Below are 144,179 nucleotides of genomic sequence, written 5' to 3'. Positions count from 1 at the left end.
AGCAACAATTAGGTTACATAGGGCTGTTTTTATTCACTCTCAACAAATGAACAAAGTGGCCAGGGAGTGTAGGAAGTGTAAGTATGCGCACTGACAAAGTACAGGTTCACCCTCAGATCAGCTCTTAAAATCACAAAACAAATTAAAAACCTCCCAAGAATGCTTGGCAAGGGGTGCCTACTGTAATCTATTAACCACTTCAAGACCAGGTGTTTAGACCCCCTTCCTGGCCAGGCCATTTTTCAGTATTCAGAGCTGCGGTACTTTGATTTACGTTTATTCCGTCATGCAACGCTGTACTGAAATGAATTTTATACCATTTTTTGGGGACAGATAGAGCTTTCTTTTGGTGGTATTTATTCATCACTGGGGTTTTTTTTTACTGTATTAGGAAAAAATTATTGAAAATTTGGGGGAAAAAACGTTTTTTCCCCATTATATTAGGAAACAATGATTATTGCCCATATTTTTGGTAAAATATAAAAGACGGGGTCACGTTGGGTAAATAGACACATAACATGTCATGCTTTAAAATTGCGCGCACCCGCGAAATCGCAAAAAACTACCATACCCAAAATTGACAATAGACGACGCTTTAAAAGCTTTTACAGCTCATCAGTTTAGTGTTATCAGTGATTGATGGCCCTAGAACTATTGCTCTCATTCCGACGTTCGCGACGATATGTAACATGTGCAGCGTAATGGGCGAAATCGTCGTTTTCGCACGTATGCACACCCGACGCCTGTTTGCATGCTTGTATCTATGGGCGGCCCCAAATGACCTGGGGACGCTGATCTGTCATTAAACAATAACAACTGGGCCGCCCAGTTTTGTTATTCATTGGCTGGGGCGTGCTAGAAGATTCTAGCAGGTGCCAGCCAATAGGAAACAGTTGGGCAGAGCTAGCTGTCACTGCTAGCTGCGCCCAATAGGTGTTTTATAATTAATTAATTAATTTTTCTTTAAAATATTTTTAGTTTTTAATTTTCCTATTTTTTTTACATTTTAAAAAACATTTTACAATTTTATTTATTTTTAAACATTCTTTCCACTTATTTTCTATCCTGCTCGGTACCGCGAAGGTACGGCTATTCAGTTACTGCCGTTTGACCCCTATGAGAATAGGGGCGAATGGCAGCGAGTGAGCTGCTGGAGCTTCGGATCAGCCGATCCAGGTGTTGGATCGGCTGAGTCGAAATCCCTCTGTACTACGGCTCAGCCGAACATGCAAAGCATGTTCGGCTGACCGAGGGCAGCCGATGTATGGCTAATTTCAGCCGATGTACGGCTGAAATCAGCAGCACTGAGCCGGAGTGAATAGCCGAACAGCGTTCGGCTCACTTCACTTCTGCTCGGTCATTCCTTCGGCAGCCGAGTGAATAATCCTTTAAATGTTATTGCTAAAACAAAGTACCCGAGGCTCACAGATGTTTTAGAAGTGAACTTTAATTCAGGAACCTTTTATGTATAAATGTGCTTTGGTTTGGAAACTGAGTATAATTTATGTGTAAAATGTGAGTCAAAAGTAAAGTAAGCACCATTCGACACTTTGGATATTGGCTAAAGTTACTTTGCCCTGCAACTGTCCAGGCCAGTCTTCCTGGCAAACATGCTTTATCATTTTGTGAAATGTCAAAATTCTCAATAAATGTATTTATAGTTGCAAAAAATCCCTCATGCTTTACATTAATTATTTCTCTAAAAATGTAAACACAAAACAGAAAAGACAACTACTTAATACATATCCAGATTCTGTTGCTTTTTATAGGAATTATCATTTGCCCACTTTTTAAAATGTTATTCTGTTCCAAAACAGATATCCCTCTAATGGTACAGCTAAAGGTACACATCTAAAGGACTCAGGACATACATTATTATATATTAGCTAATGCAAAAAAAAAATCATTTGGCAAACATACACTAGAATAGATCTTTGACCAAGCGAAGGGCAGGCGAAGGACAATAGTTTGCTGGCTATGTTTAACTTTAGTAATGCTTTAACTTTTCATTTTCAAAGGGATAAAATGAGTTCTGTGTAAACAAAGAGCAAGCGTTGGGACTAAAGACATCAGCATGAACTCCAGCAGAGTCCTGACTGAGTAGCAATAATTATCCACGCTGCTGGGTCTGAAACATCTGAAAGCAAGCATCAGAATGTGGTAAAACAAAAAAGGAAGTTAGGAGTATGAGAAAATGTGTGCAACATGGTCCTCTAGATTAAGAGTTCTTACTGATATAAAATAAACATTGAGTCCCTTCAAAAAAAACTTCAAAATGGAACTGTTCACTACTGGGTGACATTTGTAAAGGTATACAGAATATTTTCTATATAAAGAGAAAAGTTGATGTTATAAAAATACAAAGTGTCTCTGCAGACAGAATTCTTTTTTTTATTGTCCCATAATCATTGTACATTCAAAGTATGCTCTTTAAAAATGGCCTTTCCTAAAATCCATATATTAGCTGGTTGAGCCTAACGTTTCATGGTATATGGCCATAGTTCCGATTCTGGTCTGACAATGCTATATAGACCCTCTATACAAATGGTCTTTCTTCCCAAGTGCTGTTAAGACTCATACGCTGCTGCATCCCACTGTCTATGCAAGAATTCAGATGCTTCCTCTATTGCACATGTGCAAGCTCAGATGTTTGCTCTATTGCACATGGGCTGGTTTGTAAGCCTGAACTCCAGCATGCAGTCTGGAGGGCCAAGGGCAGCTTCACTTCATGTCACGACATTGATACTCCTGAGAGTCTCTGCCTGCCATTCACAATAGACAAAGAGTTAATGAGAATCCAAATCCCCAAAAAATGTACAATCACAAATCTGTTTTTAATGTCCCATCAAATCTACCATAGAATATTAGGGGCTATGCAGAGTTGTGATAGTATGCTGTGAAGTGTGATGACTCCCCATTGTCAGGTTATCTTTATCACCCTCACATCTTTTCCTAGTATACGATTGCTCATACAAAGCCTACTAAAGCAAGCAATACAACATATCTCTTGTAGCGCACAATACCATTATTTCCTAAATATGGAATATCGCATGAAAGAGTCTTCGCACTGCATAATCTCAGCTCAACCAATTGCAGGACAAACCCGATAATGTCAAGAAAAAGGAATGAACCTTTCACACTCTGTACTTCAGCCAGAGGACAAGAATCGACAGATCTGAATGTACTAAGTATGGACAGGCTGATTTCTGTTGGTCTTGGTGCGAGATCTGTCACATTCATACATGCATAAAAGCATGTTAACAGAAGTATTTTTGACCTCAGTTTGTGCTTTTCAACTTCAGTTTATATCATTTATGATTCGTTTACTTTCTCAGATTACTTGCATTTACATCAGTTTTATCCATTTACATTGGTTAACATAGAAAAATGTAACCATGTGAGCAACACTAGTTTATCAGTAGTACACATTTATAGTGGCAAAGATGGATCCAAGTGTTTGTAAACCATAAAGGTATTTTCACACTGGCAGTTTTCATTCCAATCAGCAGGGGATCCGTGAACAGATCTCATGCTGAATCGGATATTTGTGACATCTGTGTCTTTTCAACTGTTGGTGCTATATAAATCCTGTATAAGAATATAATAATAATTATGCAAGTAGCACCCAGAGTTTGCAGGTGCAACCTGCAACCCCATCTATCACACTTCTTGCCCAACAGAAAGGGGAGTGTGCCAGAGTGTGACTAGGCAAACTCTAAGGGGGTTATTCATTATTGAGCCGAAGAAGACAGCCGTAGCTTCGGCAGATCCTTCGGCCCTCTTCGTCCGTGGGAGCCCTTCGGTTCAGTCGAACCGAAGGACTGCTGTACAAGCTATTCACAATACACTGATACATTTACATCAGTTTTATCGATTTACATTGGTTAACATGGAAAAATGTAACCATGTGAGCAACACTAGTTTATCAGTAGTACACATTTATAGTGGCAAAGATGGATTCAAACGTTTGTAAACCATAAAGGCATTTTCACACTGGCCGTGTCCATTCCAATCAGCAGGGGATACGTGAACAGATCTCCTGCTGAATCGGATATTTGTGACATCTGTGTCTTTTCAAAATAAAGCCAAATGGACCCATGTTAGCCTATGGTCCATTAGATGTAAACAGATGTTTTAGCACAGGTATGTACACCAGCAGCCAGCTGGTGGCATTAGTGAAGTCCCACAGACAATAGTTCGTTGTTAAATTTGATTGAATTAGGCAGGTATCATTTTGTGTCTTTGGCAGCTTTACTAACAGTGCACTCTATGTTCACTGGTTAGCCACCAACTAAAGGCAAGGCTTTATTTAGCATAAGGCACTAATGGGTCAACATGCAAGGTAGCATGGCACTAATGGCTGCAGCATCTGTCATTGCAAAGGTAGCAGTCTACATATCTTTCCTTGAGCCAGCACCTAGGATGGACTGAATTAATCACAAGTGCTAAAATAAATACAGGCTATCCATGCTGGGGGCTGCAGCTTAACCAATGTCTACAATTTTCCTGTTTGGGAGTGGCCATCAGTGCGCAAAACTGCTCTGCATTCGGAGGTCAAAAAAATTAGTTCAGCAGGGGCTGTATTGACACTATAAAAATCGCCCTCTCTCTATACCCCATGGGTATAGATATCATTTTTGGCTTTCTTCAACAACCTATAAAACTTTCCATTAGAGTGGAGAGTTGTTCAGCTCACAGAGTGTAATGCTTCCCCAGTGATGCTGTTCTCTACTTGCTGTGCACCGAAATGCCTTTTTTTCCATCACCTCTCTTACACACAGTAGTACTCACAGATGTAGGAAAAGGCAATAGCATTATTTAAGTATCTGCTGGACAACCAACTGCTATGGACCACAGCTGCATATCACCCCTTGTTCTAGTCTTTATGAATGAACTCCACTAAAGCAAAGCCCACTAGCACTAAAGCTGATTGAGTTTCTATTTCTAGCCAAATACCAAAAAAATACTCAGCAAACATAATAACAATTTTCATGGAATAATTTTCCCACCTAATTGGAATGCCACATTTACTAGTCTCTAGTAAACTATTGATAAAGATGGAATTGCACAGGATAAACAAGACCTACTCACTGACTTTATATAATTTTATTTCAAGAGATAATAGTACATTTAAAAATTCAAAAGTAAAAGTATATTCATGGGTCCAATTTTATCACAACCGCTCAAAAGGTTCCTATACATGTAGAATAAAAGTAATTTTCTGTTTGAGTCCTGTCTAACTTTCAAGCAGTAGGTCAGAGGCCCATCCAGAGCTGAACTGGTTAAATTAGCTACATTTATTCTCACTGCAGTAATGCATGATTTAGGCTTGTGCAGCTGCTATGACCCCTGTACCACTGCTATTGTTGGCAGTTCAAAACACTGAATATCAATAGACTTATTCCAGCACCCTTTCAACTCACTTTGCGACTGGAAAGTACACTCCTATTGCTCGGCTTTCACCTTTGCCCCCCAGCATCTTCTCAGCCACAAACTTCAAAGAGCACTGTTCATGTTTTAAAAAAAATACCTTCTTGAAAATAAAGAATAGCCACATCCACAAAGTTCTTTAAAAGCTCGACAACCTATTGTGTTAGATAACAGGCTGTAATCAGGCAATGAAAGTGGGGCATAGACCTCAGGTTTGGCCTAACTGAAAGCATTAGATTGACTCTCAGGTACCAAACTATATTAAAAACAGAGATATTATGAGGCTGTCTCAATCACTAGACCTAAAAGGCAGTAGAAGTACAATGAGCACTGATAGTTTAAATGCATTAACCCGCAGTAACCAATTGTATTTCACCTTTAATCAGTTTAGAGTAGCAATAAAAGATTCATTCTAATTGGTTGCTATGGGTCGCTGCATTTGCTCTGGTCTTTATTATAGACCATTTCCCAGCACTTATAACCCATCCTGCACAGAGGAACTTTACCCATATCTTCAAAATAATAACAAATGGACCTTTAATGACAATCTACAAATAGATACTTACACATAATTGAAGACTTTTCATTTTTTGCATACCTTATTTTTCTTTTCCTCCCCATTCTTCTCCCAGTGGCCATTTTAACTAAGGGCAGGTTACTAGTTCTCTCTTTACTTCCTGGAACTCTGCCACATGTGACTATCACATGTGACCATGCATATCATCTCAGGGGAGGAAAATGCCTTTCCCAGAGAGCTTATGAGGTTACAAATGAGATTTTCCAGCAATGCTCTGCTGATGTAACCTTCCCAGGATGCAACGCTTGTGCACATTACATCAGAGTGGAGCAGGAAGTAGAGAAAGATAAATTGTAATTAAAATAAAAACATGTTTATTTTGCTAATGAATGTAAGATGACTTTATATCATGCAGAGCTGTATGTTGATGTGATCTTCAGTCAAAGGGGGTAAAGGTCCACTTTAATTTGTGAAGCAAGATATACTCACCTACGTCTGCTCTCAGGGTCCCTTGTTGGCCCCGTTACCTGGAACGTCATGTGACGTGGCTTTAGGTAAGTAAAAAAGGCCATTTAGATTTTTTTGTGTAATGCCAGTGATCAGTTGGGAAAGGGGGGACTAGGGGAGCCCAGAGTTCAGATTTAAATAAGAATAACTGGGGTCAACTAAAAAAAGCTTTACTGCTTGTTTTATATGCTATTCTGTGCATTATATTTATCATCTGTAGAAAGATATTTAATTGGTCAATTCACAAATGGATTACCTTACACTGCATACAGTATTTCTTGTGGTATTTTACCAATGCATGCAATAGTTTAACACACAAAAATGCATGTTAAAGTTTATTCTTTTTTGCTGCAGATACTATTAAAATCAGTTTTATTTACCTTATCCCATGCCCCTGCAGATTCCTTCTGTCTTCATGACCAGTCCCCTGAAGTCACTTGTCTTTGTCAGTTCATCCATCTGTCTCACTTTGTCCAACAGTCCTAGATTGTAAATGAGGATACCAAGGGCCCCCCAACCTGGAGCGTGAAGGGAAGATGGAAGTACTGGCTGTTGAGGGAGCAAGAGATTTAAAGGTAATTAAGTGTTTTTAATGGTATCTCAGGCAAAAAGGAGCACTTAATTCTTACAATGCAGGATCCCCTGCTGACTGGAGCAGTTCGGAATGGATGTCACTGTTCTGGTATGTGCTTGTCCAGCTTCACAATATGGAGGGAAAATTACCCCTGATCTGTCATGATCAGGTCCAACAAAACAGTACTCTGTTCAATTTGGTTTTTCCAGACCTGGCTGGAGTCAGGGAAAATGGGAGGTAAATGGACACACTTCGCTTTAGATCTGGCTGCCATAGACTAATATTGTGCCTCCAATTAGATCTGCCTGAAAAACTGACCTGATCGGAACTCTCATCTGAAAGGGACTTAAGGGGTTAAAAACTACTTTCAGGAAGATATATGGAAAAAGCAATTGTTAAGCCAATTAGAGGGTCAGAGGTCACCTGAAGTCTAAAATTTGCTGACCTCTCAATGGGCTAACATTGTGCCTCCCATATTTTGACCGTGTTGTGTGAACTCAGGTGCTTGAGAGGCAGCTACGGCCAGACTTTAGGTGACCTCTGATCCACTGACACTCCAGTTAAAGTGCCAGGCTTGGGCAAAGTAAGTGAAACTAAATAAGAGGCAAATATACATCTTTTATACTGTATATATGCATGCTCATTTATAATAACTAAGGACTTTATATTCAGATTTCTACATAAGCCAAATCATGGTTAATTCTACAGATCTATAGTCAGAGGTTAATGTAAAGCTTTTTTAAGAGTCTAAAGCCGGGTATACATGGTTCTATTTTTTCCCCTCAACCCGTGGGCTCAAACAGTAATCAAATCCCCCACTGGCCGAATCCCCCACGGTTTCCTTTGTATTCTAACAATGGCATTCAGCAGAGAATTCTCCAAACCGCTCTTTCGATCAGCTGATCAAGGGATGCCAAGCGGGAGGGTGCCAACAGTGGCACCAACGCGATGAATTTGTAGCGTGTATACCTGTCTTAAAGTTGGCCATGCACAAATAAATTATTTCACTCACTCACTTTTTTGTCAAAATACATGAGCAGTGATTGCTGCTGATTGGTAGCAGCTAGTGTTCAGCTGAAAATTTTCAGTCCGGCTCCTTCCACAAAAGTGTTTTGAGTAATTGATTTTTGTTGAGCTGGCAGGGCTGCACACTGTAAGGATTTCTGCCAATTCCTGTGAATTAGCTAGCCATTTTTTAGTGCATTACCTAAAAAAAAAAAGGAATACAAGGGCTCAACATATTTATATTTCCTGGAATAAACATTTTGGTCCAGACTCCACCCAGTGTTCCCCACATGTGTGAGGACTTTGTTAAATTGTGTCACATTATGGCTTCAAAAGAGAAGGATCAGCCAGTCTGAACTCAGCTTGAACAAGGAACAAATCAGAAAGTGCCTAGGTTTTGGTAGCACTCCTAAAAAGACGCTGTCACCAGACTATATCAAAAACAATCATTGCATAACAATGCATGTGCATTTAATGTATTTATATATGTTTTTTACCTGTAAAAATCCTTCTGTTTGTATGACTGCTGCTGTGCTGCTGTATCTCTTCTGTATTGTCACTGATAGTAGGAAATAGTTCAGTGTATGTGAAAACTGACAAACCCCTTTCTGATTAACTGATTCCACTTACAGGAACCCTCTATTGGACTGACAAAGATGAGCACTTTCAAAAAACCACCCACAGACTAAATTGCAATCACCATATGCCACTTCTTGCACACCCCCGCTCTCTCAGACTGAAGAGTACCTGCCAACCCAGCCCAATGGACTGTTAAGCAACCAGAAAATGCAACAGACTCTCCTTGTTATGACAAGTAAAAGTCACATGCTCTCCAAACTAATTAGTATTGACACACTTCTTGCTTCCGATGAGCATCCACAAACAACTGCACACTCCAACAGATGAGAACTAGAGGTTCCCTTCTTCTGAGTGATATGCAGCAATGAACCTCAGAAAGAATATGAGGAGTTTAAGGACACAACAGATTTGAGGATCAGTAACCCCCAATAAATGTGTAGGGTGGTGTCCTATTATGTCCTATTATACAGGGGTATACAGTCTCTTGCAACATAATAAGATAAATAGTTACTAAAGATTTATAGGAGGGAGGTCATTTAGGTGAAGCAGATAAGTGGGTAGGCTGTCCCCAAGGTCAAGTCCTGTGACTCAGGTAACCGTGTCTTCGATTGTGGCCCAAAAGGATCTGACCTTGTCGCATTTCAAGAAAATGTGCGGTTCTATGGCATTTCTCACATTTCCAACAAAGCTCTGAGATCAGAATATTATACTGCATTGTGGTAAATATCTGAATCTGATGTATTCATGTGTACTGAAAGAGCCCAATTGTGGTATATTCATGACCTTGTTGTATTTTAGCATGGAAAGACATTTTGTTTTACATAGTACTAGTACAATGCAATCATAGCTTACAGCATACTCATACTATATTCTAGCTGGCTCTAGCATGGAGCATGAAGTCTGCCACTGGAAGTCCATTTCCCACTCCCAGCTAGTTGAGGGTGCTCTGATGACTTGGTTTATATTTCACTATCATTGGTGTGCTTTTTATATATCTATATTTTTAACTAACATACCAAAGCAAGCTAATGAATCCCTTACTCACGTAATAAAAGGAAAAACAGCAATTGTGCAGTCCTGAATACTTTAAAAATATTACAAATGCAGACATATCTATTGGCTTTTTAAATGTCACAGCAGGAACATTTTAGTTAAAGAACATAAGAAGTGAACCTAAGTCACCTTTCTGGGAAGTTACTCCTCCTTTACATTTTCTTATATTGATCTTAAGAATGAATATATCCCCACTTCTCTATTCAATATCACTACTGGGGATTACTTCTATCAAACTTCCAAGCCTTTTTAAATATTGTCTATACTCCATACTCTCCATGCCACTGTAAAGAGCTTTCAGTTTGTCGTAAGACTGTACCTTGCAGTGCTTTGTAACCTGCCCATATCTGTGGTTTTATTCTACTGGTAAATGAAATAAAGTATAACAATGCTGTGCTTCTAAAGCAAAAATGGGACATTTGGTTATTTTGGCAGGTACATGGTATTTAGCCATTACTGTTTCTAAGGGAATAGTATAGGGTGGTAATGTTCCAACAGGATACCAGCAGGTACCTTCTGTTTTTTCTGTACCTATCTTTGGAAAGAAGGCCAACTCCTGACAATAATACCCCTTACCATTACATACAACAAACGTCTTGAGATGATGATTATAAGTCACTATTGGCATTTACCACCCGCCCCCCAGACTAGTGCCCTACACCATCCTTCTGATGAGCATCCTAAAACTACAGCCCCCAAATAATGAGCACAAGAGGTTCCCTTCTCCGTTTTTGTGCTGTTAGTACATCTGCTTCTATACCTGCCACCAAAACTGGTAATTAGGCACTGATGATTAAGATTGTGTTTCAGTGAAAGGTCTCTAGTATAAACAGATGCAGGAAATAGTTGTGTTCTAGGAGACAATTCAACCACCTTTTTCATGCAGTCACTAGAGAGCACAGACCTTAGAAATGGCCTACTTGCCTCATGGAAGAATTGACCCTGCAAACCAATAAAGACTGGTAATGTTACTATATTGTTTACATTGGAATGGTTCCTTTACGTTTACAAAGTGAAGTAACAGAGTGTAAGAAAAGTCCAGCTCGTTCTAAAGTACTTGCACATGCCCAGTACAAACAAGGCTTGACGTGTATCTCTGCGTATGCCTGGAAACCTATACCGAAGGTGAAAGGTAATTGTGCGCTATCATGCACTAACTTGCATTCGCATTGAAAAGTGTGCAGGATGCGGACGCGTTCCAGCAAGGGATCACACAGGAAATGAGATCAAGAGACCATATATAAACAAGCAAGCTGGACTTCCTCTTTGCTAATTGATCTTCAGCTGTTCCTGTTGCCCTGAGTCCTTAGTATTTGTATCCCATTTCTGACCCGGCTTGCCTTGATTATTCTTCTGCCTGTTTCATACCCTTGTGATCTTGGCCTTCAACCCGCAATGGCAATGCCATTTGCATGCTGGCTGGTGAGTGTGCCTGGAAACTTTTTGCTGTTTTACTGTTTGAAGCCCTTCCGTGTGCACCTTGCTGTAAAGCTGGTAATGAATTGATGAGTGCATTTGCTATTTGTTTTGCTTGACTGATTTGGTGCAGTGATGCATGGTTATCTGTGGTTTTATTCTACTGGTAAATGAAATAAAGTATAACAATGCTGTGCTTCTAAAGCAAAAATGGGACATTTGGTTATTTTGGCAGGTACATGGTATTTAGCCATTACTGTTTCTAAGGGAATAGTATAGGGTGGTAATGTTCCAACAGGATACCAGCAGGTACCTTCTGTTTTTTCTGTACCTATCTTTGGAAAGAAGGCCAACTCCTGACAATAATACCCCTTACCATTACATACAACAAACGTCTTGAGATGATGATTATAAGTCACTATTGGCATTTACCACCCGCCCCCCAGACTAGTGCCCTACACCATCCTTCTGATGAGCATCCTAAAACTACAGCCCCCAAATAATGAGCACAAGAGGTTCCCTTCTCCGTTTTTGTGCTGTTAGTACATCTGCTTCTATACCTGCCACCAAAACTGGTAATTAGGCACTGATGATTAAGATTGTGTTTCAGTGAAAGGTCTCTAGTATAAACAGATGCAGGAAATAGTTGTGTTCTAGGAGACAATTCAACCACCTTTTTCATGCAGTCACTAGAGAGCACAGACCTTAGAAATGGCCTACTTGCCTCATGGAAGAATTGACCCTGCAAACCAATAAAGACTGGTAATGTTACTATATTGTTTACATTGGAATGGTTCCTTTACGTTTACAAAGTGAAGTAACAGAGTGTAAGAAAAGTCCAGCTCGTTCTAAAGTACTTGCACATGCCCAGTACAAACAAGGCTTGACGTGTATCTCTGCGTATGCCTGGAAACCTATACCGAAGGTGAAAGGTAATTGTGCGCTATCATGCACTAACTTGCATTCGCATTGAAAAGTGTGCAGGATGCGGACGCGTTCCAGCAAGGGATCACACAGGAAATGAGATCAAGAGACCATATATAAACAAGCAAGCTGGACTTCCTCTTTGCTAATTGATCTTCAGCTGTTCCTGTTGCCCTGAGTCCTTAGTATTTGTATCCCATTTCTGACCCGGCTTGCCTTGATTATTCTTCTGCCTGTTTCATACCCTTGTGATCTTGGCCTTCAACCCGCAATGGCAATGCCATTTGCATGCTGGCTGGTGAGTGTGCCTGGAAACTTTTTGCTGTTTTACTGTTTGAAGCCCTTCCGTGTGCACCTTGCTGTAAAGCTGGTAATGAATTGATGAGTGCATTTGCTATTTGTTTTGCTTGACTGATTTGGTGCAGTGATGCATGGGGGATCTCAGCTGCCGTTGTGATGTGCGGGGTCCCTTGTGCTGTGTCCCAGGTACTGTGCCTTTAAGGGAGGTTGGGCTTCCTTCTGACAAACCTGCACCCGATTTAATCTTTTGCCCCATGTGCTCCAAGATAGAGACTCTCATAGTTTAGTTAGGACCGCACTATATGGAGGTGCACTGACGTGGCTGTGCGGCTTTCACATTTTCTGCAGAGACGTGTATCTAAACCTCGGCTTTTACCCTCAGTGGTTAGACACGTTTTTTTGCATGCTGTCTGGTGAGTGTCCCTTGAAACTTTTTGCTGTTTTACTGTTTGAAGCCCTTCCGTGTGCACCTTGCTGTAAAGCTGGTAACGAATTGATGAGTGCGTTTGCCATTTGTTTTACTTCCTCTATCCAGTCTCATTATAGGTACGTGACACAGTGGCAGATTCGGAATACAACTGTTGAGTATTCTAGATTATTCAACAGGGCCAATCGGGAAAAAACCCAGTTTCATATTCAGGTTTATTGTAAAGTAGTGCAAAAAGCAAAAATGATGTGCAAAGTAACCCATTCCAACCACTAAAAAATTATCTCTTAGCTAATGTGATAACAGTAAATTCAAATCTGATCGGTTGCCATAAGTTACTGTACTTTCCGTTTAATCACTGCTTTTTGCACTTTTTTACTAAATAAGGTGTAGTATCTATGACACAGTGGACATACACGAGTCCTGAAACACTGTACAATTTTTCCTACCTATTATAATAAAGTTATTTTTTATGCTAATGCAAGTTCATATATATTTCGCTGCTGTAATCGGCTATTTTACAATAATATGTTTTACATAAAAAGCCTTTTATGTTATAGTCTTTTCTTAAATTCTAAAGCACATGAGTAATGTAATGAGTTATTTACCTTTTAAAACATACAGTAAGGAACAATGCCTCTTAACCTGTCAAGTTAAATGCATGCAGGATAAAGGTTTAGCCATGGGAGAATTTTACATTGAAACAGTGTACTGTAGGTATAATCACATTACCCACATCTCTTCGGTTTTGTGTATTCCTATGGTAACTGTCACATGATCCAACTGAAGACAAAAAAATCATATACAGTTAATAGAACCAGGCAGACACCTGCTGACCAGTCACACTTGGCTAGGTTAGCGGACCTGTCTCTGTGGCTATGGATCCTGCGTAAGGGTGAACATCTTAAAACTGAAAATGATAAAGCACTTTTATTGACTGAATTTGTATCCATTGAACATCCCCTTAGACCCTCACAGCTGGGGGGCTGTTCATGGGAGAGCAATATGAAAATAGTTCGGAATTTCCAACATAACCAACAATTTTTCCACCGGAGATAGGCCAAACGAGGTATCTGCTCAGCTCTGTAAGTACCCATAAATATTATGATTGCTTAACATCTGTGGGAACCTAAAACAAAGCCTTCTTTTGTAGGCAGGTATATATACAAGTTTTCAGGTGGTGGGGGTCCTCTCCGCACACCTTACAGCAGTCCTGGCCAAATGTTTCTTTTACTAGGTATATATACAAGTCAATTGAAAATACTGGTACATGTATTCTCATAAAATTAGGGAAAAATATGAGTGGTGCTCTGTGTCTTTTAATAACCTAAACTACCATATATTAACATGATATATATGTGCGTTTCTAGGGGGGACAACATTCTAGATGGACCAACCTCTGCAAGGTAGGTACTCACTTACCCACCAATGGCACCAACTGCTTCCATTACAAAATGGTAGCAGTAATTTATTTTTACATTTTTGTGAATATTTCTAAGGGGAGATCTGTGATTCATGAGTGCTTTCAGAGCAGATTTTCATAATAGGTGTTTTTACTATGGGGGTCATTCATTAAGCTGCACTCCAGAAGTCCTTTCAGGATAACCAAGTGCTAATTTATTAAGAACCATGTCAAATAAAAATTGAGCGCTTTCAGGGTCAATGTTAAGCCTGATGAAGGGACCCTGCATGGCCCCAAAAGCACTCGTCTTCATTTGACATTGTTCTTGATAAATGACCACTTGGTTATCCTAAAACAGTGGTTCTCAACCTTTCTAGGGCCGGGACCCCTTGGTAACATTTGCCCCCCCAACGGTAAAATTTAGGAATGACGCGGCTGCTGCAGCGACATCTAGCGGGAGAACTGACACTGCTGCGCTAGGAGAGGGCTGAGGAGGACTCTCACCTAGCACAGCAGAAATCACACAGCGACCCACAGGTTGAGAACCACTGGTGTACGCCGTAAGAATAAAAACACACAAAAAACACCCTAGTAATGCATAGCTAGATTCATATTGGCTATTTCACTTTGCAATAGCCTATAGCAAACTAGCTATTGCACCCGCCCTCTGCTGCTGTCAATCAGTAGTGGGGACCTGATTGAGAACTTCAGGTCCCCCTCTGCTGATTGGCAGCAGCAGAGGGCGGGTGCAATAGCTAGTTTCCTATTGGCTATTGCAAAGTGAAATAGCCAATAGGAATCTAGCTATGCATTCCTAGGGTGTTTTTTTTTTCTGACTTACGGCGGCCTACGGCCCCCAATGTCAGACAAAAAAGGTTTACTGTGCTCGGGAGAAAGTGTTTCTCTGCCAGGCAGCCAGGAGCCGCTATCTAATAGCAGGAGACTCCCGGGCGACCCCTGGCAAATCGTCATTCGACCCCCGAAGGGGTCCCGACCCACAGGTTTAGAACCGCTGTCCTAAAAGGACTTCTGGAGTGCTAGTGACATTATTACAAACGATTCATGCAACAGGTGGTGCCATCTGCAGTCAATAGAAGCACCCTTCCCTCCTATTGTGACATCTGGTAAGGAGTGCAACAAGACCTTCACACGTTCATTCACTAAGCTGCTTTAGGCATCCGAATGAACACCCGAGCCGAACCAAAGGTAGCCGAAGCCTCTTCAGCTATTCACTGCAGCCGTATAGGGTTATCTTTAGCTGTACATCAACTGCATTCGGCTCACTTCACCTCCCCTCGGTTCCGAAGAGCCCATGCGCCTCAGCCGATGCAACATTAGGTCTGGTAGGCATGTTAGGGGATTGTTAGGGGGGGACCCCAATGTCCAACAAAACAGCATGGGATTCACGTGCAATGCCATAAAAGACCCTTTCGGGGTCATTTTGCAGAGGGAGGTTGTGGCATCGGACGAGTTGGTGGGTGGCAGGATAGGTTGTTTTTTTTGTGGCGACTCAGCGGCCTTCGTTCATCGCGATTGACGAGGATCTACATTGCTGGACGACCTAATTGACAAGTGGATTACATCGATAGACACTTTTTTGGGTCTTTTTTTTTTTTTACTAATAAAGGAATTGTCAAAATCTGTGTTGTGTTTTTTTTTTAAATACAGGGCTTTCTCAAGCTGTTGTGTGTTTATTTACTATTTTCTTCTAATATTTGCTGAATGAGTAGGGGTCACAACTACCCCTTACTCATTCACAAGGTGGGAGGGCCGCATCTGGGTGCACCCTTTATAAAAGTGGTCACCCAGATGCAGATAAACCCCTCCTGCCTGCAGACCCCCGAAACCACCAGGCCAGGGTTTTGGGGGAGAGGTGAGGTGCTTTTCCAGGGGGTCCCCAATGTCGAGGGTATGTGGCCTGGTATGGTGCAGGAGGGAGAGGTGCATGCTTGTCCCCCCTCTTTCCCACTACTCGGATTAAGGGTCTGGTATGGGATTTTAGGGGGGACCCCATGTTTTTTTTTTCTCGTCTAGGAGAAAGGGGGCTCCTAGACATAAAGGGTCTGGTATGACTTTGCAGGGGAACCCCACACTTTTTTTTTACATTTACATTGGGGGTCCTCCTTAACATTCCTACCAGACATAAAGGGTCTGGTATGAATTGGGGAGAGGAATACCTGCTTTTTTAAATTCTATCATTTTCAACACAGCAATAATTAATTCTATCTTTTATCGATTTTACACTGCTCTGGTCCGTTACAGCGGACCATTCTCCCCGATCCAGCTGTTTATTCGGCTTACCCGAGCATGTTCGTTTGGCTTGGCTGCGTTCGGTTGTTTACTTCAGCTGCCTTCAGCTGCTGTGTGCGCTATTGAGGAAAAATCATACAGCAGCTATTAGGTACGTCTGAACCAAAGAGTTTCCGCAGCGAATGTTCAGCTAAATCCTTCGGCTCCTTAGTGAATAACCCCCTATATTTTTAGAGTATGAGAATGGAAAAAAAAAAAGAAAAAGAGATCAAAAGAGAAAGGAAGGGAAAAGGTGTACATGCTAAGGTAAGAAATAAAAGGAGATTTTTTGGAGATTTTGGATTTATTTTTAATTTTTTTTACCATATTTTGCAACATGTTACTAAAAGATAGTATCATCAAGTGTTGTGTGACAAAGTAAGTCTAACTGCAATAATAAAATCTATTATTCTCCATTTGGATGTCTCTAATGGCAATAGCTACTTGCCTTGTTCCTCAATAGAATAATTGTTTTTTAGCAAGAGTAAGTAACATTTCAACCATGTATTTAATCTTGGGCTTGTACCATGAATAGGTTACGTTCTCTGATGAAGTGATATTTAATGTATTTAAAAAAAAAAAAAAAAGAGCCTTTAAAGATTCCATAGCATTATTCATAGGTTTAAAGGCCATTAGGGTCACCAGGTGCATCATTTGCTTTCATTTATGTTTCTAGAAGAGAGGAAGTAAAGAAAGAAAAGAACAAAAAAAGCTTTCATGGACTATGGGTATTTTTTGCAGACAGTTGCAGGGTTTCATGTAATGCTGTGAATATTTTTTTTATTATTAGTGTAGTAGGTTTATGCTTTATGTGTTACTCATTGGCCATTGTCATATTTTTGAATACCTCATAGTCAAACATATAACTATAACAACTGCTATAGGATCAGGAGCACAGGGAGGGGTCTTGTGCTGTCTCTGAGGTAAAATACATTACCGTATTTTTTGCTCCATAAGACGCACTTTTTTCCCCCCAAAAGGAGGGGGGAAATGTGCCTGTGTCTTATGGAGCGAATACCTATCGCCCGACGCCCGGGACATGCAGTTTCAGGCGCCGGGCGAGTAGTTTATTTTTGTACATTCAGCCCTGCTCCTGACAAGCAGAGCTGAATGTACAGTGGGAGCCGCTGCTCGTTTAATACAAGGGATCTATTTGGATCACTTGTATTAAATCGAGCGGCGGCGATCGTGTCCGCCCCCGCCGTGGTTTTTGGGGTCCCCCGCTCCTCTGGGGGACCGTGACCCGTCACGGTCCCCCATAGGAGCTCACCATAGAGCCCCTTGAACAGACGAAGAACGTCGTTTTTCGTCTGCTCTGTGTGATTACTGAGACAGCGCCACGTGTCTCAGTGGTCACTAACTGCAGCTTCTGAATTTCTGTCACAGAAGCCCTGCGTCCTATCGCCCGGACCGTCTTATAGACCGCAAAATACGGTAAATAGTACAGTAACATTTGCTAAACAAATGTGGGTTATGTGACTGAATAATAGAAAAGCATGCTGGACCGATAAAAAGATTACAGAATCGGTTTACATGGTGAACCACTATATATTATTTAAGTCATATTTAGCCTGAATTCAAATAACATCAATCCCATCCAACATACACTGAAGAGCATACTTAACTACTTAACCTACCTGGCATCTGAAAGCCGAATGCCGGCATCGGCCGGGCACACACAGCAGAGGACACCGCGGGCTCGAAGGGACAAGGTAAGTGACACTTTTGCGCAATCCCAAGTGTGGCTCGTGGTTACCGCTCTTGGTACTGAAAATTAACCCCGAGCCACACTCAGAAATACCGCCAGGGAGGTTAAAAAAGACCTTCTAACAATGCATCCCTCTATCACTAATAACATAGAAATGTCAGGTGTAAAATGCTGTGATTTTGAAATACTTACACTTGCAGAGCATTCACTTCCTGCTTTTAAAGGTCAAAATGACTTCAGTTTGCCAAAGCAATGCACACTGGGATTTCATTGTCATGGAAATCTCATCTGTAATCTCAGGAGATCTCAGGGCATTTTCCTCCGCTCAGGCATTTTCCTCCAATTCAGATGACAGTCACATGTCCTAGTCACATGTCTAGTCACATGTGCCAATTTTCAGGAACTAAAAGGAGATCTAGTAACCTGCCCTGAGTAAACTTGGCCACTGTCAGAAGACTGGGGAAGAAAAGAGAAATAATGTATGCACAGAATACAAAGCCAGGCATTATCTATAAGTATGTATTTGTAGATTGCCATTACTAAACATTTCTAAAGGTGTGCTTGTTGTTACTTTACAGATATGGGTAAAGGTCTGCTTCAAAAGTCAAGTTTTATCATACATAATCAAATAAGTGGCACTGTGTAGTTTTTATTACATTGTGAACAAGAACATAAATCACCTACTCAATATTCTGGAAGTACCGATGTGCAGTAATGTTGACATTTACTCTCAATATATAACAAGTGTACCATACATGTGCTCTAAGCCCCTGTTCACAAGTGCTAATAACCCTGGCGATCTAGAAGTTTGTAAACTTACATATGACCTCCAATATTTTTTTTTATTCACTTACAATGTTCCTCTGAACTTGATAGAAAATGTGACCACTTCAGGAAGAGTCAACCAGCGGCGTCACAAGGGGGGTGCGGCCCGCACCCGGGTGACACCATTGGAGGGGTGACACCAAAATGACTCATAGTCATTCTGGTGTCACCCCCCTCTGAAAAGTCGGGCGCTCGGTCATGGACCGACCGCCCGACAGTGTCAGGAGAGAGGAGGGGACCCGGCGACATACCTTATCCCGCCAGGTGACTGTCCCCTCCTCTCTCTGCCGGCGTCCATCACCAAGATGGCCGCCGGCAGGTATCAGAATACTGCAGCGCGTGCGCGATGACGTCATCGAGCATGCGCGTGGTGACGTCACGCACATGCGCAGTGACGTCTCAGCGGGGTGACACTCGGTTACCGCTCCGGGTGTCACCCAGCCTCGGGACGCCCCTGGAGTCAACTACCTAGCACAGCCCCCTCCCTCCTTGTATGTCATAGCCCTCTCCTCTTCAGAGAGTTTCTAATTACTGTATTTGCTAGCTCTGTTTCTTGCCCCATTCCTTCACCTCCCTACATAACCTTTTATGTAGCATCCAAGGGAGGGGGAATACTATAGAGTGTTGCTTGAGTCTGGGGCTGCTGACATCACATCCAAGATGGCAGTGCACAGCATTAGTCTGAGGGCTCTTAGATGTCTACGCAAAGAAGGCTTTTCCAGGTACATAAAATGCCTTAAATGCACATATAATAATATGGGAAGATTTTTGTTCAAATGTACAATTTAGCAACAGGTATTGCAACAATGTGTCAGTGAACATGATGGTTGCCTGAGTAAGGCCTCAGTCACACTGCCGCGCGTATATGCACGTACGCACGTATTGTACCATATGCAAATAAATGGCTCCATACACATAGCTGCGTATGGAGCCGTATATTTGCGTAGCGTAAAAATGCGCAAAAACAGAATGGAACCGAGATGCATCCGGGCAGCGTATTTCTGCGTATTTACGCGCATATATATATATGCATGTTTACGCGCACATACGCGCGTACAGTTCATTAACACTTCTAATGAATTATGCATTCGGGGATTGCATATAGTGCGCGTACATACGCGCTTATATACGCAATATACAATTTTGCTCTTGCGTTGTGTGTGAATGAGGCCTAAAGATGTCTGTTACTCTTTGTTTGGAAGTTACTCCTGAGTTTGCACTGATTGGTTGTTTGGGTTAGAATTTGGCTTGTCTCTGGTAACTGCTCTGTATTAACTGTTTCTAATGTGAACTCAGCTTAGCTGACTACTGCTTAGTTACCTTTGCTTGACTCCTACCTGCCCTGGTCTGAACCCTTGCGTAACTTGACCATGGCGCAGACTCACCTTTGACACTCTAACTTCCAGTATGAACTGGTACTTGTTGCCAGAAAGTAAGATTGCAAAAGCAGCCATCGGGCACTTTCATGTGGCACAATTTCATTAGAGGTTTTGTTAAAGAATCTTGAAAGAGGGTGGGGGGGAGGTTCTATTAGTTCCTTTTAGCACAGAGGATCTACTCAAATCTGCAACAAAGGTTCAGGCTATACATTCGAATAACATGGTTTGTCCTATGCTGATAATTCAGTTTTTGGTTTGTCCTTTGCTGATAATTACATTTTTGGTTTGTCCTTTGCTGATAATTCAGTTTTTGGTTTGTCCTTTGCTGATAATTCAGTTTTTGGTTTGTCCTTTGCTGATAATTCAGTTTTTGGTGGATGTGCGTAAACTGAATCCCTCACTGTTTTTTCTGTAACAAATTCTATTGGCAAAGTACAGTGTACATACACTGTTTTGAAAAATGGTACTGACTTGTATATCTTAGATTATCTAGCAGACAGTTATCAGGACCTGCACTGGATGGTGGTCTTGCAATCTTTGTTAGTAATATTACTTATTCATATATGACATAAATTAATGTTCTGTTTAATGTGATAAATACAGTTTGTGCTCTGTGGAGAAGAACATTGGTAAAAATCGTAAAAATGAGTGGTTCTCTGTGAACTCAGCGTTTTGCATGTTGTGACTTTACCAGAAAAAGACATTACCTAGAGTTCAGTTTACACTGCATTGAAAAACATGTCTTGATGACCCATGGTGTAATACTAACTAAATATTTTTCCAAACAAGAGGTTTCACCATCAAAGGTTTCCTGCCTCTGCTTTCAGGATGTCCTGCCCAAATTGTTGTAACAGTTTCATGTTTGTTAAACCTTTTGCTAACTATTCAAACTCTGGTGGCAAACAGGGTTTTTGGCATTTCAAAATCTAATGAACAAAGTCAATATATACTTTTTATGATAGAACTGATAACAAAATTTACAATAGATCGACAATGTCATTAACTTGCACATACGTACATTTAGCCTGATCTATAGAAATGTGATCCTGGGAAAGTCATTTTGAGGTAATTACTAGCTATAGGTCTCTACACAGTCTGAAAAACCCATTTGTTAATAGGAGGACATTTCAGAGACTGTGGACTTTTTTATTGCCTTCTCATCCATTACTTTTTTCCAGCTCCTTCTGTACTTCCCTTCCTTTCTCTCTTTTTAACTCTTTTTAACTTTTGTTTAAACAGAATAATTTATGGGAATAGGGTATTACAAAGGCAAACATTCAAAACAACCAATTAGAAATGATCGTTCATTGTTCGAGCTATTCTAAAATGTTGAAAGCTAGTATCTCGTTGGTTGTCACAGGCTAACAGTTCATAGGTCCAAACTTGTTTGTACCATTGTCAGGTTCTTATTTTATACTACTATGTCCCCTTTATAGGATACGGCTACATCAGGCACAACTAAAAAAAAAAAAATCCTTTGAAAAAAGTTTAGTAGCAAAGGAAATATAGCAAATAGTTATGCAGTTATGAAAGTGTATTATATACAATTAAGGTGTGTATACAGGCAGTACTGCCAATAAATAATTCATTTATTAAAGAAATTTTTTTATTCATGAATCAACTAGATAATTTGTCTTGATTACGGTGTCCTGTAATCATCTGTACAGCAGCTCTCATGTTGTGAAAGGGAAGGCCAGTAATAAGGCCCTGTCAAGTTCAGCTGCAGTGCACATATCCTCACTGTGACCAAGCTAACAGCATCAGAGAGCAGACTGGTGACTTTTCAATGTGCTATTTCCCTTTAAATGTCATACCAGCATGCTGGGAATATGTTCCTTATCAAGATATTTGTTTGCTGTATAATTATGGGTGAATCTGCCCAGGTTTGTAGTTGCCAAGGGTTTAGTGAACCTTGCTTGAAATTTGTCTATCCCAAACTTTGAAATTAATTTTATTGAAGTCTATGGGGGACAGAGGAACAATCTTGGTAAATTCTGCCCATGTTTAGGGCTAATAGGTAAACTACTGTAAAAGAAAGGCATAGCAGGCTGGGCACTGCTATGGGGAACATGTACCAATGCAAACACGTTTTAAAAAATACTGTACAGGGCAGCAGTGAAAACACACAAAACCTTTCAATAACAGGCTTGGGAGATGTGCTAAAGCTGTATATGATGTTACAGAACAGTATAATTTTTAGGGATGCACTGATATCGTTTTTTCAATATCGAGTACGAGTACCCATATATTTTTTCCGGTACTCGCCGATACCGAATAACGATACTGGAAGTCCCTTTAATGAAGCCAGGCGGTGTGTACTGACTCGCCACCCGGCTTCCCGATTAGCAGGGAAGCCGTCGCCATACTTCTCGTCCCTAGGTGACGAGAGAGCATGGAGCCAACTTCCCGGGCAATCAGAAAGCCGGGCGCCACATCATTACACGGCACGTGGCTTCCTAATTGGCGGAGAAGCCGGCTCCATGTTCCCTCGTCTTAAGGTGACAAGGGAACATGGAGCCGGCTTCCCGGCCAATCAGAAAGCCGGGCGCCCGGCTTCCTGATTGGCAAGCTTCTCGACCAACCAGGAAGCCGGGCAGTGAGTCATTGCACGCTGCCCGGCTTCCTGAATGGCCAGGAAGCCAGTTCCATGCTCCCTCGCGACGAGCATGGTATAGGTATCGAAGCATTTGGGCGAGTACTCGCCCAAATACTCGGCATCCCTAACACTTTTTCACAGGCAGTCTCATTGAGGATTTTTTTCCCTACAAAAATTGGCTTGGTTTACATACAGCAGCAGCCAAATCTGATTAATTTCAGTTTGAAAAAGCTTTTGCTCAAGTAATTTTAGCAGTGACACATGTTTTATATCAAATGGTAATAGCCTCCCTTTGACCAGCATAAAGAAATTGGCCAGTGGTATGCTGTGGCTGTCCCTGTTGTCACTGATGCAAAACTGCTGCTGGACAATTTCTACTAAATGCTCAAGAATTAAGAGACTGCAGATGATACAGCAGTGTAAAGTTGGCCAGCAGCAGGACATTCATAATGAGGGAGAACTGGCCAAAATGTACTACAGACAATTGTTCTACTACAGGAATTAAGACACAGCAGTGTAAATTGGTCCTATGCAGGACAATTTTAAATAGCAAGGCTAGGCTCAAATTTATTATAGACAAACAGCATAGGCTGGGGGATTAACTACAAGAATTAAGATACCACAGAGTATTCAGCATTGTAAAATTGACCGGCAGCAGGGCAGTTTTATTAGGGATAATAGGCCTAAATAGTGTATTCCTAACTTTTATTTTATCTATTGGGATAGGGAGTGTTTTTAATTTAATGGGAGATATACAAAGTAAGGTGGTTTAGGTGCTCACTGTTCTTCCACTTACTTTTATCCCTTACAAATAAAGTGATGTGCCGTTCACAGAAGACAGTAACTGAATGCTGCACTTTAAGCATCCAAAACTTAAAAAGGTTCAACATAAAATTAAAATAAAAAACCCAGAAATAAATAAAAATAACACCCCTGAAACAAAAGCCTACCGTTTAAGGGAAAGTAAAAAAAATGTGGTTTAATCTAAAAAAAAGCCCTATTAACATAACAAAATACTCACAAAATAAATAAGAAAGAACTCTATGAATACCACCCCTGAAACAAAGCCCCAAATCCTTGTAAAAAAAAAAAAAAAGTTTGCTATGGACGGGGTTAGCAGCTAAAAGTGACTAACCTCAAATTAACCACAAAATAAAAGACAAAAAAGAATATGAACAAAAAAAAAGACAATGGAAAGAGGTTGGATTGTCAAAGAGTTGGCAAACACCAACAAAGAATAGTTTCCTAACTGACACTATGCAGTTTGTCAGATTTTTTGTGCTTGCCTGTCATGAAGGCTACTCTGTGTCCCCCGCCTTTTATATTGAGGGGCCTGGCTTATCCAAAAGTCCCCTTATTGGCACTTCTAAGTCTGCTGGCCATAGTTCAAAGGTCATGTAATGCCTTATATTTTAAAAAAATTATCCTGGTCAAATCTGAACAAAATTTTGCTGAGACAGGTAAACTTGTACCCATTGTAAAGGGTGAACTCTATCCCTATTCTGCAGTGGAGGTCAAGGATGTTCTTGTGCTGTCTGGGTCATAAGATTGTTTGAACAGAATTACAAATTCATGTGGATTTCAAGTGTTTATTTAGCTGCTTGCTTGAGTTTGGCTTTAAGCAATAATTAAACTGTGCTGTGAGCTCTCATAGACTTGTGCAGGGCTATATTCTGAGCGTTAACACACTCTTGCTTGCATGAGACCAGTGATCACACCATCAAATTCAATGCTCAGTGAAATGAGTTTAATAAAGTGCTAACTGCAGATCATTCATAACTATGAAAGCAGAGAACAGTGGGAAAGTTAAAAAAATTCTGCTAAAAGATATCAGCAGTCATAAAAGGATGCAAGGGTCAGAGGATGAAACCAGGATGCGCACCAGGGGACACAGGCATCCGACTCTTATGGAAGCAGCAGCGCTGGAGAGGAGAGGTAGGGGACATAGGCAACTGGAGAGGTGAGTAAAAGAGTTGTTCCATTGCAATGAACTTTTAACACGATTGTATTGGAACTTCATGGATCTGCTTTACAGGAAATCTGTACTGAGGGAAATATACTTGCTGATATAGGTGACTGTAATGCTCACTCTTGTGCAAGAGGTCAGAGTACATAGCTGGCTAGTGTAGCTTCACCTATAGCAGCCCCCAGAACCTATTACATTATGCTATATACCATGGCCTGATAGCACAAAACCATGAGCAAAGGGAAGATCCAACAGGCGTACCTGTGGTACGTGTGAGAAACAGATGTCTGTACAGGATGGTGGAGTCTGGTGACTTGGCCAGAGTACAGTCAAGGGGATGTGTAGAGATGTCAATCCAGGTGGCAGGCAGAAGAGGTGGTCAATAACAGGCAGGGGTCAGTTCGGGCAGCATGCAGAGACTTGGTCAGTAAACTGGCAAGGTCAGTACACAGGACAGGAAGATCAGTTACAGGCAAAATGCAGCTAGGAAGGCACATGGGTAGCCCTGGATGCAGAACTTGTGAGGTTTAAACGGGAGCAGAGGGGAGGAGCCCAATGTGAGGCCACATTGTTCAGCAAAAAGGACGCTGATCATTGTGGCCTCTAGAGTCAGCAGACATGACCTGATCAGGGTGGGACACAGCAATGGAGGAGAAGCTACAGGAGGCTAAACAACGAAGGTAAGTGTTTGGACTGACCTCCTGGTTGCCTGGGTTTTTCTGTCTGAAATAATTTGAGGTAGAACAAGCATGCAGATCAGAAAGTTCAATAAATTAACTTGTTTTAGGCCAGTGACCAAGAATGTATTAATGACAGTGGAACAGAATGACAGCCAGATCATCAGTGATAGTAACCAAAATATACAGGTTTCCTTAAAATATATAAGATTTGTGCTCCAAGGTTTTATATTATTGTTCATCATTCTGGCCAATCACATTTGCTTGACTACATTTTACTCATAAAAAAGTTAGCAATACTACATGCTAATATCCTGTTAACTTTAAATGGATACTAGATATTATAGGTATTGCACATGTAAAAGGGGACTTCAAGTAGAAATCTCTGTAGAGTTTTCAGCACTAACTGGGATCCCCCTTAACACACCCGTGGGGATGTATAGAATATTTGGAAGGTATTGGGACTGCTGTAAGTTATCCAAAAACATTTATACTAAACAGAATTTTAAAAATATCCAAAAAGCACCAAGAACTCACCGCTTCAATTCCACCTCTGACTGTCGGTCAAATGTATGCACCGGGTGCAGGTTACAGTGTGCTCCGCCCTCCTTTTGTGCAATTCTTGTACAATCAGCCGCACAGAAACTGGTATCCATAAAAATCCAACTTTATTGTGGTAACATTCCAGATAACCTCCAAAATCAAATGTGTTATAGGAAATATATCTCCAGGACATGTCTCGCACACCAACGCCTTCTCACGCGTTTCACCACCTACCACAATGCTACTACAATAAATTTCTGTGCAGCTGATTGTACAAGAATTTTAAAAATTTTATCATTTTAGTAAGCAGTAGGAAACAAATTAGTAAACAATAGGTAGTTATATATAATAGGTAGTAGGTAACAATTTAAGAAAGAGAGCGTAGTGAAGTATTTCAAATGAAATACCTCCAACATTTTCCTGTCTTCTTGGGATAGGGCATAGGCTTATCTTTTTATTAAAGGAGAACTATGGGGTAAGAGTTTTTCCCCATAGTTCTCTTAAGGGTCACGGGAGGACATAATCTAGCGTCCTCCCGTGACCCAAAGCTCAGTATATCGCAAGCTACATCTAGTGGTTTACTGAGACCGCCGCAGCCGGGACGGATCCCAACATTACTGTCGAGATCCACCCAGCTGCGTGAGTGACAGCTGGCTCTGCCTATCTAGAGGCAAAGCCAGCTGTACTCACCCCGTCCGTTCCGCCAGTCAGCACTGGAGGATCGGTCAGGGGAGGGGGGAATCCCTGCAGGGAGCCGTGAGTGTCACTCACGGCTCTCTGCAGGGACATGATCAAGAAGTGAGCGAGTGACGGTATGCGGTTGCTCACTTCCCGATCTAGTGAGCCGACGTGTGACAGGTTAATTGTCACACGTCGGCTCGAACTATGAGGTTGAGTGAAAATCACTCACCTCATAGTTCTCCTTTAATACTTTTAATGTTCATACTTTTATTTTAAGCCGATAGAGTTGCTGTGATGTAACAGAAGCCCCGTGGACCATGTGATAAGTAAATTTTCATCCGGGAACACTGAAGTGCTGATTTTCTATATTCTTTTTATATATAAACCCTCCTCATCAGGTGAAACCAGTTAATGAAACAATGTACATTCTTATAAATGTATAACATATGTGTTCTTTTGTGCACACTTGCATGTTATTTTATTTGATTGAATCATGTATAAAATGTAAAAAAAAAGAAAAATAAATAATACTTAAATTAGCATATATTAGGCTCGTATATTAGTCCCATCAAAGAATATTCACAGTGTTGCAGAATCGTTTTTTTACACTGAACCTCTTTCACCTTTTTTATTCTTTTCATCAGGCAGTTGATTCTTGTTCACAATAACAATAATAATCTGGGGCTTTGAACATATTGCAGAAAATACCATGAGCAGCTGAATACCTTATGCTGTATCTGCCCACTTGTTGGCCATTTTAACAAAGCATTACATTAAACATTTATAAATGGAATTATAAAGAGAACAAAACAGCAAAGGATGCATAGTACATAAAAAGCAATAACTCTTTTATGAGGCTGGAAATCATATAGATAATAAGAGCTGCTGGAAAGCTAGAAGCCGTGCTGTTCAACCTGCAAAGAAGAGGTATGGTGTCTTTGTTTAAAGATCCACTTTAATTAGTTTGTGTACTGAAAAAAATAGTCATTTATGGGATCTCCATGTCAAAAAATAAAGCACACATATAATTTTTTTTACAACATGTCAAAGAAACAAAGATACAAAAATGTAACTTGTTTTATATTAACCAACTAAGAATGCTGAGTTTGCAATTTTGTTGCAAATGCTTGTATTTAAATGTTTAATAACATTTCATATTCAATAAAATGTTAATTTAGCAGTATAATTAGGCCTGCTTTGGCCAGCTTTTCAGACAACAATAACAACCTTTCACTGCCAAAGCTTTCTAGGGACTTCTTCCAGAGTGCTAGAGATGCCAGCACACACCTGCATCCTCCACTGCTGTAACCAAATCCTGGGTTGATTTGATAGGGCAAACCTCTACATCATTGGCCCTGTGCATGATGGATTGCATCACTGACCAATAGGAATGTGCATGAAGCAGGATTGGATGTGCAAATTTTCACACTACAAAGAAATGCTGGACCTTTTCTGATCAGAATTGCCCAGGATTCTAACACAGCGGTGGGGACTGGAGGCTGCTGTAGACATGCACACCTCTAGATGCCTGCATTTCTTAAAGTTTCTTTATGTGTTTTTTTTCCCAATAGCTCCATGTAGAATCCAAGCAGCAATTTTCCAACTATTGGAAACAGCACATCAATAATATGGACCCTTAATCCTCACTAAAGGACATATGCTGATCTTTATTTCATTCTTGTCCATTTAGGGATGCAGGAAGTTATTCACCTTGGGGTTATACTGCCGCCTATAGAAGGATTGGACACTACCTGAGTTTTTTCCTAATGTCCCAGGAGGATGAACATCTTTTGTTCAGCTCTGCTGTGTAAAAGACAATTTTTACCAGCTTTGTTCTTCAATCAAAACTCTTTTCTGCTTCATTGCTAGAGCTGGTCTATTTGATTGCAGCTATCAAGAATAACTGTCCTTAGTCTGGCGTTTGAAGTGCGGTGTCTGGATCTGGAATGGATGTTGGGTGGTTAGCCTGGAAGTGACCTTTGGGCACTGGGTTATGTGTAGGGATGCACAGATACTTTTCGAGTACCAGTGCAGATACTTGCCATTTTCATGAGAACTGCCAGGGTTGCAGCGGTTGCAGCTGGGACCTGGCTCTGGCGCTCCACCACTGTTCTGAAATCATTAGTCTGTATTGTTTTAGAAAAACTGTCACATGACAATAAACAAAAATTTATCAGTACTCGTACTTGTAAGTACTCGGCAAGTACCAGTACTAGTACTCGCAAAACTGGTATCTGTGCATCCCTTTATTCATATTTATAAAAACAAAATCGTACATTAAAACAGAGATGTATAAATGCCAGGAGCTCCGTGTGCTCCTTACAAATGAAAGCTGCCTCCTAATTTTTGAATTTTTCTCCAGTCTAGTCTTGGAGCTCAAAAGTATCGGTACATGTACTCGTACTTGCACCGAGTACTGTACTTGGTATCTGTGCAACCCTAGTTATGTGTAAGTCACTTTGCAGACTCCACACTCCAGTGATTGACACTAACAATTCTAACTTTCTCCTGGGACTCCTTAGAATGCTCCTTCGAAGCTGGTTCCCTCTGCACTTCAGAAACCACAATTTAAACCCATTAGTGTGATCCCTCTCTCTACTCTTACCCACAAGATAGTATTACTTGTAGCTATCTCCAAGGCGAGGCAAGTGTCTGAACTGGAAGCATTATCCTGCAAAGAACCCTTTCTGGTTTTGCAGAGGGACAAGATGGTGTTGAGGCCCAGGACTTCTTTCTTGCCTAAGGTGGTTTTCACCTCAACCACGAGATCATTCTTTCTTCTCTCTATCTGGCTCCAGTTCACCAAAAGGAGATTTCTCTCCTTTTACTGGATGTGGTTTGGGCTATAAGAGTCTATCTTTCAGCCACTGAAGCTCTTATGGCTGGAGCACAGAGCATGACCCGACCACATGCACAAATTAATCCACCTCTTTTTCAAATCTATGGCAATAAACATCTACGGTCGGGTAAATGGAGGCCAGATGCTGAGGGGTATAGTAGATCCTATGCAGAAATTTAAGTTGCAAAAACATCTTAAAACATCTAAAATAAAGTGAGGAAGGAGGTTTATGGAACATATGATCAAAAAATGTTCAATCATATCCGATTCCACAGACATTGGATTGGGAAATTGGATCTGAAGAGCATGTCGTAGCTGGGGGAACCTAAACAAAATTGAACTGGGCAACTTATTAAACTGATATTTTACATTATTTGGGGTTTGAGTGGAACAAATTTTAGAGGACCCATCAACACTATTATGCTGTATGAGTGCATGTGTATTAATGCGCATTATGCATCGTGTTAATGTGCATTGCGTGAAGGCAGCTTATTAATTTGAATTTTCTGTGTAACGCATCCAAAAAGATGCATGTAGCATGTCTGGCAGCGCTCTACAATGCACATCCATCAGCTAGGGTTTTGGGGTTACATTTATAATGAATGGTATCACTTCACATCAACAAATGTAATGTGCATTGCCCTGAACCACAAAACAGTGAATCCTAAAACCAATGACCACAGTGTAATAAGCAGTTAAAAGTATTATTCTGGTATTTTGATAAATGAGGTTCTGTAAGGTTCGTCAATCAATGTATTGGTAATGAAAGCTTGTGGTGAGAGCTGGCTTTAAATACATGTACCAGTTATGCTTTCTAAAAGCAGATTAGCTCACATAGAGCTTGGGCTTGATATTTTATTGTGTGTATCTATCATTGAGATAACACAATAGGAACACAGACAAAGCCTGGCAGAAGTGTTGACCCTGCTCTCTGCCTACACATCATGATATGATTCAAATGACTTACTTCCCTAGGGCCATATTTGACTGGGAATGTCAGATGAGCAAATCTTTTAGTCTGGCTGCTGATGTGTGGGAGACAGTCTGCTCTCTTAGGAAGATATGGCAAAGACTGGAGATGTGATAGAGGGTAATAAAGATATATTCTTTAATGGTAATCTAAAATCTCTTTCTTTCATGCTTTTCGTAGATATGCATCTGAGTGAGATCACTAATTAAAACAACCTTATCAATGAGGGCTAATGTTTTCAAAGCATTGTTACTATGTACAAGTTTTAATTATAGACAAAAGTAACTATAGCCTTACAAAAAAAAAATACTGCATTTTTCTATAGAAGTAATACTGTAGTTTATTTAGAAGTAATACTGTAGTTTTGTAACATGTAAAAAAAATGCAGTTTTTTACATGTCACAAAAAAAGTGCAATATTGCAGTATAATTGCAGTACACCTAAAATACTAGGAAAATACAACTGCAATACAACTGCAGTACAGGTGACATATTTCTAAAATACAACTCCAATAGAGCTGCAGTAACACTGCAATACAGCTGAAGTATTACTGCAGTACATCTAAAATACTATTAATAGTGTTATTCACAAAAGGATGAAGAGTTTGGAGAAGGCAGGAGAAGTGAACAATTTAGGATAACGTAGCGGAACCTTTTCCCAAATCAGCTATGTTGTCCTAGATTGTTCACTTCTCCTGCCTTTTACAAACTCCTCACCCTTTAGTGAATAATCCTGTTAATGTTGCATAGCAGTAGTCCATAGTGCGGGCATAGCAGTAGTTCAGTAGTGCGGGCGCCGGGTGGTAAGTTGCCCTCTCTACATTTAGTCCTGCTTTGCACAAGCAGGACTAAATGTAGAGTGAGGGAAGCCGATTGTTCGTTTACATGTGAACTCGGCGATGTCGCCGAGATCACATGTAAACAGTCTGCAGCCTCCTCCTCTCCCCCCCTGCACTTACCTCTCTCCTCGCTGGCTCCATCCTCCGCCGCCGAGTCTGTCTCCTCACTGCAGGGTGCAGAGCGGCAGGGTTAAAACTAACTCTGCCGCTCCGTGTAGACAGTGAGAGGGGAGAGCTGTGCTCTTCCTCTCTCACCTTCTACTGCAGTTTTGCAGCTGTTAAACGTCTATGTACTGCAGTTTTGCTGCTGTTAAACTTCAATGTACTGCAGTTGTACAGTTTTTATACTTCATTATATTGCAAACCTTGCAATATAATGCAAGCCAAATATTGCAAGCCCAGTTGTGGGCCCAAAGTACTTGCCTCACTGGGCCTATCTTTTATTGCTACTTAGTGGCCAATGTCCAACAGTGCCAGTACCACTCCACTTGCTTTTCAGAATCTATGTCAACTACCAATTCACCCCACATAGACTTCTTTATACTGGTAGCAATATGTAACCTCGACAGGAAAGGTGTAGTGAAGTTTAGTAGTAGTAAAAGTTATCTAAACAATTTGTGATGGCAACATGGATTGAAAGGGTCAGTGAATGGAATCTGGGAGACCATCCTGAGAAAGGAGATGCAGTGCTTTCCCCAGCAGGATTATACATGGTAGCTTCCTGCTGGCAGAAGGGTGATATATGGAGTCAGTGTGCAACCAGAGAGCAAATGCTGCTTCGGAATTTCAGTACTTTTTTGGCAAAAAACTCTTATTTCCCATATCACTCATCATTGTATCAGCAAATGATAGCAAATACAGGTGAAACTCGAAAAATTTGAAAATTGTGCAAAAGTTCATTTATTTCACTAATGCAACTTAAAAGGTGAAACTAATATATGAGATAGACTCATTACATGCAAAGCAAGATAGTTCAAGCCGTGATTTGTCATAATTGTGATGATTATGGCTTACAGCTCATGAAAACCCAGATCCACAATCTCAGAAATTTTTTGGCAGTGTGGGCAGGTGCCAAGTCCTGCTGGAAAATGAAGTCAGCATCCCCATAGAGCTTGTCTGCGGAAGACAGCATGAAGTGCTCCAAAATCTCCTGGTAGACGGCTAAGTTGCATTAGTGAAATAAATAAACTTTTGCACGATATTCAAATTTTTCGAGTTTCATCTGTATTGTAAGCACAATGTTACCTATTGCTAACCTCTCTAGGTGCTTGTAATGTGAAGTAATATGTTGTCAAAGGTCAGAACAAAGACTGTAAAGTCTGGTTTCCTCTATTTGCTCTATTGTTCACGTTTGCAGTGGAACGCAACGCTGGCAAAGTCTTGCCACGCGTCCGATCGTACTGCGGGCGGGAGGGGGGCGTGGTAGGGGTGCCATTGGATTCAATGCACCGCCATGCCCCCTCCCGCCCCAGAACACTGGGGGCGTTTCTTAGCGATCGCGGTGCGTTCCAGCAGCTACCGCTCTGGAACGCACACGCTTTCTGTGTGAATAAACCCTCACAGCCTAGAAACACCTGCTGTTTGTTTACATTAGAATGCTGGCAGATTGCCAAGATCTGCTCTCCATAGAAACAAGCTCAGATTTCACTGCCTTTGTTGTAAGCTTTGAAGACAAATGTCTCCACATTGCCCATAGTAACAGAGATGAATGAGGGCTTCTTTAATGCTTGTTTTGAATATGTAAATACTGTAGTGTGCATAGTCTGGGCACAAGTTCACTTCAACTCAAGGAAAATAGCAAAATACTCAGATGAAATACATACAACGGTGTTCTTCTACTTGCCAAATTATTTGTATGTCTGCCCATTGAATCCCGATTTTTCTCTTCTACAGTTTAGCAATACCTATAAGTTCCCTTCCAGTTAATCTGTTATAGAGGTAATATTAATCCTTTCCAATTGCATGGTTCCATGTACTTCTTACTTAATTGTAATATCCCCTACTGTTCCATTAATGTAATAACTGAATATCAACATTTTAAAAGGTAAAAACACCAGAGATTTTTGATCCAGGGAATATCCGAGGGGATCTTAGGGGATCAGGAAGGTTTTTTTTCCCTGTTGGAGCAAACGGAACCATGCCTAAGAGGGTTTTTTGCCTTCCTCTGGATCAACTGTGAGTAACTGCTGGCAGAGGGTTCTGTTGTGTATGAAGTTTATTCTATTATATATTTTTTCCTCTTTAAGTTGAACTTAATGGACTTGGTGTCTTTTTTCAACTTGACCAACTATGTAACTATTAAACTTTAAGGAGAAATGTATTTCACTTTTTGCCATGTCACCTGGACTGGAAGTAAAGAAAAACCAATGGGGACTCAGAATGCAATTATTGCTTTCCTTTTGGATAGTGGGAAAGTGCTGGAACCTTTGTCATGCATTTGTATTGCTTTCTGTGTCCTTGTTCAGGTAATTTTCCTTAAAGTGTATGTAAACAATAACAATTTACTTCTGTTATTTGCTTCTTTTTGGACTGTAAAATATACCATTGGAAGCATTTTTTAAAATCTGTTTAATAAGTGCAAACAAAACAAAATACTAAAACTGGATCTTGTCAGGGATTTAGAACTGTCTTGTGTCCAATAACACAGTTCTTGTGTTACCTCACACAGACCTACTAGTTGTTATCCTGCACTACAGAATGATTAGCCTTTATGTTGTAGAGATCTGAGAGTGGAAGCGACTGAGTAGTTTAGGAAAAGACAAATGGGCAGGACTAACACTACTCAGTTTACAAATATGTTGTGTTTTAGGAGTGCATTTATGGCAGATTGACACGTCTTTTTGCTGTAGTTGCAGGGTCTTAAAAGGGATAAAACATTGGGAAATGTGGATGTTTTACAGAGAGCGTAAATTATTTTATACAGGATTTATATTGTGCCAACAGTTTGATCAAAAAAGGGAGACAGTACTCTTACAATACAAATAAATACAGGAGGATTAGGAGGGCCCTGCCCATGAGAGCTTACAATCACGAGAGAGGCAAGTCATACAAAAGGCATTAATTGTGAGGGATGAGCTGATGATGAAAGCAAAAGTTCAGTTTTTTCAGTTCAGGGAAGCATAGGCTTCCCTGAAGAGATGAATTTTATAAGATAGCCTGAATGCAGACATAGGGGTCTATTCACAAAGCTGCTTGAAGCCTGCCGGAGGTTCGGCTCAGCCGCTCCAGATGTTGGCTGAGCATGTTCGGCTCTTTCGAAGCCACACGAAGCAAGCCGATGTACGGCTGATTTCAGCCGATATATGGCTGAAATCAGCCGTACCAGCCTGAAGTGAATAGCCGAACAGTGTTCGGCTCACTTCACTTCTGATCGGTCATTCACTCGGCTGCCCTCGGCAGCTTTGTGAATAGACCCCATAGTAGAAGATTGTCGTAGGGAGTACCTGTGGATGGGAGAGGCTCTGGAAATATCCTGGAGGCAAGCATGGGAGGAGGAGGAGGTAGAGAGCAGGAAGTCTTGGGAGGAGCAAAGGAGACGGTTTGGAAGATATTATGACATGAGGTGTATTTCATATTTTGTTTGCATTTTGCCTTGACATATGTTTAAGGGAATAAACTCACAAATGGGAACACAAAATACAAGACAGCCTGACCAAGATTGAGTTCACGAAATATAATTCCACTGGTTATTATATTTAAATTATGTACAGGGGCTTCTGCGCTCGATTAATCTAAGAGAAACTGGGCGTTACTCCTTACAGCTGCTCACTTAAATTGGCTGCATGAGCCTGCATTAATATCATTCAAATATGTGAAGCGGTGCTATCACCCAACAAGTAAACAAATAATATGTGCAAAAAAACAAATATTATAGTGAATAATACTACAGTAGTATTGTTCACTATAATATTTGGTTTTTGCACATATTATTTGTTTACTTGTTGGGTGATAGTGCCGCTTCACATATTTGAATGTTATTATATCTAAACATTGAAAATTTAGAAGACCATAACATTCAACAGAGAAGATATGCTGCACGGCAAAACAATATTCTATGGTCAACTGAAGCTTTGCTGGAGGCTCACACATACAGTATCTCAGATGTTGTTCTGAATAAACAAATGCAATGTACATCACAAGCTATCTGTCTTTTGTCAGATCACGTACATGACATGTTCACATGACCTCCCCGGCAGGTGACATCCTGATTGACTGGAAATGCCATGTCATCTAGTGACCAGCATGACCAGTCAGACATTGATGAAGCAGCAGGCCATGCTGGGAGAACGTGCTATGAAGATAGACTGATGTCACAGTGCAGGTGACATGACGCAGTTCTCCTCTAGGCATACAAGTCCTCTTTCATGAGGGCATGTATATCCAGCTACCTCACTTAAAATGTAATACATGTCTGATATTTAACTGCTGATGCTACCTTTAAAGCCCAACGAATGTCAGGTTGACCACTTATGAATGTAATCTTTTATGATGGTGTTTATGAAGGGCTGTTCCATTTTTTTGGTGTCTGCCTGGAATATGGATTAGCTAGAATGAATCCGAATTTCAAAAGGCGCTTTGTATCAGGCTGTAAAAATGAGGTTTATTTATGTTCCCTATCTCTTATTCTTCAAATGGCATTGTAGCTATGCATATGACCTTAGACTGCACTCCTGGCTGTGTGTAGCACAGCAAGGAGTGTTCTTTCTTCTACTTGGAGAAGAGTTTAAAAATTCTTCCAAACAGCAGGCTAAGCGGACTTTCTTCTGGCTTCACAGGAAACATACATAATATTCTTGTGTATTGTATATCTTTGATGTCTGGGATCATTTCAATTGATTTTTTATCAATGGTTGGTATGTAAGGCAGAATATATTTGTAGAACTCTACCAAGTCTATTTGGAAGATAAACAGGCACTAAATGCAAAGCAGTTTGCGGATCCCTGTACGGTAGTACTTTCCCGAGTAACTTTCTCATTTGTACTGAGGGTCATTCACTACAAGGTGAACTAAATTTATTATCTCTGTGCTAAATCCTATCAGAGATAGCTATATTTTCTGTGGTGTACGAGATGAACATGTCTTACGCATTCTTCTAAATCTTCACTTGGGCACATGAGGTACAAAGAGACTAAGCTACGGCCAGATCCTTCGGCAGCTTTGTGAATAGACCCCTATGTATCTAAAAAGCTTGAAGCACAAACAGCCTTCTTTAATAAAAAGTTTGGATCCTTATGAGCTAATTCCAAAGTTAAAGGAGAACTATGAGGTGAGTGATTTCCATCCTCATAGTTATAGTTGACCTGTGACAAAGAAGCTGATGATCAGTAGATATATCCATTTTTCTCCCAGCCAATATACTGTAGTTCTATACCACACACTGCAACGTCATGCAGTGGGTTAAACTATATGAAGCGCATATACCCGGTGCCTTCATATCTCAACCACCACTTGCATGCATATGGTAGGAGTGAAAAGGTGTAAATCGTTGAATGATACTGGAATCGTCTTTACTCACATGTCAGGCAAGCACTTTCACAGTTGTTGTTAGCTTCAAATGGGTAATAGTGTTGGGGAGTCACAGCATGTGGGACAAATCCCAGATTTTCCATAGAAACATGGTGATGTTTGTACTTGGGTGCTTGTGATGGATACATTCACTCTCTCTGCAATGTCAATAGTGGAATGCAAAAAGATAGCATCACTTGTTAAGTTGGTATTAGTTCCAGCAAACACAGCAGAAAGTCTTGTTATATCTGATCTTAGTCAGTGTGAGCTTCGGCTTGGTCTTAAACACACGGGCTCCAAAAGTACCGGGTCCAACCCCATATGCAATCTCCACCAGCTCCCTAACATGTTTCTTCCCAACAAGGGACTTCCTCTGTTATTAGGGTTAAAATGTACAACTACATTTGGGTAAATTAAACTTCTTCTTTCTTTGGAGAAATTTCTGGACAAAATCTTACCAACATTGAACTTCCCGACAGGTCCTCTAAAATAGAATAGAGAATTAATGGAGCAAATTGTTTCACAAAGTGCATAGTTAAGCTGTACAGAAGCCCTGGAATACATGGTTAACTTAACTCAGTAAAACACTGCGGTCCATTTTTTGGAGCCGGACCTACAGTTATCTTAGGTAGACTCTTTTACTTAAGCTAGTCCTTATTCTAGTGTTGTATTTGTGTTTGTAGTAGGCCTCACCGTATAACCTGTGGGTGATTTACCCAACACAAATGCAGTCATCTGTCTGTGTTCATCTTTTTTAGCAGGGTTATCAACAAAAGGGTGGGGAGTTTGGAGAATGAAGGAGAAGTGAACAATCTAGGTCAAAATAGCTGATTTGGAAAAAGTAGCCAATTCAGCTCACTTTCCGGTTCAGCTATGATGTCCTAGATTGTTCACTTCTCTACATTCTCCAAACTCTTCACCATTTTGTGAATAACCCTGGTACGTGTATCTATTGGTCAGGTTTCGTAGGGCTACCCCATCACTGCAAGGGTTAAGTGCTTGTTGTGGTCTGGGGTGAAAACAATGAAGAAATACTCACCTGATCCTCTCTCCTCCTTTTGCTCCAGCTGCGGTATGTCCCTCAGCCTCCTCATGTCTAATGGACCTGCATTAGATGTGATGACCTCTGAGTCCTTAGACCGCTGCAGCCCAGGGAAAAACAGGCTGTGGGGACCAGTCTGGCAGTGAGGTGCGACCCAGGATCAGGTGAGTATATCTTCTATATTTTTGTCCCTAGACCAAAATAAGCACCTAACACTTGAAGTTCAGGGGCAGCCCCACTGCAAGGGTTACTTTGAAAAGATCCTGGAGTTTTAAGTGTATGACCAGCTTTAGATAGTCAACATGACCTGTCAGTCAGTATATGTTAATCTTTCGAAGACAGATTAGGGGTGGGTTCAGGTTACATTAAAACTCTAAAGGTACTGTATGGGTGCCAATTACACTTTCTTAACCATTACCGTATCTGAGTAGTAGGTCCTTTAATATGACATTAGCTAGAAAGTTTACATTTTTTAAGTTAACCTGGTCTTGCATAAAATGTTTCCAAGGTAGCAACAGTGCAGAAGTGCAGGTAAATGTTTGTGCCTGAATGGGCAAGGTAACACAAAGTCTCTTTAAAGCTGGGCTCCTGGCTCCGCCAACTGTTTGCCCAGTGCTTTACAATATAAGAAAGACATTATAATACAATTCAAGACAACATGGTAAGGAGGGCCCTGCCCCTGAGGTCTTACAATCTAAAAATATAAGGAGCAGAGCTGTGGGAGGGACCCAGCAGGCCTTGCCCACTAAAGGCCACCTGCAGAAAACTACAGGAGGGGGTAAAGGCAAGACCAGTCAGACTGCAGAAGAAGAGAAAGCAACAGTGACCGGTATTTATTACAGGAAGCCCACGTACAGAGGCAAAGTTTTACACTGGATTACTACACAGACCTGGAAAAAGTGCACAAAAGAGATTATGATTCAAGTAAGAATAAACATGCCTCTTGTATTTAGACAACATTTACTCATCCCGGAGCTCGGTTTTAAAGTGACATTAAACCCTCACACTTTTTAACATAAAACAATACTGTAATGTGTGCCTTACTGTAATCCATGGTTGTTTCCCTTCTCTTTGCTGCTCTTCCTTTTAAATCTGTATCTGTTCTCATGCTGGGCAGAACTTCTGTTTTGCAGCAGACTGCCTTGTCTCAGGAATGGATACAAGGTGTCTGTGCATAGGTTTCTATAGGCTTGTAACCTGAGCCAGCACTACAGGAAGAGGCCCTGAGCTGAAAAGGGAAGTTCTCCCCAAGCATGAGAAGACATGAGGATTTAAAAGGAAGACCAGCAAAGAGAAGAGAAACAACCATGGATTACAGTAAGGCACACATTACAGTATTGGTTTATGTTAAAAAATCTGAGGGTTTAATGTCACTTTAAGTACAAAAAAACGTTCCTTTAACAGTAGAAATCTTTTATGATGAACAGATTGTTTGTTCACTAAATACATACTATATACAGCTGTGGCAGATAATATCAAAATGATGCCTCCAGATTCAAGAAATGCAAATACATATTGGCTGTTTAATTAGCATAAACATGTATAAGCAGATATACAAAAGAATGTTCGGGCAAAAATTCCAGCTGCTCAGCTCGATTTCTCTATTTTCTCATAGGAATGTTCTTTCCAAGATGTTTCCTAGATGAACAAACATTTGGAAATGGCCCATTTTCATAGCACTGTCTAATGTCTATTGGTTTCCTTAAACTATGGGATGGCATGATTGGTGTTGCTTTGGTCTACCAAGCAGAGCAGGCACTTCCTGTTGTAAATTGCTATGCAATATCATGATGAGAGTTTTAGCTTTAAATGAATGGAAATGTCAGGTCACAGGAAGCCCAGAACTGTGTACACACAATAGCCAGGTCAGGCAGGTTCAAAAAAAAAGGCAATTTGCTGCTATACTCCTCTGTGCATTAGCCTTTTCTGATGACATTTCAGTTTACGGATATTCTGTTGGATCCTTGTGTGATTTAACTGCGGCTTTCATGTTCTTGTACAAACAAAGGTTTCTGACCTGTTAATAAATGCACGGTGCCTTGTTTCAAAGTGTTTCACCCATGTTAAAGCCTTTTAAGAGTATAATGCTTTATGCCTTCAATTTTATAAATAACTACACGCATCAGATAGAGATTCTCCTTCTGTGGCTCTGTAATGAATACAGTATTTCCTCTGTGATCCTCCTTAGTTCTTTTACAGTTAAGATAAAACAGATTTTGTTAACAATACAACACAGCTATACTGTACAGCAACAAGCAGTTAGAGAGTACAAAGCAGAGAAAATACTGAGACCGTTTGGCACCCGATCATACATCATCAAGGTGTACAGATCATGTCAGTACTCAAAGGGGCAAACTGAGAGGGGGTTACTGAAGTTTTCAAACTGCAGATCTGGGCCAAATCAAATTTCAAGATTTTTTTTTCCTTTTTCTAAGTCACCAGGTCATATGTTCACTTGCTTTATATGTCAGTTTTCCTTAATTACCATATGGACACAGTTACTCTTCAGTGTGAAGATACAATGAAGACCTTCATTATTTGTCCCCTTAATTGCTATCTCATTGTTTGGAGCTAAACTTCATGTTACTAGAAAAAAACACTATTAAATCACATTATATAGTCACTAATATATATATAGTCACTAATATATATATATATTTAGATTTCATTTGTACCTCCACTTGTTTTGATATTAGAGTTGTCAAATGCCTTAGGAGCATAGGAAAAGGCAGGTCAGTACCCTGTGCTAAAAAGCGTTGCTATTGCTGTCAAGGACGATTCTTACAGGACATGCTGGAAGGGTAATTGGTCTAAATTGGCCCTTGTCTGTATGCATGTGAGATAGGGACCTTAAATTATAAGCTCCTAGAGGGCAGAGATTGATGTGAATGTGCAGTATGTAAAGTGCTGTGTAAGATTATCTGAGTTATATAAATACCTGTAATAAATAAAATAAATAAGGAGGAAAGAGCGCAGGGATGACCTGGTCAGTGTGGTGCTGCTCCATTAATTTCCAAACAGAGGCTAGGGCAGGTTTTGAACAATAAGTAGTGTAATTTGACAGCAGATCCAGGACCTAGCTGCGATGTCTGCCAAGGGTGCCTGGATTATAAATTTGTGTATGACTAATCAGTTTGGTGAACATTGAGATGGTATTTTAATTATATATTGAGACTGCACATAACATAACTATACTACAGACATTCCCCTTTGCTATGTTTATGGTTGTGCAATGGTTGTTACATGGAGCAGTAGCCACCTCTGCACCACCATTCTCAGAAAATCAAGGGTTGGAATGATTGAATTCGAACACTGGTGTTTCACCCTGGATAAAGCTATTAGTGTAAATGTCTAGCTGCTCTGCCTTCCCCTTAGATTTGATTTGGGTTATCAGAATGTACCTTTTTATTTGGACACAAATAAAAAAAATGTGATTGTGCCTTCACTTTAGTCACCATCTATCTAATGACTGCCAATGAGCTCTCCCCAAGTAACAGTTTCAGCCATCAAAAATAATGGTTAAAATGTTAGTTTTTCTTTCACTTTCCAGTGATTTTTAATTCAATAGAAATAAAAATTTAGCTGTTTTGAATGTACTTATGATGGAACTGTAATATTAGTTGTCTATATATAGCAACTCTGTCATGAAGAGAGGTTGCCATTGTTGGCCCTTTTTTGAAAATAGTAGTTACATTTCTGTTGCTGGCTTCAATTGCCGCTTTCACGTGGTCCAATGCACGGATCCCCTGCTGATTGGAACGGATGTAACTGCTGTGATATACGTGTCCATCCAGTTTATTCATCCATCTTGTGATAGAGATAATACATTTAAATACCAGACCCATGCCAGTCTATGGGGAATCGGATGTAAACGAACATGCGCCCTTTCACATCAGATTGCCGCTGATCCGACAAGGTCAGGTCCATCAAAACGGAATTCTGATCCGTCTGTTTTTCTGGACCTGGCCAGAAAACCAGGGATAACTGGATGTAAACCGATGTCTGTTTAAATCTGGCTGCCTCTAGACTAACATTGGGCTTCCGATATGGTCTGTCTGAAAAACTGACAGGCGGACCTGATTGGAAAGCTTATGAAAGGGGCCTTGAATTCTCAATCGATTTTCAATCATGAATCCAGATCAAACAAATATACATTGCCCTGCAAAGTATTTCTTATTTTTGTCGCTTCATGTTGTCATCATGTTTCCATATAGCTGACTCCAACTCTGTCAGCTCAGCTTCCCTGAACGTCCTGTTTAATACAAGATCACAAGGGACAGAGCAGACCACAGCAGCTGTCCATCTACTAGCTTAAAGAAGGGAGGAGGCAGGGGAAAGAAAGGAGGAGAGGGGAGAATGGGGGAGGGAAGTGGCTGGGGGAGGGAAGTGGCTTGCCTTGTGTTTTATCTGTATGTTTGTGGAGACACACACAGCTTACTAGCACACACAAGGGTGGCTTCGTAGGACCCTGCAAGAGAAAGTAGCCACCCTAAAACAAACTATCAGGGCCAGTGCTCTGGGCTCAGCTGATTCTGGAGGACAATAACAATTTAAACATCAAGGAGCAGCATCCATTGTAACTGATTTAATCAGCGTTTGAAATAGCTTAAAACCCTTTTGGCTTAAACATCATAGACCTGGAACACGTATGCTGTAAATGAGTGTACGAAAAGTGTTGGAATTCCATATACATTTACTTGTTTTAGGTCAGAGACTCAGAAAGCATTTGCATGACAGTTAGGGAATTAAAGTGACACTAAACTCAGGCGTTACACCTTAAAAATGCATTCAAGTACACTAACTATTAACAAAAATGTATCTTATTTGTGTATCACTCGGCTGTAGATCCTGAAATCATCTCTTAATTGGTGCTGACACTGTCCTTCCTTCTGGAGGGTGGATACTTTTGTTCCCCATGGTCCCTGTGTGTTTTTCAATCTCGTTCCTGTAATGGACTACAATCTCAATACAAATTAGTAAACTAAACATGAGATTGTAGTCCATCATGGGAGCAAGCTTGGAGCGGTGGCTTCTTTACAACATACACAGGGACCATGGGGAACAAAAGTAGCCACCCTGCAGAAGGAAGGACAGTGTCAGCACAAATTCAGAGATGATTTGAGGATCTACAGTAATACACAAATAAGTTACAATTACACGTACTTGAATATATTTTTGAGAATTAACTCCTGAGTTTAGTGTCACTTTAATATTTTGACAGGCGAGGTCAGCACGGTAGCTTCCATACTTTTCTCATGACTGAGCCACATTAAGCAAACAGGCAGTTATTGTGGGCTATTATTGTCTATCTATACAGCACACAATATTGTATTTTTGTAATAGACATCAGGAGATTTGTTTATCAGGATATATCATTTTTGACCATTTCCGTGAGGTCTTCTTGGGGAAGTTTGATTCATACCAAAATTGCTAATATTTGTGTTTGCTAGAAATAGACTAAACATGAAGTAGATTCATGCTGAGAAGTTTCCTCACTTTTTCTATAGCAAAATGTCAACTGTAATCTGAACAATTGCTCAGTTTTAAAGGATGCAAGTTAGTATTGTGTTTTGTTTGCCAAGATGATATTCTTTAGGAAGAACAATTTAAATTGCTGCTGACTGGAAATTGTTTGTTTGTCTGATATACCTCAGTCATATATGGGAGACGGTTGCAAAGGTTAAACCTTCAGGATATCATTGTGCACAATGCTACCATTTTATCTCACTGTCTCCAGGTTAAAAATATACTGATATTTAGAACCAGGTTTGATTACTGCAATCCCGTTGGTGGAAATGAGGAGACATACAGTACTGGGCCCGCAAGGCACTGTTCCGTTGCAGCTTGCAATTATTGTGTCTAAACTGTGCTGGGTCCCAAAGCAAAATGTGACCTAGAACCATGTAGAGTGGGCTCATTACTAATAACCTACTATATAAACAAATGTCATCTATGGGATTATTTACCCTCTACTAACAATTAAAAAGTTATTTGGATGTTTAGAGGCATTCAATGACCACATAAATACACAATATCTTTTCATTTATTACTGGACATAGAATGTTCCTTATAATATACTAAGTCTAAAGCTGCACAGAGACTAAATGTTGGCTCTGTTGACAAGTTTATTTCATTGGAGTGGGAAACAGTACAGAGAGGAAGAGTTTGGCACCAATGTTTCAGGCAAAAACAATAGCATATGAGACAGGTTTTCTAACCTTTCTGATCACTTTTTTCCCCTGACAGCAGGCTGCCAACCCAATATGCATGTACCCAAAGACATGAGATCATCATCCGATCCAGCCATTTGTCACTCTGTGTCACCCTATCTGGCAGTCACTGAAAGATTCAGACATTGACAGATGGATGAAAACAGACTGTAACAGATGTATGCATAGTGTTCAGACAGGCACCAAGAGACATTGATAGATATGTAACTTACTTTGCCTACTGCCAACTCTATTGTGTGCTTGCTTCACTATCAAGTAAATGTAGTAGGTGATCTGGAGAGTTCGAGTTATCTTGGCCTCATATATCAGCCTGTAGTTAGGATTCTGCATATATGAGTTATTTTCTGTCTCACACTGTCACAACAAGAAATTGGTGAGGAATATGATTGCTAAGACATTATGCAGCCTTTCTCAGTCAGGGTGTCATGGCTTCCTCAGGGATGCCTAAAAATGTTCACATTCACATCTACACCTGTAGAGTTAGGGTTCAGAACTGAGATGGCACTAGATAATGACCAGAGGGAGGTATTTTATGTTTAGTGAAAGGTTAAGCATTCACACAACATACCTGCCCGTGAAAGCAATATTTCAAATATGTCACTTAGCTTGTGTTTAGCTTTAAAGCAGTGGAATATTCTGTGTTTGGGAATTGTTGATTTGATAACATTGTAATTAATACTTATGTAATGCTGTAATTTCCCTGCAATGGGAAACAATATACAAATGCACAATATATCACATATAAATCCAGCCTGCCCCATATGATAAAAGCACATTACAATCTATACACAGAGGCTAAAACTTATTGTAGCAGGAGAATCTGTCAGCTGCACAGCTGGTCACACATGATAGCTCTATGCGTGGGAAATGACAGATGTGATTATCCTAACAGGATTGAGTTATTCATTCTTTAATCAGCAGTTCTCAGTTCAACTAAATGAAATGAAATTAATCAATTTGTGTTTTTATTAAGCGTGAATTCTTTGAATTTTTTTCTTTATTATTTTTTTTTAGTGTCTGATATGTGCTATAAAGCAAACTACACCAATAAAAGGTGCCTTATACTGGCAACGTATTATTAAGTATTCCTTGCTAATGTATCCCAGACACACATTATTGTGCCTTGCATTAAGGCAGCATATTTACTTTATTGGGCTGCCAACGTACCACGACTCTTGTTTTACCAGACCCGCACCATTTTAGTCACCACTCTCCACACAAAGCATTGTTGTGCACTGCCTAGGTCAGTGATGGCGAACCTTTTTGAACCTTTGTGCCCTCCCTGGCACGCGTGCCATAGGTTCGCCACCACTGGCCTAGGTGTACAACCTAAATTAATAATACTGCATAGCACAACACTGTGTATTATGCTTTAGCTAGCGTTTTTTTGCGGTAGTGCACAGAAAAACGTCTACTGCGTCTAAAGATTGTGATGTACATGTGCAAGAGGCTGCCGAGTGGGTTATAGAGCTATAACAGGTGAGTATGACACTTAAAGGGGATGCTGTGGCTAGTAAGAATATATTTTCCAAGTATTAAACACTCAAACTTTTTTCAATAATTAATCCAAATCAAACAAATATACATTACTCAGCAAATCATTGCTTTACAGTTCTGCCCAAACACTTACAATCAACATGCTTCTGAACAGCTGCTTCCAAGTCTCTCTCAAGTCCTGAGCTTCCTGTCCAGTACAATATGACAAAGAACACTGAAGACTCCAGCAACTGTTCATCTACTAGCTTGGAGAAGGTAGGGGCCAGGGGAGAGGGAGTAGCTTGATTTGCTGCGTCTGTGTCTGTATGTTTGTGGAGACCCACACATAGCTTACTAGCACACGCAAGGGTGACTGCATAGCACTCTGCTTGAGAAAAGAGTCACTCTAAAACAGGAAGTCAGGACAAGTGCTCGGGACCAGCTGATTCTGCAGGAACCTTAAACATCAAGCAGCAGCATCCATTGTAAGTGATTTAATCAGCATTGGAAAGAGTTTAAAATGCCTTTGACTTTAATATCACTTTAATCCTTTACATTTGTTATTTTACTAAATACATTTAGAGGGTTATTCATTAAGCTGCCAAAGGCAGCCGAGTGAGTAACCAAGCCGAAGTGAACTGAGCTGAATGGCGTTTGGCTATTCACTTTGGCTCTGTACTGCTGATTCCAGCCATATATCAGCCAAAATCAGCCGTACATCGGCTGCCTTCAGGCTATTGTGAACTCCAGTGACCGAAGTGAGCAGAAGGATCAGCCCAAGCTACGGCTAGATCCTTTGGCTCCTTTGTGAATAACCGTCTTAAAGACGTTAATGGATGTGCAGAAGATGATCATACACTGTTAGAATTTAATTTGAACGTTCATTCAAGATCTTTGGCATGGCATTTAATCTTGCCAGTCAACCAATTTTCTTTGAAAGCCATTAAAATTTTTATGCAGATGTGCTACTTAAATGGAACCTCAGGTGTATTAAACAGGTTTCTTTTATGCCTATCACATTCGCATTACAATATATACAATTATTCCTAAAAAAAAACAAGAAAGGTTTTCTACCCTGCTCCTTCACTATGGTCAAAAACAAATGTCAATTAGACCCCACCAACCATTCGAAAATTGAACAAACGTTCTAAAAACAAAATTTCCTGAACAAAATTCTACTGGTGTATGCCCAGCTAGAGAAACTGTATTAAATAGTGTTTTCAAAATGTTCCCTGGACTTCAGCTTTAAAGCAATTATGTCATTTAACTATACCACAGTAGTCTGGAACCTCTCTGAAGACCACTGATGTGTATCATCGTAAAGGGTCGCTTGGGTGCCATATTAAATTTGAAAGGTCTGTAAAACAACTGAAAGGTTTTATGATGTAAACACTGTAAAGTACATGGATTAAGTAATGTTGCTGACTGTAGAAAATGTCTTAAAGCCAGCAACCAGGTAAAAATCGAAGTGGTCTTTGGTTCTTTTGACGGCTAGTCATCTGTTTTGCCCCATCAAGTTGCAATTTCGAAACTAAAAATTTTCAGGCATCAGTAGTTCAGTTCCTCACTTAACCTTACTATTTCATAGCACTTACATGTGTTTTCATTGTCTTCCTACCACAAAGTGTCATCGAGGTATGTGTACTAGGAGGTGACCAAACAGCAATAATGTGATGAGGAGGAGTTCTTAACATGTTCTCAAGCTCTGTCAACCCACACATTTGAGCACAGAATAGTTTGCTGACAGCGCATATTACATTCATAGACTACAAGCTGGCAGAGGATCCTAGACCTGTCTTCTCTCACAAAAGAGCCTTGCTTGTTTACTTATGACAAAAGTGATTCTGCATTTCAAAGACAAGCACTTGCTACAACCTAGAGGCAACATTTAAGTATGTAAATGAAGTAAATTCTCTAGGTCCTTACCGTTCATTCGCACTGCTTGAACCTGCAGGTTGTTTTACCTTTGTAGTGATAGAAATGTTAAATAGGGTATCTGAACGTCAAAGCATTTGCTGCAGTGGATTCATGTTTGTAAACACAATTAAACCGGATTACAGTGAACTATGAAAAGCATCTGTTTACAGACTCTTTAGGACTATTGCCAATGAATGTCATTTACAAGCCCTGCATCCTGCACATAGTTGTGTGAATGTGTGACTCTCAGCTTTTGTGCTGAAGGCTAAAAGTATATGTTACAAGTCTTATCTGGAAAGATTTTTAAGGAAAATTGGGATATGTGTAGCAAGTGTAGCTCTTGAGGTCATAATGAGCGCAGTTCAAGAGCAGTTTCATTGTTATGGTGATTTGTCCATAAAGGGCAAAGGAACGTTTTCACTATAATGCTCCCCTCCCAAGCAGCATATCCTCACCTTCCCTCTGCTCCCCCACTGCTTTGTTCATCCACCAGAAGAAAGGACAGAAAGCTCTAAGCTACTACAGACAGAACGTACACAGAGTGTAGTAAGTTTGAGATAATGAAAAAAAGCCCCAAATCTTTGATAGCCAATGTATTTTAGGGGCTTAACTGAATACCCAAAACGAATGGGATATTGTTTTTGCTCTCGTGATATGAATAAAAATTTAACTGGGCTCTCATCCATACGTTTGGCGCTATCCTCATTCTACCAAACTTATTGCTGTCAATCTGGGGACCTCCTCTTTGGACCTATTGGATTTTAGAGGATTCTAATCAATAATCTTTATCAACAGATTTAAATACTTGCCAAAATCCTGATCCAACATATCTTCATTTACATCTGATGAAAGACTTTCTCTTCACCCCCCATCTGATAGCACTAAACCAATCACCAAGGCTGTCACGAGAGAGGAAGAAGAGTGGGGCACATGCTTCGCTATAACCAGATGTATTGGTGGTTTTCTGATTGCTCCAGGCAGCAAAATGGAGTGGTGGTGGGGGGTGAATATGCTGGACGTATTGCATCACTTGTATGGCCAAATCATGCTTTAAAGTCCAATTCCAGCCCCTGACCCCCCTGCACCTAATACTTACCCCTCGCCCTTTATGTTGAATGATGCCGTCTCATTCAGACACTTCCTAAGGGCCCAGGCTGTGATTGACATTTGCCCTGTCGGTGCATCATTACACCTCCTAGGTTCACAGTGTAATGTTGCATAGAATGGTGTTCTCAAGTCACAAGTGAGAACCTATATATATGCAGCATTGAAGACCTCCCACCGCTGACACTGGGGAAGAAGGACCCCACTCATCATGTGACCGGCTAGAAGAAACTTGGATTTAGGGTATGTATGTTTTAAAATTTGTTGTGAGGAGCAGTTCCAGTGGGGTAAAGGAGAACTTGGTGAGGCTGTAAACTAGAGTTGAGCTTTGAATGCAATTACACCTGCCTATGTTTATTTTATAGAAACTGAGGAGCTGAAAGTGACATATATTTCTTGCTCCAAAGGAAAAAGTGTAGGCCTATTACAAGGCTTAGGTATCTATTTACCTGTCACCACCAAGATCAAGTAAATAGCACATACCCCAGTGTTAAATAGGGTTGTCTCGATGTTCGAGCCAAGCAACAGTTCGCCTCGAATATCGGTAGTTTGTGTGTTCGGCGAACACAGGAACTATCAGGGTATTGGGCAGGCTACTCGCCCGCCGAGCACCCCACAAGGTACTGCGCACCGCCTAGTGCCTTGTGAAGCCCCGACTGGGTAAAGCAATGCACGTGACCACAGTGCACTGTGAGAGCCATGATTGGGCAAAGTAATGATGCGGCGCTAAATACCCTGGTATAGCAAATATTAATTGCAAACAAAATAACTTACAAAATATCCTAAACAATTGTGCAAATTAGTGGTGGCGAAATGTATATAGTGTACCACAAACAACATATAAACTATAAATAATGTAATTAATGTGACCAAGGACTTGATATGTATATTGGCAATGCGCACTCACCGCATATATATCGTTTTACACTCTGCAGGTAACCTGAAGTCGGTATTGGGTCAGAAAGTTCTCAGTGTTTGCTCCCAAATGTTTAACGAATGATGTTTCACATATAGTAAAAAAATCAAAAGGATCTCCTCATAGTGAAGTATATCCCAAACGTTTATTTATAAAACACAAGTAAAAACTCACATGTAAATATAAAACCGGCCGGTATCCCATGAGCTCCTGTGCTCACTTCCGTATTAGCTGTGAAGTCAGATAGGCCCGCCCCATACCCACTATTTTAACACATTTTGGATCACAGTTATGAAAATTCTTGAAATGTCTAGATAGACTGTGGTTTCTGAAACCTTTTTTAATGTTATTTATATGCTCCTCCATTCTTTTTTTGAGTTCCCTGGTAGTTCTACCGACATATTGTAGTCCACAAGGACACTCTAATAAATATGTAACAAATCTGCTGTGACACGAGATACATTTCTTTATCTTGTATTCTATTTGATTCTATTTGATTTAAAAGCAGTTATTTTATTTCTAGCCCCTATAGTTCTACAACAGATGCAATATTTACATGGATAGAACCCTTTGACTTCAAAAAAGTAAAATTACGTGCCTGTGGATTCAGTACACTTTTCGCTAATCGTGTTTTTAAATTTGGTGCCCTTCTATAAATAACTTTCAGTGTCTTTGGGAGTAGTGGACCCAAAGTCTTATCTCTCATTAAAATGTGCCAAAAAATTAAAAATTTATTCTACTTTTTTATATTGGGCTGAATAGTCTGTTATAAAAGCCAAAGGAGGGGGAAGTTTATTTCTTGTAGAGGGTCCTAATAGGTCTTTCCTTTCTCTCTTAAATACCTCTTTTTGAACCTTTTTTAGAGCATTAGGATCATAACCTTTTTCTTTAAATCTATCTATTAGTACTTCAGACTGTCCAAGAAAATCTTCCTCTGTAGTACAATTGCGCCTTATACGAGTCATTTGACCCTTAGGAATGACATTTAGCCAGTTGGGGTGGTGACAGCTTGAGGTGGGTATATAACCATTTTTATCGGTTATATACCCACCAGTTTAAGGGGACCCCCCAGGCACGATATTTAAAGGAACTTTTCATTTTTATTGTTTCACGTTAAGCAATGTTAAAATCACTGCTCCTTTAAAAACTGTATTTTTAAAAAGTGTTTTTTTCATTGATACATGAATCCCCATACCCTTTTTATGGCCAACAACTTGCATATAAGCCTTCAAAATGGGGACATTTTATTTTCAGAGTTCTGGTCCCATAGACTTTCATTGAGTTCGAAGTTCGAGTTAGAACTTTTTCCGTGTTCTAAAGTTCGAACTCGAACCGAACTCAGGTGTGTTCGGACCATCACTATTGTTAAAGGTAATACAGTCCATTATCGGCATAGTATACTACAGGGCCTCCTGCTATGAGGATGTTATACTGATACCTGCCTGATATGTCAGGTTGGCAGCTTGTGAGAGTCCACAACTGTTTCCTTTTATTGGTAGAAGTTATAAAAAGAAAAAACAACAGGAGATTGCTGGATTCAAATCTTGCAAACAGGATTGCAGATGCAGACAGGGTGAACTGCTGGATAAGCAGGTTTTTACAAATGTGCTAATCCTCATGCTCCATATACTTTGGTTCAACCCAGAATCTTACCTCATTCCCATCCTTTGAATCAAAGACGTTGCTCTCACCTGCTATGACAGGATTTGTTACAGTTATTGCACAGATATTGCTGCAGCTCATGATAAGGAACAGAAACACCAAATAGAAACATCCTGATAAGATGATACTGGTGGCTTTTAATGAGGTCGGAGTTCTCCTTTACTTACGAGTTCTTATTGAGCAAGCTGGACTGTCTTTTGCTTCTTTAATGGAAATAAAGAGAAAAGTAGGAAAATTAAAAGAAAGGAAAAACCTTTCTGGAACTCACTTTTCCAGTGGCCTCAGTATCTCCAACATCAAACATTTTTCACTTGCTGGGAGATTTATTTAACTGATGTTACAGATTTTTATCTCTCATTTGTAATATAATCTTTTTCTACCTACAAATGTAAAGATTCATTTTAGATAAGAGAAAAATCAGTCTGCTTGTAGCCAACATAAAAATGAAAACCAAACCCCAGACAGATATAAAGAGAAAAATGTAATCTGGCTATATATGCATTAAAAAATGAGTAAATAAAAACTGTTATCTTATATAAGCTGTCATTGCTGACCTCTCCTGTGCTAGTTGTCTGGCTGTCATTGTAATGCTTCAACTTTAATACATTTCGAATTGCTGACCCAAAACAAAGTGATAACGTATTCTGACTTTCATCCAGCTTTAATTGTTGTATACTTGTTCCCGGTCTGTGACTAAGGCTGCCCATATGCTGATACACTCAGCAGGGCTGAATGAGAAAAAATGCTTGATTACCACATCCACACTAAACAGCATGGATAGAGGAATTCCCCCACTCGCCATTGTATTCTTACAGTGGTGCGTGTGAAGCTGTCGGAATAGCCCAACGGTGACTACAGCTGATTGGAGGCACTCACAGTTTGGCTGAGATTCTTTGGACCAACTCATTCAACAAAAGTCAATTGAAAATCCAATTTTGTTGAATAGAGGAGAAGCTATTCAGAAGGGGTGGTGGAGCCTGCTGCTTAGCGAAGTTGTTGGTAGATATAAAGGAGATTGTACAATAAGACCTTAACATGTGTGTGGTCAGAATACGTCTATAACAAATTCATCGACCATACCTCCAAATGTTTTGTGTCTAAATGATAACTGTATCTTGGTACAATCACACTGCTAAATCGAATGATAGATAGATAGATAGATAGATAAATAGATAGATAGATAGATAGATAGATAGATAGATAGATAGATAGATAGATATCTGACTTTACAGCCAGAGAGCGTTAGATATTTTAAACACATCCCTAGCTGGAGGCTTATAATACACACATTACAATTTTCTTTTCACTTGATGGTACTATGTATGGCGAGGATGACAGGTAAGCAATCATCCTTATATACATACACAAGCATTTTTAATGGCATTTTATATGTTTGCTTATCATTATTCACAAACGCAGGCTGTCTGATGCTGTATTCACTGCTGTTTACACCCTGAGTGGACCAGGAAATGAAGCTGCAGCTGTAATTGGATTTGATGGTATTTTCTCCTTGCTGTATATCCTCTGTCTTTGATGTCTCTGCCTGTGTGCTCCCAGTTCCTTCTCAGTGTGACGGTTCCGTTCCTTTGTCACCATGTCTTTGCTTCTGCTGCCCCTTTCAAGCTGCATCCAGGAAGAAGCGGGAGGCCTGAAGATTGCCGGAGTTTTCCTGAAGTTCAGAGCGAGCTGGCAACCCTGGCTCAAATGTAATCATGTTTTTCCAGTGTTTATCTGACAAAAATCACACATCAGTGCTGGGAGATGAAAGGTTTCAATGTCACTAGAACTCACTAGGAACGATTGAGATTAGTTTCATCAAACTGGATGCTGCTGAAACGTTTGCAACAGAAAACAAGTAAAATGTCCTCTTTAACCTCTGATTTCACCATCGGGATTGACGGTGAATCCCGAACAGACAGATATTTAAGGAAGCAAAGTTCTCAGCACACATGCAGAAAAAAAGTACAAGGCCTAAACAAATTAAAGACAAATTCCAGGCAAGAAGTAAAATCAATCAGTGAACTGCTGTTTGCTGTTTAGAGACTCTATTCCCATCAGCAGTGCATTGTGAGTTTTATGGATGTTACAGGACTTTTTCTAATGTAACACAATGCATCCAAAACTTCCAAATATGAACTGGACTCAACTGCCCATTGCAAATGCTAATGGGCCCATTCACACTGGTCTATTTTCCTGCAGTAAAACCCATGGGATTTACTGTATAATATGCATTTTAGGCAGAAATACAATTCATTTCTATGTAGCTAGTTCACAGTAATGCACTGCAATTACATCATATACATCAATACATCATAACAGAAGCTTTGTGCTTTTAGGCTTACTTTCTGACCTAAACTCCATTTGGCCCTTTCTGAAAAGATCAAGCAAAGAGGGGGATGAGGTTTTCCTATTTATTCTGTTGTGTGTAACAATTGGAGCTTGAGCTATTGAACTCTGTAAACAAAGGGATTTTTTACCAGCAAATCAGCTAGGAATAGACAGGTACACATGTAAGAAAGAGCCTGCAGGTTCAAAATTCACAATGCAATATTTTATCTTAGAAAGCTGCTATTTAGCTTGCAGGCTTAAAGTGATCCAGCACATCAAAGTATTTACATATTCCAAACAGTATAAGCACTTTAAGCCTTCTCTGTATTTATAGGCATTTAGAGAAATTAATATTCAAAATTCCCAACATAGGCACTCAAATTTTAGCTTTTTTTCTGAGAGCAGATCTTGCTCTCAGATCTAAACATCTAATCTAATCTAAACAACTAGCAGATGTTTCTAAGCTGTTGGAAAGGACTGGAACCCCATCTTAGAGTTTTGTTGTGATCTTTGAGAATGAATAACTTCACATTAAGGCACTGTTTAGACAGATGGCTAAGGGGCAGTAAAATCAGGTGGATGATCTTCAGTTTTACCAATTCTAAGCTGCCCACTGCAATGTTAACATTGTGGCTGGACAGTGCTGTATACATTGCCATGGCCTCAATGCTTTGCTTTGGGGCGCATAAAAAACTATACAGCATGTTGGATTTCGCCAGTGCTGTCTTCTCAACACGACCATAGAGGTAAATGGGACTACGTCACAGCTGCTTGCCACAAGATTGGAACTTGTGTGGGTTTCCTCCGGGTACTCCGGCTTCCTCCCACACTCCAAAGACATGCTGGAAGATTAATTGTCTAAATGAGCCTTATATGCATGTGAGATAGGGACTTTAGATTGTAAGCTCCTCGAGGGCAGGGACTGGCGTAAATGTGCACTATGTAAAGCGCGGTGTAAATAGTCGGCGCTATATTAATAACAGTAATAAAAACATTTTTTTTAAAGTGTGAGTCCCAAGGAGGCCACACACTGCTGAAATTTGAGCAGTGTATGGCCAGCCTAAGGATTTGTTGTGGGTTAAGTATAAAGTCAATAGGTAGTAAGAAGGATAAATATTAGGAGGGCTTAGTGCTAGGAATAGTTTTGTGTTATGCTACACTTGCTAGTTTTATTTCGATATATCTGAGACAAAAGTCCTCTGCGATAAACTACGGTAATGTGCTGATGGCGTTGAAGACAAACTCCGTGCTCAGGATGACTTCAGATACCCATAGATAGACCATAAGCTGATGTCTACTGGTTATATTGTAATATGTGGAGTATACTGTGTCAATCCCATTTTAGTTCAAATATATTTTACTACATAAGTTATATAATGTTTTTACAGGGCTATTCACAAATGGGGTGAAGAGTTTGGAGAAGGCAGGAGAAGTGAACAATCGAGGACAACATAGCTGAACTGGAAAGTTAGCTGAATTGGGAGAATTTTTCCAAAACACCTATGTTGTCCTAGATTTTTCACTTCTCCTCCCTTCTCCAAACTCTTCCCCCTTTTGTGAATAACCCTGTTAGTGTTTTCTCTGTCTTCTTTAATATCACAATGGACCTCTAGACTCACTCTAGCCAGAAAGGCACTTACAAATATTTGTGGTCTGTATACCAATGCTATAAACACACAGTGGCCCTTTATCAACGCACATTGAGGGGAATTTATCAAAACTGGAGCAGACAAAATCTGGAGCAGCTGTGCATGGCAACCAATCAGCTTCTCTTTTCAGTTTGTTCAGTTAAGATTTGAAAATGAAAGAGAGAAGCTGTTTGGTTGCCATGCACAGCTGCTCCAGATTTTGTTTGCTCCAGTTTTGATAAATTCCCCTTAATATGCATTAACGCAATTTAAATTGCTGAACTTGTCAGGGTAAAAATTCAGGAGCTGTTGACTTGTTAGTGAGGGTGCTTCCTCCAGGACTTTCTTCTTATCCTTGTTCGCTCTTTGGCAAGCCACTGGCCTGGAACAAGCATGCCATGTACATATGAAGTATTCAAACCCATGATGTGCACATTCTTGTTTTAAGTAAGGGACTTTTCACTTCTGATCGGTCATTCACTCGGCTGCCCTCGGCAGCTTTGTGAATAGACCCCATAGTGAAAGTACATGGCTGACAGCTCTGAAATCTTTATAACGATTCAGCAATGGCAGCTCTCATAGTTCTATCCTGATGCTTTCCCTGTAACAATCCTGCTTGTGGCACTTTCATTGCACTTTCCATCATTTGTAGGGAAATAATGGTATCGTATGTATTAGTATCTGTGCTCATTAAACAGGCCATACATAGGCAGATCTTTCATTTGTTCCTCTGAAAGGTCTGAGAACTGCTTATTCTCACAACAGTCCCAGAGACTGTGAGTTGTACTTCCGATGCTAATGAGCAGGTTTGTTATACAAAATTATTTAGTCCGTTACTCTAACTGGCCCAAAACTTAAAATATTTATTTCTTTGGCTTAACAAAGCCATGCTCTGTGAGAGCATCTGCAGGACAAAGCCTTATGAGAATAAGTATAAGGGTCCATTTACACTATATATGTATTTAATTGTATTTAAATTCTAAGTGCGTTTTACAAGTTTTGAAATACTGCAGCTTTCCTGGGATTTCAGTATATAGGGAATATTTCCATGCATATCATGAACGGTCAGACTGCCGCTTGATATATACGTGACATTTTGAGCCTGTGCAATGGTATCTGTACTGGCCCTGAAAGAGTATGTCCACTTTGCAGCCAAATTTTAGAAACACCCACTACATTCATGTTATGTGTTCTCATTTACACAACATGCATGAAAATAATATTTAAAAAAATATTTCTTACTTTTTAGTTTTTTCTTTGCAGGAGGCCTTTGGTGTGTGTTGTAAAGTAGTCACTGCTCCAAGCTCTCTCCTGTGATGGACTACAATCTCATGTTTAGTTTACCAGTTTGTATTGAGATTGTAGTCCATTACGAGAGTGAGTTGGAGCGGTGACTACTTTATAACACACACAGGGACCATGGGGAACAAAAGTAGCCACCCTCCAGAAGGAAGGACAGTGTCAGCATGAATTCAGAGATGATTTGATGATCTACAGCTGAGTGATACACAAATAAGATACATTTCTGTTAATAGTTAAGGTACTTGAATGCATTTTTAAGGTTTAACTGTCCCTTTAAGAATATCCAGTCACATGCTAGCAAAAAGCCTGTCTATTTTTAATTACCCTTGCACATGATTGCGTAGTCAAAGTAAACAAGGCTTCACCTTATTTTCTAACGTTTTCATTTAATAACTCTGCCTAGTAAATATTCTCTTTTCAAGGTGGACAGCCTCTAATCAATTAGTAAATCAGCCCCAATGTGTTTTCACATGTCAATGGATTTTGCCTGCATTTGGAAAACACTGTTAAATACATAACAGTGCATTTGGTGAACAAAGTTTGATCGCACTACAACTAATACATGACCTTAAACAATCATTAAAAATTGTGGCTTTCTGGGATGTTCGAGTACATACGTACATTTTATGGATGCCATGAAAAGTTCATCCAGCGAATGATAAAGATCGCGTAAATGCTTAGCTCTAGTTACAGTGTCATGACCCCCAGTCACACTTCCCCTTGGAGGCACAACCACTTTGCTATACAAAGCGTTATTGGGAAACTTTTAACAATTAATCCTGAGAAACACTGGCTGCTATATTTTGAAAAAAAGTCATCGAACCTGCTGGAGGTCAGTATAAGTTCATGTTTACAAGAGCTCAAATTATACTCATTCTTCAAGGACTACAAAATAGCAGTTTTTTTTTTTTCTATTGCAAAGGTCTTCCAATGAAAAGGCCCAATGTTTTTGGTAAACAGCACTAATGTCATAGCCACAGAAAGGCCCTGTTAGATTAATGTGCTCTAACATCTGTCCCATCCCACTCCTATGTAAGCCTCTTCATTTCACTCTGAGTTACAACACAATAGCCACTGGGTAATTGCAATTCGATATGCTCTAGGTATTCACACACTGGCCCTCACTATTGGCCACATCTCTTTTACTTATTCCATTGGTAAAACTGTGAGATAGCCCCCCAAAAAAGAAAACAGATTTAACCTGAGCTGAGTGTGGTTTACTCAGTCAGGTGCTAAGTGCCATTTAAGATTGAAACAAAACAATAAATTACAAATTTGGATAATAGATCATTGTCTACAATTTACACCAACTTTAGTGTGAGCATCTACAGTCATAGAAAACCATGCAACTTAAGCCCATCAGCATATGACCAGTAGAAGCCATCTGTATGCTTATCCATGTATCAGTAGCATTTTTATTCATTTATTTATTATTGGTAATTATACAGCACCGAACATTTAAGCAGCGCTTTACATAGTTGCATATTCACATTCTCAAGGAGCTTACAATCCAAAGTCCCTATCTCACATGCATACAGGGCAAATTTAGACAGGAGCCAATTAACCTTCCAGCATGTCTTTGGAGTGCGGGAGGAAACCGGAGTGCCCGGAGGAAGCCCACACAAGCACAGGGAGCACATACAAACTCCTTGCAGATAGTGACCTGACTGGGATTTGACCTGGGAACCCCCAGAGCTACAAAGCAGAAGTGCTAACCACTACGCATCAAGTATATTAAAATATAGATTTGTATGTTTGTGTGCATTCAGACACACACACAAACATGTTTTAGAATAATTAATGCTACTGGTACATGGATATGAAAACCTATTGGAGGGAATAGACAGGTGTTTGCCTCTGTCAAATGCCTCCCCCACAACAATATACACAGAACACTGCCATTGACGTAAGGCCTATATACACTCTATTAGGGTATAGACTCTAGAAACTGTAAAATACGGAAAGACAGCTTTGAAAAACCCTCATTATCATCTACAGCCAGAGGTTTTCGCTTCAAACTCCAAAGTTATTGGATTGCACTGTAGTTCAATCATGACCTATGCTGAATGTTTGGTGTGGAAAAGCTGAAGGGTTTCTCTCACCCTGAGTGGCACAGATTCATGAGGAAACCTCTAAAACATTAGGCTGCAATTAAGCTTTCCAAGTTCTAGGTGGGCCTCAAATATATATATATATATTGGACTTTGGCAAACAACAGTTTGCTTTAGGTTTTTTGTTTGTTACATTGCTATTTAAAATATCAAAAATATGGATGCAATTACAAATAAGCATCAGACTATCTAACACATTACATAATTTAACAAATACACACTCTTATATTACTCTTAAAGAGTATGTAAAAATTTTTACTAAAAACCCATATAAGCTTTAACATGTCTTTTTTTAACGTTATTTGCAATATTTTTACAGCTGCATCTTTAAGGCCCCGTTCACACCAGGACATGAACAATCACATGCATTTCTATAGGGACCGTTCATGCAATCGCACGGCTTCACGCGATCTGAACCGCATGCCGCACAAAATGCTCCCTGATCTACTTTTTTTCCATTGAAACGCGCTGATTAGTGCGTTTTTGGGCATTTTAATTGTGTTTCAGTGCTGAGACATGATCAAAAAAGCCGACATATGCTCTTTCAGAAATCGTGCAGAAACCGCCCTAAAACGCTTCAGCCCTAGTGTAAACGGTGATCCTGCCATTAGGGTTTCTGTGAAGGCACTTCCTATAGGGTGACAACACTTGGTCCTTATGTCCCATTTATGCCGTCACTTCTTGATATGGACGTCTAATGGAGATCAATACACATTAAACAGGCAGGGTGCACTGTTTTCACCATCAGTAAATCTGTCCTGAGAAATGCCATCCTGGCATTATTGGATTGCCTGCATGTAGACAGAAGTGGCTGCAATAGATCAGCAGCATTGACATGCAAAAATGGATGAAAACAAAAGGTGAAAACAAGTATTCCATTTAAAAAAAAAAAATTGTCAATTATTTATGATGCACAATGCTGTAGTAATTTAATACAATTTAGTTCAGGTTTACAACTACTTTAAGGCAATGTATGTTAAATAATACTAGTCTGTTAAAGGTACAGTCCACCTTTTGCAAAAAAGTAGCGAATGCAACAACATTGGTCTTACGATCCATGTATATTTATTATTTTTTGTATTGAGGCATGCGGAGCATTGCACTCATAATGTGTGCATCTGGGATGCAATGCACAAGCTCCTTCAATGTTTACCCCCAGCCTCAGTCCTGTACAGAGGTATGGAGCTGGCTGGAAGAAGTGCTGCTGAACTACAGAGAGGTGAGGGATTCCAGGCTTGCTCTGTACAATTCTCACCTGCTGCAGTAGTTTTGTTGGTAAACATCCGGTGATACGGCTATGTGGTTGGAGCCACGCACAGCCACGCAAAATTCAATTAACAGAATGCTGCACCTTAGAAGCACCCCACAAATTGGGTAATGGGGGTTGGGCTTTCAGATTTGGGGGAGTTATATGCGGCCATGTTTATGGTGCAACATGAAACATGGTTTAAATGGCGGCATTCTAAGGTATCTCAATAATGTGCAGCCTTTGATACAATTTACTTGCTCTATAAAATCAAGGTCAAATAAGCAGTGTTTTCATAATGAAAAACCGTTTGCTATACACAAGGAATGCTGATAACATGTATAAATATGTTTGTGAAACTTCCTAGAGCTTATCAGAATGGAAGACTTTTCGGATGAAGTTGTGATAATGGAGGAATTTTCTTTGTAGATAACTGAACCTGTTGGTAACACTGTTAATGGCAAACTCCAGGATCATGCTGACTTTCAATACATAGAACCCTTCCCCTATACCAAAGAAAATGCTGCTATATAATATAGAATATTGTCTTACTTTTTGTCTTATTTGTGCATTTTTGTAACCTTCATTCTGTGTCTTAATGATGAAAATAATCCACAGCTTCATATCAAATCCTCTTTGTCCAGCAGCACTACATTTCCCATGAGCCAATGGGAAATGCAGGAAGGGAGTGCTGTATTTGTGGGGGCGAAGCTGAGGATTTAGAGGGGTGTGTGTGTGGGCTGGACCACACGCTGCCTCTTGAATAAACGAGAACAGCCAGCCACACACTGGGGTGTGACCTGTCCATTCTGCCCACCTTGAGAAGGAGGCATGAGTTTATGATTCTCCTTTTAGGATTACAATGAGGAGGAAACGCGACCGAGCCCGGGACCACCCCCTGGTCACCAGTCGCATAAACAGTAAGAGAGGAAACAGAGCAGGAATACGGGTCAAATATGGGCAAAAGGCACAACGCTTTAAGTTAAAGTTGTAATCATTCTGGCTGGAGTTTGGCTTTAAATTATAGTATAGCTATATGGGTACATATGGGTATAACATGAAACATGGTCAGGAAGGTGAACTAGCCTTTAAAGCTGAACTCCAGGCAGATATAAAAGACACAAGTTAATGCAGCTCTATAATCAATAATACATCATTAAGTGTAGTTTTTCTTTTCTTCAAGCATTGTAAGTACCTTACAATGCTTGTAAGACCTATCAGAGTCCCGTCTGCTGCCTGTGCTGTACTGATCAACTGCTGGAAGGACCGGTGACTCTCAGCACATTTGACTCCACCCCCGCCACTACCCACAGCCCATGGTATCAGGATTGGGAGTCCTACCATGAGGAAAACTGCAGGGGGTGAGCAACTTAAAAGAGAGTAGGGGAGGGGGCAGTAGTGTAATATGAGGGATGTAGAGGGTGTGGAAGTTAACAGTGTTGGAAGAGGGTGGCAAACATCAATCCCTCTTAAAACACTGTTAACCTCTTCTTACAGTGTTCACCTCTGCACCCCTGCCAAGCAGTGTATAAGGGGGGTGCAGATGTGAGAAGCATTAGAAAAGGGTTGCAGGGGGTGCAGATGTGGGCAGTGTAGGAAGAGGGGTGAAGGGGGTGCAGAGGTGGGCAGTGTAGGAAGACAGATGCTGGGGTGCAGAGCTGAACAGTGTACAAAGAGGTATGCAGGCGTACAGAGGTGACCAGTGTAGGAAGAGGGATGCAGGGGTGCAAAGGTGAACAGTGTAGGAAAAGGGATGTAGGGGGTGCATAGGTGAGCAGTGTGGAAAGAGGTATGCAGGGGATGCAGAGGTGAGCAGTGTAGAAAGAGGGATGCAGGAGGTGCAAAGGTGAGACCTATAGAAAGAGGGATGCAGGGGGTGCAGAGGCGAGAAGTGTAAGAAAAAGGAATGCATAGGGTGCAGAGGTGAGCAGTGTAGAAAGAGGGATGCAGGGGTGCAGAGGTGAGCTATATAGGAAAAGGGATGCAGGGGTACAGACGTGAGCACTGTAGGAAGAGGGTTGCAGGGGGTGCAGAGGTGAGAAGTGTAGGAAGAGGGATGCAGGGGGTGCAGAGGTCAGCAGTGTGGGAAAAGGGATGCAGGGGGTGCAGACGTGAGTAGTGTAGGAAGAGCGATACAGGGAGTGCAGAGGTGAGCAGTGTAGGAAGACAGATGCTGGGGTGTAGAGGTTAACAGTGTAGGAGGAGGGGTGCAGAGGTGACCAGTGTAGGAAGAGGGATGCAGGGGCTGCAGAGGTGAGAAGTGTAGGAAGAGGTATGCAGGGGGTGCAGAGGGGAGAATTGTAGGAATTAGGATGCAGGGGTGCAAAGGTGAACAGTGTAGGAAAAGGGATGCAGGGGGGTGCAGAGGTGAACGGTGTAGGAAGAGGGAATGTATATGCGGGTGGGACTTGTGGGTGGGTAGGGCTTGTATATGGGTGAAGCACAAGGGGGCCCCATAACCTTGTATTGCCCGGGCCCCATGTGTTATCAGTCCGCCCCTAAATAGGAGCCAATCAGGTGTGTTGCAGTTCAATGAGCATGCTGAAAGGAATAGAGAAAAAAGTAACAGAGAAATTAGCTCTTCAAGTTGCTACTTCTTGTTTTCCTGGTGAAGGGCCAGGGCCCAAATATCTCAGCCAAACAATGTCTACAGTCAGTCAGCTTTAGTCACTATTAATGTAATATGAATGCAGCGGGACAATTACCACAGTAGAAGATTCATCCATACATGTGGGCTGCAAGAAACAAAATCTAATAGTGTAAAGCCAGTTTGAGAAAAGCTGTGATAGTAGATATATGGCGATAGAAAGATAGATAGATAGATAGATAGATAGATAGATAGATAGATAGATAGATAGATAGATAGATAGAGAGATAGATAGACTTTACTGTCAAACAAGAACACAAATCTGCACATTTCTTTGTCTTGTATTGACTTTGGATAGTTGATTTAATATACTGTCCCTGGCATTCATGGCTTTGTACAGTTATTGGTTTGCTTATCTAATCTCTCTCTCTATATATATACTTACACACACATGCATTTTGACAAACATGGTGTAAAGCAGCTGTCAGGAACTTGGTTTGTCATAAAAGCTTACACGGAAAATGTAACTGTAGTTTTTATAGAAATGTTTTGGGTGAAAAATACTTTCCTCATTACTCTGAATTTATCACATCGAGGATGACAGGCCAGACATACCTCAAATTATAATGTGTCTTCACAGGAGTTTACATAAGACACTTTATGCTATTTTTTCCCCCTTACGTCAACCCTTTTGTTAAAACACAGCTTGTAAAATATTCTAAGTGTGCATGATTGTTAAAGGTGTGAATGCATGCCAAGGGTCCAGTAGATTTGCTTCATAAACACTCTATGGACCTTTAAAGCGACTTTTGTACTTGTTCTTTCACGTACTTAAACATATAATACAAAGCTTATTCAAGGCAGGAAGCTTTCACGCCGTAAGCCTTGTTATATTCTATATAGTCCACAAAAAAAGTTAACTAGCTGTTGACAATCACTTAACTTTGTGATTGCAAGATGCAAAAGAGTAAAACCATTTTCTATAGTATGAGGAATAATAAATAATACATTACAATTCATAACTGAAATTAATTTTCACCACATTCACAAACCTAAGAAAAAAAAAATCCCCTGCATAGTGAACTTTATGTGCCTTATCATTATTATTATTATTTATTTGTTTTTAGTAAATCAACACCAATAATTGCCAGTGATATAGCCCATGTCTCAAAGCCAGCCTGCAATTCAGTTATGGTTAACACAGCTGTGCAGCTTGGATTAAGGCCTAGATGTTCACTCCAACTTATGTGTACATGGACTAAATATGTACCTGTTTCCCTGAAAATAAGACCTACCCCGAAAGTAAGGCCTAGCACTATTTTTCAAGATTCCTGTAATATAAGACCTACCCCGAAAATAAGACCTAGTTTGGTGGTACTTTCTCTATAGCGCCGGTTACTGTGACAGGCGGGGTGATACCAGATAACTTTGGATTGTTAAAACATTTTGTTGCACATTAAAAAAAAAAAAAGGCATCTCCTGAAAATAAGACCTAGTGTGTTTTTTTGGCAAAAAAAAATATAAGACAGTGTCTTATTTTCGGGGAAACACGGTAGTGCTAGCAAGTAGCTCTCAAAGATGGGTTAACAGTTTTGCTCTCGGTTAAAGAGGCACCTTACCCATATTTTGAAAATAACAAAAAACACACCTTTAGAAATGTTTAGTAATGACAACAAAGTCACCTTTAGAAATGTTTAGTAATGGCAATCTACAAACACATACGTCTAGATAATTGCAGGCTTTGTATTCTTTGCATACCTTATTTCTCTTTTCTTTCCCAGTCTTCTGACAGTGGCCATTTTTACTAAGGGCAGGTTACTAGCTCTCACTTTACTTCCTGGAACTCTGGCACGTGTGGCTAGGACATGTGACCATGCACATCATCGTGGTGGAGGAAAATACCCTTTCCTGAGATCTCGTGAGATTACAGATGAGATTTCCCAGCAATGCTCTGCTGATATAACCTTCCAAGGATGCAACGCTAGGGCACATTACATCATTTGTGCCAGAACTGAACCAGGAATTGGATATACTCTAGTAAATGAAAAACAAGTTTGTTTAACTAATGAATGTAAGATTTGATTGTGATGAATAGCAAATTATATACCTCCATATTCTACAAAAAGTGAGTGGTTTCTCATAGCAAACAAATAGGTATACACTTTAACCTTCAAAGCTTTATTAGAAGAATAGCCATTCGTATCTTGTTATAGGCACAACTTTTTCTACATAAATGTACCCAATAGCTTGGGATAAATTGGGTTTAAACTGCCAAAAGACATGAGATAACAGTTGACTGAACTGGTTTCAGGTTGGATTATGTTAACTGGGTGGGACAGATGATGCTAGCCAACCAAACTTATGGATTGATGGAGGTTAGAAAACCTCTTTTGCTCTCCTCTCCGACCATATTATGATAACACAACCACCCACATTTATGAAGTACTGTGCTGCCAAAGTGCTGAAGTGTATTGGAACACAGCTTCACATCTGACCACTATGTTCTTAACGTGAGTTCTTTTAGGATACCCACAGATAGGCAAGTCTCTTATTTAAAGCACCACTAGCCTTTTCAAACAAGACCCCTGGTCAGCATAAAAGAAGGTAAACTGCAAAGTGCTAGAGGGCAGAGAGGTAAAAAAGCCTGCATATGCAAACAGGTGCTGATCTTCCCTGAGGGAAGAATGAAATCGAGGCAACATGCCAGAGAGCTGACAAGCTTGTCACTTCTGATCAAAGCAAGCACCAAGACCAGATAATCAACATGCCCGCCATTTAAAAGCAACGAGTGATTTATCACTCTGCTGTCAGAGTTAATAAATACTGTCTTAAACACTGGAAAACATTAGGTATCTGTAGCATTTCACATATTTTCCAAACCATACATGCATTTCAAATTAAATATTGAAAACCCCGCACGAAGAAAGAGACCAAACATCTGCTCTCTGAGGTATAAGCGTGTCACAACAACCTGATTCTATAACAAGTCAGCTTTTATCTGATGATCTTTCCCATACATGGAACTAGGGGGACAAACAGATTCAAGATGCCATTCACCAAACAATATCTGCTTAGAGAGGTGACACGTAATGCTGTCCCAAAGACTGCTCACCCATTGTCCATTTACTATTATTGAAAGGTTCTGTAAAGGTGTCAGGCTATACATTTGCAATGAACTGGGCTTAAAGGGGGACTCTAAAAAAATGAATAATATAAATACGTTGAAATTTGTTAACTGTTTACCAAATAATTTGTTTTTTTGTATAGCTGCTCTTGTGACATACACTGGTAGCACTGAATTACAAATCTTTTGTTAGCTAGGGACTTTGTAGAATTCCCACACTGCACACAACTAGAAGTGACAGATGGGGCAGTCCTGCATCAGGATAACTTTTCCTAACGTTTTCTGCACAAATACCTTAAAAAAGAAGTATTGGAAGAGTACATACCATTCCCTCCTATATGGGAATTACTTGTCATTCCTACTACAAGTTCCTAGGATATGCCCAGGATATACGCAGGGTGCCCACAAATGTGTTGACTTGTGCAAGCAATGCTTCCAACTTGAACATCTTTTGTGATGACTGAGCCTTTATATCTTCACTAAAGGGAAATAACAAGCACCTACAGATGTTCAAGACACTCTTTATTATACAATAACAAATTGTTGGTCAAAGCCGAGCATATTCTTTTTCAATTTTGGAGAGGGAAGCAGAGTCTTTCAGTGCTCACGCCACTAACTTATTGTTGACATTCACAGCAGGCTGCAGTGCTTCAGCATCATAGTTCAAGTGGGCTAATGGTTTTCTAGCCAAATGAATGTTATAAATGGGCCTTAAAGTGACATTAAACTCAGGAGTTAAATCTTAAAAATGCATTCAAGTACCTTAGCTAGTAACAAAAACTTATTTTTTTTGGTGTCATATGTAGTGTAGCATTCTGGCTGTATTCTATATGCTGCCCCAGTGGAAGGGCCCAATGGGATATGAAATATTAATAAATGGGCTGCCATAGTGGACCGCTGTTGCATGCAATGATTATATCAATGTGACAAATGCACAGTAAAAAATAAAGGTGCAGGAGATGTAAACCCTAAGTGTATGACATTTTGGGGTCTATTCACTAAGCTGCCGAAGGATCTAGCCATAGCTTCGGGTGATCCTTCGGCTAGCTTCGGCCCCAGGACCCCTTCGGTTCAGTAGAACTGAAGGGCTGCTGTACGGGCTATTCACTATATCCTGTACAGCTCCCGAAGTTGGCCGAGGGGCTCAGTCGAGCCGAAGGCATATGCTTCGTCCCGACTGAGAAGAGGTGAAAGCCGAACCTGGCCGACCGACCGACAGCCTGCTACTGACTGCTGGGTGGAGCCAGCCATCATCTCAAGGCTGGCTCCGGCCACTTGCACAGACAGATCAGCGATCCTGGTTACCAGGTAACCAGGGACCTGATCTGCAGATAGCTATGCATTCCTATGGTGTTTTTTTTTTTTAATTCTGACTACAGCAGAACTGCCCTGCCAATAGAAAACAGTTGGGCGGAGCTAGCTGTCACTGCAAGCTCCGCCCAATCATTTTCTATTTAATTTTTTCTACTTTTTTAACTGTTTTTCTATTCTGCTCAGTACCACAGAGGTACCGAGCAGAATAGCCGAGCCGAATGCTGCTCGAGGGCATACGGCTATTCACTCACTGCTGTTTGGCATCTATGAGTATAGGCAGAACAGCAACGAATAGCCTGCCGGAGGTTCGGCTTAGCCGATCCAAATGTTGGATCGGCTGAGTCGAACTCCTTCTGCACTGTGCTGAGCATGTTCGGCCGACCCGAAGCTACATGAAGAAAGAGAGAAGGGAGAAAAGAGAGAAAGGTGGGGCCCAGCCAGGGAGAGATTTGGCTTACGAGGCATTAGAGATGTCACAAGGACAAGTCACAGGTTGGTTTGGAGGCGAGTGGAGCAAGAGAAGTCAATCAAGGTGCCCAATGTAGCAATAAATGGCAGGTAATGGTCAGTCAATTGGGCTGTTGAAATTGCATAAAAATGTTGAAATTGAAATTGCAGAAGAATGTTAAAGTTTATATGACATTTTAGTGATTTTGCTACACTCTTCTTACTGGCTTGGGATAGGTGCTTGGAGGGGAGCTGAAAATATGCTTTTATAGCCCTTTTATATAACAGTAGGAACTTCCCATTACAAATAGGAAGCACTTCACTGGCTGAAGCAGAGTTTCTGGCAATGCAGAGACAAAAATTAGACACAAACAGACAACTAACATTTTCATTAGAAGGCCAGCAATTGTAGCCCCCTTACTTATGACAGTGCCCTTTTATGTCAGCTCTTGAAGTCAGTTTCATGTAACTGAGTCTCTGGCATCTCCAGTTTAATCAGTCATACAGATCACCATCCTTGAATTTTGGTTTGGCCACTCTTTGCTCAGATGACAGAGTCTACAATAAATAGCAAAGTCCTCCTGAACATACACAGAAACCTGCAACAAGTAAGCTTGGTAATAAGTCAAACTTTTAAGGGAATCATTTATGCCAAGTAGTGCATCCAAAAAAGAGGTAAAAAGCTATTGTTACTGTATGCCCTAGTTATTACTGAATGTTATGTTTTCTTAGTTCTCCTTTAACAATAGTTGCACAAGAGAATGTTAAAATGGTTAAGAAACAACAAAAAGGTCTTTCTCAGTGTGTCCACCTTGAGGGCATTCAGATCATGTGGTGTAGTTAATAAAGTGCATATTTGATGTCTATTCCCTTCAATGCATTTTGCTTTGGCTATACATCCTACACAGCAGGGAATTCTGGCAATGCAGAAAAGATAAGAGTGTGTGCATCTTGGATAAAACTTGCTACCTATAACACAATTCTTTTATATGCTTTTTTAACATGCAAAGCATTCATATCAATGTGTGAGTCAGGAAAGCTGGCAAAAACAAAAATGTGTTTTTTTTTTCCGGTAGACCGCTAGTACCGTAACACAAAGTAAATGTTATGAACTCTAATGAGGCTCATCACAACATAAAATATCATGGGTAGCTTTTTAAATTGTGTAGATTTTCTAAAGGATTGGAGCATGTTCACTCTGTAAATTTTCACTTTGCAAAAGTAATTTTCATTTACCTTAGTCAATGAGCGGAAACTAAGCAAGATTTCTCTTTGCAAAAAAAAAAACAACCCAATTGTGAGCAAAGAAAATTTAGAAAAAACAGCTTCACCTCATTTCCTAAGATAAATAAAAACTTGTTCTACTCCTTTAGTAAAACAACCTCGCGTGTATCCTAGGAACCTTTTCATAAATCTTTCATTGTTCCACCCTCTGACTATTAAAATTTATCTTGAGAAGCAATATTTTGCCGGCAATCATCTGTAAAAGTTTTTCTCCAGTATATCGGATTTAAATGTTAAGCAGACAACTTATAGAGTGTTTATTTAAAGAAGGTAGCTCACAACGGCATGCGGGACTTCATAATGACGTTGTACGATACATTTTTAAAATGTGTGACTGACAATGATAAAGTAAACCATATTGTGTAAATTGTTGAGTCAGTCATTGCTATCAATAGAAACTAAAGAGTACAAAGCAGCGTAGCTATATTCTTTGTAATTTGTCTTACCTAAATGTCTGCTTGGAGTTTTGCTGGCATGTATTTACATGCATATATGTATTTACTTCAGATATTTAACTAATTTAACCTTTCTATTAACGTATGATTTGTCATTTCCAATGACATGCAATAAACTGACTTTGATGTGTAAATATGGTGATTTGCTGTGCAATTTATTCCTGTGTATGAGGGGACCAACATAACTGAAGTGCCCTGAGACCCCCAAGGTCTAAATCTGCAGTGGTCACCAGGAAAAAAAGGGAAGGTGAATCTTAAAGACACCAAAACTGGAGCAGATAGAATCTGGAGCAGTTGTCCCATGGCTTCGCTCTACAGTTTCTTTAGTTAGGCTTTCAAAATGAAAGATAGAAGCTGATTGGTTGGGCAACTGCTCCAGATTTTATCTGCTTCAATTTTGATAAATTCCCCTCAATGTCTTTGGACACACTTTAACTATTTGACAGGTAAGCATTAGACCAGAGTACATTGGTAATTAATGTTTGCTTATTTGTATCCGATGCATCCAACAATAGTATGCTGTAATGCATAACACTTTATTGGATGTAAGACATATTGTTTATGTATGCTTGCACAGTGACAAGTAGGGATCCACCAGGGTTTGATTTGGGGGGGTTCGTTGAATCCTAGTTGCATAGAAGAAACGGGAGAGAAGAACACCAGCAAGAGAGGACTTCATCCAGGAGCAGGGGCCACTTGCAGAGGACTGGAGCGAGCTAATACATTTGGCGGCACTGCCCCACAAGTACAGGCCACTGCTATCCCTAGGGCCAGTCTACAGAGCTATGCATTGTGGGCCTTTTTTTAACACATCTGCTACCAACAGCACCAATGTGGTCTGCAGAGTATGAACCCTGGTAAAAGTACCAGCCATTTGGCTACAACATGCATGAGGAAACACATGATGACTCTGCAACACAAAGCTCAGTGGGAGCAGCACCTCAATGAGACAAGTCAGCAGCAAAAGTGTTTCAGCGTTATTTACTTGCCACATCTCCCCCTCTTCACATCCATAACCGTGGCCTCTAATGACAGGGATGGAAAATTCTTGTGCTTTTTTTTTCATAAAGTACCATTAAAAAAGAGTCAAGACAAAAAACAGACATGGGGGGACATGAGGTCCCCCTAAAAAATCATGAAAGGTAGCCAAGAAAGGGGGTGGGCAGCGCGCATGTGTCCCCATGCTGAACTATACTAGGCCACATGCCTTCAACACTAGGAGGTTACCTGTAAAAATATGAAAACACCCACACCGTGAATGTCCTTTATCAGAAACAAATGTTAGTCAAATGTCAATCACATTGTGTAGCGATATAGATCCATGTCAATCTCGATGACCTACTGTGCTTAACGATGTTCACCCGCTGTTACTCCCATTGCACAGGTCCCCAGCCTGTATGTCAACAAACTGGCCAGGGATGCTGGGTGATGTCATTGACCAAATATGGCCACAACCATATTAGTTCAATGATTTCACCCTGGATCCCCCAGTTGGTCTATTTACAAGTACCAGCCGGCTGGGGAACTGTCATTTTGTGGCAGCAGTGCTAGCAGCTTGGGGTTCAGGTGGGTGCACTGGCCAAATGTGGCCAGTTTGTTAGCTTTTTCGAAAAGCTGGGTTAGAGTCAAACCATTGTTCAGCCTGAAACCTAAGCTCATTCCTAGTGACCACCATGTAAACACTGGCTGGCACAATTATCACAGGATACGTCAACATTTAACCCCATTACACACAAAGAAACCCCATTTCTAAGCCTTCCACAATCACTTCACTGTGAGATTCTGATTATTTGATAACATGCTCCAACCTTTTTCATAAGAGACTCAATCATCTCCCCTAAACTGTTCTATGTTGTCCCACAGACAGCAATTGTATTCATTCCTGCCATTAAAAATGAGTGTTGGAAACAACGGCTTGAAGCTGATTGGTGGCAGAGAAGACACTGTTGGTGGAAAAAAATCTGCAGTAAGAAAGAAAAATAATTAAAAAACCATGAGGGAAACAATTATATCTGTGAAACAGCTGTGTAATATGTATTACTGCAAGCTTACACTAATTGTATCAATAAATGTTTTTACACAAGAATCACACAATTTTCACCCAGGATTCACACATATCCACCAATTGAATAAAATTAGAAAAATGTGTGAATACATGGAAAAATATTGGTCCATTAATGAACATTTGCACTTGGATTCTGATTTTGATGCCACTACTCGTCAGGCAGGTTAGAATGTTTAATCTTATCTTTTGTTGATCTTTGCTGTGATAAATTAAAATAATCCGCCTAATACGTATGTGATGCTTATTACTAGCTTAAAAATAAAGACTGTCTGGTAGTCTAGTGGATCTAGTCTACAGCTTTCTAAAATGTACATTCAACATTCAAGACAATAATCCATCTTATCAATACCACCAGCATCTACATACTAAGTAATAGAAAGTAAATTATCTATCTATCTATCTATCTATCTATCTATCTATCTATCTATCTATCTATCTATCTATCTATCTATCTATCGCACAGCAAGTACACAATATTGCGTCAATTCTAAACTGTAAATTGCCCATCCTATATTCTCCTGTCTTTCTAGTTATAAAACGATGTATCTGGTTGCTGCTCTCTCTTTATTCTTTCCATAGACCATGGAAGAGAGAGCTCTGTCTGTGCCTTTAAATTCATGCTGGGCCTTGTAGTTCAGAGACAGCTGGAACGTCATGTGTTGCCTAATCCTGCTTTAGAGGGTGAAATATATTGGATATAGTGTCCCAGATTTAAGGGTCTGCGCTTATTTAGAAATGTGCCTTTGAACATTTAAGGCTTAGGGAAATACCCTTTCTCCATTCACCAGGATGAGCCATAACAGGATTATCTACTGGAAGTTGCAGAGCTGCAAACAAAACACTTTTTCTTTGCATTTGAGCTCTTACAAAGTGAATGCATTCTTTAATGTCATATATTAGAAGGGGGAGGGGCACCGCGACTAGTCAAACCTCAGGCACTTTGGCTTATTATAGGACAATATGCGACAGGTTAAATGACCAGCTTTAGCAGTGCCTTGGCTGGGCATGTCTCTACAAACTCGCTGGTGGAGAGAGATGCCTCTAATGCCACTCCCAGACATCCCACACTTTTATAGTAACTAGATGCAGCATTATTTTACATGCAGTAACAATGACTACACTTATAATGTCTTTTTATATGAACCATCCATATCGCTTCACCCATCACATAAAAAAATGACAGCTGGAATTTCAAACTTGAAATTTGATTAGCTGCAATGGGGCAATACGGAGCATTTTTAATAATAATACAAAACATTTTAATGACTGAGACCTCACAAACTGTTGTATCAATATTCCATCTTTACTGGCATGAATTTGTTATTGTTTTTGGAAAACAAACTATCATAATATGTTGTTTGGTGCCCTTGCATAGGTTTTTGCACCAAATTTAAGATACTTAAGCCCAATATCTGCTTGGATAGCCAACAACATTATGGCAAATGCATCTTTTTTAATGGGCACATCTACTTGTGTATGTGGTTAAGGCCTTGTTCCAAATGCAGAGCAGATCTGGTCAGGTTTCTGCACACGCACGCTAGTCTTTTAGACGCTTTTTTTACGCGTTTTTGATGCGTTCCGGGCTCTTTTTGGTAAAAAATATGTAATTTTTTTTTTTACGTTTAAAATGGGCGTTCAGTGCGTTCCGGGCATTGGCATGCGTTTTTGATGCGTTCCAGAGCAGGTAAAATAGGGCCTGCTGCAGTTTTTTCACCTGCTCTGGATCTGCTCTGCAACTGCACGCTGCGATGTGAACTGGAGCTAAAAATACCATAGGAATACATTGGACGCAGTTTTGATCCGGTCTGCACCTGCTCTGCTCTGGATCTGCTCTGCGCTTGGTGTGAACAAGCCCTAAAGAGATTTTAGTGTTCTCCACATTAACTAGAAGCTCGTTATCTGTCTTGGTCAGCATTGGCCATCTCCATGTAAAATATGCCAGTAAATTCATCTACACCTGAGCGTAGGCAGTTCAAAAAGGCCAGCCTTCATATGTATGGCCAATTGTAAAAATCCACACAGTCAGACCTACAAAACTTGTGCAGAAAGATAGGAAGATAGCTAGATAGATAGATAGCTAGATACATAGATAGATAGATAGATAGATAGATAGATAGATAGATAGATAGATAGATAGATAGATAGATACTGTAGATGACAGTCACGATAATGCTAAAAACAGTTAATGTTGAGAAGCAAATCTTTTCTAGCTCTCCATCAGAAATACATTGTGTGTTTGTGATCTTTCATTTAGGCACATGTTTAAAAGGTCAGAATACACAATTATAGGGAGTGGATTGTATTTTCCATGCTACCCACATAAGGGGGAGATTACAGACCCAGAGCTCAAACAAGTAGCAGGCCAAAATGATGGCAATTCTTTTTTCCCCATTATTTAAATGACACAGTGTTTCTTTTGAAAGCTAATTGTTGTTCCACACCACAGAACAGATTATTCATCTTTCTGTAATACACTGGAGATATCCTTTGAAGAGACTTCACAGTTTGGAAAGTCATCCAAATCTCAGGTTTATGATCCGCAGACTTTGAAAGTTGATTTATATAGCAAGGGATAAAGTATGAAAAGCCTATAGAATACAGCGTGGGATAAATTATGAAAAGCCTATAGAATATAGTAAGATATAAAGTGTGAAAAGCCTATAGAATATAGCAAAAAATGAAGTATTAAAAGCCTAGCCATGTTGTGGGTTATCGGGAATAGGCTCCTGAATAGGGTTCTTTCTGTATTGGATCTCATTTTGGATTGCAACAAGTGAAAGCTTCGAGTCACCTTTTAACCCCCTTGGTGTACAATAGGCTTAAAACGTCAATGGAGATCTTACCTATTGGCAGAATAAGAACCCCAACATAAATGGGATGATTTACTAAGGGGTGTGCATTTTATGCCCGGTCATTGATGTTTTGTTTACTCGAAGCAACAAGTCAGATTGGGTGAAATTTGTTTTATAGTTTTCTCAAATTTGTTCCTCCACATGTAACCAGACCATTGACTGCTGCTTTTACTTGCTTCCTAGTCATTTACAGGAACTGGACACATTTTTGTAAAAAACAGCAGCTTCAGATCAAAGCATTTTTGTCTGTCCCTCCTTACAACTAGGGATGAGTTTGGGTTTGGACCGAACCTGGTAGGAACCTGAGCTTATCTCTATGTACAACATTTTGTATCACTAAATCACTGTGCAAACTAGGACACAGCAAACATTATGCTGTAATTGGATTGTAATGTGATTTTTAATCATAAATGTTTCACAGATACTGTAAGTTAGCACAGTATGAAAAATAAATGTATGTTACAAATATATATATATATAGATATGTACAAAAAAAATAAAAAATAACAACTGTGCCTGTTTGCCACACAGCAAAGAGCAACGCAACATACAAAGTTTCCCTTGCAGTATCTAGTGCTTTTTTGATCTATTCATGGCTAGAATTTGTTTCACAATAGAAAGAGTCAATAAGCCCTTTGAATTGATCCATCTCCTTTTTTTTTACCAAACAGTCCCAACGTGTATAACATTTGGCTTGATTTCCATTAAAAAGCCACAGGGTAGGACTAAAAAGGCTTCCAAAGGATGGACCCCTCAGTTCTTTTGTCAAGAAACCTTTTGTTGCCCTCTGTTTGCAGAAACATAATGTGTTTCTGTTTTATACATAGTAGGGGAAAAAAAAATATTGCACATTATTTCCCAGTGACAGACCTAAATACTGCTGTTGTAGCTTTCCAAAATCAGATTGCCTTTGAGTGTCACAGAGGTCAGAAGGTCATCATCCTATGGAAGGGTTAACAAAATGTATTGTTACAATCAGTGGGGCAGATTTGTAAAAGAAAAAAAAATTTAGTTTAGGTATGATTAAAGATTTCAGTAGCTATCAGTAGTTTTCAAACTTAGGCTGACTAGACATGATAATCAACGGTGATGTGACCAATCAGAGCGCTGCCAGAGAACTGTAAGCAGTGTAAGTGTTAACAAGCTCATATTTCTCTGTGTCCGTCACACAGATTTTCAAGCCTGCCTGAAAACCTCTGTGATCAGTCCCTTGTTGAAAAAAAAAAAAAGGAAAATAATAAAAAAGAGAAAAATAGTTGCCCATGTCAGAAGAAAAAGTTGTGGCGGAATCAGCAACCAAACACTGGCCAATATATGACCTCTCCTTAAACTTGGACTACAGATCTTCTTGTGTGTGGCCAACTTTAAAGTTACGCTAAACTCAGGAGTTGAATCTTAAAAATACATTCAAGTACCCTAACTATTAACAAAAATGTATTTTATTTGTGTATTTCACTTGGCTGTGGATCCTCAAATCATCTCTGAATTGGTGCCGACACTGTCCTTCCTTCTGGAGGGTGGTTACTTTTGTTCCCCATGGTCCCTGTGTGTGTTGTAAAGTAGCCACCGCTCCAAGCTCTCTCCCGTGATGGACTATAATCTCAATACAAATCAATAAACTAAACATGAGATTGTAGTCCATCACTGGAGCGGGCTTTGAGCGGTGACTACTTTACAACACACACAGGGACCATGGAGAACAAAAGTAGCCACCACCAGAAGGAACAGTGTCAGCATGAATTCAGAGATGATTTGAGCTTCTACAGCTGAGTGATACACAAATAAGATAGATTTTTGTTAATAGTTACGGTACTTGAATGCATTTTTAAGATATAACTCCTGAGATTAGTGCCACTTTAAGCTGGCCACACACATTACAATCTGACACTGCAACCTTTACATTTACCAACCACCGGTTAGTGCAAGGGCCCAATGGACTGACTGCAATTTGAATCATCTGTTTGGAAGATCCTTCCACTGCATAGTTGTTGGTTAGTTTAAAGCAGTAGAGTCAGAATTTATTATGTGTGTCCAGCTTTAGAGAGAGCTTGGAAGCTCATCTGCTAGTGGGTACAAGTGCAGACCGGGTCGGGTTAATTGGAAATTCATTTCATCCAAATATCCCCTTAATCTGGCCGAGTCTTTGAAGCACACTGAGTTTTGTAGAACTGACCAACAACTTGACTCCATAGACTAAACTACCCCTCTTACTTTCTGGACATCACTAAGCAAAACTAGTAATCTTCAACCTAATTACCATTACACATATTATCAAACACATTAGTACTGTAGGAGACCATTCAACCTAATGTCCCTTGTAGCCAGGCAAATCTATTTATCCACAGGATAAATAAAACGTAAGTTCTATTTACGTCTTCTGTAAAGTTATTTTACCTTGGCTTGCTGCATTGTGGTGACTAAGACACAAAGTTCAGAGCTGGGTTTGCTAGACTGTGCAATTTCTAATGAGCAGTCCCCTTGCCCACCCATATCATACACAGGTTGGAGGCTGTAAGGCTGATTCATACTTTCCGTGGTGGATTTTTTGTGGGTGTTGAGTTTTTTTGTAGATTCCTGTACTTGTAATGACACTGGCAGGTTTCCGCCTGCTCCTTTTCTTTAATCGCTTGCTGAAAACATTCTGCCAAGACTGTAAGGTTTTAGAAGTCCATATCCACATCCCGCTAGTGATACCCACCACTAACAACATGAATATTTTCACCATGAATATTTCTACTGCTGGGATAGAGTTCGTCATGGTGCAGTCTAAGGTCTTAGTCTGAGTGTTCATCTTACACTTATCCTGCGTGGCTAGTATTTTCCAGTAGTCCATGTTTAGTCGCTCGTAAAAGTAGCAAGCAATGACACAGGTGGCAGGAACAGTGTACAGGACAGAGAAGACCCCAATTCTGACCATGAGTTTCTCTAGCTTGTCAGTATTCTCCCCTCCTGTTTTCATCACCTTCCTGATATGAAAGAGGGCCACAAACCCAGATAGGATGAACGAGGTGCCTATAATGAGGTAGCATGCTAAGGGAATAAGTACAAAACCCGTCAGGGCATTGACATCCATGCTCCCCACATAACAGACCCCAGTCAGTTCATCCCCAGCCACTCTCCTCATCACTAAGATCATGATGGTCTTCACAGCTGGGATAGCCCAAGCAGCTAGATGGAAATAACTGCTGTTCGCTTCGATAGCTTCATGTCCCCATTTCTTCCCAGCAGCCAAAAACCATGTCAGCGTTAAAATGACCCACCATAGAGAGCTCGCCATGCCGAAGTAATAGAGGATGAGAAACACTATGGTGCAGCCCGTGCTTTCCAGGCCCTCCTGGATAACATAAAGTTGACCGCTGTCCCTGTCACAAGCTATACTGTCAGCTCCAGCAAACAGACGGATGATGTATCCCACCGAGTACACACAGAAGCACATGGACAGAAAAATGATAGGCCTCTCTGGGTATTTGAAGCGCTGGGGGTCTATAAGGAAAGTGAGGACGGTGAAAGCACTGGAGAAGAAGCACAGTATGGACCAGATAGCAATCCAGATGAAGGCAAACTTCTTGTCATCCTTGCTCCAATACACATCAACTCCAGATGTACACAGAGGGGCACAAGACGCACTCTTCTCCACATGGTGAAACTTTCCGGAGTTCTCGCAGGTCACTCTGCTGGGAATATCCTTAGGCAGCAGCTCATGGCCACTATTCGGTCTTGGCCTGAATATAGGAGGCAGCATACTTGACCCTCTGGGAGCCTCATCGGATCCATTATTTGGGGCTTCCATGCACAAGTAATTGGGGTCATTCTTATTAGGCAGCTTGCTGCAGTCCAGAGAGTCCGGCCACTTAAAATTAAACTGCTCCATGATAGGGGAACACTTGAGCCTGGCCTGCTCACACATCACCCTGCAGGCTGGGATAGGGGTAGACACCTGCTCGGTGCACATGGGAGCATACAAGGAGCACAGGAAGAACTTCAGATGACTATGACAGCCGTACTCCACCAGTGGGGCGAACTCGTGCAGCTGGATGGCTGCCTCCCTCTGGTTCTCATGTCCCATCAGGTTGGGCATCCTGGTCATGTTGTAGCCGATGTCCTTACACATAGGGATCTCAATGGCTTGGCATTTGCCTTCTCCAGTCCGATCGGTGTCTATGGAGCTGATCCCAGAGCAGTGGCAAGCTCCCAGTAACAGTAGCAGTGTCGATCTGATGACGAACTCAGCTGGAATATCCATGCCTGCAGATGACAGGAGAAGGATCGGTCACAGGCTGGGGTAATACAGTGTGCCAGTGAGATTCAGAGCTGCATCCTTGTCTCTGCAGATGGATTGAGAAGATCGGCTCCCTTACTCCAGGGGTGATCAGTAGTGCCCCCCCAGTGGTGACATGTCTAGAGCTCTCCGTGCCCCGATCTGCCTCCTTCCTTCCTGCCGGGTGTATGTGCTGCACAACAAGCAATCGGAGTGATGCAGACACTCCTCGTCACTCCTCTTTCTGGAGCCACAGCAGCTGTGTATAGGGGGTTGTGTCCCGGGATGAGAAGAAAAAAAAAAAACCTGTTGGAGATCCGCCTTGCATACGACATCTACTTTGCATGAGAAAGGTGAAGCTGACACGTTGATTAGTTTGCAATGGGTCGGAACGGCTGGAGCCCTCCAGAGGGACCCCCGCACAGAGCTGTCACAACCCTCGGCTTCTCCAACTAGTCCTCTACCCAGGTTTATGGCCACAGACAGCGCAGGGGGCTTAGAAAACCTTTGTTCTCTAATGACACTTGGATCCTTTCAACTTTACTTGGACACTCATTGCATGTTTTCCTTTAAGCTGGCTATACACGGTTACAGTTCAGTTTAATAAATGTGTTCAGTTTTTAAATAGTTAATGGGGTCAATCATGCCGTGCTCAATTTCAACCATAATCAATTCTTATAGTGTAGCGCTAGATTATAAACTCATAGCTAATTGTGATGATAAAACATTAAACATCCTTAACAAAGTGCATAAAATATAAACTATACATCTTCACATGAATGTTATAACCAAATCACAGTGCACATTATATGTGATCTCCCACTATATTCTTACATCCAACCTCTTAAAAATGCGTTCAAGTATCTTATCTATTAAAGAGATACTAAACTCAGGATTTAAATCCTAAGAATGCATTCAGGTACCTTAATTATTAACAAAAATGTATCTTATTTGTGTATCACTTGGCAGTAGATCCTCAAATAATCTCTAAATTGGTGCTGACACTCAGGGGCGTCCCCAGGGTGGTGTCATCCGGAGGATCTTTGTGATGGACGCCGGCAAAGAGAGGAGGGGACGCTCACCCGGCAGGTTAAGGTATGCTGACGGGTCCTCTTCTCTCTCGTGCAACTGTTGGTCTCTTGGTCCATGACAGGGTGCCCGACTTTTCAGATGGGGTGACACCAAAATGACTGTTAGTCATTTTGGTGTCACCCCCTCTGATGGTGTCCTCCGGTGCAGGCCGCACCACCCGCATCCCCCTTGTGACGCCACTGCTGACACTGTCCTTCCTTCTGGAGGGTGGTTACTTTTGTTCCCCATGGTCCCTGTGTGTGTTGTAAAGTAGCCACCGCTCCAAGCTCACTCCCGTGATGGACTACAATCTTACATTTATTTAAGTCGTAGTCTATCATGGGAGAGAGCTTGGAGCACTTTACCCTTGCAGTATGGGGTAGCCCCACTGCAAGGGTCATTTTGTTTTGTTTTGTTCTGGAGTTGTTCTTTTACAAAGTGCATAAAATATAAACTATAAATCTTCATATGCACACATGCACATTATAACCAAATCACGGTGCAAATTAGATATGATCTCCCACTATATTCTTACATTCAACCTGAATGAATTTAACTCAATTCCACAATCCAGTGCAAAATTTTCTATGCAGTCTCTCAATGTGTTATTCCATCAAGTCTCAATCAAATAATGTCAATTTGTGTCCAATTTCTTATAATACAATTCATACAAAACAATCGCTTCCAGGCCAGCTTTTATTCTGTGTTCTCCTTAAAAATCTGTGCCCCATCCGCGATGTTCTCCACCTCAAATTAGAATGCTAGTCACTTTATATGAAGGACCCAGACTGATTGAGGACAGGTCAGCAAACTCCAGAATCCTCCTTGTCCTACTCCCCAGCAGTGTGAAACATAAGTATATATAACTATAATGTTGAGCGTAGTGATGAGAAAAATTGAAGGGCAGGATGGAATGTGAACAGTGAATGTGGTTTTTGTTTGGGAAGATCCATTCGTTCTGATATCAAATATTAAAATCAAACGGCTTTCATCAAGTCTCTGATGGCATTATCAAATGTTCTGATGAGATTTTTTTGTATTAAAATCGATAAGTGTATGATCAGCTTTCGGATAAAGTTGGCCATACACAGTTAAGCTGGTCACACATAGAGTGATTTTTGGCCATTTCTTGATGAAGCGGCTAAAATTCGCTCAATGCCTCTTACTTAACATCCTTCGATAACAAAATCGAAGGAGCCAGGGGAGAATTCTTGGTCGAGCAGTGTAGCCAGATGGACCAGATCAGAAGCCCAATGCTACTTTATGGGCAGCCGGATCTAAACAGGCGGGCATCTGTTGACATGAAGTTACCCCTGGCTCTGGTTCCTGATCTCGCCAGATCGTGGGTAATCTGATGTAAATGAAAACTTGCATCTGATTTCTCCTAGACCAACATGGGGTCCGGCAATTTCAGTTTTTCCTCCACCACAAGATGGAGAAAAAAAAATGGCTGGACACGGAACTGACATCAGTGACACCTGTTCCAATGAGCAGGGGATCCGAGCACAGGGCCTCAGAATTATGTTCAAACGTTCATCAGATGCCATCACTGGGGCTGATTTACTAAAGGAAAATAGACTCTTCACTTTGCAAGGGGAGGTTCCTTTAGCTTAAGATAGCCATACACTGTTAGCCCTGTGGGACTGAACAAAAAAAATTCTTGATTGCCCCATTAATGCTAAACAGCCAGGATGAGGGAATCCCCCACCCGAGCGGTCTATTGTATTCTGACAGTGGTGGTTGTGCCATTGCTAGGATCCACAAAGAGTGACTGCAGCTGATTGGCTACACTCAATGTTTGCCCTAGATTTTTTAGACTGGCTTCCTCCACAAAAGTTGATTGAAAGACAGAGGTGGGGGGTGGGGTTGGGAGTGCGGTCCTGACAGGGTTGAATTTTAGCCGAGTCGGCAGGATTCAGTCGAAATTCAACCAGTGTATGGCCAGCTTTAGGAAATGTGGTGAAAAATGTATTTGCAGAGAACACCCAATCACATGCAAGGAAAATAAAAGAAAAATTATATTTTTGCATGCAAATGATTGATTGATAGAAGACAGCAGAGCCTCACCTCACTCACGGAAGTGAACCGGCTATTTGCCTTTACTAAATCAACCCCATTGGGGGGCATGCCTGCAAAACTAATTATGCCAGGACAGATCTACCCCAGTCAGATTGGAAAAGTAAAAGTCCAAAGGCAAACATCGAAAAACAACATGGTACTGTTTGTGACACTGACATAGCATACTGCACACTAGTTTTAATACATTTAGGGGTACCGTACATTTTAAATCTCTCAGTTTGCTTGTTTGCTTACCCCGTTGTTTTTATTCCATATGTAATGGCACATCTGATGTACAGACAGTGGACCGAGAGTAGGGCAGGCCTAGTAGGGCATCATCAGGGGCCGGCTGCCTAAACCCAGAAGAGACAACCAGCTCCCGATGATATCAGGGAAAAAGGAGGTGGCGCAGGACCCAGTATGAGGCAGTAGAATGAGGATTGCAGCAGGACAGCCCTGGATTTGCTTGGCAGGTGAGTATGTGAATTGAGGACAACCCGGCATTAGATAAGAGGGCTGCGTGAGGACCCTCTTAAATCACCTATGTATTTCTAGACTAATTGGTTACTAGGGGCACCAGTTTATGAAAGATGAAGGAAACGGGAAAATCTGTTGACTATGGCATCTAAATGGGTTCCATGAATAAGGAATATTATTGGTTACTATGACTTGCAATTCTTTTAATCCATTTGTCTCTGCTGCAGGTTTAATACATCAGAAGCATGTTTTAGATATGAAACCTGATTAGCTGCTATGACACAAACTTCACTTTCACTCCAACTTTCATGAAACAACTCCATGGAGAGCAACAATTTGAGCCGATATACTTGAAAACGTAGAAATTGTAACTCATTCATGAACTTTATCCAGTTATCTATGTGCTGAGATGCTATTATCCTTTTCAGATCTGAATGGGGCTGCCTAGGAGGCAGCAGGGTACTTTCTGGGAGAGGGGGCTTTAACTGCCCTACTGACCCAGTCTCTGAAGGTGGCTTCATCTATCAAAGATGAGCTTTAGAAAGTTCACAGTTGCAGTTTCTCAGCCCCCGGAGCACAACTGAATGACTTTACTCGATTATCATACTGGAGTGCAGGGGATAGGCTGATCATTTGACAAAGGCTCGTCTCCAATATTCAGGCTCCTCCTGATGATACCCCCTCAAGGAGGAAAGCTGTTGGTTTTCTTGATAATCAGTGTCATAGATGATGCAAGGGTGAACAAACAGACTCCAATCTGAAGAGCTGCTGTTTGCATGTGAAAAAGAAGATGTTGTCAGTGTTTATCTAGATTGAAGGGGAGGCCCTGCCCTTGCCACAGATCAGTCACATTGCCCCAACGCTTATCAGCAACATCACTGGGACAAACATCAACCTTTCCTGTTCAAAGCCACCCATTTGTAGTTAAAACTAATCTCACATGTTAATCTTCATTATCTAGCAATCTGACACTGGTCACTTTGATTCGCAGGATATACACCCATTTTTATAACCCAGCTCCCTGATAAAAGACTCACTAGACAAAATATCTAAGACAAGACTGCTAGTCCATTAAAAGCCAGCCAGATGGCAGGTTGATTAATTATACATCACATTTATACATGTAAAAAAACAGCATGTTTAGTTGTTTATAGGCAATATCAGCTTTATAAAATAGACAGTATAATCCTTTTAGAACAGAAGGTATTTACATGTCTCATTCAATCACATATCCCCAAAATACGAGGATTATTCCTCATTTCAAGACAGTGGGCAGAGCCATGCAAATCATTCCTTTACGTCCCTTCGGTCACATGCACATCCAGAATTGCTGGTGTACAGTGCAAATATATCCTAATATTATAGAACCATTAGTTTAGAATAAATGGCTCTATAATATTAGGATATATTTGAACTGTACACAAGTAATTCTGGACGTGCATGTGTGTGCAGGGTTGCTCAGTGTCAAGTCATCTGCGTTTTCCTGGCTATAGATATCAGATAACTTTTTGTTAAGATTTGGATAGGTGAAGTGGTGAGGAGTTAGAACCACTGCCAGGATTCTAATTGCTCTCTGTGTCCCCATTAGTGATATTCACACTCTCTAACTGTACTGATCACCAGTATCACTGGGAATAAAAGTAAAAATAAGTCCAAAATGTGTCTTTGGCACTAGAACAGAAGGTAAAATCATCCAATGGGGACACTTATTCCTGTGACAGCTATAAAGATATACTTTAACCGCTTGAAGACCAGGTGTTTACACCCCCTTCCTGTCAAGGCCATTTTTCAGTATTAAGCACTGCGGTACTTTGACTGACATTTTTTCCGTCATGCAACGCTGTATTGAAATGAATTTTATAACATTTTGGGGGACAGATAGAGCTTTCTTTTGGCGGTATTTAGGAAAAGGTTAGTTCAGCTTCTCACAAAAAATGACAATTAAACTAACTGAGAACAACCTCTCCAGTCCACGCTCCACTGAACTACTGTAGCCATCATCTCGTGCCCCCCACGCCAGCCGGTGTATTGGTCCACGCATTGTATAATGTCACTGCACAGCCCAGAAGGCCTCATAGCAACATAATGTTTGTAATGGCATAAGGGTGCTGCCATGTGAGTGCACTAACCAATGAGAATCTCTTCTGATCCTTCTTTCTTCCTAGATGGTGTCCTGGAAGGAAGAAGGGATTCCTGTGATCGCTTGCCATTCGCAGGGCCGGATTTACTCTCCCTGCTGCCCCAGGGCCAGGTCCTGTGATGCGCCCCATCCTCCCCCCCTCGCCGATTTCACATGTAAACGAAAAATCGGCTGCCTCACTCTACATTCAGTCCTGCTTGTACAAAGCAGGACTGAATGTAGAGAGGGCAACTTCCCCACAAGGACGCCCCTGGCCTCGGTGGCCTTGTGGGGAATCCGGGTCTGATTATGGGGTCTATTCACTAAGCTGCCGTAGGCAGCTGAGTGAATGACCGACCTAAAGCGAAGTGAGCCGAACGCTGTTCGGCTATTCACTTCAGGCTGTAGAGTGAGGCAGCCGTACATCGGGTGGCTTTGCGTGGCTTCGAAGTGCAGAAGGAGTTCGACTCAGCCGATCCAACATTTGGATCGGCTAAGCCGAACCTTCGGCAGTCTACTCGCTGCTGTTCGGTCTATTCTCATAGATGCCGAACAGCAGTGAGTGAATAGCCGAATGCCACTGAGCGGCATTTGGCTCGGCTGTTCTGCTCGCTCCCTCTGTGGGACTGAGCAGAACAGAAAAATAGTTTTTAAAAAAAAGAAAACGATTGTGCAGAGCTAGCAATGACAGCTAGCTCCGCCCAACAGTTTTCTATTGGCCGGCGGTTCTGCTGCCGTCAAAAAAAGAAAAAAAAAGATTTGCCCATAGAAATGCATTGCTAGATTCCTATTGGCTATTTCAATTTGCAATAACCAATAGCAAACTAGCTATTGTACCCGCCCCCTGCTGCTGTCAATCACTAGTGGGGACCTGATGGAGAACTGCAGCAGAGGGCGGGTGCAAAAGCTAGTTTGCTATTGGCTATTGCAGTTTCGGCTTTCACCTCGGCTCAGGCGAGCCGAAGCATATGCCTGAGCCGCCAGGCTGACTTCGGGAGCTGTATGGGCTATTGTGAATAGCCCGTACAGCAGCCCTTCGGTTGGGGGTCCTGGGGCCGAAGCTAGCGAAGGATCGGCCGAAGCTACGGCTAGATCATTCGGCTGCTTCGTGAATAGACCCCTATGTTGCTGCCCAACTTCCGGGCTTTACAGTGACATTTTAAAGTGAATGAAACCTCTATACCAGCTGGTGTGTATTATTTATGTGCTGTAAGTTAGGAAGTGTTGTGTATGCTTGTATGAGCTAGGTGTACTTACTTATACACTGGGCAGACACTGTTGGCCTTGTCTTGGGAAACAACAGACATCGTCCGGGAAAATCCAACCCATTGAACGGATTCTTTGTTTTAGATTTATATGTACACATCGTATAGTATTAACAGTCATGTGATCATCCCTAAATTAATGCTGCACTAAAGATCTAGGGCCCTGGTTCCCAACCTGCAGCCCAGGGGGCCACAGCCCCCATTTGACCCTTATTGTGCAGCCCTCGGAGCCTCTGCACATAATAGTCTGTGTTTTTGACATACCTAGGTGCTTGCTCAAGCCAGTAAAGGAAAATATTCTTTAAAGTGACACTAATCTCAGGAGTGAAACCTTAAAAATACATTCAAGTTCCTTAACTATTAACAAAAATGTATCTTATTTGTGTATCACTCGGCTGTAGATCCTCAAATCATCTGTGAATTGGTGCTGACACTCTCCTTTCTTCTGGAGGGTGGCTACTTTTGTTCCCCATGGTCCCTGTGTGTGTGTTGTAAAGTAGTTACCGTTCCAAGCTCATTCCTGCGATGGACTACAATCTCATGTTTAGTTTACTCATTTGTATTGAGATTCCAGTATTTAAATGGTTTGATTTATTTCTTTTACACGGTCTTACCTTTTCTCTTCTGTCCATCTCTTTTCTCTTTAATACTGTTAAATATCAAATGTAAGGGGCCTGTAGGGAGTATAAATGAAAAAGCACTTATTTGTAAAGGATCTGTAATCTCTAGCAATCTCGTGTATATGTCTTTAAGCTAAGGCCGTCTCCTGAAGTATGTCCTCAGCCTTCAAAAACTCCTATAGCATGTTTGGTAATGCATGGGCTCTGACAATCTCTTATCTTCAGCCCTGACCATCTCTGGTACCATGTACACAGTCTCTGACCATATCTGTTTGGTTCAAAACCAAAAAAGAAAGCAACGACCAGCGCCAAAAGAACCCTCCTGTGGCCCCAGAAAAATTCCCTGGAATCCAGCACAGCTGCCCGTTACAGATAATGAATCCTGAACACTGCATAAAAACATAAGAAAACACCCGGCGCCTGACCTGGTGCAATAATTAATTTTAATAATAAACTATAAAATACAATATGATATACTCACAAAGGGAGTAAAAAATGAACATCAAATGGACTGGTAGTCAACAATAGATAAACTGCTGTGGAGATGAATGATCCAGGAGCTCTTCTGAACAGCAGAGTCACGCTACCTCTTGCTAAACGCGTTTTCGGGGACACTCCCCCTTCTTCAGAGCTCATTACATGTCTGCCATCCCTGGCAGCTTTCGGTAGCATTACATTTACTGATTATTATATACAGCCCTTTGGCCATTTTAGGGGCCACAATTGAGGCCCCTTATATCAAGAGAGTTGACTACTGCTGACTTAGGCGCATGTTTATAAAGCAGTGAATGTGACTTTCGCCAAACATTAATTAGTAGTGAATAAGTAATTGAAAACACAGGCACCAGCAATAGTCACCTGCAGTGAATGTGTGTTGGATGTCGCATTCACTGCTTATGAATATACCCCTATCCTATCCAATGTATATTTTGTCATTGGATATTTTTGGTTATACGCAGGTTCAGATATGGGGATGATTGCAGCTAAATATGTATTTAATTATTACAAAAGCAGACCTAGGCAGGCAGGATTATATCTTTCTTCTCATGGTCACCCCCTTCTGAGTAGAGACATAAAGGAGATAGACACACAGCAAAGTGGGGCAACCCTGTGTACCTAACACAAGAGAGAGAGGGGGCTGGATGGCTGAAGCTTTGCTGCGTGTGGGATTTAAGATGAGCCGCTCCATGCAGCAGCCTGACTCCCCGCTGCTAGCCTTGGCTGCAGCCTGCCACCCCCCTCTGGCAAATGTTATGGAGAATTGGGGGGAATTTTATGGTTGCCTTTAGTATGTCTTTTGTCTTCTTTGAAGAATGACTTTGGACATTTTATTTACATATTTAAGCACGGATGAAAGCAGAAAAAGAAAGCATTTGCTTTGTTGTGGGAATAGCGATATGTTTAAATGAATGGGAAATCTTATTAGACCTTATACACTTCTAGTGCCGGGATTTGATTTCTTTCTTTTTTTAATGGAAGTTTGTAATTAAACAGGAATCCTCTAATAGCGTCGTAGAGCCATGATGCGCATTCTCCCACTCATAAATATTTGAAAGTCTGACATTAATTGTTTATACCTCTAGGCCCTGAAAATATAACTCGCAATGAGACAAAATATTTTACTGATTGAATTTTTAATGAAGAATGTAAAAATGTAAACCGTTGCTAAATATTTTGTAGATATAATACGGCAGCAGCATGCAGTGTTGTTCCCAGAACACAAGCAGACAGACACAAGTAACTAGAATGCTTTAATATGGCTGGGTATTTGGTAAAGTAGGTCATATGAAGCACCAGTGGTTGGTATGGCTTACACCACAGAGTTCAGTTTAGATTGGAATAGGTGGGGTTACATAATAAAGTAATACAGCTTTGAGGGGATTGATCAAAACTGGAGCAGACAAAACCTGGAGCAGTTGCCCAAAGGCAACCAATCAGCTTCTCTCTTCAGTTTGTTCAGTTCAGATTTGAAAATTAAAAAGAGAAGCTGACTGGTTGCCATGTACAGCTGCTCAAGATATTGTCTGCTCCAGTTTTGATCAATTCCCCTCCTTATACTGAGAGATCAAAGCTGATTGCTTGCCCTGAGCAATTGCTCCCGATTCTGTCTTCTTTAGTTTCTGTAAATTCCCCCCATTGTGTTCCAGTATCTTAGTTTTCAGCTTCGGAACACAAAAAGGGGGTATTTGTCAAAACTGGAGCAAACATAATCTGGAGCAGTTGCCCATAGTAACCAATCGGCTTCACTATTTAGTTTGTTGTTAAGCTTTGAAAATGAGAAATGGAAGCTGACTGGTTGCCATGCACAGCTGCTCCAGTTTTGAAATATCCCCTTAAAGAACAACTCTGGGCAGAATAAAACTTAACCCTTGCAGTGGGGCTACACCCCAACTGCAAGGGTTAAGTGCTCACTTTGGTCTAGGATGTAAAAAAATAAATATAAATATATATACTCATCTGTATCTCGGTCCCACCTGGTTGCTAGACCGGTCCCTGCTCCAGAAGGGTAATGTCCCTCGGCTCCAGCATAGTACACTGCATTAGAAGTGACGACTCATGGGTCATTAGAGCGCTGGAGCAGAGGGCGAGAGAGGCTGCCGGGACTGGTGTAGAAGCCAAGTGGGACCGAGATATGGGTGAGTATATCTGTTTTTTCATTTCCACCCTAGACCGGGGTGGGCAACTCTGGCCCTCCAGCTGTGCCTTAGCTACAACTCCCAACATACCTCTGCCTCTGGAAGTCATGCCTGTAACTGTCAGTCTTGCAAAGCCTCGTGAGGGCCGGAGTTGCCAAACACTGCAAGGGTTAAGTTTTATTCTGCCTTGAGTTCTTCTTTAAAGAGTGTTCTTCCCTTATCAAACCTAAAATATAACATTAGCAATATGAGACATTAATTTAGCACACCGTAAAAAGTAATACTATCACCTAACTCCAACCCAGATAGCAAGGATAACTTGCTACAAACTTGTGGCGGGGGGAAATTGTAATTTTGTTAACTTGCTGCACACATTCCTGGCAACTTGTAGACTTGCAGAACACTCGCAGCACAAGTTCTAGTTGACACTTTTTGAATTTGTAGCAAATTTGCTTGGCAAGTCTACAGCAAGAGTCCTGCAGGTCTTAGCAAGAGCTCTGCAAGCTCGTTGGTCTGGAGACTTGCAATGCAGACTTGATGTAATTGTGCAACAAAATTGTGAAGCTTGGCAAGTCTGCAATAGTTTAGCAAGTCATTTTCAAACTGGCAGCACAATTTCTTGCTATCTGGGAAGTTAACCCCTAAACTTAAAGGGTTATTAAACCCTGAGTGTGTTTTTGCATATATCTACTTCTAGAAAGCAGAAGATATATGCAAAAACATTTTAAAAAAAAAACCTTTTATAAAGGGTTAATACTAGGGATGCACCGATACCGATGCTAGTATCGGTATCAGTGCCGATACCGAGTATTTGGGCGAGTACTCTACTCGCCTAAATGCTTCGATGCCTAGCCCGATACTTCCTGCATCAGGAAGCCGGGCAGCGCGTCATTGCACACTGCCCGGCTTCCTGATTTGCCGGTAAGCCGGCTCCATGCTCCCTGGTCACTAATGACGCTCTGCCCGGCATTCTGATCGGCCAGGAAGCTGGCCAATCAGGAAGCCGGGCGCCATGTAATGACGCGGAGCCCTGCTTTCTGATTGGACGGGAAGCCGGCTTCATGCTCCCTCGTCATGTCATGACGAGGGAGCATGGAGCCGGCCAATCAGGAAGCAGGGCGCTGCGGCTTTACATGGCACCCAGCTTCCATGATTGGCCAGCAAGCCGGCTCCATGCTTTCTCGTCACATAGTGACGAGCTTCCTCGGGAAGCCGTGTGGCGAGTCTTTACACGCTGCTCGTGATCACACGGCTGGCTCCGCCCAGCTGTCATTTGCGTGGAGATCGGTCAGCTGTCACTACGGCTCAGCCGAGCTGAAGCATATGGGTCGGCTCAGCCGCTTGGCTGCCTTCGGCTGCTGTACGGGACTGAAATGTAGGACTCAGGCGGCCATAGCGAGCCAAAGGCTCAGCCGAAGCTATGGCTGGATCCTTCGGCTCTTTAGTGAATAGCCCTCTTAGTGATCCTGCTGCTGGCGATTTAAAGTAACCCTAATCCTCAGACAATACTATGAACATGGCAAAAATAAAACTATTTTAATACTAGCGACAATACTCCTATTAAAGTTGCCCATACATGGATCACATTTTGGCTGATTCTTGCTATATAAGGAAAAATTTGATCTGCAGCCAATCAGCTGTAGTCACTGTTCGGGTAACCTGGCAGCAGCAGGCGTCAGCTCTCCGAATACAATAGCTGGCAAGAGAGAGTCACCTAACCACGCTGTTTAGTGTGGATGGGGGATTCCTGTGTTTTTTCTCGTTCATCCCACAGTCTATGGCTGGCTTTGGTTGAGAATGTGCGCAATTAAAGTAAATCAAAGCTAAATCAGTAATATCTCATATAAGCCTTATAATATTAATGTATTTACAAAATAACCATTTTAAATTCTGCTTATACTGCTTATATTAATGATCCTGCCAAGAAGGTCCTTGTTCAGAAGCTTCCTGGGTGACAATGTTCTATCCCTGTCTCCCCATGTGTGCTCCTGTGTTGTCACTCACACCCCTAATGCAAACTACATGCCTTGCCAACGCATATTATGCAGGTATGTGCCACCGTTGTTACTGTTAGGAAGTCATCCAGAGCAGTGATAGGCAGCTGGTTCTGGAGTGAGTGCATGTAGACAAGGAATGGCTGGAAAATGCTGGAAGAGATCAGCAGCACTGAGATGGCAATTGTTGATGATTCACAGTGCTTTACCAACCTAATGTAATTCAGTTAAACTGACTACAGTAACTATAAGTGTTGCATGGTCTTGTTATTACATACAAACATCTTCTAACGTGTTAATCTCTTTATGGCTGAAGACTAGTTGTTCATTTTCACGGGGTTAGTCTATAATTAAAGAGGAACTTCACCCAGCTTGGGGAAATGTACGCAGCTTCATCTACTGTTGGCACTGCCTTTTAGAAATTCCATATTTACCAGCCCAAGTCCAGCGCTGTCTTCCATGCAGCCGATTCTTCTCAGGTTTTCTGATCTTCTCTGCCGCCATCTTGGATTTGGGAACGAACTGGGACTTCCTGATGGTTAACAGCCGGCCCCCTACTTCACAAGCGCCAGATCAGGACTGCAGGGAGACTGACATGTAGCCTTCTGTAATGAGTGACGTTATCCCCAGAAGCAGCGGGCAGAGAAGGGGGTGACAGAGAGGACATTATTTTCACTTAAGGGAGAAATCAAGATGTGGGAGCGAGTTCCCCAACACAAAAAAAATTATTGTGTAAGAGGCTGAAGGAGGAGGATAAGTGTGACTGTAAATTTTGGGTGAAGATCCAGGAACTAAAAAGTATGAATATGCATTTTACCTACTGATTTTGTTGGTGAGACATGAGACAAGCAAGAGGGGGCAAAAATGTCACGTATGGGAGTCAGCCAGATGTTGGCTAGCTGACCATTCTCAGGGAAAGAGGGGACACTGATTTCTAGACATGTTAGTATTATTATACAGAGTATGGTGAGAAGGGACTAAAGCAATCAAAAAGCCCTCCAACCGAATTTAAACCAGAAAGTATTCACATGTCTCATTCATCACATATGTCAAAAAAAAGATGAATATTTCTCAATTCAGGACAGTGGACGGAGTCATGCCAGATGTACATCCAGAAACGCTAGTGAATAGTTCAACTATAGCATATAGTAATTGATTCCAAACTGCCTACAGCTGTTTCATGTTTTTTTTGGCTATCATCAGTGTAGTGTGTGGAAACCATGGCTTCTATGGAGTAGGGTTCGTCACCCAATGGGACAGCATATCCATACAGGTTATGGAAGAGGCCTAAAGCAATCAAAAAGTTCTCACATTAATCAGTGCGTAGCACAGTAAAGAAGAAGTAAGAAGGCATTCACATGTCCTATCCCATCACATAGCCCAAAAATGAGGATGTGTCCTCATTTCATGAAGGTGGACAGAGCCATACCAACTTTTGCTTTACATGCCATCAGCCAGATGTACATCCAGAGTTTCTGGTGTATCATGCAAATATAGCCAAATATTGGAGAGCCACTTATTCCAATCTGCATACAACTCTATCATTAATTTTGTCCATCATCGGTACAGTGCATGTAAACCATGGCTTCTATGGAGGAAGGTTTGGGACCCAATGGGATAGTATAACCATACAGGTTATTGTGAGAAAGAACCTTTTAGAAAACTGTCTTGTCTGTGAGTAATGTCCACACTATCTTGATTCTCCTACCCCATACCCTATTAATAAGCATGAATATATTTGGTTGTGCCAAACATTGATGTTTTTATTTCTTCTGGAAGACTGTGGGCTCTGAGGGTGGTCGGATAGTGCCTAGACCTCTGGCCACCCTTTCATGTCTATAGACACCTTTAGTTACAGATAGGAAGCATAGAGCAAGCTGTTTTGTGTTCAATGTCTGTTACAGACAGTATACATTTACACTCTAATAGTAAGAATCCTCTAAGAAGAGATCACTAACACACCCCCAGCTCTCCCCAGAAGAAATATGGTGACACTTCCACATTACCAGGAAAGTAAATCACTGCTTTGTAAAGTTACAAGTTCATTAAAACTGTCAGAGTCAGGAAAAAATATTGGTTGGCAATTTTCACAAGAGGCTCTCTTGTTACTAGACAAACAATTTGTGCTATACATTACATGACTCCCTCAGTATAATATATAGAGCATTGCTCACGGTTAAGCTTCTGCGCTTTAATGATCAGATTATATAACAATTATTTTAGCAGATGGGTCATCTGTGGCAATAGGTGACTGATCATCTCTTGCTTGCACTGAAACAAAATGAATAGTGCAGCATGAAAAGACTGAATTATTTGTTGCCATGATAAAGACTAGGACACCAGGAACCTTGGGGTATTCTAAAAACGTTGCTTGGCTGTCATGCCAGTTCTTTGTCTTTCAAAGGATCTGCATCACTGCATAGTAAAAGCTATATTTCCTGGCATGAGTAAAAGTGTAAATTGTAAAGAAGAGTCTGTGATCCAGAAGGTGACATACACCTCATTGCACTGTAATATTAGTTACCCAGCAAATTTTAAATAAACTTTTTTTCTCAACAACAAAAACAGTTGCATGCAGCTCTGGATAAAGACCAATAAAGATGGTAACTATTTTGCAAAATTGCCTATGACACCAATTCTTTACTTCCACCTCTCCCCAGGCACTGGTGATGTAGCCCTGACCTCCCAGCTGACTCCTATGTCATCTGTGACATCCCAGGAGCTCTTGCAACTAAACTGCAAGATCTTGCGAGATTGCACGAAATGTGGTGAGATCTGGGGGGAAAACTCCATTGTTTATATGTTGCAGTGGCACTACTGTAGTGTAATGCCGCTCACATTACATTACAATTGAACACAATGCCAGATCTTATACAGAGAAGGCATGAGATCTGATGCTGATGTCACAGGTGGGCCAGCACAAAAACGGAAGAAGAAGATGGCCACTGATGATGTCTACAACTAAGATGGCAGCATGGGTTTGGAGGAGAAAAAGAAGAGGTAAATTAGCTTGTGGCAATATGGAAGTAAAGTGGGCAAGTTAAAGGGTTTCTAAACCCTCCATTTTTTTTTGCCTATATGTATTGCTAGCAAGCAGTAGATATATGCAAAAAGTTTTTTTTTAAAAACAAAACGCTTTAACAGCGTACCCCGTTATCGCCGCGCGCTCCCACCCGAAAACTGCTCGGGCGGCCGAAAGCACTTTGGGGCGGGCGCATGCGCAGTTCGGATTTTCAGCCGGTTGCCGACAAACGTCAGGTGGTCATAATAATCTGGCCACTCAGTGTATATAAGGCTAGCAAGCAGTAGATATATGCAAAAAGTTTTTTTTTAAAAACAAAACGCTTTAACAGCGTACCCCGTTATCGCCGCGCGCTCCCACCCGAAAACTGCTCGGGCGGCCGAAAGCACTTTGGGGCGGGCGCATGCGCAGTTCGGATTTTCAGCCGGGAGACGAGCAGAGACACAAGGTAAGTCTATTGACGCATGCACTCGCATGCAGACACCATGGGATCGGAAGTGCCTGCAGGGACAGAGGAGTCAGCGCTGGATCGGAGATGTATGCGATGTACAACAGGGGTAGAGCAACTCCAACCCTCTAGCTGTGCATTAACTACAAATCCCAGCATGCCTGTGGGAGTCATGCCTGTAACTGTCAGTCTTACAATGCCTCATTGGACTTGTAGTTTCACAACAGTTGGAGGGCCAGAGTTGCCCACCCCTGACCTTAGTGACCTATAGATTACAGCACAGTGCTGCCAAGCTAACAGATGAAGTTTTTTAATTGGACGAGATTACATCATCAGTGAGCCTTTACTATCCAATCACAACATTGACCAAGCTTTGTTGCTTTGACTGTGGCAGAGAAAAGCAAAATGGTCAGGAGTAGGACCTCATATGGTGACTGGAAGAGGTGTATGGATCAGAAAACTGGCTAAACCATCTTTTGGCAGATAGACACTTTATACATTTGATTTCTTGTTCAGTTGTTTTATGGGATTAAGTTATCACATGGAACATGGGAATGACATATGATTCAGAGAATTGATTGTGCAATGTCCTACTGTATACAAAAGATTGCAAGTAATAAAAGTTTTTGTCTGAGAAGGAGTTTTGTGTTTTTCTTTTTTTTTTAGAACACTATAAAACATTTGCAAAATTCAAAAAGACATAAGTATTTCACTTTTATATGTTTATAAATAACTTATCCAACGGTATCATAATTATACAGAATATGTGTTTGCCATTCAACTCTGTATTAAGCTATTTGTTTAGACCTTTGTCCTCATTAAACACCTGAGCACTTGGTCACGAGTTTCCCGATGCTTGACAATGTTCATCATGGAAAATCCCATTATTTTCGATGGTGCCACACCTGTATGTTGTGTTGCTTGTAGCTTGAAAAAGAACATGAGTTTTTTGGGGGGCAGAATCGTGTATCTTTGGCCCTAAAGACTTCAATGGGAGCTTCTGAAACATGCATGCAATTTCACGCTTAACAACCATCTCCTCTTCCTAGTAGCTAGCTTTCCATTGGCTAAAACAAAAATGCTCAGGCCTGAAAAACATGAGAAAAGACATGGAAAAACGCACAAAAAACCTTTTGAGATCGCCTAGAAATACTCACGCTCCAGTGTGAATGAGGGCTTAGAGTAGCACTGTCCATTATTTGTGACGTATGTGTTTAACTATAAGTTTATATATTTCTAAACAATTCATTTAACACTATCCACAGCAAAGTCTTTCAAGGTTGTACGTTCTATTAATACCTTTCAGCATTACCTACCTTGTATTCTGCTAGGTGTTTGTTAGGTATAAGACTTTGGCTTAAACAACCATGTTGCCTCCAATACTTGGCAGGTGTCCCTAGGGTTAGCATATTTTCCCATAACTGTAAATGTTCATTTAAACAGGGAACAGTAACTGTTTCCTTCTTTTGCCTTTGCCTGGTCCTGCTTTTAATTTCAGTATGCCACCAACAATGTGAAAGAGTACTACCAGTAATACACTTCTTTTGGGAAACAGTAACATTACATATTCTTCAGTAGAATGTTCAGTGGGAATGATTCGTGTTGTGTGGTTTTAACGTCTTTTACTGAGGTGCAGTGCATGTTATAGGAAATGCCCTTGCAGGAATAAAACGGAAAAGCATTATAATTGACATTGTGTCCTTCATTCTAAAATATAAGCCCTCTTCAAAGAAATAGGAAAGAATGTTTATGTCATTAACAGCAGAGGGTCACGTGCTGGTTACTTTCATCTAGGTATTTGATATCCCAGGAGACCCTCAGATATGATTCATTTTCCTCTGTATGGAAATACATTGGGACACACATATATAAACTAACATCCCTCCATATGCTCATTACATATGCAGGCTCTGCTTCCTGCTCTCCAATGGTACACAATAGTTGTGTTTTACTGCTTCATCTCACATAGTCTACTCTATGGGGTCTGTTTATCAATGCTTTCACCCAGTTTCACATAAGGTTTAATGAGAAAAATAGATGAATCTTGGGTGAAAAAAATAAATAAAAAACAGGCTAAGTCAGGCCACTCATGCAAAGAAAAGCTCACACTGTGTGGCTGATATCTTATATCAGCAACTGTTAAAGCATATCTGAACCCCCAAAAAATTTAGTATATTGCAGCTTACCAGTCCAGATGTGGCAGTTGCATTTGTTTTCTTTTTTAAGTTCTCTTACTTTATTTTCACTTGGGGATCCTCCCAATAACACACTTCCTATTCTAGGGTGAAAACGCCTACTTCCTGTATTTTATTAATAGAGGAATAGTGTTATCATCCTAGGCGGAACACTTGGTTTGTACTACACACACCTCACCCTCTCCTTGTTTTCAATGCATAGGTAAGAGGTGTACCATAGTTCACAGAAGATAACTGGTAAAGCTGATAACACTGTGTGAACACACTCGATTTCTATCAGGATCAACAGGTATTTTTCTGTATTTGCAGAAAATGTTCTTAGCCTGAACAAAAAAGACAAAACTGCAGCCATCATATCTAAAGACTGGTTAGCTGCAGTATAATAGGTCCTGTTCCTGGGCTTAGGTACACTTTAATTATTGAGTTCAAGTAATATTACATCCTTGGGTATAAAATAATGTTTGCATGTGTATATATATATATATATATATTTTTTTTGGTTTGTTTATAAATGTTATTTTTGATATAATCCCGCTTTTTTCGTACATTTTTAAAATCATCCTCCACTCTGTGCAGCACTTCCCACAACTTCCGGTTCCACACTAAAAAAGCTGGTGTAGGGACTACATGTCCTATAAGTCCTTGGGGCAAGGAGGTAGGTCACATGTCCTCTTTATATCCGACCCCCCTGTGCCACATGTGCATATTGAGCACAGGGAACTTGCATGCTGCGGTGGCTCAATAAAGACACTCGTGGTGATGGAAGCCAGCACAACAAAGGAAGTTTAGTTAAAGGATATTAAAAAATGTCCGGGTATTCAGACAGCCATGGGTGCAAGTGCCTGAATAAAATAGCTGGCAGGGGAAATTCCTCCATCCACGCTGTTTAGTGTGGATGGAGGAATCTATTAGATTTCAGCCGAACAAGAGAAATCTATGCATGTATGGCTAACCATAGATATACTTTAAGAGGATTGCAAGATTGTAATAAATGTCACCTAGGTGAATCCTTACTTTACTGATATACACAAAAAGATAAAACAAGACACTTAAAGCACGTACTAAAACACATTTGAGATGTAATCAAAAGTGAAGCTCAGCCTGTATGAATACAGTTCTCTTCATTATTTCATCATCAATAATTTCTTATACTACACAAGTTTTAAATATCAAAGTTCTTCTGCGAGTCAGACTGTGTATCCAGATGTTTTTTTCTTCTCTTTGATAGCTATAAATGGTAATCCTAATATTTTCAGAATTAGCAGTTTTATCCCCTTTCTGGCCAGAGTGTCCCAGGTTGCTAAGAGCTGGGCAGGGAGATGTGTAAGGGCAACCTGGGACACTCTGGCTGGCGTCGCGTCTAGCTCCTAGCAACCAGTGATGTCACTGATTGCTAGAAGCTGTGTGGGACACCTGCCAAACAACAAGCAGAGGGTCCATCCCACGCCCCCCTCCACCAGAGAGTTTAATCCTCCCTCCCTCCCCCACCTGTGCCGCCTCAGGGGGCAAAAAGGCTAGGACCACCACTGAGTATAGCTGATTTCTATGTCCCCCAACATAGGCCAGTGGTGACTCCAGGACACCCACAGAGGGCCATTATTTTAATAACTTTTGCTTGATTTGAACGTTGGATCAAAGAAGAAGCCTTTGGATAGGTTGTCAATTTTTAATCATTTTTGATGTGGTTATAGTAGGTCTTGTGCAATTAAATGGTGTTTTTTTGAACATGGAAACAATTCACCAGATTGACCATATCAATGAAGCCAGTGATAATATCATACATAGTTTGAATTGAATCCAACAAAACAGCAAACATGTTTAGCACCATTTAAAGACAACAATCACAGATAGGACAGAAAGTTCCTCTTGAATCTATAGAAAAATTTATAGCCATCATCAGTACTGACAATATGATTTACTAAAGGCAAATAGGCGGTTCACTTTGCAAGAGAATTTGCACTTTTCAGGTGACGTTTTCCCTTTTGTTTAGTTAATGTGGTGAAAGCTCACTTTGCAAAGAATACCCAGGTCGGCCTTGCTTCACCTCACTCACTAAGCTAAGTGAAAACTTTATGTGCAAAGTGCAAATTTACTTGTGTATAAGCCTATTTCCCTTTAGTAAATCAACCCCTATGACTCATGTGGCCTAGTAGATCGTGTTTATTAAATGTGCCAGAAATAAAAATCTCTGCGTTGCCCACAGCAACTGATCAACTTCCAAATGCTATTTTCAAGGTTAGGCTATAAACTAACAGGAATAATCTAGGAGAAACTGCAAATAGAAGATACGTATAATGTTATTTCAAGTCTGATAAATAAAACAGAGCAATGAAGTGGTAATATGTGGGAATGCTGTTCTCCAGTAGTGCTGGCACATACATAATAGTCCTCCTGTAGCAGATATTAAGTTTCTGCAGGAGGTAGCGAAGGAATGACACACCAGCATGGAAGCACGAGGACACTAAGGTCATGAAATGGATGGTTGACCTGTACCATGCTGCTTCTCATACAATTTAGCTGGTCACTTTAATGGCGCTTCCCTTGAAATGTGGTTTGAAATATTACCAAAGGTTCTGCGGGGTGCATTAGTGTGAATTGCAAATCAGAACATTTCTCTAATCCCTCTTTCATAGGCTGGCTTTGGATCAGTGGAGTCTTAGGGACTCCCCACTGCTTCTGGCTCAGGAGGAACCATTCACTAGTGCAGCTTCACTCCTCTCTTCCCACACTCCCAAAAACAATGCCACAGACAGACACCCTCCAACTAAATTAGATTAAACTCCCTCTCTTCCACAGCACATTAGCCTTTTCACTGCCCAGAATGTATTATTCCTTCTCTGTATACTGTATGTTACCTTCCTGGTGCCTGCAAGTGTGGCAGCAATGCCTGCTTCTGTATGACATGTCCTCATATTTCCAAGGCGCAATACGAGCTGTAATGTCTGTGTAATGTGTTAATTATGTGTGCTTAACGGCTGTTGGCCAAACAAACATCAGATGGAATTCAGCAGCTTCCAACACCATTTGAGCTGTAGTGTGAACCAACTTCAATTTAAAATGTACATTTGTATTCTTCTCTTAGAATGAAAGTAAATCTTGTCTGTATGACTGTCCAGCCATCTGTTTGTCTGCTCATGTCTATTTTGCATATCATTCAATGAAAGGTTTTTTTTTTCCTCAGACCATGCATTTATATCGAACCAACAGCTAATGTCCAGTCCAATCACCATCTAGGATAGGTGTTATCTATAAGGCAAGAGTTACCCTGAGAGAAACGTAAGCGTTTGGTGTAGATCCCAGGGATCTTCCAGCATGATGTAAGATATCTGCAATGTAAGGCTCATTCCAGTTAGGATAGGCGTTAACTATAAGGCAAGAGTTACCCTGAGAGAAACGTATGCGTTTGGTGTAGATCCCAGGCATCTTCCAGCATGATGTAAAATATCTGCAATTTAAGGCTCATTCCAGTTTACTATAGACAAACATATAATCTGTCATCACAGATGGCTTGTTGGTCGGGCAGTTGCAGCTTCAAGCATCTACCACGGTAATTGGTGAGTTAGACAATATCTGGGCATCCTGTCTCAAATCTCGTCTCACAAGATGTATTTTACCTTGTGCTAATTGTGATAGGTTAGGAATGAGTGTTTATGAGCTTTTTTTTGAGTTCCAGCTGTCAGAAGCAGGCTGTCGGCCGGCCAATGGCCGGCCGCTCGGCTAGCTTCGTCTTTCAGCACGGCTCAGCGCTCGACTGAGCCGCTCGGCCGTGATCGGGAGCTGTACGGGCTATTGTGAATAGCCCGTACAGCACCCCCTCGGTTCTCCTGAACCGAAGGGGTCCTGGGGCCGAAGCTAGCCGAAGGATCGGCCGAAGCTACGGTCAGATCCTTCGGCAGCTTTGTGAATAGACCCCTAAATAGCATCTATTGCTTTGATTTTCCAGAAAAATGAACTGTTTTTAAGAGCACAAAATACTGTTTTATACAATAATTTAAAGGTCTATGTGTGAATCCATTTCCTCAGCAATTGTTACTAGAATGTTAATTTCTTTGCCTAATCTCATATCATCTTGCCAAGTGCCGAAAGGTTCCACTCCTAAAGTAAATGGTTTCCCTCTCATTGCTATTTATTGGCGCTCTTCTGCTCTGTAGGAAAATAAATGTCTTTATTGTCCATTGACAGACACAGGCATGTGGTAAATTCTTAGATATTTGGGTTATACTGCTGCCTTCGGGAGGTTGGGACAGTGGTAAACCAAGCAAAACTGTCATGCCTCAGTTTTTTGCTAGTGTCCTAGGAGGTTGGACACCTTTTCCTCAGCTCTAGCCTTTTTATTTTTTTCTTTAATAAATACTGTGTACATCATAGATAATTTTTCTTTCAGTGAATTCAATCCAAAAAAAACAAACACTGCTTGAGCCAGTCTATACACAGCAGCAGCACAGCAGCAGCACAGCAGCAGCACAGCAGCAGTATTTTCAGCAACACATTTGAAGGCCATAAACCATACCTAGTTGGACTGGAAAATTGTGGGGTTACAATTGTGGAATGTGACCTTTGGGCACTACACTCTCCATTGTGGTCCATTCCAGACTTCTGTGTGCTGTATTAGTCGCATAGCGCTCTCCAGGTTCAGAGCCATGGCACATCCTTTAGTGTGACCTAGTCTAATGCAGTGAGTAGGCCTTTGGAAATGGTAAGGCTAATCTGTAATGCGGCCTTCGGGCACTGGGCTCTGCATAGTGGAGCTTTCCAAACCTCTGCGGACCCCTCAGAGACTGGGTCACACCAGAGGCTGTGCCATGCCTCTGGACCTCGACCATAGAGAGCTCTCCAGGTCCAAAGCCATGGCACAGCCTCTGGTGTGACCCAGTCTCTGAGGGGTCACAACAGAGGCCAGTTGTTAGTAAGGCCAGTCAGGCTGAAGCACTGGTAGCTAACTCAGAGTTGGTTCCATTGGGTGCTATTTTTTAAACATTCCTGCCATCACCATCTTACAGCTGTAATAGTTAATGGCTTAGAGAACCAAGCGATGACATCAAATGTGCACACTCTTCCTGCAGCTGCTCCTGCTTTTGAAGTGCTTGTAAATTGCCAAAGTGACTTGGTCAGCTCTGGCAGCGTACACTCCTCTGTAGCATCAGCTACTCAGGTTTGTGAGTACACAAAGCCTTGCCTCACTATGGTTCTAGTTGTTTGTTTCTTTACAATGCAACTTACCGCAGCGCTGAATACTGAAAAATGGCCTGGATGGGAAGGGGGTTTAACACCGCGGATGTCAACTGGTTAAAAAGACACACACAGGACATCTTCATTGGAGTCCTATATAGCTCTGCAGTGTGAGGCTGAGTTAAAGGTTTAGGCCGGGGGTTGTACTTTGTATTCTGAAAATCGAATGTTAACGTATGCTAATGGATTCGGTGTGAATGGGGCCTAAAGAAATACTGTGCTGGGCAATATAAATGTGTTTGATCTCGATTAATTTTTTGATAAAAGTGTAAGCATTTAATACTAATTTGAGCATAAACTTTTGGCTGAGCTAAATGTCTTGTGGTAACAGCTCCTAGACAGGCCTTTAGTATTAAATGTTTAAAAAGGCTGACAGTTTTTTTTATTTTTTTTTATGAGTAGACAAATCATGATGGAAGAAAATAAAAACATTTTAAAAGATGTCCTATACTATTTAAAAAAACCTTAATGGACTGATGATCACCTATCGGTAATGTAACTAAAGCAGAAGGTCTGCACCAGGCACACATGGCTGATATTGAAAGGATATGCATTCATTTTGAAGAAACAGGAGCTGTAGGAGGTGCACATGTTAAGAGCTCATTATGCAGGCACCGCTCAAAGGATTTCTCTGAACTGCTGTAACATGTTACATTTGGCTTTTAATGTTGCAGTTTTAACAGAAGCAGAATCAGCACAGGGAAAACTCAAGGCACTATTTATTTTTCTACACTGGCAGTTATTTTTAATTAATTACTTTTAATGGACATTAGGCTTCAAACGGCTCTAACTGTCAACATGATAAGGCCACATGGTGCAACCAGGACTGTCATCTACCTGAAGAAAACTACGATGTTGCTAATTAGGAAGAAAGAGGCCAACTGATGATTGGATTGAAAGTCGCACAAGATGTAGGTGGCTTCTTCGGAGAGGTCCACTTTTTGACATGTTCAGCTTAGTCTAGGCTTTGCTGCTGCTAACAGAAACACTTGCAACCTAATGTAGGACAACCAGGTTCTCCAGACAGGCTAGGATAGCATTCATGCCATGGCTGTCATGCAGAGACGTGCCGAGGAATGTTTAGTAATAAGGTGAAATGACAAGATAATTGGGATATAATTATGTACTCAGTGTTGGTAGGATCTGGAAGCATGAATGAATTAGCTTTGGGTTAAACCTAAAGAAGAAATAGCCTGTAGAAAAAAACTACAGTGAGTAGTTATATCATCACTGATCTATATAGAGTAGTGTGATGTCACATCTCTAAGAAAAATCTCCCTTTAATCTGGGAAGCAGAGGCACAGATATACGATAGGCATAAGCATGCTGTGTTTTCAGCATCATGCAACCATAATTAAATTTTCCGTTTTGTATTTAGTAAATTGCCTGGGTGTGTTACCTGGGTGTGGTTTGGGACCAGTCTTAGGTAACCCATATACAATGTCTCTGTTTTTCTTTGAAAAACAGATATACAACAGGTTGATTGACTAAAGGGGTAGAGGATGTTTGCTAAGCAAAGTGAATGTTCACTTAGCTTTGGGAACACAATGTTAACGTTGAATACCCAATCATGGGCAGGAAAATTTAAAAGAAGGAGTTTGCCGTGTGCAGGATTAAAAGATCAAAAAAGACACAGCTTAATTTTTTTCACTAATCTAAATGAACATTTCTTACTACTCGCTAAAACCAAAAGGCAGAAATAATATAAATTGCAGTTTACCAATTCTTAGATGCTTTTTTTATGCTTTTCTTCCTTTATTTTCACCTGGTGATATGAACACTTAAGGTGCCCATACACCTGCCGATTATCGTACGATAATCGCGGATGATCCCGCAATCGTACGATAATCGGCAGGTGTATGGAAGGTGTGCGACCGTTTCTACTGTAAGGTTGCACGTCTTTTGTCTCCCGAGCAGGCTTGAAAACCCGCCGAGAATTGTACGATTTTCGGCGGGTTAGTGGCGTTCTCGGGAGACAAATGGTGCACGGGCCGGTGTGCGCAAGCGCACACTGGCCGCTCAGCATTGGAATCATCGAAAGCCCTCCCATCAGCGGGGCGGGCTTGCGATGATCGCAAGTACGATCTGCCTGTCCAAGATGGGCAGATCGTACAAGCTTTTAATTACCTTTCAACCATCGCAGGATGAAAGTCGTGCGATGGTTGTAAGGTGTATGGGCACCTTTAGTCTGTTGTTTTTCAACTTCCTGTAACAGACAAAACTGTCCAGCAAAAGTGTCAGATAGAGGGTTGAGACAAACCATTTAAAGGGTATATGGTCAAAAGGTAAAAATAAATATGTATTTCTACACTGAATTTCAATAAATTCTATCCTACTCCTAGTAACCATATTGATTACGGATTCACCGATATGGGTTTTTCGGTATCGACTATCCATATTTTTTTCGGTACTCGTCGATACCGAGTCCTGATACTGGTGCCCTGTTTATCAGGAAGTCGGGCGGCGGATCATGACCCATCGCCTATCGGCTTCACTTGCCGAAGCTGCCTTGCTTCCTAACCAGTCAGGAAGCCGGACGGCAGGTCATGAGGTACCTCCTAGCTTCCTGATTGGCCAGGAAGCCGACTTCACTTGTTTGCAAGGAAGCGTGGCTTCCTGACCAATCATGAAGCCGGGTGGCATGTCATGACCCACCTCCCGGCTCCCTGATTGGCTAGGAAGCCAGGTTCACTTGATCCTAGACAGCCTGGTTTCCTGACCAATCAGGAAGACGGGAGGCGGGTCCTAATTGCTTAGGAAGCCAGGCTGCCTAGCAACAAGTGAAGCTGGCTTCCTAGCAAATCAGGAAGCTGGGGGGTGGGTCATAACCCACCGCCCGACTTCCTGATTGGAATAGAAGCTCGCTCCATGCTCCCACGGCACTGCTGGTCGGAGGGAGATCTCCCTCTGACCGCAAGTTCCGGTATCGGAGGTAAGTATCGGTGCATTTGGGCGAGTATGAGTACTGGCCCAAAATACTGGAGCCCAAATACCCAGTACTGGCAACGATACCGATACTAGTATCGGTGCATCCCTAATATCAATCTAGACGTTTGTAAACTTACTTACTGAAGATGCCCGTAGGATGTACTTCCTTGATGCAGTGACACAATTTCACTCAGCCCTGTTAATATGCACTTCATTGTGTTACCACTCTCATAGAGCCTGCCAACTGAACTACAACTCAACGTCTGAACAATGTAACGTCATTATTAACTATAAATGTATAACTTGTGTGTCTTTTTTTCAACCTAACTATGTAACTTGCTGGAAGCAATGCATGATGGAATACGTGGTCTGGAGAACTCAAGATGGCATCACATCCAGCAGCAGGGAAAGAGAGGCAAAGCACATTGGGAATGCAGGAAGTTTTTGAAAGGGATGGGTAGACAGAAGGCAGCACCCACTACATAAAGTAAGCTTTGATTGCATTATCAAAAACAACTATACCGTGTTTCCCCGAAAGTAAGACCTACCCCGAAAATAAGACCTAGTTCGGTGGTAGGTCTTATATTACAGAAATCCGCTAGGTCTTACTTCCGGGGTAGCTGCACATAAACTGTGTAAAGACCGGCCGCAGCTCCCGCCCTGCCCACACGCCCACCGGCCGCAGCTTACGCCCGCACGCACGCAGCTCCAGCCCCGCCCACATGCCACCTGGCCGCAGCTCCTGCCCCGCCCACACGCCCGCAGCTCACGCATGCACGCACAATGGAAGCGACAGCACGCCGCCTTCCGGGACCTCGTCCACTCCTCCCCCAGCCAGGAAAGACATCCACCGAAAATAAGACCTAGTGTCTTATTTCGTTCAAAAAAATAAATAAGACAGTGTCTTATTTTCGGGGAAACACGGTAGTACAGTATGTATTCCTATTACAATGCTGATGTTATAACAGGATAGTATATACCGTGACTTTAGAACTCCTTTGATACTGACAGGGGTGCTTACAATGCTTTTATCCATTTATGTTAAACCTTTATCCGAAAAGAAAAAAAAACTGTTACTCTAACTGCCTGAGAAGTGTTAGAGTTCAGCTTTAATTTGTTATTTAAGTCCAAAGAAATCTGCTAGTGCATCTAAAGCTGGCCATACACCAGTAGAATTTTGCTTTTGTGCGTGCATTCTATTTTCTAAAGCTATTAGGGTGAAATTGTTTTTGACTGCAGTGAAAAAAAAATTGAAGGAGCCGTATAAATTTTTTTTCTCGAGCTAATGCAATTCTAACAGTGAATGTGTTTTTTGTTCGAGAAACTCCATTCATTCCAAAATCAAATGTACTAACAGAATTTTTGAGGGTGCTGTAGCACCACTGATGAGGATAAGGATCCTTATTTTCAAAAAAGTGACAGGTACTTTCAGCTAATTTCAATGCGATTTAAAACTTGCAGCTTAGTGACTGAAAATAAAGATTCTTATCCCTGTTAGAGTCGGCAGAGGAACACCAGTTTGCCCCAAATAGTATGTATTGATCTTGTACATACAGTTCAGTTAGGGCATGGTCATGGAACTGGAAACCAAACTAATAAAGGGTTGAAAGAGTTCAGACTAACGGAGTGAAATCTTGAGGAGACAGCGATCAATAGGGAATATGTTCACTGTATATAAAAATATAAACGGCACCTTTAGAATGGTCAGTGGAAGGTTTTTCTTTTCTGGTTACATCAAGAAAGTGACTCCCTGTGGAAGGAAAGAGGTTCATTGTTCAGTTTTTCTACTGGAAGAACTGTGAAAATGTGGAGCAGTCTTCCACAGGGACTAGTTCTAACAGGTAGACTACAGGATTTTAAGAAAGGCTTGGCTGCGAAAAAAGAACGAAATAGAAAGGGTTCCCTACCACTATAAAACATAAAAGGCTCAATTCACAAAGATGGATGGCTTATTGTATCTCCGTTTCCTTTAGCACTTCATCATTTTCTCCTAAAATGTTCACTTTACAAACATCAATACCATTTGGTGCAGAGTCTTATTTTTATACAGTTGTCTACTGGGAGCATTATTTGCTCCTTTATGTCATTTTAGCTCGCAAAGCATTATTTTCTCATCCCTCAAATGGCTCTTTTTGTAGTTTTTCTCAGTAGAAGCTTTACTGAAATGAACAGATATGATTAGCCTGAATGAAGCTGCTTTTAATGGCAAAGTATAGTGTACTGTATTTGCAGTGGACACACATTTTGGGTCATTGTTGCAATGTTTACCATTACCACTTAAAGCCGAAATCCAGGTAAAAACTAAATTAATTTGAAATATTTTTCTTTCAATAGCCAAAAAATCCTCTTTCTGTGCTCTAAATCCAGTTATTAACTTGTAGAGGTAGCATTGACATCATTACTGTGCTGTGCATAGCCTTTGTAGAGAGCGGAAGTGCGGCACGTACCCAGCAGGCTCCACTTACTACATGAAACTGCAGGAGAGGGGTGGATACAAGACCAGTCACCCTGCACAAGAGAGAGCAGTAGTAACTGGTCTTTATTATAGGAAGCTATTGGAAGGAAGTTTCACACTGGTTTAATGCACAGATCACAACACACACCAAGATTCAAGTAAGAATACACATGCCTCTTGTATTAAGACAATATTTGCTTATACCAGAGCTTAACTTTAAAGCCCAGCAAATTTCTTTTTTTTTATGATTTGCTGTGCCTGCTCAGCTAAATCCTTTGTAGTGGATCATGGGTGCAATGCACAGGCTCCTGCAGCCTGCTCCTCCAGCCCCAGTTCCGTACCTAACTACTTCCTTTATGAAATCTCACTGCCTCTGACACAGATGGCGCCTGTAGTTTTTTCATTCACAGATCCTATGAATAAATCTGTCAATTATTGATGGCTCTGCACTGCGCCAAATTAAAAATATACAGAAGCCTGTGGGCAGAAACATCCTGTGCTTGAGGAGTTGTTTAAGGATGGGGGACAATGTTCCCTGTTACACCCTAAAAACAGATGTAACTTGGAACATGGTATTAAAGGTGGAATTAGCCTTTACCATGTATGACAAACATTCCCTCTTGGTATTTAAAATGAGTACTGTGAGCTACAAGTGGTCCAGGCCACACTTGTATGACTTACACAACAGGGCACCTCATGTGAGTGACACCGTGTGCCTGTCTGAGCGTTGTTCCTAATCAGTGTAGTCTTCTCACCAGTATTATTCCAACTGTCTCCCTCTGGCACCAAAAACATTACAGAAATTACTTTTTTGAAATAGATGTATGATCATTGTGGAAAATATAGCATTGTTTTTTGTATATCAATGACTCTGTGCTAGGCATGGGATTATTTACGTATAAATATAATTTTGAATCTAATCTGTTACATCTGTAGAATCTCTTTCCTTAGGAATAAAGCAACCACATTCAATAGAAGGTCACAAAGATATTGATTCCAACCACATAAAAAATAAATAAATGTGTACCCCATAAACTATCAGTGGTGCCTGCACCTACTTTCTTTTGTGACCAACAGCCATCTTACTAATCAACAGTCCTACCCTACTAGTCTTGGGAGCACCCTTCTGTAGCGAGGACTGCAACCTAATGTGTGCACTAAAATCTCTGAAGTCCATAAGATGTATGTTGTAACAATGTGCGGTTGGCTTCCTTTACATTTCCAGTCACAGGTCAGTTACTCCCTAAAATATAGAACCAATCCCCCCCAAAGCATAGTACAGACACAAGTTTTACCAGGACTTCAGTTTTTAGCTGCCAGGACCTGCATTGTGTCACTGCCTAGAATGAATCATGGGATACTGGCTTTGCATGAAGAAAAATATATTTTTTGTGGAAGATGTGTTCATTTATTTACATATACAGGTAGACCAGGTGATGTATTTCACATTAACACTTCAATCAATGCCCAGCGATAATGTTAGCGATCATGTACAAATGTGCACGTTCTCCCTGTGTTTGTGTGGGTTTCCTCCCGGTACTCTGGTTTCCTCCCACACTCCAAAGACATGCTGAAAGTTTAATTGGCTCCTGTCTAAATCGGCCCTAGTATGAGTGTGGATGTATGTATGTGAGATAGATTGTCAGCCCTTTGAGGGCAGGGACTGATGCAAATGAATAGTATGTGAAGCACTGCATAAATTGAAGGTAGTATATAAATGCCTGTAATAAATACATAAATAAAAATAAATACCCATAGAACTGAGATGGCAGGCAATGAACACATGACTGTGGAGAAAAACCAGCTCTGATTGGCTGCCATTGTTCCTTAGTGAAATAAGCTGAGAGCATCTGACAGCATTGATCTCCTCCACCACCCCTCCTCTATGCATTGCCATTAACAGGAACTTATAAGCCGAACATTCCTGTTCAGGGTCCCACTGGCTGACCTCTGTATTGTGCATGCATATCCAACTGGTCTCTAATGTCTGTTGATTGAAAAAAAAAAAAGCTCCTTACTACTTTGGAAAGGCTGATAAATTCTTGCAATGAGCTTGACATGCCAAAAGTATGAGATCTACTGTAACAGAGAGCCCCCAAAAATCATATCCTTATTATATACACATACATTCTTTATTATAGGTTGCTATTTATTAATGATTAAAATTGCAATATCCGGTTTTCTACACCTGAACATAACTTATGAATACATAGTAGCAGTCTTGACTTCGCACCTGGCTTTACTTCTAAGCCTGTGGCTCTTTAGCTGTTTTGAAAGTACATGTCAAAACACCAGTATTAGATGCTGGCTGGGTGTGTTTGGGGAGGTAATTCCACAAAACCTGGAGTAAGAAGTCACCTATGGCTGCCTTTAAAGTGATATTAAAGGCTAAAGTCCCCCACCCCCCACAGTGCTAAAGTAAGGACTCACCTTAAATCAGGGCTCAAAATTTCCACTCGCCTGCTCGCATTTAGCGAGCAAAAATAAAGTGAAAGCGGAATAAAGTGGAAATTTGGGTCTCCAAGTACTGGTCCGCTCGCCGGTACTATGTGGCCCGCAGCCAGCAGACATGTCAGGCACACGGTCGCAGACCGCGTATCTGACTTGCGGGAGCAGCTCCACGGCCTGCATCTGTGTCAGCTCCTGTCAGCTCTGGCTTCCTTCAGCTGGAGCTCTGACAGTTCTGAGCTCCGGCCGAAAGAAAGGATGTATGAGTGGAGGATCGACCTCCTCCCTGCAAAGACGTGAACAGGTGAGGGGGTGGGGGGGTTGAGTGTATTATTATTTTGTGTGTGTTGGGGTAACGTTGAGAAGTATATTATTGTGTTTTAAGCTGCCCATACACCTTACAACCATCGCACGACTTTAGTTGTGTGATGATTGTAAGGTCATTAACGTTTCATACGATCTGCCCATCTTGGACAGGCAGATTGTACTGAGGGGAGGGCTTGCGATGATTGTAGTGTTGAGCTTGTGCACATTGGCCCGTGCGGCATTCGTCTTCCGACCACGCCACCAACCCGCCAAAAATCTTAGGATTTTCGGAAGGTTTTCCAGCGTGCTTGGAAGACGAAAGTCGTACGACCTTACAGTAGCAGAGGTCACATGCTTCCCATACACCTGCCGATTATCGTACGATTCTCGGCAGGTATATGGCCACCTTTATTGTATGTGTATATTAGGTCCCATTCACACCTACAGTATATTTCAGGTGTGATTAGAAATTCCTGTGTCAGGAACTTGCGTTTTCCTGCAGCAGGAATCCCTACTCTGCCGTTTACAAGCGGCAACTATCATAAGATAAGAATTATCATAAGATTATTTAAGAGGGTGTGTTTAGGGGCGGAGTTAAGGCCGGAGCAGGGTAAGGGTTAAGTGGGGCAACTGGTGGCTAGTAACTCTTGAGGCCTGGCTAGTAGCTCAGGACTTGAAATTTTGAGCCCTGCCTTAAATGATACCTCTACAATCCGATCTTCTTTTTCCTGTAGACTTTAGCTGTCCTTCCAGCCCTGGGGCGGGACTCCTATCCAGCGCTGACTCCTCTGCCCTCCTCTTCGCTCATGTCCCACGGAGTCTGTGCAGGTGCATGCTGCTCCATATACTTACCTTGCGTCTCTCCTCGTCTCCCGGCCGAACATCTGAAGTGCGCATGCGCACACCCCATGATCCTTTGCAGCCGCCCGAGAAATTTTCAGATGTTCGGACGGGAGCGCGCGGTGGAGACGCAGGTAAGTAGTAGTAAACCTTTCAAAAAGTAATAAAAAAAAACATTGTTTTGCATATATCTACTGCTTGTTACCATAATATTGTATGTGCATTTAACATATTTTATGCAGGTTATATAAATGTAAAAGCCTCCCTTGTGTAGACAAGCAATAGCCCTGAGACTTCTGCTGGGTGCAGCCATCTTGGATGTAATGTCAGTATCCCCATCAGACTCAGAACTGCCACTCAAGTGACACTTTATAATAGTCCCCTTTGCTTCTTCTCTGCCTGCTAAATAAAATGTTATGTACGAAGTTGAAGTGTGGGTTGGAGAAGCTGCGCAAGCACAGATAATACACCTTAAAACTGTGAGCTTTGCACTTAGTAAATTAACGAAGGGAAAGTTTGTTACAGCACCTTGTTTGTTACTTTTCCTCTTGTTCAAAGTGATCATCTTGAATGGCCAATCTTAGCGATCACATCATCAGGAAGCACAAGTGGTTCCTGACCTTGAGGACCCATTTACATTTAACGTGCGGAACACCGTGCGCACTGACGGAACTACCAGGGTCGCAGCAGTCGCATTTGGGGGGCCCTGGAAACGAAGAAGAGGGCCCGACACTGACGTTTCCTTCTGTCAGGGCCGATGTGTGGAGCCGTTCCGGTCCTCTGCAGATAAAGCTTGATGCTCACAGGCAGTTGCGCGATGTGTGCTGTGCACTGCACTGTGAGCTTGGCAGCATGTCCCGGGTCACATCGGTCAAGCTGGCCCCCACTTCCCTAGCCTCGGTCCTCTGTAAAATCAATGTGGAACAAAAAATATATGTAAAGCGCACCGCTGGGATGTGGACAAATCTTTCACTCGTTGGGAGGTGAGCATGAACTCTTCAAACGAACGGGAGAGGAACCCCATGCAATATTTAAAACGAAACACAGTATAGAGAAGAGTGTGACTACCTACAAATGCTCAATGAATAAATGAATAATATTAATAATAAATGATAATAAAGCGCAGCCTATTAGCTGAATGGTTAAATTGAAAGTGGCAGAAGTGTGACTTACAGTAGGGAAGTCATCGGCAGGCGTCCGGAGTCTATGCACTCACGTGGGGATGACGGAGATGGTCTGTGTACTGGCGATCTGGAGTGTCCGGGGCGTCCCCAGGGTATCCCCTGGGAACCGTGTCCTCGGCGAGCAAAGACTATGCCCGGCAGTTGGATCCTGCACTGGAGAGTGTGGATCAGTGCGGTGTGCAGCGCGAGTGCTGGGGAGTCAAATACAATGTGAAAGTCGATGCTCGTGGTCAAAGGGAGATGTGCTGCAGGGTGAGACACCCCTGTGGGTTGAAGTGAGGGCTACGCGTTTCGAGGGTAACCCTCTTTGTCAAGCCTTGCGCTGCACACCGCACTGATTCACACTCTCCAGTGCAGGATCCAACTGCCGGGCATAGTCTTTGCTCCCTGCTCCGGTTGCCGTGGCTCGGCCTGGCCAGCCGAGGACATTTGACCACGAGCATCGACTTTCACATTGTATTTGACTCCCCAGCACTCGCGCTGCACACCGCACTGATCCACACTCTCCAGTGCAGGATCCAACTGCCGGGCATAGTCTTTGCTCGCCGAGGACACGGTTCCCAGGGGATACCCTGGGGACGCCCCGGACACTCCAGATCGCCAGTACACAGACCATCTCCGTCATCCCCACGTGAGTGCATAGACTCCGGACGCCTGCCGATGACTTCCCTACTGTAAGTCACACTTCTGCCACTTTCAATTTAACCATTCAGCTATTAGGCTGCGCTTTATTATTAATATTATTCATTTATTCATTGAGCATTTGTAGGTAGTCGCACTCTTCTCTATACTGTGTTTCCTCTGTAAAATCGATGACATGGCCGAGGGGGAGAAGGGCAGCCAGATTTTTCAACAGAAAGCTGGTCCGGGCTGAGCCTGAGGTGTGTGTCTAGGGCTGGCTGGAGAGCTAGGTGCTGCTGGTCCAAGGCCAGAGTGCTGAGAGATGCCTGGGTCAGAAGATCCTTGAGACCCCCCATGGGCTTCATCATGACAGCATTGGTTGAGTCATTGGGGGCTTTATCACAGCACTGGGGGGCTTCATCACAACAGTGTGGGAGTTTTGGAGGGGGCTGCATCACAGCATTAGGGAAGCTATGAGGTGAAGCCAGTCTGGAGAAAGTAAAAGGTAGTTTTAGGTATTGTTTTTTAAACACTTAAATGATAATAATTTCCCCCCAGCAGCAATAATACATTATTATTGCTGCTGGGGGGAAGAGGGGTTATAATTGCTGCCTGGGGCTTATTTTTTAATAACTCCTGACAATTAATATTATTTTCCACCCAGGCAGCAATAACATTTAGCCTCCCCCCAAATATTAATAATCCCCACCCTAGTCAACAATAATAAATTATTATTGCTGTTAGGAAGGGTCAGGTAGGCTGCGTGAGACCACACACATGCACTACCCCGGTAACTGCCAAAGCGCCAACATTTTTTTTATGGGGGGGACCCGTCATGGTTTCTTGCACCGGGGCCCTGAGGTTTCTAGTTACGCCTCTGACCTCGCGGGACACAAACGCTATATGTGAAACAACTGCACGGATTCCACTCGTTTGCGGCCATTATATATCCGCGAACATGCAGAATCCGCCGGATTATCGCACCAGCACTATTTTAGGGACTGTGCGGTTTCGTAACGCGTGGTTTTCGCAATTGTTTGAACAATGAACATTGAAGTGCATTGTTTTTTCTGTTTGGAGCGGCTCCGCACGTATCTGTACAGCGGAATGCTTGCGGACAGCCGCTCCAATGTGAGTGTAGCCTGAGGCCCGGTTCACATATAGGCGATTGAGCTGTTTTCGCTCTTTTTTGCCTGATTTTGCATTGAAAACCACATGGTTTTCAATGCATAGAGATGTCTATGGGACCAAAACCCTGCGACAACCGACCAAAAATAGCTTCGGCACCTTTTTGCGCGACAGGCAATTTCGCCCGCGTGACGCAACGCAAAGGTGTGAACAGCCTCCATTGACTTAAATGCGAATCTATGTTTTGCACGATATCGCACGGATTTAGCCTAGGTGTGAACCAGGCCTTATTGCAGAAACTGCTGTCAGAAGTCTTGACCCACATCTGCCAGTGGCGGTCTTAGCTGCAATATAGCCAACACATCAGCTGTCTCCTGGCAAAGGGAAAATCTGCAGATAAAATGTAAGGTGTATGGCCAGCTTAAAGCTTAAAGCTGGCCATACACCTTACAATTATCTGCAGATTTTCTGTGGTCAGATGGAAAAGGTGCAACAGATTCCTCCATCTACACTTAACTGTGTGGATGGAGTAATCTCCACCTGGGCCAATCTGTTGCACTTTTTCCATCTGACCACAGAAAATCTGCAGATAATTGTAAGGTATATGGGCACCTTAAAGGTGCCCATACACTTTACAACCATCGCAAGACCTTAGTCTTGCGATGGTTGTAAAGTAATTTAAAAAACGTACAATGTGCCCCTCTTGGACAGGCAGATCGTACTCTCGATCATCGCAAGCCCGCCCCCCTGAGGGGCGGGCTTCCGATGACCGCAATGCTGAACGGGCAGTGCGCACACCGGCCCGTTCGGCATTTGTCTCCCGAGCACCGTTCAAACCAGCCGAAAATCGTACGATTTTCGGCTGGTTTTCTAGCATGCTCCCTAGACAAAAGACGTGCGACCGTACAGTAAAAACGGTCGCACGTCTTCCATACACTTTGCGATTATCGTACAATCGCAGGATTTCCCGCGATTATCGTGCGATAATCGCACAGTGTATGGGCACCTTTAGGCTGGTGAATGGACTGCATTAAACCTGATGACATCAGTGGGGCTTAGACCACCGGAGTCTAGGGAAAAAAGAGGCTGCTAGGAACAGTCTAGCAGCCAGGCGGGATTGAGGATCGGGTGAGTATATTTTTTTTATTTGATCCCCTAGAGAAAAAACAAGCAGTTAACCCTTCCAGTGCACTCCTGGGGTTCCTCTTTACGCTTGTTATTTTATAAATGCCTCCTGCTGATGGGTGAATAATGGCTATGAAATGATTCTAATGATAAAGTGAATCTGAAAACAGTGAACACAAGCTGCAACTTAAGTCAATGCAGCTGTGGTAACAAGTTTGGTGTGAACCAAAACAAACCCAAACTGCATTAGCACAGGAAGATCCTAGTGGAGCCAGAATGACTGTACTACACACACACACCCGGTCAGCTGGTCATTAAGTTTGCCTTCCTGTGAGAATCAGACATGGCTGGATTTTACAGGACCAGTTATTGGTCATCTCCTCACACACAGCAATATAATGGCAAGCCAGATGGACAAAGTATGCCTAGCTTGAGTTCCCTGTCTATGTGAAGTGCACACGTATAGAGAAGAATTTACTACAAGGGATGAATGAAAATGAGAGTCTTCATTCTGAATATTTTGGTGGAATGTTACCAAATGAAATGACACTGAAGTCAGTTGGAAAGATGAAATTAAGGTTTTGGAGTTTTTTTTTTTTTTTTTTAAAGTGCAGCATGCTTTAAATAGCTCTTTAGGGTTATAGAAGCTTCTTTCAATGATTCCTGGAGGTCCACTTGTGTCAAAAAATAGCCCCCTCAGATTGCACATTATGTTACATTGTAAAAATAAAAAATAATTACAATATAAAATGTAAAGCAACAAAACAGAAATTAAATACACTTAAAAAGAAAGAAAAATATAAAGAACACAAATGAAGTGAACTAAACTATTCTAAATCCCCTTTTTTTAAAAAAGGGATTTATTTTTATGTTTCACCCAGTCATCTCAGTGAGCAAAATTGAGAATTCTTGGTAATTTTGCATGGAAATTGTATTTAGCCCAAATCACTCTGCTCATCCCTGTTTACTATGTGAGACTTTCATGTATATTCAAAGGTAGCACACACAGCGGTTATCTAATAAGCAACCATAAAAGCCAATCAGCTTTCATTTGACTAAAGTAAGATCCATAAAAGGTGAATTTGAGTTCAAGGCGTTTCTTAAGAATAACTAAATACGACACACAGCAATATTAAACAACCAAAATCATCAAAATATACTGTATGTGATGCAAGTAAAGCTAATCATACTTGAATGGTTGCTATGACTTCCTTCACATTGCATATCATCATTGCATTGCATGGTCTTTATAAATGATGTTTACAAAAATAGTACATAAACAGTACATCTTGTTCCTTACTGATGTACTATTTATATATATACACTTGTGCTCATAAGTTTACATACCCTGGCAGAATTTATGATTTCCTGGCCATTTTTCAGAGAATATGAATGATAACACGAAAACCTTTCTGTCACTCATGGGTAGTGTTTGGCTGAAGCCATTAATAATCAAATCAACTGTGTTTACTCTCGAACATGAGTTAGAATCGAACATCGGCAGCTCAAGCGCTCGCCGAACGCCGAACTTTATGGGGTGTTCGCGGTTTGTTCGACCGCGGACATTGCATAATACAAAATGCCCACTGAAGCTCTGATTTGTTTAAGTCTTGCACCTGACCACAGGTCAGGTGCAAGACTTTGCCCAATCAGGGTTCAGCGGAGGAGGGGCCTGAAGCAGAAAGTTCTCTATCAGTTCCCCCCCCATGCTGATTGACAGCAGGCAGTGGGCGGGTGCAATAGCCAGCTTGCTATTGGCTATTGCATTTTACAATATCCAATAGCAGGCTGGGTATGGCTCCCAGCCTGCAATGAAGAGGAGGCAGGGGGGCGGGGCAGAGGTGCTGTGGCCAGACGGGGGAACAGAGAAGCCGTTCCCTCGACCAGCGGAAGACAGCAGCAGAGGTACGGGGGCAGCGGAGCAATGCAGCGGTCTGTGTCCCCGCTGCCTCCGCCAACACAGGCGGGGAGAACAGCGGGGATTTGAAAGGACACAGGCCGCTGCAGCCACATGTACCGGCAGCTGTATGGGGGTCGAAGATTCGACACCCATACACTTGCATTGAGTTTGAGTTCGTACTCGAACATTTCGGCGGTTCGAATGTTCGAATACGAACCGAACAAGGGGGTGGTGACACCCAAACGCAGCCCGCAGACAACCGAGGTGGGCCGGTTGTCATTCTCCATTGCTGTATAATCATGGATTGAGTTCCAGTTCTTTATAATTATAAAGAAACTGCCCTAAAATCATTTGTATTGTTTAAGAAAAAATGTCACATGTCCCTTTAAGAAAAGCTATCGGTAGTTGATAAATACTTTTCAACTAAGCATAAAAAGATTTTTGCTTATGCAATGCTGTGCTCATGCACAGAATGCAGAAGGAGCATTGTGACTGCAAGCCATAAAATGCAGAGCTGAGAATCCTTTCATCAAGAATGCATTGTTGGTGTCCAAGGGACTGATTCATTAAAGGAGAATTACCGGGTGAGTGAAAAACACTCATCTACATAATTCAAGCTCTCCTGTGACAAAGAAGCTGTCACAGATCGGCTCTATTAATCAGGAAGTCAGCGAACACTATAGCCGACGAATCGACGATCGAAAACGTTGCCAACGTTTTCAATCGTCGATTTTAATCGACTAAATCGATTAACTGTTGCAGCTCTACATACCACCGATAGCTGATTTCCTTATCCTCTCCCTGCAGAGTGCGGTGACTGTCAGTCTCCGCTCCTCGCAGGGATTTCACCCTCTCCATTTCTCCAGCTGACTGGAGGAATGGACGGGTAGGGGTGGGCACAGAGAGAGTGTCAATCAGCCAGCGGAGTGGATCTCGACGGTGTTGTCGGGATCCATCCTGGCTGTGGAGAGCGGCCATGAGTTTTGGGTCACCGGAGGACACAGTATATGTCCTCCTGTGACCCTGAGGAGAACTATGGGCAAAAAAGGTTTCCCCATAGTTCTCCTTTAAAGTGACACTAAACTCAGGAGTTAAATCTTAAAAATGCATTGAAGTACCTTAACTGTTAACAAAAAATGTAGCTTATTTGTGTATCACTCGGCTGTAGATCCTCAAATCATCTCTGACTTCATGCTGACACTGTCCTTCCTTCCGGAGGGTGGCTACTTTTGTTCCCCATGGTCCCTGTGTGTGCTGTAAAGTAGCCACCACTGCAAGCTCGCTCCTGTGATGGACTACAATCTCATGTTTAGTTTACTAATTTGTATTGAGATTATAGTCCATCAAAGGAGTGAGCTTGGATTGATGGCTACTTTACAACACACACAGGGTCCATGGGGAACAAAAGTAGCCACCCTCCAGAAGGAAGGACAGTGTCAGCACCAATTCAGAGATGATTTGAGGATCTACAGCGGAGTGATACACAAATAAGATACATTTTTATTAATAGTTAAGGTACTTGAAAGCATTAATAGGATTTAACTCCTGAGTTTTGTGTCAAGGCATGCTAACACAGCCTCTACAGTGGAAAGATCACATGTGATATCATTTGAGAAGCCACATTAGCTTGCTGTAAATGCCCTTACATTTTGATAATTTAGGGCACAAGAGACATAAGAAACCCAAGGGTAATTCAGACCAATACAGCCTGCAAACATGTGTGCTGCAAAATGTATATAATCAGTAGATAACCAGAAGTGACTAGAATAATATTAAGCTGGATTTATTTTATAGAGAGGGAAGCACATAAGCATATGTAAAAAATGCCTTTGTTATTCCTCTATTTGTGGTGAGATCATATTTCATAGCTACGTTTTCTTCTTTTCATAATCAACACAAAAAGAAAATCTCCTACTAAATGTATCAAAGCCAACAGATTTAGTTCTGATGTCCAAAAACAAATGATTTTAATTCATGACTTTGAATAGCAGACAGAACTGTGCAGGCAAGAAGCCTTTGAAATTCAGAACAGAAAGTCCACAAAGGGAGCTTTTGTTTTAGTGGATAACTGTATGGGCACATATCTGTAGATCTTATTCTTGCTAAATAACCTGATATCTATTCGTTGCTGGCCATTAGTGCAAGTTTACTGTCTGAACAAACAAGCTCACTGTTGTAAACAAATGGAAAACAAGATATTGTAGTAAAGATGTATAGTCTGGCAGGAGCTTTCAAAATGGCCATCAAAGGACATCAGTAGGAAGACACATAGATAAAGTGGCATCATCATGTTGCTTTGAATGTATTGTCTTTGTAAGAGCAAATTGAATTTAATGTGAGAGTTCTGCATGTGCTTACTGGAATTGGAATTGAGCTTAGTCTATACCTGCCACCATATTTCTCCCAAACTTGGTCAACATAAAGGTGCAGCACTTGTGTGGTGTAGAGACCTGACCTTTTTCTATTGAGACAGGTGAGCAACCACTAAGCAGCCACACAAAGGTCAGTGCTCATTATTACCCTGTAGATATAACTGGTTTACACACAGTCCAATTTTACATTTAGAGACAACCATGTAAGGTAAGGGCTTACTTAGCACACCTGTATAATGGCACCTTTTTGTACAAGTCTCGTCCCTTAAGTCGTGTAATTTTATTGTAATAACTGCTATTAGAATGCACCACTGGAGGCTGCATGCAGTCTTTTTTATATGCATGGCCATACACCCTGCAGACTGAATGAAAAAAAAAATCTATCAGATTGCTCCATCCATGCTAACCAGTAGGGATAAACCAATCTCCTGCTGTGGATATTGTATTCTCACAACAGCGGGTGTGCCGCTATTGGACTACCCAAACAGTCACTGCAGGGAGGATTGTCCGCAGTCACTATTCAACTAAGAATTTTCCAGGTGACTCTAATTTTCTGATAGAAGGATGTCGGGTGGGCAACAGTCGACAGGATCACCCACTGAATTAATTTTTCTGGTGGTTTATCAAGAGCTGCATGAAATTTGCTTAGTTTATTGCCAGATTAACTGTAGAATCCACCAAACAAAAGTAAGAGATCTGACTCCCCTTACATCCCTGGCACACCTTTCCTTCTACATGTCTCCTGATGTATGTAGTCACAAGTTTCAAGAGGTAGGCATAAGAAGGTCAACTGATTCAGGAGGTTTGGGCCCCTACTCACCCTGTGTCCTAGGCTTTAATGCAAGGACAGCATATTTATTATTATTATTATGCAGGATTTATATAGCGCCAACAGTTTGTGCAGCGAGGGAGCTAGAGAGCAGGAGGTCTTGGGAGGAGCGGAGAGGATGATTAGAGTGATACTTTGAGACAAGGCTGGAGATGTGACCAGGGGCAGAGTTGTGGATGGCTTTGTAAGTGGTTGTTAAAATTATGAATTTTATCTTTTGGGTGATTGGAAGCCAGTGGAGGGATTGGCAGAGAGGGGTTGCAGACAATGAGCGGTGGGTAGGTGAATGAGTCTAGCAGCAGCATTCAGGATAGACTGAAGGGGAGATAGCCTGTGTAGTGGTAACAAGGAGGCAGTTACAATAGTCAAGATGAGAGATAACCAGTGAGTGGATGAGCAGCTTTGTGGTTTCATTGGTGAGGAAGGGGCGTATTTTGGAGATGTTATGAAGGTGAAGACGGCAGGATTTGGATAGTGATTGGATGTGGGGAAGAAAGGTGAGGTCCAAGTCAAAGATGACGCCTTGCACCTTTGCATGGGGGGAGGGATGGATAGTTGTGTTATCAATCCTGATCGAAAAGTTGGGGGAGGGTGCACAGGGGAGGGAATACCATGAGCTCAGTTTTTGAATGATTGAGCTTTATGAAGTGTTGAGACATCCATACTGATATGTCAGTTAGTAAATTAGTGATACGCTAGGACCCTGAGGGGGTGAGTTGTGGAGTGGAGAGATATATTTGAGTGTCATCAGCATAGAGATGGTATTGGAAGCCATGTGAGGTTATCAACTGACCAAGGGAGGAGGCATAGATAGGGAAGAGAAGGGGTCCAAGGACAGAGCCTTGGGGCACCCCAACAGAAAGGGGAAGAGGAGAGGAAGAGGTAGATTTGTAGGTGACACAAAAGGAGCGAACCACGAGAGAGCAGAGTCTTGTAGGCCAATTGAGTGGAGTTTTTTGAGGAGCAGTGGGTGGTTAACTGTGTCAAAAGCAGCAGAAAGGTCTAATAGCAAGAGTAAGGAGTAGTGGCTATTGTTTTTAGCAGTTAGTAAGTGTTTAGTGGTAAATATAGCCCTGGACCTGCCTAGAAAGCTGATTCAAACTTCAACTTCTAGTCAAGTTGACAATTACACTGCGCTTGTGGTTCTAGCAGATCATATCTCTGTGTGGATAGCTATATGGCCTGAATATAGTAAGCACTGGTCCAAGCAGTCACTTGCATGCCTGCAATATTAATACTGTGTCTGTCTAGTCATGGGAAAGGGCGTATGATGATAACATTAGTAATAATCATATTCTAGGAATTCATGTACTCACCACAATTTATACATCCAATGTTCAGGGTGTCATGGAAGAACTTAGAGTGGCATGCATGGTCAAAATGGGACACTATTGAAGAAACAATTTTGAAATTGAGCTGCAATAGCTCTTATCAGAATCACAGGAGGACATATACTGTGTCCTCTGGTGACAGAAACCTCAGTGCCATTCTACAGCCGGGATGGATCCCAACAATACTGTCAAGATCCACTCCACTGGCTGATTGACAGCGGTCTCTGTCTCTCTCTGTGCCCGCCCTTCCCCGTCCATTCCTCCAGTCAGCGCTGGAAAAACAGAAAGGGGAGGGGGAAACCCTGTGGGGAGCGGCGAATGACAGTCACTGGTCTCTGCAGGGAGAAGATTGTGAACTGAGTGATCAGCGGTATGTGATCGCTCAGTTATTGATCTATAGAGCCATCGTGTGACAGCGGCAGTGTCACACATCAGCTCTAACTATGAGTGTAATACTGTATATGTGTACGTAACTGCAAAGAACATAAATCCACATTGTGTGCACCAAATGCCTTTGTAATTACAAATATTAGACATCTCTTCACACTATCTCCATCACCCTGAAACACTGCCAGTAATCTTGAGAATATACATTCTGGCCAGTGCTGGACTGTTCACTGGAACACATATCTGAACCTCAGGATGGGGAAGATCAGACAAGAAGCGCACACCTTGCCTGACAAACTTGCCATGTTTGTGTGGTTCCCCATCCAAGATGGAGCTGAGAGTAAAACAACTGCAGCATGTACTTAATACAACCAATCAGCGACCATCCAAAGAGCCTGGCCAAAAAAATTCTTCCACTCCTGCCTGTCTGAGATCCTGGGGAGGTGCTGGAGCTCATCCCACCAGATGCTGGCTTCAGCCACAGACCCTTAGAAGCACAGCATATGGCTGCCATCCAGACATGTCAGACCACGCTTAAGTTGGGCATATACAGTTAGGATTTCAAATGAATGGAATAGATTTCGTAACATTTGTTCGACTTTCTAATCATGATGCAGTAAAATTGATTGATTTCGACTTCAGTGATGAAAACATTTGAAGGAGCATGTTGGAAAATTTTTCTCAATCAAAGGAAATTCTAATGATGAATATGGTTTTTGTTCAGAAAACTCCATTCATTCCAAAATCAAATGTTAACTAAAAAAGAAACTTCGAACGACAATTGTTAAGCCTCTGATGGTATTATCAAACTTTCTGATGGGATTTTTCATACCAACATTCGTGTGAAAACCTACCCATGTATACCCTACTTAACAATCCAGATGTAAATGGTGCATATTAACTTATCTTTTTTCAAACAAGATGTGCAAAAATTGAGACTGACTAGCAACCTTGAGAATTATATATACATCATGCACACAAATCTCCACAACACTCTTAAAAAGCTATCAGATCTAAAGGAGAAAATTGGATTTATGGAAGACAGGATGAGACAATAATATTAGACTACTGGGCCTTCTAGAGGGGTTGAAGGGCAACATGACCAATTTTTTTTGGGGGGGGGGGCTGGTGTGGTGAATTGCTATTACGTTTTGCTATAGAAAGAACCCATTGTATCCTTTCAAAACCTCCACAAATTTCTGTTTGCAAAAATACTGCATTTTAAAGACTAAAATGTCATCCATAAAGAGGCTTGCTCAGTTCCAGCCCTTAAGTACAATAGAAACAATATTTCTATTTACCTTGATTTCTCTTCTTTTACTCAAAAGCAGACTTCCTCAGTGGCTTTGTGAGTATGGCATTTTCTATAGTATTAAGTATGCTACAAAACTATGGAAGTCTAACCGAGGTAAGACTCGCTTCTTTACAACCCCTGAGAAGGCGTATGTATGGCAGGAGCACAGGGGAAGCAACAACCTCCCTTAACGCTTGGTGGGACATGCTTCTGTTTGTCACATTGAAAAAACGGACACCCTCAAAATTATTTTCAGTGTCACCCTTTAGCCATGCATCACCCCTACAGGTAGTTACAGAGGTTTGTAGGGCATGGTTTGTAAGTAAACACTTAACAGATGACAGAGATGAACAATGGGTAGTGAAAGAGCTCTAGTAACTGAGCTCTGGAAAAACAAAACCCTTCTTCCCCAACTCAAATTATGATTCAGCATGAAACAATCACAGTCATGGATTTAACAACACCTATGTAGATTGAGGGCCTACCTGATAGGATATACTGTATATTACACATTATTAAACACATTATTTAGGTAGGACCCGCCACTATAAAGTTGCTGGAAAATCTAAAGTAGATTTTGCAGATATTGTAGTCAGATGCATATTGTGAATCAGATTGTAATGTGTATGGTCAACAAATATGGAGGATGAAGCAGTTCAATAGATGTTGTAAGAGAGAATGCTAGACAAGTAATTTACCAGAACTTGCATTAAAAAGAAATTCAGGTTTGTAGCTCTCACACTGCTTATTTTATAAAAAAAAATAATTCCAGCATATTTAGAAGTTAAGATTCTGAAAGAATTCACAGAAGCCTCTGAGCAAATTTTTGAGAGTCTGATTTTTGACACATTGCGGTGTTTGCTGAAATTATGTTTATGAATGATACGTTAAAATGCTTGTTTTCAGTGAACCCCTTAGCGGAGTTACACAGCCATGTGATTTCTTGACAGGTTTTCTAGAAGTTTCAACAAGAGAAAGAAAATAGCATAATGACCCTTAAACTATCTATCTTCCTTACTTTAAAGGTGAAGTATTTCCTTGCAGCTGATCAAATACATCCCTGCACTGAACACATATGCTCTAACAAAGCTAAATTTATTTCACACCCAGTCACCAAGTGAGTGTTTACAGGTATCACCGTTACCTGAACCTTGACTATTAATGCCTGAAAGCAAACTCATTTGATCCCGCTTAAAAAATCAATCAGGGTATTTGGACACATGAAGTAACAGTGTTTGCTGAAGTCTATTTTGCATGACTGTTAAGATCCATGGTCGCTTAGCATTTCAACCCATCATTATACATTTTTTCATGGCGAGCATTCCTGTGATTCCTTCTAAATGTTCTGTTTAAAACCCTTTCTGTAAATAACCTATACAGGGCCTCTTTAAGGGGAATGACTAACCTTTTGAATTATAAAACATGATATAAAATGTCCATTGTTCTCTTCTGATATGTTTATCTATATGTGTGATTTTCCTTAAGCAAAGATAAGATATTTTACTCTCCAGTCCTTCAACCCCTCCCTTCATGTGCAGCTTGAAGAAACTAAGATGGCGCCTCCATTTTGTCCTACGCCCTTGTTGACAAGAGTAAAGATGAAATAGGAAGATATAGAAGAACACCTTATAAGGAACTAAAATATATTAGCAACTATCTGTACTAAACGCAATACCTAATAAAGCATTGAAGCATGTATCCATACTAACCACGAGAACTCCCCTTCCTCAATCTATATAAGCTTTGTGACCTGTGTAATAAAGCAGAAGTATCTTTGCATCTGATACAGCGTGTCAGTCTGATTCTTCCCGTGCATGCATGACAACTTGACTTAGGTGAATTCGGACGAGGATAGATATTACAAGAAAGGGGTCTTCTTTAAGCCCACCCAAATCAGTATCAATATGTGTTGATGTTTTAAACACCTTAGAGGGTTATTCCCTAAAGAGCCGAGATCCGTCGGCTCTCTTCGGCCACCTATGCCCTTCAGTTCAGTCGAACTGAAGGGCTGCTGTACGGGCTATTCACAATTCACTATTCGAAGGCAGCCGAGCGCTCAGCCAAGCCGAAGGCATATGATTCGGCTCAACTGAGCCGAAGTGACAGCCAAAGCGGGAAGAAAAGCCTGCCAAAGGGCCGGCCGTTCTGCATGCAAATGACAGCTGGGCGGAGCCAGCCATGATCTCACGGCTCGCTCCGCCCAGTGGTAATGGCAGATCAGCGTCCCCAAATGACCTGGGGACGCTGATCTGTCATTAAACAATAACAACTGTGTGGAGCCAGCCGTGATGTCAAGGCCAGCTCCGCCCAGTTGTTATTCATTGTCCGGGACCTGCTAGGAGACTCTGGCAGGTGCCGGCCAATAGGAAACAGTTGGGCAGAGCTAGCTCTCACTGTGAACTGTGCCCAAGTGTTTTTCTTTTTTTTTCTTTTCTTTAAAATATTTTTATTTTTTTCTAACTTTCCTATTTTACATTTTGAAAATAATTTTTCAACCTTTTTTTTTGTCATCTATTCTGCTATTCTGGTTGGTATCTCGGAGGTACCGAGCAGAATAGCTGAGCCAAATGCCGCTTGGCAGCATTCAGCTATTCACTTACTGCCGTTCGGCCCCTATGAGAATAGGGCGAACGGCAGCAAGTGAGCTGCCGAATGTCAGCAAAAGTCCCGCTCTGTGCATGCGCAGCGGAGAACGAACACGCGCAGGTGCAGCTGAGAACAAACACGCGCAGGCGCAGCTGAGAACAAACACGCGCATGCGCAGTGACGTGCGGTAGTGACGTGCGGAAATCCGCGCCAAGTGGCGCACAGGAAGTGACGTCATAGATAGATTCACTGCCCTATTTAAACCCAGCTCAAACGCCCACTAGTTGCTGGTTTGTCTTTCCAGTTTGTGTGTGCTCCGTGTATCCTGTTTTGCCTGATCCTGTATACTCCTGAACTCCCTGGCTTTTGACCTGTTCCTGTTTTGCCGATTATCCTGGTTTGCTGCCTGCCTTATTGACCTCGGACTGTTTCCTGGATATTCTTCTGCCTGCTCCCTTCTGTACCGCATCGGATCTCCTGGCTATTGACCCCGGCTTGTTTGACATCGATTACTGGAAATACCCAAAGCACTCATGCCACTCATTGTCTGCCTGGCCTTTGTCCCCAATATCAAAGGCCACAAGACACGAGGAGCAAGAGGAGCCTCCTCCTACCTTCGGTCTCCATACCAGGCACCTAACACCGGAGCTTCGGCTCAGCCGATCCAGATGTTGGATTGGCTGAGTCGAAGTCCCTCTGCGCTGCAAAAGTTAGATAATATAAATAACTTCTATTATATAAATAATAAATGAATGTGTACCTTATTTTGTAATTGTTCAGCTCTAAATGCTCCAAAATCCATTTCATTTTTCTCCAGCCACAACTTCCGGTCAGAGGGTGACTACTTTTCTTCTCCATGGTCCGTATGGGAGCTAAAAAGTAGCCACCCTCTGTGCTCTTTCATGTGAAGGACTAGAACATGCTGAGGGCTTGTCTTCTCAGTCTCCGCCCACAAATCCTCCCTGCTAGACTTTGCAAAGAGCTGGGATTTTTTTGATTTCTCTCCTCCTGGCTTACCGAGGAGGGAGTGCGGGGGGGAGGAGAGGAGAGCCGTCACCAGTCTCATACTTTCTTTCTCAGCTCACATGCTGAATCTGGTCACACAGTCACAGAGGCAGTGGCGTAACAATCGCCATAGCGACCCAGGTGGCCGCTATGGGGCCCGGGTCGCTATGGCATGTGGGGGTGCTGGCTGTCAAAGACACAGCTCAGCAGCGGCCATGGTGCATTTCTCCTCATAGCCGCTGCGGAGCTGTGTCAGTGACGGCCAGCCGCTGCGGCAGATGAGGGCGGTGTACGGAATGGAGGAGGCCCTGCCGGCCTCCTCTTACATCACTGGCCAGCGACCTAAGAGCAGGTGGGGCCAGTGATGTAAGAGAAGGCGGGGCCTGTCGATAGAAGAGGAGGCGGGGCCCGGGAACGGAACAGGAGTCGAGGACGGAACAGGAGTCGGGGCCCGGCGACCACAGAGGCGCTGACAGGTAAGAGATCTCAGACCCTGCAGAGCCCTCTATATAGAGTCTATGGTGGGCTCTGCAGGGTCACTCTCCGCTGGGGCTCTAGTTAAGTGGCATAACTAGCAATCACGGGGCCCCATACAAAATTTTGCTATGGGGCCCTGTGATTTCTAGTTACGCCCCTGCACAGAGGATACGTCTCCTACATTTGAAATAAAGTTGTTTTTCTGTGTAAATTGTTGTAAACTTTATGTTTGTTGTAGATTTGTTGTAAGTAGTTTTGATAATTCAGAGCATTGCAAAGGAGATTGCAAGAAGGGAATTTATCAAAAGTGGAGCAGACACAATCTGGAGCAGCTGTGCACGTTAACCATTCAGCTTCTCTCTTTCATTTTCAAATCTTAACTGAACAAACTGAAGAGAGAAGCTGATTGGTTACCATGCACATGATAAATTCCCCCCAGTGTGCATAGTGAGGAGAGGGTAGGAGGCATCTGTGTGCAGTGAGAGATGATTCCTCTTTACCTCATGGGAGTTGTGGGCAAAGAGAGATGTGCACATGCCCAGAATCAACGTGCACGGCTCTTACTAAGTGACAGGAAGTGTGAGTGGAGAGAAGAGACACGGGAGCGAGCACAACAGACTTTCTAAAAGAATGAAACTGTAAGACTTTATTTTAAAACACAAATAAATGTGGCTCTGGAGAATGTTCATTATGTAGATGTGTATAAGGAGAAAAAAGCTGAGGGTTAGGTGTTGCTTTAACCTATTTTAAATGCTGATTATATCACTTACAATGGATGCTGCTTCTTGATGTTTAAAACTTTTAGTTTCCTGCAGAATCAGCCGGTCTCCTGAGCCCTGGTCCTGATATCCTGCTTAAGAGTTGCACCTTTCCTTTGCAGGGTCCTATGGAGCTCACTTGTGTGTGCTAGTAAGTTGTGTGTCTCCACAAACACACAGACACAGCAAGGCTAGCCAACACTCTGCTCCCTGCTGGACCCTCTCGCCCTCCCCAAGCTAATAGATGGACAGCAATTGGAGACTGCTCTGTTCCGTGTGATCTTGTAGTCAGGGTCACCTGGTGTCCTATGTCAACTAGAAGTTCAGGGAAGCAGAGCTGAAAGAGTAGGAGCCATCTGTTTGTCTGGAACATGATTGTCTGCCACGTCACTGCCCCTCATCTAATCAGAACATGCCTAGTATTCATTAGTAAAAATACTGGCCTTTCGCATGGCTGCTGTGCAGGGTGAGCGACGGTGTTTTAACAGCAGGGGAAATACCTAAGCACAGTGGCAGCAGCAGGACCTACAAGATTGCTGTAAAGAACTGTAGCAGCTGTGGCTACTGCAGTTTTTTACATAATGGCCGTGGCTCTGCCAGGATTAATTTAGGTATACTTACATTGTACCAAGCTGGACCAGTGTAAATATATAAATCATTATGGCTGGAGTTCAGCTTTATTTATTCTTTGCTCTAAAGCAAAAATTTTATGTATTTTTTTAGGCTTTTTTAAAACTATTTCACCTGGTGATTCAGCCAATAAGTCTGTTATTTTTCAAATTCCTCAGGCCAAGCTGTCCCGCAAAATAGGGCTGATAGGGTGCTTACAGTGATCCATCTAACACCACCCTCCCTACAGGGTGACAATGCTGCTGTTCAATGGTGGCTCCATTGCTCCTCGATAGAGTGGAGCCACTGTAAGACAGGAAATATGTTACTGGCTGAAAATAAAGGAAAAAAGCCTAGAAATAAACAAATGCAATTACCATATTTAGAGGAGAATTTACACTCATCCTCATAGTTAGAGCCGATATGTGACATTGAAACTGTCACACATCGACTCTATGGATCGGGAAGTGAGCAAACACATACTGTCGCTTGCTCACCTCCCAATAATCTCCCTGCAGAGAATGGTGACTGTCAGTCACCATCCCCCGCATGGATTCCCCCCTCCCCGATCCTGGCTCTGACACTCTAGATAGGCAGAGCCTGCTGTCAATACGCTGGATCTCAACAGTATTGTCGAGATCCATCCCGGCTGCGGCTAGGGTTGCCACCTTTTCTTCAAGCCAAACCCGAACACTGTAGAGCATTACAACAATTTTTTTGTAAAGTATACCGTATTTTTCGCTCCAGAAGATGCACTTTTTTCCCCCCAAAAGGAGGGGAAAAATGTCTGTGCGTCTTATGGAGCGAATACCTATCGCCCGGAACATGCAGTTTCGGGCGCCGGGCGAGTAGTTTTTTTTGCAATTCAGATTTTTACTGTATCAGCACTATGGATCAACATGTTACCTATACCATGAGTTATTGCATGTATTTTTTCTTTTTGACTCTATGGCAGGAGTTTACAGATAAATTACTGCACCCTAAAGTATCATCGCTTTAGAGACCTTAGGATTTATACACAAAGAGACATGAAACAAAAGTGTGTCCAGCTACTGTAGTTTTGGCTCTATGCTCTCTCTTGCAGCGCTTTTCCCTGGTGTAAATTTTACCTGGGGGAGTCATTTAAATGAACTAGACTGCATAGTTGAAAGCAAACATTTTGACGTGGCACAGCATGACACAAAGCTGATGCTTTGCCATGCACCTGTGTTTCTTCAGCTATTAGAGATTAGGGGAGACCCATCTGTGCCTTTGTGTTCAGAGGCTTACGCTGGCCTCACACACATTGATATTTGATGTAATCGGCCCTTTGAACTGATCACTTTAATCGATCGGATGTCTCAAATAATTGTTTAATTTGTTTACGTTAATTTAATCGCTTAATATACCACACAGTTGTTTTGAAAAAGTTTGATATTTTCCAACCCATCTGATATTCTATAATCAGATAATCACCTGTAATTCAATCTAGAAAAAAACAATCAAAATGGTAGTGACAAAAAAATGAATAACTTCCATAATAATTTTATTGGATTGTCAGATTTATATGTGCATTGCCAAAATTAAGGTGACCAAAAACAAGCAGATATCTTCCTGCCCACCCTGGAATGAGTTGCCTAAACATCTGGACCTGCTGCGATCCTTATCTGAGGGTAAAAGCAGCACAGGAATGGGTCTTTAGCAGACGAAAGGATTGGGCTTGCCCAACATAATTTGCAAAATCTCCCTGTGCGATAATAAGTGGCTCCAACTGACTGAGGCACTCATTAGGACTAGAACATTAGAAATAGGCAGATTGCAACACATCTTGCTTGAATCAGGCTTGACTAGGGCTAGTTATAAGATACACATCTTGGGGTCCATTGACATATAAGTTCAAATACTACTAGTACTAGGGATGTTCAGATACCAAGTACCGTATTCGTTACAAGTACATCTACAAATATTTTTCCAGCTCCAAGACTAAACTAGAGAAAAATTCAAAAGTTAGGAGGCAGCTGTCATTTTTTAAGTAGCACACGGAGCTTGTGGGATTTGTACATCCCTGTTTTAATGTATGATTTTATTTTTATAAATATCTATAAGGGATGCACCGATACCATTTTTCCAGACCAAGTACAAGAACTTGTCCAAGTACTCACAGACAAAAGTACTGATACATTTTTGTTTATTGTCATGTGATAGTTTTTCTAAAACAATACAGACTAATGATTTCAGAACAGTGGTGCAGCACCAGAGCCAGGTCCCAGCTGCAATCCTGGTAGTTCTCGTGAAAATGCCAAGTATCGGCACGAGTATCTGAACATCCCTAACTAGTACAGTTTTTTTTACAGTGAATTGTGAGTTTCACACCTCAAAATCATTCCACCAAAGTGAAACTTCGCCCCCCATAAGGAGTTGTTTTGAAGAAGAACTGAACTCTGGAAGCTGTGTCCAGCAAAGACAGGCATCAAAGGACTAGGCGTTTCCTATTGGCTACCTACACCTGTTTGTCCATTACTGACATACCTTGTTCTGCACTGTATCTCTGAGAGGGGGCAACTTTCTTGATGGAGACTGGGCTTTGCTTCCTTAGGTCAAAGCCTCCAGGAAAAACAGCTGTGGGGAGCATAGTAGCAACATTTTCACCTAATCTCACTCCAAATTTCCTAGGAATAGTAGTCAGACAGTAGTGCCTTAACCTCGTAGTTCAGCTATGCAGCTATGAGGCTATAGGCACACTCACGTAACAGGAAGTGCACTGCTATTTTTCAGAAGGAATTCCAGACATAAGGTACATTTTTTAAAGATACCGCTTAGGCGCAATTAAGACTCCTAAATCTTCACTTTTTTGCTTTCATGCGTGGATGTATGCGGTTTCCTTCCTTTAGCCAAAAATGTATTGGAAATTGTAACAAAGTAGTTCTTCAAAATCCTGAGGTGGATTTTCTCTTTTTTTCCCTCAGGATACAGCAGCAGCGAGTGACAATGGTAGATGGACCTCAAAAACAAAAAGGAAATACTTATGTTACATAGAATGGTAGATATATGCAGGCTTTTTTGATTAACTGAATTATGCAGTTGGATGGCAGTAGTGGTCGGTAACACAGCAGCATTAGGTGGTTGTAAGGATTCTTACAAAGGTTATGCACTTCAGGGTCTACTACTTTTTTAGCAGCTATTAGCGGAGCTGTTGACCTCAAACCTGAAAATGAATGTGTTGTGTACCATGGAGGCTTACAATGGGCCAACAAGTGAAAAACTGTTATGGCCAATGGCATCACTAATAGGATCCATGATGAAATGCAGCTGTAGGTACCCTGTCCTAATCTGGAGTGTCCCTAATTCAGTTTACTGTGTTTTGCAGCTAAATATTATTCACTTCCTGGGCTTTTGCCTGGAGAGGATGTGTGCTTAGAAGGATCTCCACTTGGGCTTTGTCTCAACCTGGGGCATGCGCTAAGGCTAGGTTCACACCTAGGTGATTGAGCTGGTGAGCTGTTTTCGCGTGTTTATCGCGTGTTTTTGTTTGTGTGTTTTTGCTGCTTTGAAAACATAGAGATGTCTATTGGACCCAAACCGCGCGACAACTGCCCGAAAATAGCTCCTGGACCATTTTGTGCGACAGGTAATTTCTACCGACAAATTTCAATAGTGTTAACAGCTTCCATAGGCTGGAATGCAAATCTCTGTTTTGTGCTATATCGAGCGGCTAAATCCATGCGATAAATCGCCTAGGTGCAAACCTAGCCTTCAAGGACCTGAGCTGTCTGCTGGAGTGTTCGTCTGGAGGGTGTTTGGCTAAACAATGTGTTCCTGGAAAGAGCATCTAGGAATAATCTTCTTGCTGAGGAGCTGGGTAGAAGCTACTAGTGGACATTGGACGAATAATTCATGACCCACAAATCAGGGTATCTTTGACTGCTATTAGAGGGTCAATAACCAGATTTATTAGAAAGAGATCCACTAAGATATAAAAAAGAATATGACTGCTCTTACAAGGTGATAGATCTGCATGGCTGCTCTCACAGAGACAGCAATTACCAAGCAGCTGCTCCCTAAAGGGCCTACTACTAATGCTACTTCAGAATACCTGTCCTGTTCTTGTGATTGTTTTGGCTATCCTGCACACCATAGTCCTCTCTTCTAGAATTAGGTTAAAAAATAAAAGGTAAAACGATTAAAGTGACTGATGCCAAACTTATTTTTCTCCCTGCCATACCCCAAGAGCAAACCCTGAGATGGAAAGGTTAGCCTTGCAAACTACTTAGGGGGTCATTTTGCACCATCCTAAGAGGAGAAGTGCTACACAGCATAAATAAAATAAACATCTAGCAGTATAGAAGCTTGCTTAAATGGTTAAATTCAAATCTCTATAATTAATAACCAATTAGGGTAATCTTTAGTGTAATGTACTAAAATAGTATTTTTGTACCGCCACTAAAAAGAGACACAAATAAAATATATAACTTTTGTTATATAATGTTGTACATAAATTAGATCCAGTTCCAATGTGAATTTCATTGCTACCCCCTGCAGTTCTGCCATCTCATTATGAGCCATCTGATGAGCACAGAGTGTAAGGTGTAAACATCAAGAGCAATTTGGTTGAGCAAAATGATTTAAGAGAAGCCGAGATCAAATGCACATTGTTTTTTCTTAGCACGTTGAGTCTATCAACAATGTGCTGGCCTATTTCCAGTAAGGCTGGTGCTTGCTTGATCTCAGTGGGGGGTGGTGTTAAGGGCTACTAGAAAAAGTTTCTCAAAAGAATCAAGCCAACAGGTACGGTAGTCTGAATTTGTTTTCAGAAATGCTCACCTCCTTTTCTGATGTTAGTTGTAAGGACAGTAAAAATATCTTCACATACAAGGAACAAGCAATTTAAGATACAAACACTTTGACTTCCAGAGCAAGGGGAAAAAAAGCATCTGTCAGTTTTTGATTCAGGTTATTAGATCGCCTTAATTGTATGTTTTATGCAGACAAAAATAATGCTCAAAGTGGACCTATCATTAACATTTTCACTCATGGATCAGTAAGGCACATGTCAACATCACAAAGTCACATAATTATTTTTAGGAAAAAAACGACCTCTTCCTTTACACAAAATAAAAAAATGCTGGCCGAGTTGCCCTGTGCCTAAAAGCCCAGATAGTCAAGATCACCAGTGGCATTGTGGATGTTTCACTTAACTGATACAGTGAGGCAGTAGCATAAGCAAGGCACAACATTTTTATTGTGTAGCTTTATTAAACAGGAATCCTCCATATGTACAGTAAACAATAAAATATTCTGGCCCCAAAGTATAATTATAAATTGTATACATGAAACTAAGTCTGTAAAACATTAACACATAAAGATTGTTTACATTAAAGGGGTTCTAAACCCTCTGGTTGTTTTTGCCTATATCTACTGCTAGCATGCAGTACATATAGGCAAGAAGTGTTAAAAAAAAAAAAAAAACGCTTAAAATCCTTTTAAACTTACCTCGTTATCGCCGCTCGTTCCCGCGCCGAGAATCAGGAACTGCTCGTACGGCCGCAAAGGATCTTGGGGCGGGCGCATGCGCAGTTCCGATTCTCGGCCGGGAGACGAGCAGAGACGCAAGGTAAGTCTATGGACGCATGCACCCGCCTGCAGACACCGCTGGATCGGAGAGACAGGGCAGTCAGCGATGGATCGGAGTGACGTCACACCGCTGGAGGGACAGATGAAAACATGGGGAAAGAAGAGGAAGATCGGAAAAAGAGACATCATTTAAGGTAAGTGCTAACATTTACATGGGGGGGGAGGGAAAAAAAATTTGCCTTTAATGTCACTTTAAGGGCCAATTCACATCAGATCCGTTCCGATCCGATTTTCAATGGATGTCAAAAGGATGCCAACCGAAGGTAACCCAAAAAATGAATAGGTGCAAATGGGACCAGTTCACACCGTTCAGTTGCGTTAAATTGTGCTGAAAAAAAGTAAAACACGCACAGCTTTTTTCAGCGCAACGTAATGCAAAGCAGCGGTGTGAAATAGCCCCATTCACACCCATTCATTTTTTGGTGCCCTTGTGTTAACATCCGTTGAAAATCAGATTGAAATGCAATTGATCGGAAGGAAATCAGAAGGTGAAATTGCAAGTCAATGGACCCTCTGCTGACTTTGATTACCTTTTGATTTTGGTGTTTATCCGACTCTAACTGATCTCTTTTATATGCAAATGGAAAAAAACATTTGGAAGATTATAGGGGTTTTTTTTTTTTCAAGTCACCTACACATGTGCAAATGCAAATTACCAAAGAAAATGCCCATTTTAGATGGAGCTGTCTGTGGATAAGCAGTGTCAGTGTGTGCCACTGCCTGCTTAATAGTTGTCAGCTTAGATTTCTTTCATATGAAATAGAAGATGGAATTATTTATTTGTCACATCAGTGCATAGATGCATTTCTTCAATGACCATTCCTGCCATCCAAACCACCTACCAGGAATGCCCATATGTGTAAGATTTAGTCATAATATTACATGGTCAAATCTGTTGCAGATCACACCACAAGTCACTTAGATAGAGAAGCCGGTTGTGGCCAGGTCTGTGTTAGTATGGAAGACATTAGGGTGGCCATATGCAGACAGAATTGTTACCTAAGGTAATAGAAGGTGAGAGTTCTGTCCATGCTCGACATACTGTCATACCAATGTGACCCATTGTAATTACTCCTCCTCTGCTGCACATGCAACACAAAGAACAATTACTGCATTATCACAAATATAGCAAATATTTTTACCTATTCATTATCATGACAGTTCACTATGACAGGGGCTGATTATTGTAAGCAATGCACAGATTAGTTGTACTGCTTGCAAAATTAGCCTGTGTCTTTTTTTTAAAGTGTCATTATGATGTGAGGGATCTAGGCCCACTGATACCCAAAGGCCAGCCACGCATAGAAATCAGATGTGACAAAAGAGTGCTTGCTCTACAAGTGCTTGTTTTGCAAGAGAAAATCTTGACTTGAATGATTCTTCTCACAAGAGCTTTGTTGCCAAACCATTTGAAAGTCTTCAGCGTGTTGACCATCACTAGAAAACATTTTTTGTCTGCTTGTTCTTGCCCACTTATCACAAGTAGCATATAAATATGCAGCTGGCAGTTAACACACTGCATTTTATTTGTGCTATATCTGCCAGTATTTTATGTATACCACTAGACTTCAATTTACAAACTAGAGAAAGATGAGTAATTTTCTGCACAGCAATATACTACTATGCTGTAAATACCCTGATTAGCTTTTGTAAGTGGATTTCCTGCTATTTAGATCTATACTTATAGAAACCCTTTTGCCAGACCATTAATGAGATCAATATTTGCATTTAACATATGTTATGCATGTTATTTACTGTTAAATGCTCCCATTGGTAGACATCCAAAAGACAACTGCTGCATGCTGCCATCTTGGATGTGAGGTCAGCAGTCCCAGCAGACTCAGAGCTGTCACTCAAGTGACACTCTATAGTATGTCTTTTCACTCCTCCCCTGGGAGCAACAAAGATAATGTAAGAAGGTGAAAGGATGGGAGAAGAGGCTGGGCCAGCACAGACAGTAATTATATCCTCCCAGACAGGGAGAGGGCTATAATGTGTAAGGTGGGAGGGGTCTGTGCTAGGAAATTGGCTTTCCTGTGCTTTCACCTGCAATTCTGGTGTAAGGAGGGAGGGGTCTGTGCTAGGAAATTGGCTTTCCTGTGCTTTCACCTGCAATTCTGGTGACAGGGCAATAAATGAATGAGGCAGAGAATGAGTATACCACCTCTCTTTTAAATGTTTTTCTTTTTTTTTTTAAACTTTTTTAGTTAGACAGTCATCAAGTTAAACATATTGCTAAGGGTTTTTTTTTTTTGAAACTATGAAAGCTTTGCAGCCTAAATATCAAGAAAGTATGCTGTTTTTAATATTTATTTGCAAACTCATTTTAAATAGGTTATATAAATGGTGCTAAAGTTCAGCTTCTAACTTTGTAAACGTAAATAAAATAAAATTAAAATAATTATTATCATTTGAAAATATGAACAGTAAAACAGTCTGTCAGCTGCAGTTTCAACATGGAATGTAGCTGTTTCCAGTTCACGCCTTGCCTTAGGGCTTGAAGGTAACATTCTGTTTCATCTTTATTGCTTTCTTTGGGGCAGAAATGTGGCTGTGAGACAGTTACTCTACATGTCTGGGTGACTGGGCGTGGGGCACAGCCCCCTTTTGTCCTTTTTAATCTTGGATTTGTATTCCATGTGTGTAAATGTACAAAAAACATGGTACACTTTTTTGTCAAGGGATCACCACATGAAAAAAAGGAAAGATATAGAAAAAAAACCCCCCACACTTTTGCAGGCTTTAAAGCCCAACTCCAGGCACATTGATATTCACATGTTTTAAAGTCTTAATATTTTTACAACTCCCTTTTTCTTACTTAAATAGACATATCTAAGCCCCAGTGAGCGGCTACCAGAACACACAGCAGCAGCCGTGCATTATTTCTGTTACATATAGCAAATTAGTTTTGTGACTTTGCCCCTCCCCTGCTTAGACATTCACAAAGCACAACTGCAGCATCATCACAGGGCTGTGTAACACACCGGCACTGTTGTCTGTTACACAAATACAATTATCAATGTGCCTGGAGCTGAAGACAAGTGAAAAATATTTTTGGGTTTACTCAAGTTTAGTGCCATGGTTGATGATGAAAAACTTTAACGTGTATGAAAAGACAATTTTTTTAGTGTTAGATAGTAGGGTAGGGTAACATCCGTGTCAGTTTATTTTTTGTTGTGCTTGTCCAATTGGATAAATGTCCCTTCACTTCCTGTTGCAGAGATGCAACAAGAAATGAGAGTTAACCTATAGACAGTTAATCTAAGACAGTTGTACTCATTAGAGGATTTCCCCTCACCTCCAGTTCTAATGACATGGTGGATTTTCCATCATGTTCTGTACCAGAGACAATGGTTACCACAGAATTCCTCAACCTTTTTTCTGTCACGACACCCTTTAAAAGTATGCAAATTCTTGAGGCACAGTCTAAAATGCAAAAACTGTCAATGTAAAAATGGCATGTGATCCCTCCAAAATCCATACCAAACCCTTATACAAGATACAGGTCTGGTGTGGATGGGGAACCCCCTAAGCAAAACACACACAAAAAAAATGGGATTCCTCCTTCACATCAAAGTCCCTTTAACATCACAGCACCTCTTTCACATCAGCCCCCCTTCATATCAGATTTTGGAGGAGCCTTCTTCACATCAGAGGCATGACTTTGTGTGAAATTTTGAGGCACCCCTCAGGAAGCTAGAAGGCACACCATGGTGAGGTTGAGAAAGGCCGGGTTACCAGAATCCATAGTGGGTCTGAATGTCTCCAGTAGGGACACGGACAGCAATGAAAACCTGGCAGAGGTCCAAACCCTTCACCACTCTATTCAAAACTGCATTATCTCCTGACTGTCCTAAACTCTACACTGTGGGGGCTTTGGGGGAAGCATCAGGGGTCTGAAAAGACCACTGGTGTTTCCCCTTTGAGATAGAGAAAGAGATTGAAAACAGAAAGCATCCTCAATCTACTTATCTGCTGGCCAGCACTTACTACTAAACATGAAAGCCATTGCGAAATGAGCATTTCTATGTATATTCACAAACTAAAAGCATAATAGATATGTTTTTCATGTTTACTATCACTTCAATTATGAAAGAACACAGCAGTGCTCACTTTTGATAACTCCAGCATTGTTTCATGTGAAAAGATTGATAAACATAAGACATGTTTACTGATCCTCCACTCACCATCTTGAATGGATACGTATGTGCAGGATCTCAAGTGGGCGCTGTGGGGTCTATGGTGGGCTGTGCGGGGTCTATGGTGGGCTCTGGAAGGTCACTCACAGGTGGGCTGTGTGGGGTCTCAGGTGGGCTGTGCAGGGTCTCTGGTATGTGCAGGGTCTCAGGTGGGCTCTGCAGGATCTCAGGTGGGCGCTGTGGGGTTTCAGGTGGGTCTCTGGTATGTGCTTGATCTCAGGGCTGTGCTAAGTCACAGGTGGGCTGTGCGGGATCTCAGGTGGGCTCTGCAGGATCTCAGGTGGGCGCTGTGGGGTTTCAGGTGGGTCTCTGGTATGTGCTTGATCTCAGGGCTGTGCTAGGTCACAGGTGGGCTGTGCGGGATCTCAGGTGGGCTGTGCGGGATCTCAGGTGAGCTGTGTGGGGTTTCTGGGGGGGCTGTGCGGGGTCTCTGGGGGCTGCAGCAGTGAGCAGCGGAGCTATCTGTTCTTCAGCTCTGACATCAGAGCCAGCAAGAGCAGAGCTGAAGAGAAGGAGACGGCACAGGCAGGGAAACGTGTTTTGGAGGTAGGTACTTTTTTTTTTTTGGTGGGGGGCCATACTAAATTTTTGCAATGGGGCCCTGTGATTTCTAGTTACGCCCATGTTTGTCAGCCATTAGCATACACTCAGTGAAGCCAAAATATAGGGGTGTGCAGAGGCAGCACTTGCTTCTTGTCCAAAGCCACCAAGAGATTGTCAGAGTTCAATTACCGATGACTTCTAAAATAATGCCATGCTCAACAGAGGTCTTTCTTTCATGATATCAACTGAGACAGTAAGAAGAGGGAAGCAGATGTATTATGGTGTTCTGTTTTAAATTCTGTAAGAGAGAACTTCACTGCAATTATATTTCATTTTCATATGTTCGTTTTGACTGAAGTAAATAACTTGTGTCTTCAGTAATGTCGTATGTATTTTCAACTGAAGGGATAGCTTTCCTTTAGGTACCAAACCTGTAATTTGGCCATCATTTCTTAAATGGTTTAGTACAAAGCTCACTAAGGATGGTATTAACTCAAAGATTAAGGATGCCAATTTAATTTGCTGCTGTTTTACATACATCGTTTGATCTGAAGCCCTCATCTAACAAACTGTGCTTTTATTAAGCAATCCTGGCATTTGGCTGTAAAGTGACCGCATTTCCCTTCTACAACTAATTTCAGTAGCAAATCTCTTGATCAAGGTTCTCCCTCTAACAATTTGCCTGGGAGGGTGCATTGTCTTCTTGCAGCTGTTAGATGTTATAATTAGGGAGAAGTCACCACACACTGTATCTAATTTAGGCTAGGTATTTCTTATAAAGTAAATAAAAAAAAAGTAGTTCCTTCTCTCCTACAGGGTGCTTTCAACTTTAAGTGGTACTGGAGCTGTGGAACAAAAAAAAAATAGCTTGGGGAGCTATAAATAGAAAAAAAAGACAGGAACATTTGATGTACGGTATACAGTGCTAAAAGGTAAACTCAAGGAAAACAGCTAATTACGTTGTTTAAACAAATATATATGCACTTTTGTTTACCTGCATATGGATTTGTAATTATGTTAAGCTAGTCACCCCTTGCCAAGAATATAGCCAGGGTCTGGAACACTCCAGAAATCATATTGTTTTTTAATCATTCAGCCCCGTGTGGGCTTGATTCCCATATCTGAGTCAAATAGAGCACACCCCAGTCTGTTATTGGACAATGAAGGAGCAGTAGCACATTGATTCAAAACTTGTATTTACCAAAAAAACGTATATACAAATACACTGTAATCCGACAGCAACAACATTATCAGTGTTTAATTTCATCTTAGCAAGTACTGATAAGACGCAGCGGTGCTGTGCAGTAATATGGCAGCTAATCGCATTTGTGATACACAGACCTGGACCTCAAACTGATTATATACTTACTTTCATTGGTCCAGCTTGGCACAATTTAACTATAAAGTATCCTTTGCAGGGCCATGGGGACCCTGTAAAATATTGCAGTAGCCACAACTGGGTCCAGGAACAGTCGCTGTGCTGAGCAACTTCCCTTCTGCTGTTATAACACACTGCGGGACACTCGCTCGGAACAGCAGCCATTCAGTGAACCTATTTTTTTTTTATCACTGAATGCTAGACATTATCTGATTGGATGAAGGTCGTGCCGTGAATCAGAGAAGCCTAGTATGAAAATACAAAAATGACTCTAGCACAGGTGGGAGAAAACTACTCTGCATCATTAGTAATTTAAATACCATGAAAAACATTGGCATTTGGGGGCGTAGCTATGATGTGAGGCCGGTCACCCGTGTTTGCTGGAGCTCCGTTGCTTCCATTTTCTTTCCCCTGAGCTACCTCCTGCCTACTGCAACGTTCGTCCTCCCTCAGACTAGCATCCTGTACAGGACTCACCTGAGCGCTGTTCTGTGTCGCGGCTCTCAGGAAATCGGCTCGCAGACTGCAGGGCTCAGGCCCGGGTCTCGCCAGTGCCATCTTGGCTTCCCCACCTTGCGCTCCTGTGCCTTCCCCGCCGCCGATGGTCATGGAGGGTGATGGCGTGGAGGAGGAGAGTGGCGGTCTCCTCCAAACTGACTCTCCGTAGACTCCGCGTTCTGTTGGATTGGGAACGATGGCTATTCTGGCGGCGACTGAGGGCTGCAAGGTTACCTTCACCGCAAAGATTGATCATCTGGTGGCTGAATGCACCCTGATCCACCATGATTTGGACAAAATCTGCACCCGTCTGACCACTGCAGAGACGAGGGTGCCGGAAGTGGAGGACACGGTCCACTTTTACACCTCTACACTCTCCATTTTGCAACACACGGTATGCATTCTGGGTGCTAAAGTGGATGATGCCAAAAACTGCATGAGGAGGAATAATGTCTGGATCGTTAGTCTGCCTGAGGGCAAGGAGGTTCAGTTCGCTGAGGCCTTGCTCCAGAAGGTACTGGCGCTGGAGTCTCTGCCCCCTATCTTTGTGGTTGAACGGGCACACCAGGTTCCCACCAGCAGGGCTCCACCAGATGCCTCTCCGTGTCCATTCCTGGTCAGCCTCCTAAATTACAGGGACAGGGACCGAGTTTTGGCTGCAGCTCACAAGTGCCCTGATCTCTGCCGTGGCAACGCACAACTTTGTTTTTTCCTGGACTTCTCCGCAGAGATCCAGGAGAGAAGAAGCTTGTTCGTAGATGTCCGCTGCAGACTCCGGGGGAAGGGCATTCAGTACGATATGTTTTATCCGAGCACACTGCGAGTTCAACACTTTGGCTCGGTCCATTTGATACCCTGGCTCAAGCAGGAGATTGGCTGGATACTCTACGGTAAAGGAGCTTATTGTCTCCTTCCTGGACATCGATTTATTCAGTTGCCCTAATTTGCTGCTTACTCATACTCTTCAAATGGCGCCTGGACTACCTGTGCAGTCGGGCCGACGTCTAGTTGGGTTGGAGGTCCTTAGACTTTACATCTTTTGTCTACTTTCTGTACCCTCAGCGGATAGCCTGGTATCCTGTCGGAAGTAATGACTCCACCACACTTGGATTAGTTAAATTTTTGCTCTTTTTTGTTTTTTTTTCTTACCATGGAACAAAACCCATAGCAAGCAAGGGGTTCTGTTATGGGTTTTGTTCCATGGGGGGTAGTGTGCCATGTTCGTGCTCTGGGCGGAGGGTTGAAGCTAACCTCATCATATCTGTACAGCCTACTGTGTGTGCTGTGTTATCCTAGGCTACACATATACTTATGGCAATATCATGAGGGATTGTCTTAATATTATGTCGTGGAATGTAAGGGGTCTCAATGATAAATTCAAGCATTCTCTGATTCTTAATTACCTGAAATAACATAGACCATATTTTTCTCCTGCAGGAAACCCACCTGACGGGAAGTAAGATTTTGACATTGAGACGCCCTTGGATTAAAAAAACATTCCATGCTACATATTCCATGTATGCTAATGGAGTGGCCGTTTTGATTATCAGATCCCTTCCCTGCTCTGTTGTACACTCCATGGTGGACCCGGGGGGAGTGTACAACAGAGCAGGGATTGCTATTGTTAACATATATGTGCCTCCACCTTTCAATGTGCCGGTATTATACACGGTCTTCAACAGGTTGGCGGCCTACCTTCCTCTACCAGTTCTGATAGTGGGTGACTTTAATAACACCCTGGATCCCTCTCTGGACTCCTCCAATCTGGCCAGACCTGCTGGTGTAGACCTGTTGTCCTGGGCGGACACAGCTTGGTTGGTAGAGGTCTGGAGATGGACGAATCCGGGACAGCAGGCTTACTCACATCTGTCCCACACCCATGGCTCTTCAGCTCTTATAGATATGGCCTTTGAAAACAGGGATTTACTTGGCCTGGTGGCGGGGGCCACCTACTTACCTGGGGATCTGTCAAACCATGTCCCTCTGTTTCCCTGTCACTTCCTGGACGTGGGAGCTCTGGGTGTTGGAGACCGTCTCTGATTTGTGGAGTGTGGAGCTGGTATCAACCCGCATCGTCTCTGCTATGGAGTGATACTGGGCCACGAAGGTACTGCCTCTACTAATGTAGTCTGGGATGTCTTTAAGGCGAATCTTAGGCGGGAATACGTCTCTGCTGTCAAGGCTTCCCACACGGAACATAACGCAGTTTTAGAAGAGATACAGAGAGAGGAATGTGCTTGTGCTGCAGCTTTCGCAACTTCCCCTGGGGAGGCGTCTTTGGAGGCGCTTCGGATAGCTAGAAGGTCTTTCAATCTCCATTATGTGGACATGACTAGATGCTCCCTTCGGGAACTACGAGAGTCGCTCTTTGAACAGGGTGACAAAAATGGGAAGCTCTTAGCCTTGCTGGTAGCTGATCAGAGGATCAGCTAGATTTTAAATGATAGAGGGGACAGAGTTACTGAGCCTCAGGCCATCCTGCGGGAGTTTCAATCCTATTATTAACACCTATACTCAAAAAGTCCGGTTTATGACCACCTGGATGGGCTTTTGGGGGGACTATCCTTGCCGGAACTGGGAAGAGTGGATAGGGAATTTTTGGATGCAGACATCTCGGTTCTCAAGATACTGACTGCTATTGCTTCCTTCCCAAATGAGAACTCCTCAGACCCAGGGATGTCTGAGGAAATTTGACAGGGTTTGGGGATGCTGGTTTAATTTCTCCCGAGATGCCAGTTAGGAACAGTATTGAGATAATGTAGCTACTCCTCTCTGATAAGCCTTCCCCTTATTATTATTCCTGCTATTCATAACATTGGAGTTTGGCCTTCCATCCGGCTACCAAGATGATCTTTGGACCCAATGTTTTTATTGGTTTCTGGTTGCTTTCATCTTTTTAATATATGCCTAGGGAATGACCATGTATCCTTGGATTAAGTGAATACAGGAACTTTACCCATATCTTCAAAATAACAACAAAGGCACCTTTAGAAGTGTTTATTATTGACAATCTACAAACATATACTTCTAGATAATTGCAGGCTTTGTATTCTTTGCATATCTTATTTCTCTTTTCTTCCCCAGTCTTCTGACAGTGGCTTTTTTAACCAAAGGCAGATTAATATCTCTCCCTTTACTTCCTGGCACTCTGGCACATGTGACTAGGACATCTGACCATGCACATTATCTCTGGGGAGAAAAATGCTTTCCTCTGAGATCTCATGAGATTACCGATGATATTTCCCAGCAATGCACTGCTGATGTAACCTTCCCAGGATGCAATGCTCGGGCACATTACAACATTTTTGTGCCAAAGTGGACCAGGAAGTGGAAAAAAAGAAATTGTAAGTAAAACAAAAATATGTTTGTTTAGCTAATGAAAGTGAATGTACTTTTCAGACCCCCAACCAACTCCTTTTCAGACCTCAGATCAGCCCCCTTTAAGCAGCTTTATTCCTGTTTTTCAATCTAGTGCAGACTGAAAGGTATATACACCTTTCAGTCTGCACTAGATAGAAAGTATATCCTGTTTTTCATTATTTCTTTATGTTCAGGACTACAAAAATAGCTTTTTATTTTTAGCTGCTCCATATAAAAACACAAACAGCTTAATAAGCAGTTGAAATACATGAATGTGAGTTGTTTAACTGCCAAAGGATTTGTAATTTTGTTGAGCCAATCCTGCAATTTACACAGCCATAACAAACAGCAGATCCAGGTTAAACAGTGCAGTCTGGTAACCTCCTTGCACCCAGCATGTGACTGGACAATGAAGGAGTAGAAGAATGATAATGAGTCATCCCCCCTATTCTCTTGTGTAAATCTGTTCACAATCCGCACATGTGTATGTAGCACACCTGATTGGCTCCTAGTATAACCCCTTCCCCTGGTCTGAGTAATACTTTATAGGGGACTGCAAGAAGTTAATGACAATTT

General features: G+C 41.7%; 1 protein-coding gene across 2 annotated transcripts; it reads right to left on the bottom strand.

The window, feature by feature from the left end:
* Positions 1-76,127: 76,127 nt before the first annotated feature.
* FZD10 (frizzled class receptor 10) lies at positions 76,128-78,293 on the bottom strand. Of its 2 annotated transcripts, XM_018576488.1 has the most exons (3): positions 77,749-78,293; positions 76,837-77,709; positions 76,128-76,776 (listed from the first exon to the last, which is right to left on the bottom strand). In XM_018576488.1, the coding sequence occupies exons 1-3, from the start codon at positions 78,281-78,283 to the stop codon at positions 76,532-76,534; spliced, it is 1,653 nt and encodes a 550-aa protein (XP_018431990.1). In that variant the 5' UTR covers positions 78,284-78,293; the 3' UTR covers positions 76,128-76,531. The 2 variants fall into 2 exon arrangements, with proteins under 2 accessions (XP_018431990.1, XP_018431989.1); XM_018576487.1 differs by having other exon boundaries at positions 76,128-78,293.
* Positions 78,294-144,179: the final 65,886 nt, after the last annotated feature.

The sequence above is a fragment of the Nanorana parkeri genome, unplaced genomic scaffold (genome assembly GCF_000935625.1).
Source record: "Nanorana parkeri isolate BGI_ZX_2015 unplaced genomic scaffold, ASM93562v1 scaffold68, whole genome shotgun sequence".
NCBI classification, from domain to species: domain Eukaryota; kingdom Metazoa; phylum Chordata; class Amphibia; order Anura; family Dicroglossidae; genus Nanorana; species Nanorana parkeri.
The sequence above is the reverse complement of the archived record's forward strand: the minus strand, read 5'-3'. Positions and strand labels throughout refer to the sequence as shown.

What these genes read in the sequence shown, in the direction of transcription:
- FZD10 (XM_018576487.1), bottom strand. Translation starts at nt 78,283, where the DNA reads ATGGATATTCCAGCTGAGTTCGTCATCAGATCGACACTGCTACTGTTA.